Source organism: Diplotaxodon limnothrissa, linkage group LG15 (assembly GCF_057381915.1).
Source record: "Diplotaxodon limnothrissa isolate DT_005_m linkage group LG15, D_limnothrissa_male_GT1.1, whole genome shotgun sequence".
NCBI lineage: Eukaryota > Metazoa > Chordata > Actinopteri > Cichliformes > Cichlidae > Diplotaxodon > Diplotaxodon limnothrissa.
Window position 1 is genome coordinate 40,697,635 of NC_140610.1, and position 144,179 is coordinate 40,841,813.

At 41.5% G+C, this 144,179-nt stretch overlaps 1 protein-coding gene across 1 annotated transcript; it reads left to right on the forward strand.

Annotated features, from left to right (window-relative positions):
* Positions 1–28,669: 28,669 nt before the first annotated feature.
* adgrl2a (adhesion G protein-coupled receptor L2a) lies at positions 28,670–118,997 on the forward strand. The gene is made up of 23 exons (XM_085373581.1): positions 28,670–29,279; positions 48,041–48,225; positions 63,560–63,773; positions 76,608–76,717; positions 84,137–84,937; positions 95,867–96,160; positions 96,718–96,821; positions 97,692–97,877; positions 98,327–98,365; positions 100,200–100,383; positions 101,065–101,187; positions 101,586–101,791; positions 102,431–102,604; positions 103,142–103,351; positions 104,006–104,226; positions 104,858–104,924; positions 108,767–108,858; positions 111,191–111,359; positions 111,558–111,686; positions 112,446–112,542; positions 114,112–114,240; positions 114,939–114,956; positions 116,717–118,997. Exons 2-23 carry the CDS (start codon positions 48,150–48,152, stop codon positions 117,556–117,558), a joined length of 4,485 nt encoding a protein of 1,494 aa, XP_085229707.1. The 5' UTR covers positions 28,670–29,279; positions 48,041–48,149; the 3' UTR covers positions 117,559–118,997.
* The last annotated feature ends 25,182 nt before the right edge of the window (positions 118,998–144,179 follow it).

Genomic DNA, 144,179 nt, shown 5'->3' on the forward strand with positions numbered 1-144,179 from the left:
GTGTATTCATCCGCCAGCGTGGAAATTAGTTGTATGCTTTTAGTTTTGTCCTTTTGATCTTTCACAGTAAATGTTGCTAATTATACAAAATTAATAAAGTCTTCTTGTCAAAATTTAGTATAACAGACGGGCTCAGGCCCAACTTTCCTTTTAATATACCTTTTCTTTATCCTGTCACCAAATAAATGATCTCTTTTCTCTCATATTTATCTATTTTTTCCTGCATTTGTTTTCAGGGAAACTGGAAAACTGAGCATGATCGTGCTCATGAAAGCAGACCTGCTGCTGTGTTTGCTGCATCTTCAGTGATATCTGTTACTTTTGAAACTCCGCTCGCTCTCCAGAGGTGATCCAGTCTGCACATGTGCTACTGTGCACTCATCTAGCCTTCAGTGATGAGAGGCTGTTATTTGTGACATAATCAGATCTGCTATAAACAGATCAACTCCACAGACGGAGCAGCATGAATGATGTGTTTTTCCATTTACCAGGAATTAGCTGGAGAAAATAATGACACGGATAATAGAAAAATACAAAAGCTGTAAAACATACATGTGTATGTCCCACAATAAAAATAATGAAATGATCAAAATGTGTTAGATAGATTAAGGTGAGCATTAAGGTTCTGGTGAAGGCTGCATTTCACATGGATGCATTTTGAAGACAATAATGTCCTGAACTACTCGCTTGGTTTACACCCTCAATCTAGCAAAGTACATCTCATTTTAATTCCCACTTATTTTCAACCAGTGACCACTAATCAATAGACTTTTTTGAATTTTTCCTGGAAGTGGCAGCAGTTTCCTCTGAGGATGCAGTCAGCACAGTGTTTGCTTAACAATTTGTGGGCAGCCCCTGTTTATAAGCAACAGTGTGAGTAAAGCAGTACTGTTTGCCACTATGATTAGTTTGGTTCTGTGTAGGCTGCAGATTGGAGGATTATTGGTCCAGGGAGCGATGTTTAGAAAGTCAATCACAGCCACACAATACATGCAAATGTCTGCATAGCAAATACGCAACATAACACGAATGGTCAAATAAAGAGCGGACATTGACTCGGATTGTGTGATTTTGCATGGGCGTGTCTCTGCTCCAGCTCTACTGCCATCCTCAATAAGCAGAGGTTTGGAGAGAGTCTGTACCGCAGGGGTAAACATCATTCATTCATTCATTCATTCGTTCATTCATTCATCTTCACGTGATCAAACAATGGAACCAGCCCAAAAATGAGCTTTGCTGTCACCCTAAAATTTCACGTTTAAACAAACATGTTGAGAATAAACATTTCGAATTTCATGAAACTTGTGATGCTTAAAACTTGAGGTGTGTTTTTTCTGTATTTTCATGTGTGTACGGATTTGTTTATTTTTTATTTCTTTTTGCAGGCAAAGATTTTCCTTGCCTAGTCCGAAAACAATTAGTAAAAAGAAACAAGCGCATCATTGAGCAGTTATTCTAAGAGATACTTTTCATTAACTGGAAACATGAATGTAAAGTTGTTCGTGTATTTCTTTGGATAAATCATCGCTAAATTAACTGACTTGAAAGTGTCACGAATTATGATTTGTGCGTTTAGCCCGAGGGTATTATGGAAATATACGTTTTGTCGTGATTTATATCCATACATTAATATTTAGAGTTTATGCATTTTTATGTGAGAAGTGGATGGTGAGGTTCGTGGTGGACATGCAGGCAGAGCAGCAAATATCTGTGAGGGAAAAGTGTCAGTAAAAGCACCCTTCTTTTCTTAAATTTAACCAAATCACACCAAGAATTTTCTATCTGTGACTTATTTGCATTTAGTTGCAGTTAAAGAAAATCTAGCTAAACGTTGCAAAGTTTAATTAATATTAAAGAAGTCATCTATTTTCCTTCATAAACAAATGTGGTCTAACGAAGCAGCGAGGAGGGGAATGTTTACCTATCTCAGCTTTAATTGAGGACAAAATCCATTAGTCCTTGTCCCGGCAGAACCAAGGTGCTATAATGTTCTGCTATTCTCATGACAAGTTTAGACCCAGGACCTCTAGATCTTAAACCAATATATGGCTTATTAATAGAATTTATGTGCCATATACCATCTTCTTGGATGGGGTGCCTAATTATCCCCCAAGCTGAATAATATTGGTGTGCTTTATTAATGTTCCACGGTATTGCCAGGGACAACCAATAAATACGGCACTGGGGATTCTGCCAAATGAAATGGGAATATTTCAGTCTTTTAATGAAGCACTGTCAATGCACACCACATATACCCTTATTTAAATATGCACAAGATCCTTCAAAGACATATTATACAAAGGATGGGTAAGTGATGGTAGCTGACTTTCCTTTTACAACCGAAGAGCTGCTTTGAGCCACCTTGGGTCCCTCCTTATGAGAAAAACAACCTCACTGTATAAGCGAGATTCGGGGCATGCTTTTTATTATCATGATATTGTTCAGCAGGCGCACGTAATGAGCACCTTGGTGCCTAATCCCATCGGAACCGGCGGGAAAGGTTTACATTACAGACGTGAACTTTTACCGCCGTGGGTCAGGAGATCAAGGTACCGGGCTTGATTTCTCTCACCTTTCATTGGAACATAATGGAAACTCAAACATCATTATCAGTACATCGAGCCATAAAAGACAAATGTGTGTGTTACTGCTTACATTCTGTTTTCCTCAGTGTTTTATGTCCTCCCTAAGGAGATGTTGAGGCCTGTGGCAGATCGGCCATAAATCCCAAACTTAGTCTTTTTTTATCGCAGTGGGAGGTGGCTGTCTGGCTGAAGATTGACCATGTCTCAGGGCTGGATAGAGACCTATATGACAGGCCCCACTGAGGACTGAATGGACAGCAGTGTCTGATGAATGGCCTGCCTCTTTCTTAATCACAAAGCACTCACTACAAGTAAGACTTCAACAAAGGCAAGTGTGGTTGTACTGGGCAATTTCAGGGATCTCAGTGTGTCTTTGGTTACTTTTGTTTGGTTTATCTGTGTAAGACTTCTTTAATGAGTGGTGTTGCTTAGTCAATGGGCTTGTAATCCAGGCACTAGAGATCCTGAATTATCAAAGAAGCTAGTGGCACCAGGAACAGCCTTGCCTCTTGCAATCTATAACAACACTCGAGGAGGTCTTCGAGGAGAAGGTGGGAGAAAGGGAAATTTAGCAGATGGAGGTACAAAAGAACCAAAAAAGACATTTTTATTATTATTAATCTCTTTATCGCTACAGATTGTAGCAGGGTCCCTACTGTGGGTTTGAATGAGCCACTTAGTCACAGTCTATAGATCGCAGATCTAAGCAATGTATTGCTGTGGACACTGTTAGCAACAACATTTATTTTATCTGTATCAGTCAAGCGTACACTTAAAATATTTATCTTGCTGTCAGACCGGCTCTTTTCTAAAGGGAACTGAAGCCATTATATTGCCCTTTTCAAAGCCACCAGACGCCTTTGATGTTTTAACACGTTCTAAGCTAACCCTTTAAAGACCAAAGTTACACAATAACACAAACTAACTAACCATTTGAGGCAGCGGCAGACCAGCAGCTCCCTTGTTCTGTGAAGTAAAATGACTGTTTTCATCAAAGGAGCAGCAGTTTTCAGGAGCGCATAGATGCGTACGCTCCCTATTGGAAAGTGAGGTAAAGTACTTGTATGCAAGTGATACTGCAAACTTGTAGGTGGAAATGGTTAAAATATGTTTTCCTGCAAAGCAGTAATTGCTCAGCTTCTGTGCCAGTATCCTCTGTAGTTTGAACGACCCCACAAATCCAGTAAAAGCAAAAACCTAAAAATCTAAACCTGAAAGAACTAAAAGGATGCTCTTCAAACCTTTTCTGTAAGCTCATTTTGTGTTAGACAATAATAAACATGTCTAATAAAACCAGCAGCCTCTTTATGTCTGTCTGCGCTTCCTTCATCTGTCTCATCAGCATCATCTGATCTACTTCAGTCTTGGTGGGTATATTGCTGGGGACCTGAGTGTAAGTGTCAAGTTTGAACTCGCTCTGATCAGAAGTGCTCCCATTTTTGAGGTCCTCTCCCAGTTGCTAAGCAATCAGTGGGCGGAGCCTGTCACTCATTTTGCTCAGCATAATCATCAGCGTCATCGTCATCTTAGGACGAATGTGGGATGTCACGTGATGGTGTTCAGATAGGACCGTAGGCTCTCGTGTTTGATTTGTGACCTCACAGCTGTCACCGATTCAGATGGCTCATCTACCTTTGATGACGCAAACGTGCTTTTGACAGCTGCACTAATTTAAAAGAAATAAAAATTGTGTTTTCAAGAATTGGATTTGATGTAAAAATCCTTATGTTATTATACGCTCCATTTAACAAAATGCAAAATGTAAACCTTAATAGGAATAAAACAGCCTTGTGTCAGGGGGAAAAGATGACCCTAAATACATCTTTCAGTGGCTGCACGCTGGTGAGTAGAGAGGAGCAAAATTGTCCTTCAAAGGCCGTTATTATTTGAGCAAGTTATTGCAATGCACGGTGCACAGTGAGCCCAGAGCATGGGTTGCATTTGCTCTACACTCCACTGCAAAATGAGACTAGTCAAGCCCTAATGTAACCAGCAAAAGCTGGATAAAAATCTATACAAACTCAATTATGAATCAATTTGAGTTTGTGTCAGACAGTCTGGTGCCAACAGAGTGGATTTTTTATTAACTTATGGTCTGGGAAGAATGAAACACTTTTCATTTGTGTACTTCAGTATGTTGCTTCATGATTCAGAGGAAGGGTGTTCACACTTTGTCTTGGAGGGATCTGTGATGGGGTACCAGCGTGAGAGGCTCAGCATCTTGTGGCTCGATTGTCGAATCGAAATATTTATTTTAAGCGTGTTACTTTCCTGCTTTTTACGGCACGCTCGCATCACAAAGACGTGAGAGGAGAGTAAACCTCTCTTTTTGCAAAGCAGAAGGTAGCTCAACAGTTGATTGAGTAATTACGATTAAATCCCTCCCACATTGATTCCTATTACCACATTGCTGTGGTACATTTGAGTTCAGATGGATTTTTACCCTGCACCCCACTGTCCTGCTCTAGCATTTCAAACTAGGTCACAAGCTTGAATATTCATGATCCTCTATGACAACTCCCCACTATTCCATGTCAAGACCTATGTTAATTCGCAGATTTGCACATTTGAACCTACTTGAAACTCTGTAACTACACTACCTCGAATTTTGAGCACTCTTAGAGCCAGTTTGACAACTGTAGCCTTTCAGAGCAGAAAATATTGTTCTGTGCAAGACTTATTGAATAACATCCAGGTTTGGTGTAGATTTGAGCAAGTTATTTATTTGCTTTTACTGGACATATGGCTGCCATTTTGGAAGTGGCTCACTCTACAGCTGTGGTAGGCTGAGTTGTTATTGATTTGAACGAGATAGCCAGGTGGCCAATGAGATTTCCAGAGAAAGCTGTCACATTGCACGCAGATAGAGTTGGCTCCATTTCTCGTGTCAGTGGAGAAATGACAGACGATACTTGAATATTCTGAAATATAATGGTCAGCAGCTCCTCAGCACTGCAATCTATTACGGTGTTATCGTTAGCCAAATGCCAGCTCACTTTTATTGTAATGCGCGTGTGTGTGTGTGTGTGCACATGCAGGGGCCATAGCATTCTCACATTCACAAAAACACACATAGGTCCCATTGGTTCCATTAAAAGTTGCCCTACAGTAGTTTGTCCTTTTCGGTCCCTAACTCACACACCTGCCACTTGCCAGGAATACCTGGCCTGTCCCTTAAGGTCAATAAAGCACTAAAGAACTGCCCAACAGAAATGACAGCATTTTCCCCTGACATTTATACCCAGTGTGTGATGACCTCTCATTAGTAAGAAAGTGGGTCATATAGGATCTAGGTAGTTATCAATTCTTGACTGAGAAACGGAAGCTGTGTATGCTTCATCTTGGGAAATAAAACAACCCTCTTGGTAGTCATTTACTACTTTCCTGCCAAGAGCAGCATCATTAATTGGAAATGGAGTGGAATGCTTGGCATGGTCCTTTTCTAACAAGTTGACTGAGAATTGAAGCTTTCACAGCCAAACTGTGGGTGCGTTCAGCACACAACCAGTAGGGAGGAAAGCAAATGTGATGGGAGTGTGCCATGTAGATAAAAAAAATGGGGAACATTTTATATAGGAAAGGTGTTTTAATTCTACCTACGGTGGCTAACTCGTGTTGTTTTTTTCCTTTCTGATCTTTTCCTTTGTCTTCGCCGTTTTTCTGCTTCTCTTTTTCCCAGTCGTTCAAAATTACAACTGCCCTGTTGATGTATCTTGAAGATGATTATCCTCTGAGATTGGGCTTCTGTAGCTGAACACGCCCAGGGGAGCCTCATCACCCCCGCTGTAATAGACAAGAACAAAAGGAGTGAAGAGGGAAGGAGAGGAGAGAGGCAAGAATTCCACTGAGCTACAACAAAGAAAACAGTCAAATCTTTACCACCACCACCCCCACCCCACCCATCCCAGCACACCATCTACATCAGCCATTCAACCTGCTTGGTGTGAAGATAGCTCGATCCTCATCTTACCCGGGGAGAGAGATATTCTGAGGCATATTGATCATAGTCTCCTTACAGCTGTCATTAATTCAGACAACTCGGAGCTTAATGAGAAGTTTTATTTCTACCTCTCAGTTGCTTTGTTACTCGCTGGCGTTAGATGTCCTTCCCCCACCCCAAGCCACCCGCCCACCTACCCCCACTTAGTGTGACATAGATGCTGCCCCTCCCCATCTCCCACCACTACCAAATCCAACATTTAAAGATTTATCTCTTAAATGAGAACCTTTGGTAAACAGGCTAATCTGTTTGGCAGCACTCACGGTCATGGCTGAATAAAACATTTGACAACACTAAGCTCCTGAATCTTCCTATCTCTCCCTGGCAAAAGGCCTCTCTCTGCCTCCCTTCAGGGTTCCTTCATTGTTAATCCTACCGATCGCATTCTTCTAGCTTTTTGCTGTGCTGCAGGGGTGTGGCCGGACTTTTGTCTCGTCTGACAGAGAGTTCATTATGTGATTGGCGAGGAGCTAATGCAATAACGCTCATCACGTGCCGCTACCGGGGCCAAGTCCAGCCATTCATGCAGCACTCTGTTCCTCTTCCTCTCCTACTCTTTCACTGTCTAGTGAAGGCAGCCTGCCACCTCTCCTGTGGTGACAGGTTCCCTCTGAGGTATTTAACCACTTGTCTTGCAAAACCCCTTTTAATTGAAATTACCTACTGGCTGATAAGCTTCTTGAGTCTTATCAGGGAGGAGATATAGTGGTTAGGGTCTTTCATGCTGGAAGGTTTTGCTGAACCTTGCTCCCCTTCTCATTGTATTCCTCTCTCTTCAGTTCTCACCTCTGGTCTGTCTCTTTCTTCTTTTTTTTGCTGAATTGATGTTGATGTTTGTTTATTTCCGTGTGTCGGTCACTGTGTTTGCTGGTTTTTATTCCAATTTCATCCTCTTTTTTTCAGGTTTGAAAGTTGCACAGTCAAGCACATTGCCCTGTCGTGTAACAGCGCGATCCACAAGTGTTTTTTGCTTTTAACTGAAATGCACAGACTAGTTAGCAAAGCCGGCGCTGTTTGGACCAGCGTCACTTTCTCGGTTTGCTTTCAGACGCGATAGATGTTCAATGCACAGACTCCTAATTTATCATTCAACTGGTTCAGGCACATTACAGGCAAGTACCATAATTAGGTCAGCAACAACTGTTATTTAAATTCTGTCACAATCAAAGCTTGACAGCTTCCCTCCCATAGGCACTGCTTACACACATCAGCACAGAGAGACATCTTTGTGAGGCAGCAGAATAAGCAGCGGCTGAATATTTCTTTTTTTTTTAAAGTGACAGGGGGAATTTGGTGTTTTTGTGTTAAACAACTCATCCGTTTTTTCTGTCGGGTTCTGCCTGGCTAACACCATCTCTAAAGAATGATCTTCTTGGATTGGGTACCTTGAAGCATGCAGATTCTTTTGTGTAACACTGAAAGAAGAATGATGTTATCAAGTCAGAGACTTCTACAGTGCATTGGTTTGCCAATAGAAATGCACATTAGCTTGGTTCAATATCGCCTCTTTCCAGTTGCAGCACAGCACACTGCATTTTTGAATGGGCTCCAACTCAGCAGGTTAAATTCAATATGAAATGCAATGAGCATAAAGCTAGGCAAACAACCACAAACCTATTCTTATTTTTCCAAAGGTGACATGAATGCATGCACAGTAGGATGAGCTTACGAGTATGCACAGCTCAAAAGATTGCTTGTATGTTTAACAAAGCACATTGCATCTACCTGAAAGCATACAGTCAGGGATTTTTTTGTTTGATATTCAAATATTTTTCTTTGTGAGGTAGTAAATAAACTTCAGCCTCTGCCCTACTGAATATAATTTCAAGGTTATGGCCTGCCGAATATAATTTGATGAGCACTTACTATGCTGAAACCCACATCACTCTTCAGGCCATGACACAAATGAGTAATTCAGTGGTCATTTATAATGAAGAGGCTGTTTTTAACACAACTCTTCGTATAAGCAAATCAATGTGACACCAGTGTTACATCTGAATTATTCATAGGTGGTTATTAGGCCCTTTCATTTACATGTCCTAATTGGAACGACTGCTTCGTACATGCCTGTATAATAATAGTTATGCTTAAGCTGTCAAGTGCATATAATGGCCAACAGAGCTCTCGCATGTTGTGTTTTTATATGTATGTGCTTAACGATCTGATTAGCGGAGAGCGTTTGATTCACATTAGCACGTGCCAAGTATCAGCAATAAATGAGCTTTTTTTCCAGTTTTTGTTTCTTTCACAACATTTCACATGGATTGAATTCAGTGTGCGTTACGTAAGCAGTAGATGAAGTTCAAGTGAGAAAATGCTTTAAAAAATTACAATGTAGCAAAACAGTAAAACATGTAGTTTAACAAGCTTTATGTCTGTGAAGGTTCTCAGTCATCCAGGTCATCGTAGTCAAAACAAACATCGTAGTTTAACAAGCTTTAGTTTTCACACAACTTTTACATTCTGTGTGAAAGAAAAAGGCAACAAATGAGAACGGTCTTAAACTTTTTTCCTCCAGCCAAAGATTGATTAAATGTTTTCATGGTTATGTTTCAGTACTCAGCACTTGGTTAAGGATTGGAAAAATCTGTGACCCTGATTAAATATGAAAAATAATAATAGCAGCTTCAAGTACAGTGCAAAACGTGCACTTTATTACCATTTTTAAAAAAAGAAAAACATCATCAACATAATCCAGACGTAGATCAAAGTGCATTTGTCACCTTACAGCAACCAAATCCTACAGGATGTGACTCATCAGCACTAAAGTCTTCCTCTTTTCTTCTTGTCTATGTGACATATTTCATAGTTTGTCTTCCACAAATGACTTTTTGGCATTAAGCTTAACAAAGTCAGGTGAGTGTAGACTCAGAAGGTCAGTTTATTGATGAGGGTGGGAGTTTCTACAAATCTTGGTGTATTTTAGGGCATAGCGTGTTAGGTTTGAGGTAAGATGATTATTTGTACTAAAATCTGAGCTGTGATCAAAAAGATTCAGAAACTCAAAAAGACAATTTCCTGTTTTGAAGTTAACCAGTTTTTCCTTCAAGGTTGTTTTTCGCTGTCCGTGGCTGCTATTTTTAAATTGTTCATTGGAAGTCCCTTTCTTTCACTAGCTGAAACTGACATTGCAAATTCCACAACATGAAAAAAGTACTGGGCCATCTACACATTGCACCTAGAGGAGCTGCTCAACCGTGGAGACCCATGCCATAAAGTTTACAGTGCACGGTTTTTGTGTTGATGTTAACGCCAGAGGAGGTTTGTAGCTCTGCGGTTATTGATTCAGCAGAGTGTTGGCGACTGTTTGCCTCGGCACTCGGGGACCCCGCTCTGCAACATTACGTGCTCTGCCACTTCCTGGGTGAGACACTAAATGCTTCCGCTTTCCAATAATACAACTTACAGTTGATTATGGAATATCTAGAAAAAAAAAACTTCACAAACGGATTTGTTGAAATCCGATTCACTGAGAGCGACTCATTCTTTTACAAATGCTTGTAAAGGCAGACTGTACGGCTAGGTGCTTTATACCTCTGAGGCAATAACAGTGAAAGACTTGAATTCAACAAGTAAGAGGTGTGTCTCAATGCCTTTATCCATCTAGTGTACAGTAGCTTAGGCTATAAAGGCTGTGGTGTGTGGTACACTTCCTGTTAGATCCTTGTTCCTACATAAAAAATATCCACATGAACAAAGGTCCATCAACTATAATATACAGGGGACCCAGTAGCTTTGTCCTTTGAGTGCATGAAAAGATGCCCTGAGAGAAATCTGGCAAATTCGAGATAGACCAGTTCTGCTAACTTTTTTTTATCACTGTGGATCTCGTATTGTGTCTCAGTAAACCCTGAAGGCAAACTTCTCCCAAACTACCTCTGGTGAAAAAACCCAAAAGTAAATACATCTGCTGGTTGAAAGTAACTACTATTCTTCCATTTTCTATTCCACTGTGTTTCATGAGAAAATATTGGAGGTTTTATTCCACTACATTAATCTGAACTTCAAATATAACTAATATTCCTCAGGATCAAAGAGGTCAAACTGCTAAACATTTCTCACAAAAAGCAAACATTAAAAAACTCAGACACAGATTTGTACACAAGAACTTGGTTTTTCTTTCCTCCCGCCCCATTAATCCTTTCATGACTCAGATGACAGACATCTCGCATGACCTCTTGAGGAGGGAATGACCCCTACGTGAGAAACCACTGATCCCAACTATACAGTTGGATTGCTGAAGCCTCACTACAGTGAGGTACATACAAATTGATGCATCTGTAAATATCTCATATATCACCAAATTTTACCATTTGGGGAAAAAAAGACACAGATGCCATTTTTCAGTGTCTGTGTTGCTTTTGAACCTTTGCAAACATTTGCTAATGATTTCCTTTTACTTTTCCTTTGTTATTGCTCCTCCAGTAAAGGGCTGGAGTCCTTTATCCACAACTAAATATAACCCAGCGTAGCTGTGTAATGGAGGAAGTGTAACCAACAAGCTAAATGGAAGCCTTGGGTAGTCATATTTGAAATTTATTCAGGAATGTTTCAAGGAAAATAATATAGCTCGGGAGTTCAGGTGGTAAAGTAAGCAGACTAAAAAGCTTAGTAAACACAGGGAAAAGAAGGAATGTCCTGCAGATGGAGGAAGGGTGGAAAAAGGCCAGCACTCTGGACAGGCGTGACCTGAGACACACCATGTGGAGGTAGAAAGGCCCACTGGAGCCACCTGAGCCTTGACGCTGTCTGAAACAGGAGTGTTTCGTTGACAAACCATCACTTGGAAACCCTGACAGGGCTTTCAGCAGACCTTACTGGCTCTTCTCCCCTCACCAACCACTTGACACACAGCCCCCAAACCCTACCCTCCAGTGCATGTCAGCACTGTTATTAGAGTAATTGCCAATTACACACACAATTTTCTCACCTACGTCTGCCAGACACATGTCAATCGACAAATAGGTTTTCTTTAATTTGTAACAATTGTTAGGAATCTTGACTTTCTGCTTCTCTGACAGAGTATGTCTTTGTCAAGTCATGTGGATTTTCTTCTCTCTTTTTTTGGATTGAAGATGTTGTGATTAAAGCAGTCGAATGTATAATATTCATAATATTTGCACCCTTCCTTGTCTTATAGAGGAAAGGATTACATGAGTCATGGCTGGCCGGACGTCACAGGCGCAGGGTGGAAACTTGAATGCTTTAGTTTTGAGGCCTGACGATGGATAAGTGGACAATGTGTTACAGACAGGTAGCTGTGAAAAATTGCACTTGTTATGCCTGTAGACAGTCTGCTATCTGTGGAATTCAAGGTACTGAAATTCCTTCAAAGTAGTTTGACAGTCGGTCCTCAGTGGAAGTAACAAAAGCATGTATTGGGTTCATTCTTCATTTTTTCTGTTTGAAGCGTTAATATTTTAACTGTCAGGGAATTAGCACAATAACACCTGGTTACGGTTCTATTTCTATGTTAAGTTGAATGCTTTCTACCTGAAACATTTTTAAAACGTGTACAGCCGAGCTTTCATTGACTTTTACAGTTTGTTTATTGGGGAAAAAGTCAGAACTGAAGATTTCCTGCCCAATAAAATTAAAATAATGCAGTTATTTTGATTTGTAGGACTCTGCAGAGACCCTTATGTTAAATAAGAAAGGACGTATTTTGTGCACGTTGCTGATGAACACAAACCAAATCCACAGGTGGCAAAAATACAGACTTTCTTTACTCAAGTCAAAGTACAAATACCAGGGTAGAAAAATGCTCCAGTAAAAGTTGAAGTGCTGAAGCAACGTTTTTACTCAAGTAAAACTGAAAAATTACAAAGATAATTGAACCTTTTGCTTTATTAATATTATAATAAAATGATATTAACAGAAATACTATTCAAATCTAAATTCTAATTCTAATGAATGTGCTCAATTTGAATCTAACCTAAATGTGACCGTGAGCACCACGGTCACTGTGCACCGGACCAACACAGCGCTTTACTGGGAATTCTCCACATTAGTGCAAACTAACCTGCTTATACTGGACAAAACCACCCAGTGTTTTCATGCAACATTTGAATAATACAAAATTAATCTAAGTTCACCATGAGTGCAAAGAAATGTTACGAAATGTTGTTTTCCGTATTATTTTTTGCTTCTTATTAAATTTTCTGTTACTTTTCTTTCTTTTGTTTCTTCATTGCAGGATGTAGGAAAACACCACCATAGGATGCAGAGGGGTCGTCATGAAATACAGAAAATAAAGAATACACACAAACACATGCTAGTGTGTTTGTGTGGAACAAAGACACAAAGTTCACGACATCAAACACGTTCCTAACATACATAATCAGACACTTAAATGACCATCACCCTGCTGAATATAGATAATCGAAATAAGCTAACAAAGGTTAAGTGATTAAAGTCAGAGCCAACCACGAGCCAGCAGCCTCAGTCTGAATCTTGGAGTGAGCAGTGAGAGGATGAAAGTTATGGAGACGACTGAAAGAAAGGGGTCAATGTCCTGTTAATATACAGTGTTCCAGAAAATAGTAATGTCAAAGTATCTTACTGTATATTTTACAGTTTACTGTCTTTCTAGAATATCATTACATTTACATAAGTAGACTGTGATTTTACATGTCAAAGGTAAAATAACATAACATCACTGTAAATATAGTAAAACACAATTTACTTGTTTTTTAAATATATTTTTTTGTACATATGTATATTTAGATTGTAAAAATACAGTCAGAAATGTATCATAATTTCACAAATATTTGTCTGTTATGTGAGAGAATGATCTGTTAAATTCAAATGTAATACTATGGAAAAATATATAAAATGATCGGAAATTAATGAGAATAATGAATAATTAAAGGAGTATTTGAATTATAATTTTGCTGAAAATTTCATGTCATCTAGGTCTGATTCAATAATTCAGAGGTAACAAGTGAAAATATAATTAATAGGAATAAAAACATAAAACATTGCACGCTGTGCTAATTATATATTTTAAAAAATAAATGTAGAGGTAGGACTTGCAATTAATACAAATCTCAAAGTATTCACAACAAAGAAATAGGCCTCTGCACCTGGGGTGAGGGTGTGGCCATGAAAACAATGTGACATGCCATTGGATGTTGGGACACATAATAACATGATGCTAAGCATCGGCCAATGAATGTGAACTAACAACCACAAGGTCGCGGCTGCACTGTAGGAAAAAATCCTAATATAAAAGTATTTTACTGCATTTTACAGTTTTGCTCTGTTCTTCTAGAAGATCATTAAAGTTACGTAAATAGACTGATTTCACATTTCAAATGTAAATTAACGTTAAATCACTGTAACTTAATAAAACATAATTTTCATGATTATTAAATGTATCTGTCTGTACATATGCATATTTAGATACAGATTCACAAATGTATCATGGTTTCACAAATATCTGTCCGTTATTTGAAAGATCGAACTGTTGAATTCAAATGTAATGCTATGGAAAAGTATATAACATGATTCCTATAAGCTTGTGTTACATCACATAAGTATTATCATTGCTCTTTAGGGCGATCGTGGCTCAAGAGTTGGCAGTTCGCCTTGTGGTCAGAAGGTTGCCGGTTCGAGCCCCGGCTTGGACACTCTCGGTATTGTGTCCGTGGTCAAGACTCTTCACCTACTGGTGATGGCCAGAGGGGCCGATGGTGTGATATGGCAGCCTCGCCTCTGTCCCAGGGCATGCAATCCATTATTATTTAACTGTATATTTCTGTACATTTACGTATTCACTTTATAGGTAATTTCATTGTTTGATCACGTTAAAATGTTCCTAATTTAATGTCTAAAAGCACTTGGAAAAGGCAGAATCCCATGTAAAATTAGCGCAACAAACTCTATTTTCATTAGCGAAAATAACTTTATTTTCATGAGAAAGTTATTTTCTGTTATTTTACGGTAGTATTTTGGCGCCCCAGCTGCCGGAATATTATTTTTTTTAGGATTTGTTTTTTTTTCCTATTTATAGATAATTTCATTGTTTAATCACATTAACATGTTCCTAATTTAATGTTTAAAATCACTTGGAAAGTCAAGATCCCAGGTAAAATTAGCGCAACAAACTGTATTGTCATTACTGGAAATAACCGTATTTTTATGAGGAAGTTATTTTCTGTTATTTTACGGTAGTATTTTGGTGCCCCAGCTGCCAGAATATTACCGTCTTTTTAAGATGTTTTTTTTAACAGTGTACTGGAAAATTATGTAATGTTCAATATGTCAGGTAAAGTTGGGTGTATTTATTTTTATTTAATCCACTACTAGTAATACTAGTCTCCAGTCTAGTGCACTCTAGTGTTACTCTCCACTAGCAGACCAATTTTTTTTTGTTTTGTTTTTTGAGTGAGAAAAGTAGCACCTGATGTTTGGGAGATAGTTTTTAAAAAAATGTCCATTATTCTAAAAATCCATTTAGACTGAGGAAACACTGATGCTTGGATATGATGTCAGTCATATACAATATAATGGTGCAGTCTTTATACTGCTAATACAACTCCTTTGCAAGCTGTACAGCGTGCTAATGCTCAGCTGATCAAGAACCCAGAGTGACATGAAAGCTGAGTTAACGCTGACCTCAGCCCAGCAGCCAGAACCTGAACTTCAACAGATCCCAAACTGATGAGCTGTCGGCTGCAGCCTCCATCTCTACCTGTTCATTTTTCTACCGTAGAATCACCATGGCGATCGGTTTAAAGTCTCTTAGTGCTAGTTTTGTTCAGCTTTGTGTTCATGCCCAACTACTAAAGATAGAAAGACCATGTGTCCTCATCAGGATAGGGATTTGTGTTGGTGCGTGGGGCTGTAGCCTACAGGTTTACATTATTAACTGCTAATTATAAGACAATTTGCTTTGTGTCGCGACAGTAATGTAACGAGTAGTGCAACTAATTACTTTCTCCTGGGAGTAATGAAGTAATGTACTGGATTACTTTTAAGTGTGTAGCATGTATAATAAGTACCTTAGCACAAACATTTGTCCACACAGCATGGGATTCATTTGCACAAAGCCAAAGTGGAACCAGTCAGAATCTGTAAGAGAATCAATAGGGAATCTATCGATAAGTGATATTGATTAATGGAATCGTGTATGTAATATTTTTTTAGATTTGTCTTGCATCATTTTTGGTACAGGACAGTCAATCAAAGATCCACGAAGCTTGGCCAACTTGATGTAAAACTGCTGCACCTATGGAGTTAATGCAGAGGCTCCTTAGACTCCTCAGTCTATCAGTTTGATTAGCTCATCGAAGGGCAAGCATAATCAAACTGATGAATATTTCAGTTCTTATTTGGGGATTTAAATCAGCTCTCCTTTTTAAAAATGCATGATTTCACAAAAGTTCCACGATAACAATGTTAACAGATTCAAAGAAATGTTCACCTTTGCAATTAAACCCGAGAAATGTTAAAGGGAAGGCATGCTGTTCTGGCCTTTGATATTCAGACTGCGTTTCCACTTCCTTATAATATTGATTTCGGGTAATCACACTGAATTTTCTTCAAATGTTCTATTTATGGCTTTTTGTGAACACCATTTGAGGCTAGATTGCTCATACTTTTGCGCTCGGGTGTGCGGTGAGGACAAAAACCAAAAGAAGCAATGAGCGGAGAGGAACAAACGTGTCGTTTGAGGTGAGCGGGCTTCCATCAGCGCGAGGTGATGAGTTTATGCATCCTCACTCCCCACAGACCCCGAGGCCATGACCTCACATCCATCCCCTTACGCTCGCATTCATTTCACTTTCATAAGCACCAATAATGACTTTGCTCCAATGAAAGGGAAAGAGCGGAGGCTGAAACACTTGTTGGGAAGAAGTGGAATCTTCTTCCTGAAATGGCAATTGGTTGTGCTCTTAGAGACTGCGGCAAGCAGATATATAGCTATTACCAAGATCACATAGGAGAAGAACAACAATAATTTTCAGCCTCTCGTGAAGAAACGCTGCTTTATGCAGCTGGCACTCAAACGGATTGACACACGCCTAAACATATACATGCATGCATAGCGACTAATCGCTCATGCTCGCACAGTGGCGGATGGACCGATGGCTTGGCACATTGTAATATGCTCGGGAGTCTGTACAGGGATTAGCAGCTCATTTCAGTGGCTGCACAGTTGGCCCTGACAGTCCCCCAGAGGAGGGAAACAGCTGTGTGGGGAGTGCGTGTGTGCATGTGTGCTTTTGTGTCTATGTACGAGGGTTGGATTGGCAGGGGGTTGAGTGGGGGGGATCAGTCTAGAGAGTGGGTAGAAGGGGGCGTGCGCTTATCTGACACCAAGGGGCAAATTTGAGATGGTCCAATACCAGCTTAACCAATACACACCAGTGCACCTAACTGAAACGGCAGCTGACTGAAATGGCTCTCGCCTCTCAGGAGAGGTCTTATCACATTGCTCCTCACTTTAAACAAACTACAAGTTTGAGGGGATTTAGAAAGGTTTCAGCATGGGAATATGAGGAAGCACGAGGGCATGTGGTGGAGAACATTTGCGATTACTTAAAAAAACAAAAAGAGCGATCCAGTTTTGTTTTAAAGTAAGTTAGAAAAGAAAGAGCACACACAATGGTCTCGCTCTCTGTCTCTTTTTTTAAATAACATAGTGAGACACACAAGGCCCCTTAATTTGTTTTGACAATTACATGTGAAACCCCTGAGTTTAATTATTTTTTCACAGGACTAACCGCTCTGCCGGCTTCTGGTGATCGGATCCAGGTCGAACTCGGGAAAATATGACACAGATCTTGAGTGAAGAGAGGTCATGTGAAGACATGCAGTGGGGATCTCACACGCCAGATCTCACCTGGGAAGAAGCAGAGGGTATCCGCTAAACACAAATAAATATTTAAGTGGGAGTTAGCTCCTCTGTCATCTGGAGACTCGGTTTCTTTACTCATGCTTCCGAGGTGACAAGGTGTGAATTCTTTGATTTGGTGACCTGAACCTGAGCCTCTCTGGCTCTTCCAGCACCCACTCTCTCTGTTTATGTAGCCTCTTTTTCACGCTTTGCTTTCCACATCCTTTCAACCGTACGTGAGAGGCTAGAATAAAACAGAAGTTTACACTTAAACTTGCCAGCGTGTTTTTAACTGTCATTGTTGCCAGTAGTATAAACGCTGTGTTGAAGTAACTTTGTTGTTACAGGTTAAGATTTCATGACTGCTGGTGGGCTCGCTTCCGGAATCCTAAAACATCAGCTGTCAGCTCCAAAACAAACACTGCCGACTCCAACGAAAGGGAAAAGGAAACAGAACAAATCAAGAGTCCTCTACTCTAAGAAAACACTAGCAGATTAATACAGTATGATATGAGTCGAGGACTCATTTCTCTGGTTGTTTCCCAGGCACTCCCAGTGCTTCAGAGTGGAGAACTTAAAAAAGAAAAAGATCTCGGCCAACCGATGTCACAGCTAGTAATTTTTCAGACAAAGGAACTTTTAACCGTGTTGTATCCATTCTATTATATCGAGCGCCGTGAACTGTTGTGGCATTTACATGAGAAATGGGACTGGTGGTGAGCTTAGGCTCCATCTCACAGTTAGCCATCTTTCTAATCCAATCTACTGCAATGGTGCTGGCACCTCACTACTAGGGCTGCAGCAGCAGGGGACTGCTTTGTTAGGAGAGGAAGGGTGTTATAGTTTGAGACCCCCAAACCTTAGAGAGGTCACTGGCTTTGCTTTTCTGGCTTCCTCTTACTGTGGCGACATGCAGCATCAGATGAACTGTCCCTGTGTATTCAAAGGCAACTCTCACTTTGAGCCAGATGAGATATCCGCACAGAGAATGGGGCAAATAAATAAAATATTTCATTTTGTTTGAGCAGGCTTTCCTCCATTGATGGTCGTCATGTTATTTTGGTGTCTGTGAACAAGGACACACAAGTGGAAGCCTATTCAAATAAGACCTTCCTATGTCCTCACACTCGTTTCCAAACACAGAATGGACAGAAAACACATAAATATTTACTAAGCTCTCAGAGACAAAGATGCAATTGCTTTTACTCAGGCCTCCCTCTATTGTCGACTCTCCCCCCCACCCCGCAGAACATCCTCAGCTGAGGTTTCAATGTTTGGGTGCCGGAGAGGTTTGAGAAGCACCCTGGCCTCATTGTTCAAAACACAACAGCTGTGACTTAATGAGTCCATTCCAGTGATCACCCTTTGCCCAAGTCTGAGCCGCTTACACCGCCGCCTCCACATTGACCACATGACCATTGTCGCCGGGGTATTCACTGGGTTTTAATGGTAAGACACACAAGAATGCAGCGGTGGCTGAGCCTTTGCCACCTCGGAGAGATGGTGGGAAAGCTCCTGAGCTCAATTCTAGCGGCTTATGTTTACCATGGCAAAGCGGTGACCTATAGGTTCACTCTAGTAATTTGTGGAGAACCTCCCGCACACACAGACATATTTACTAATCTAAATGCTGTGAAACTGTTGGCTTCATTTTGAGAGCCAGCAGCATCTGAAGCCCAGTGCTTCTTTAACGTGGACACAGTAATGAGGATGAACTTCTTAGCTGTTTTCCTGTCAACAGCATATCATTAGCCACATAAATGCGCTAGCTTCTAACTGAAACCGGCTTCTCTGTGATCTCTGCGGCAGCAGTTTGAGTGGAGATGAATGAAACGTGATGCAGAACAAACCTGCAGTCTAGCAAGGGATGTTAGGATGTTGCCATAGCTATGGAGATGAAATCCACAAGTAGTTGTTTAATTAAATCCCGTCCCTTTTGTAGATTTGACAGTGAATAGTGTGACAACAATAGGGGCATAATATTAAAAGTCTATCATTAGGCACTTCTTGTGGAGCCATGCAAGTAAATTCATTTCACTTCCACAATGAAGTGATTTGACTGAGACTGCTGGAAACAAGCGTTTTAGGAATAAATTATTCACACAGATGTGGCTCATAACAGGATTGCAAAATGGCCTTACATGACCATAAACCCTTCCCACTGTCTTTTATTCCTCCCATTCACTTCAGCAGAGTTTTATTTATGTTACAAGGCTAATGGCGTCGAATGGTCGAGTTTATCCTTGAGGAGGAAAAAGAGCGGCTGTCAGCTCGCTGCATATGCATAGAGAGTGGAACGCCTCGTTCTTAAGGGTGACAGAAACAAGGCTGTATTAAGACTGGGAGCAAAGACAATGCTGAAGAGCCTGGAGTTACACACCCTTAACCCCAGGAATAACACAGCACGGAGCTGTCATTTGAGTCAGGTATCATTATCGCAGCAGGTCTGCGTTCTTAGTGGAGGCTGACAGCTTTATGATTTGATTCACTAGTGCTGTGAAGTAATTAAAAAGGAGGGTTGCATTAGAAAGTCTTGAATATAAAAAGTCGACACCTGAAATGGCATTATTCATGTCTCCATTCAGGAAATCTATATGGAGCACGTCAATAATCAGTCTGCATTTGCTGAAAAATAGCAAATATATTACACAAACAGCATGCCAACCAGCACACATAAATTACCTTTTAAAGATGTTTTAATTAACATTACCCATTGCCTATCACACCCCCGTCATCGGAGAGAACTGAATTCCTGTTATGTGTTCTCCATACATACTGAGACAGATAACTCACAGAAAAGTCTGTGTGTGTTTGACCCTGGATGTGACCCTTAGGGGCAAAAAACTTGTCGAAAAGCAGCTGGACCAAATTCCCGATAACCTTTCTACCCCTGAGGTTCCACCGGGGATGCACTCGTTCCTGTGCCTTCCACTCATCTCCTGGACATGCAAAGTGAATGACATGATATTAAAGCACTTCCTCATCAAGATTGAAAGCCGTACATTCCTTTTTTGCCTGCAAGCAGTCAATTATTTGACAAGTACACATAATGAACAATGCAAGACTAGTCGGAATTTAATCAAAAGGCAGAGACAGGGGCCCAGTGCAGATGGGAAATGATTAACACAGTTAATCAAATATCCCAGCGTTAGGTTAAACATGGCAAGCCTATCCCATCGTCTGAAATATGAATGGGATCCATTGCACATTTCCATTTTTCCATTTCCTCTTGCCTGTGGAACATTTATTGCATTTATTATGCTGACCCCTATTTATTCTGCTTCTTTCGTGAGAAGTATTTATGTTAGTCCTGACATCACTGACTAATTTCTCCTCTTTGGCGAACCCTAATGCAGACAAATTCGAGGTGGCTTAAAAGGAAGCGGTATGAAGTAGCATCTTTCTGAAGGTTACTTCTGTGAGGTTTGCTATTGAGAACAGTTGTGGAAAAAACACACCCACACAGAGTTTGTAACACAGGCTCACAAGAGAAAATTCAATGCATGAGGCAGGTCAAAGCACAATAGGTAAGAGGCTGTGCAGATGCTGAGACCTTTAGCTTCTCCTTTTGCATCAGACAGACAGAAACTCAGAATTTTGAAATGGAAAAATGGGGTTAATTTTATGTCATGTGCCACAGAGCTTAACTTTCACTATCCTTTATATTAGCATCCCACACTGACATGTTATATGGATATTGATATATTAACATTTTATAGGCATACAATAATTTGATAGATGACACACACAAACAAACGAGCAGTCCTGACCAACTACAACTGTAATCAGCCATTAGTGGATCTGTGATGATAATGATGATGTGTTCTTGTTTGCCAGTGCATAAAAGGAAAAAACCCAACATTTCCATGCAGACTGTCATTTCCCAACAGTCTCGTGTGCTGTAATGGAACTTTTATTTTTAAAATCTTTGAAATATCTCTTTATTTGTGCAAACACACAGAAAGTCTGGAACAACTGCTATTGTTCTTTTCCCACTTTACCATGCAGCAATAATTTACCATGATTACAAAGTATCTCTTGAGAAATTGGGACAGAACAATTTAGTTCATTGTCCTCAGAAATTAGAGTTGCCTTTCCTCGTCTTTCCCCCCCATTGGATTCATCTGTTCTTCAGTGTGCCAGAATGAACACACCACTAATCAAGCAAACTATTTGATCGGCTTGGAAAGATTTCATTCGGACTAATTTGGCTTAATAAACAGCTCGAATGGCTGCGACTGGTGCCGTTCCAGACCTATTAGGGACGTGTATTAAAGGATACGATTTTGTTACATTTACATACGACCTTGCGCATTTGCACACAGCATGTGTTTCTTGAAGCGTGTGACTGGGAGCCCACCTTTAAAAAGTAATCAGCCCTCAAGAGCAATTTGTTTAGTCATATGTGCAAGTTTTGACAAATTGAAAAACCTTCGACACTGGTTGTTGACTTAGTAATAAGTTTAAGCATCTGAGGCAATAGGCAGCATAAATTTGGCCATCTTTTTATGCCTTGGTGAGCAGCCTCTGTATTTAGAACAGTAATGTTTTATGGAAATAAGCTATATGTATTTAAAACTTATAATTGTGTTCCTTTATAGTGGCACAAAGTAGTTACTTTTAAATTAGCTGAATTAATAAGAACGCAAAATTGAAGGGAGGAATGTCTGTCCACAATGATGAATGCTTAAGTAAGATTTTGCTTCAATTAAAATTTCAGGCAATTATTCTGAAAGATTATTGACCTCTAAAGGGACTGGTGAGGTCACTTATTTTCCTCTGTCTTTGTAGGGTAGTATTCATCTTAATTAGAGAGAACAATTGCGGGCGTTTCCTGCTCATGCTAGAGGGTATTAACGCCAACAGATTATCCTCTGCACAGTTCACTAATAAAGTTGATTTCTATTATTGTCTGTCCAGGTAAATGGAGATTTTGAAGCATTGTCTCCTCTCACACTGACCTGTCCCTCTTCATCGGGACTTTTTAGACTTTGTTGTCCTCTCAGCAGCCACAGGAAGATCATCGTTGTGTCTGTATGTGGATCACGGTGCAGCTGTTTAGCCAGTGGTAACAGAACCCAGACTAAGCGAAGTAGCTCCTGGAAATGTGTGAAAATGAACAACTCTTATTTATTTAGTGCTAAACTTTCTTCCAGATTGGTTTGTTTTTTGTATTGTTCAAAACACATTTGGAGTCTCTATCGCTGTGTGAAAATTTCGCATATATTCAAAAACTTTACAGGAAACAATTGAAGAATAGCTGGGCTACCATGCAAAAAGTACTGCAGCCTTCCCTGAAAACTTCTAAGGTGAAAAAAGAAATGTTTTAAATGATAATAATGAAAGTTGATGAATTGTGATTGTGAAAACAGAAATTGGGCATAGCAAAAAACAAACATTAGCTCCGAAGGCTTTGCAATCACAATTAAATGGATTTTTCATTCAGCCGAGTCCTTTCTTTTCTTTTTTTTAAGGTTCGCAGCTCAAACCCTGCAACTTTTGTTTAAAAAATATGTCCACATTTACAGAATGCAGAGTACCATGCAGCAAAGTGAAGCAAATTGGAACTGCTGGCCTCTGCTGAACTATATTACTGGTGACCATATATCATTTTTTATAGGTCACAAGTGAAGCACATCTGTTTCCACTTAGCTAGGATTCCATATAAAACATTTGAATAGAGATCGTTCACCTATATCTGTTGCTCCCATGTGCTTGTTTAAACCCGCGTGTCTATATCAAACCTCAAAAAGAGCAAAAGGGTTATTTCGTATCAAAAAGTGTATTTTTTTTAGACGGTCTGATAGCAGGACAGAGTTTAAGGGGTGCTACGATTCCTTAATGTTTACTCCGTGACACAGTTTGCTTTAAAATGATTTGTTTATGTAACGTGGTCTTTTAAAAGTCAACTCATGTGACAGTTGTGCAAGCCAGAGCCCAACATGCTTGCATGAGAATTTTCTTTTTCCCTTTGTCAAAATTTGATCTCAAAGCCCCTCATGTGTTTGACTTTTTTTTAGACTTCTTTTTAATTGCTTCCTGTCTGCTGGGTCAATTATAAGTCTCTTTAAGGGGGAGCTGGGGGAGGGAGGCAACTTCAGCAGCATTTCTTTCTTTTTTTTGAACACACAAAGTAATTAAATAACTGAAATTTGAGCAAAATGGTGAGATCATTCATGGGGACTTGATAAGTTTCTCCTAGGTGTGCCAGCTCTCAGCACAAACATGTTGACTTCTATTAAGAGATTTCTCAAGCTGCCTTTCTTGGGTTTGTTTAATGAAAAGAAAAAAAATAGTCGCAAAAGACAAACAAAACTGTATTGATTTAAAACAATAGTCATACTCTATTATTAATTATTGACTCGGGCGCGGTTGCACGGTGGTGTAAATACCCCACTGATAATGTACTTAACACAAAATATGAGCCTTGAGAAAAACACTCAAAAGCTGTCAGCAGGCAAATTAAAAAGGCATAAAACAAGCTTTCGTTAACGTATGGTAATCCATTCATTTTTAATTAACCCAAACCACAAAGTAAAAACAAAATAAAGCCGAGTGTCGCACGGCACTTTCTAGTTTGAGGAACATCACGGTGAGTAATATTATTGCCCTGTTTAAAACTTCATGGCACCTGCTGAGGTCACATTAGCAATCTTAAAAGGTGAGTTTGACCCTCATAAAAAAAGTCATGCTGAATCCATACATGCAAGGATCAAATTTCAGTGGAGAGCTTTAAGCTCTTTGAAAATTAACCATTTCAAAGAGAGACATTATCATTTGTCACACTAGTAGAAGGTCTGTTAATGAAGGCTGCTGCATTATATTCAAAGGATGCTTGTGTGTTCTGGTTGACTTCATTCCTGTTTTCATTCCCAGGAGTCTTTTCCATTCTGTGACAATTTAAAAATCTGCCTTTGAAAAGGTCGAATATTGCAACATTCTAACGCACACTTTTTAAAAGCTGCTAAACAATCTAACTTCAGTTTTTTGAGAATCCCTCTTAGTCCCACTTCTGCTCTCAGTTCAAGCAGACGTAGGGAGACACCTCAAGGTGCTGCAGAAGTGAGGTCAAAACTCCAAGCTACACGGTTGCCCGTGGCTACATAAATATTAACCAAGGCTCCACTGTGGAGGGAGGCCTTCTTTGATTACGAGTCTACTCCAAGAGTTTGATATCCAGTGAGACCACTGAAGCCAGCTTTACAAAATTGATGAGAGAATACAGAGTCAGGAGGAGTTTCACTTGATTTGGAACAGATTCATGCAAACGAATCGGGGTAAGAAACATCACTAGTTCACATTTCACGTATCCAAAATTTCACTTTGAACTTCTCATCTGTAGTGGTTGGAAGAGATGTGAGAAAAAGGATATTGGAAGGAAACCTCTTTTGGTTTACTAAAGCTGATTCTTTTATCCGCACTCTAACGATTTGGGTAAAAGCAAACGAGCAAGTCTAAATGATGCTGTAATTACAGAAGGAAGTTAATTGGAACTTGCTTTTGTCACCTCAACATCCCGGTGTCTTCACACAAAGCTGTGATAGAGACTTCTGATGTAATGCACTCACAGTTAGTGCGTGTTAGTGTTTATCAATTCGTGCTTGATGTGCAGTTAAAAAGAAGAGAAATCAAATCAAGTCAAATTTTGCTTTGACCACCCACTGCCTTTAACACATGCTCCCTTTCCTGTAGGCACACACTGACACACTTGGCAGGTAGGCTGTTCTGAGCATCTTGGAGAACTCGTTTTAGTTCTTCTGTGGATTAAGGCTGCCTCAGCGTCTTTTGTCTCTTCGTGTAATCCCAGACTAACTCCATGATGTTGACATCAGGACTCTGTCGCAAGACCTCTAATTATTCTTGTCACTTAACGACTGCGGCTGTATGCTTGGGGTCATTGTCGTGCCGCAGAATGAATTTGGAACAGATCAGAGACGTCTTTGATGATCCTACATGATTGAATAAAAATGTAAACATCCAAAATGCTTAAAAGTGTTTTGCACAGGACTGTAAATCAGGGTCCGTCCCAAGTAAATCTAATAAAATGAGATAAAAAGAACACCGAAAACATAAATGATCAAGGGTAGACGTGCTCGGGAGCATGTAGCTTGGCCAAGTCTTTGTCCATCATCATTAAAGGACACGGATTTGTTGGAATCAGCAGCGGTCTTGTGACTGGTCATGTGTGCCTGAGGTGCCAATCATGTGCAGATATTTTGGGAAAGAACCAATAAGCTTTGTTAAGTGAAAACTGAAGGTTACGAAGCGATCGAGGAACCACATGGGAAACGGGATGACATGTTGGCTCTCAACATGGATAACCTAGGTCTGCCTGAAGTGTCTGACGTCATTTTCACTGAAGCGAAAACCTCACAGTTGTACTAGCTGTGCATCCTCTTTTTTATCATATCAGTGAACAAAAAGTAATAAACCACAATTTATCAAAATATCCCGATTACTTACATTTGTTCCATCATTCTAAATACAATAGTGATACATATGTACCATGAGATACATTGTAACAGATAAAAACTGAAACTATTCAGTCCTTATATACAATATAGCAGTATTTATATGTAGATAGTTCTATCATTGTTGATTAACAGTGTTAAGAATCTTAACAAAATGGCTAAAGAATGCTAACTTTCCATAAGATGCAAGCTCATTGATCTGGTGTTCCAAAGCAGGGAATTTTTGAGATTACTATTTAATTATACATTTTCCCCTACGGAACCTACAAGCTGGATAAGCTCCTCATGATGAGTCATTTTAACTGAACCGACATCACCCGGTGTTCAAACTTCAAGATCAAAGTTAACACGACTGTTGGAGATTTCAAACAATCTTGTGATCGTTGCAGTAAGCGTGTTGGAGAGCTTCAGAACATGTCAGAGTCCTGGGAGACATTCTACATCTCTGTCAACCAAGTCATTAAGCGTGACTGGACAGTAAGGAGAAAAACTGCATCCTGTACTGAATTTGTCTGTTTTTGGTGCATATCAACAAAACCTGAATTTTTCTTCGTGGAAATGATTCCAGCTCTGATCCTTGCTTCTTCTTTGTTTTGGAGAGGTTATTAATAAAGCTGTTGTTTATGAAAAGATTCCCATGTGGAAGTCAGTCGGTGTCAAACAAATAGATTTCCATTAGGGATTTCTCAGGTATTTCAAACAAGTGTCCCAGCGACCGACTTAACCTGTTGCCTTATTTGATCGGGGAATACTTTAAATGCTTACATTTTGTGCTGTTATTTAGTATATAATTCAATATTAATATCTTCCCTAATCCCACTTTACATTCAGCAAAAGGACTAAAAATATGAGGACTGACATTACGAGTTGCCCTGTTTTCAAACCCAGGAGGGAATGAAATTCCTGCCACGTGCCAAAGGGACTCTAAAGGTTTTTCCATTATCTCAGAAAGTTTATTCCTCCAGGCCAGGAAAAGAACCGGTAGTTACTTATTTACTATGCTGCAAACACACATTAACATTTTCAGTTTTGGTTGATTAACAGTATATACTTGATATTTGAAAAGGCTTTGATAATTATGATGTTGTTTTTCACCTCGGCGTGTCTGGGTTGAGTAAGAGCCAGCAGGTATCATGCGCCATTTGGTGAGTGATTACGTGCAATAGTCTGCTACCTTTGCAGGATATGATTACATCACAGTTATTCATTAACAATTGCACATGAACAATTTATGCGCTGGTCAAGAAACTGACTGGGGATCATACGCCAGCAAGACTGTCATTAACAAACAAACAGAAAAATCCTATCTTTGCCTGTTTGTAATCTATAGTGCTGTGCATTTTACAATTCAGTGAACTGAGTACATTCATAATAATAATAATACAAGTCTAATGCCCTCTGTTGACAATCCGAGGAAACATATTCAAATGACTCCAAATGCAAAATGGCAGTTTAAGCTGTTGCAGCCAGAGAGACCACATGTGTTTTTAGTCCCAGCTTATGAATAAACATCTCTCCCAGATATGGATGCCTGTCACTGGATGACCTTTTATTACATCTGTTTTCTCTTTTTTTGTCCCTTGCAAAAACGGCCTGTATTATTATGTAAAATTATGCTTATGAAAACATAAGTCTGCCCCTCTCCTGCGTTCACCTTCACCTGGCAAGCATGACTCAACTTCACATTTCCCCATAGTGGGTGAAAGACAGCGGGCTTTTTTTATATTGAAGCCAGGTGTGTGCCTGCGCTCTACCTGATGTTTAACGGCATTCCTTAACCAGATTACAGCACGCTCCAAGTATTAGCAAGACTCAAATATAAACATAAAACAGCTGTGTTTATTTTTAGATATTGTGAAACCAAAAAGTGGCCCTAATAAAAAACACCAAATAACAGCTGTGCCGATAATTAGATTTTCAAACTTTCATAAATATATATATTTGTTTGTTTTAATAGGAAAAAAACATATATCAGAGCTCAGCTTCATTACAGAAAGAAATGCTGTGCACGATGAAGTATAATAATCTGCATTTCACCCACAGTGGAGTATAATGTAGAAAACCAATATAACATACTGCATGCAGTAAGGAGTGCCAGGGTCAAAGTCCCAGAAGCCTGAAAGGAAATCCATTGACTGCTGAATGGTGTCATGAATCATGTAAAGGAAAAGAGGAGCGATGAAAAAAAAGAAGGGGGGAAAAATACATTCACGACTCTGAAGAGGTTCTTGATTTGAAAAACTGCTTGGCTCCGCACACGCTTGGCTCTACACACCAGCGGCAGCTTGACCACTGCTGCATGGGCCAGAGTGCTGTCCAAATGGGGCTGGTTTGAGCGAGGGAGAAAAAGGTCTGTGTGCACGTCCGTGTTCTTTTGATGCTTGGTAGTATTACAGTAGAATGACTCCACTATCATTGGTTGAATAGGCCGGACTGCCTACTGTGACAGAATACGGGCCTCTCATACCCAAAAGGAAGGCAGTGTCGCTTCTTTAAGCAGAAAAAAAGTGGGGCCAAAAATGAAGGCGCTGCACTCGTAATAAAGCTTTACTTTCTGTATGATGCAGTGGAATAGCCCCTCTGTAGGAAAATAAGCTGAGAACAGTCCTGCCGGGCATGATGATAAGTTGATGAGGACAGTCTGTGATGCGTCTAGACTCCGAGCCGTGGTGGATCTAGAATCCATGTCAGGTTTTAGTGTAGACCTGCGCTCAGACAGCTCCTGCAGTCGGCAGCCTGGTATCAACTGCACTGGCGCTGTTCACTGGAAGCCCGCTCAGCGCTGCTTCCTCCAAGTGTCTCAACACTGTGAGCGGGATCTTTACCAGAGGCTAGCCGCTGAAACTTGCCCAGTCCCCACACAGTATCATTCAGGGGAGCCAGGAGAGCAGCACCGGCACTGAAAAGCCCCACTCTTGTCTGTCCCTCTCAGTCACTCAAGTCCTTGTTTTTTTGGTCCCCGAGCTTCGCTTCTCTTTGACTCTTGTTGTTACCGCTGCTGCTGCTGCTGCGTCGGGGAGTGAGGGCGCACGCACAGGGAGAGCCGAGACTGTATGAGCCGCTCAGAGGTGTGCATGAGGTGGCTGATGAGTTAGGACTGAGCTCAGAGCAACACCTTGCGTGCCATGGAAGTGTGCGCTCGGTGCAGGGGAATGTACGGGCAGAAAAGGAGACCTGCCGCTTGAAAGCCAGCCTCTGTCCCAGACAAGGCGAGCATGCCTGAGACCTGCAGACTCACTCTCTTCGCTGCAGAGGAGTTCACATCAGACTGCCTTTCCACAATCTGACATTTTTTAAACGAATCTTTTTTATACAGCTCACAGTTTCCTACTCACTGTCTTCAATCAAGCCCCGCGTGGCTACACTGCTTTTCGAGAAAGGTAAGAGTAGATTTTATTTTACCCCCCTCCTTCTGCGCATTAATACCATCAAAACTTATGAAACATCCAAACTGCAAACTAAGGTATAGTAACTTTTACCTTCTGCCTCGGTCACTTCTGAACCTGCGTTTCGAAACTTGTTTAGAAAACGACAGATGGCGAGTCAGATTTTGTGTCTGAGTCAGTTGTTTTAGGAAATTCGCATTATAATAGAGGCGCCATAAGTTTAACGAGACTAAAATAATAATAATGATGAATTAAAAAAAAAAACAGAGCAACACAGTCTGCAGTGGAGTACCGACGGGTGCCGTGGTTAATTGAAAAGTGCTTAATCAAAACATAAGCAGATGTGGATTGATTTGTTCGGCTGCCGAGTCTGAACGTCTGAATTGAAACAAATTTAAAGTGCGTGTGTGTGTTTGTGAACGTGTGTGTGTGGTAGGGGGGCTCGGCAGCGCAATTTCTATGAACCAGAACACGTAAAGCGTCATTTAATTGGGATTTATGCCTCCAAAGTTGAGGTGGAGTTTTGCTGGTGGTATTGGCCACTGAGGGTTTTTTAAATCCACTGATGGGTCTTGTTGCTTTGAATGGGGATTTACGCTGGAAGCTGTGACCTGAGAAGTGTTGTCTGCCTGTTTCTGGAGAGCATTCACGGGCTAATCCATTATAATTGGGGTTAGGCTATTTGTCCCCCCCAAAAAAAAAAACGAAAGAAAGAAACAGACAGAAAATAATTCGAGCCTCAACTAGAGATGTAATAATTAGTTTTGCCTCAGAGCTAGCCTGTGAGGCAGTTGGCTCCGAGGGTGGAAGGTGACGTTGGAATGAAATGGTGAAATAAAAATAAAAAGACGGGAGCATAAAAAATAGGAACTGATTTGGCTTGCTTACACTTAACTCAAACCCAGTGGGCGCAGAGTGGCAGTAAAAATTAGATCCTTTTACTGCGCATTTATTATTTAGGCCCACCGATTCTGAACGTGTCTTGTCAACCATGTGTTAAAGAGGAGGCGGGAGACGCGCACATGCGGTGCGGTGCGTGCCTCTCCTTTTGCTGGAGAAACACACAGCGGTCACCGCTGATGCATGGCTGCCTGGAGCGGAGCAGCAATCTTCAGTGATCGATCAGAGGATTGGGTTAAATTTAGCTCCAGCAGACTTCACATGCCCACAGTTTTTTTCTTCTTCATCTTCTTCTCTTTTGGGGGGTTCAGGACTAACCTTAAGAAGGCGAGAGACAGACCTTCGAATTCCTGCCTGGAGTACTGTCCATAGATGTCCCTCATGTCTGTCTTTAATATATCTGCACAACACATTCTCACGTATACGTACTTGTCCATAGCGGGTTATAGAGTTAGAGTAAAAGAGGATTTTCCCCCCCCTTTTGCCTCATATATTCTTAGATAATTTTTCAAATGAGAAACAAAATAAACCTAATTGCAAAGTTATTGTTCATCTTCTCATCTTCTCCACAAATCCATACTCTCAATAAAAAAGTGTTGAAATTTAAGGAATTTATAAGAAGCATGGCTGCTGCTCCCTGAATACTTTTTTTTTTAGTATTGTGATGATGATTCCATTGCCTTGTACTTGTATTAAAAAAAAGGTAAAATTAGGCTAATGTGAGTGCAAATTCCAGCTGTTTGGAAGGAACATATTAGCATATCAAAGTGGTCCTTGCACAATTGAAGGAGTCATATATTCTGCCACTGGTTTTGGCTGATCCTGAAAGGCTTCAGAATGAGTGTGTGAGCTAGTAAAACTCAAGTTTCTTTCTCCATTCTTCTTGTGCACACGTCCCTCTGACATCTTGCATATAACATACGTGCCATGGCATCCTCACAGTGAGTCAGTTATAGTAAACAATGGGGGATGAAAATGACACGAAATTCAAAATGTATAAATGCTGGCGATGTTTGATTCTTGGTTAAAGTAGTAATAAAATTGTGTGATTTTGTGTGGGAGTCTGAAAAGAAATACAGGTCTATCTACACTCAGTGGAAATAATGTAATCTACCTGTGAATGCGTCCTAAAGAAGGAGACTGTCTTCTCAGATGTCGTTGCTTGATATCTTAAGCCCGGCTATTATGAGTAGTTTACCAGTATGAGAGCACCTTTTTCAGTCTGTAGCCTCGTTTGAATGGAAGTGCGTCCGGTTTCAAAGAACTGAAGCTGCTCTTGATGTGCCAGAGCCCCACATTGCCTCTATTCGCTTGCATGTTCGTCTGTATGGGTCTGAGGGAGACATATCACTCCTTAGTAAACTTTGGTATACCACGCTGTCATAGAACGCAAGGCTCTCGAGCGAGTGTGAAAGGGCGAGTGGGTGTGAACACATCCAAATTTGCCACATTATGGACTCTAGCTCCATTTTCTGCTGGGATGGTCCCCTCCTCAGAACAGCAGCTGAGCTTTTTGGATATTTGACGTGTGGATTAAACAGAAATGACGCAGCCTTCATTGCCTGTCCAGATTTTTTCTAATATCCCAACAAGCCAGACTTGTTCCACTCTGGTTTTATTAAGGTAATTTGTTATCGATTTTATTCACTGTGAGCTTGCACATGCTGACCGGTGGTGGCATTTGCTCACTTTGCTTTGTGTCTCTCTGTCATGAGTGTGGATGTGAGCCTGCGATTGGCGAGCCACTACGACTGATTTAAAGGTTGCTTTGTGGCTGCATGGATAGCTTGTGCCAGCCTCGCACTGTCAGGATGCTCTTCGTTCGTGTGAGCCCATCTTTGCTGTCCTTCCTGCGCATCAGAGTCTTTGTTAGCTAAGGAACAATGACCAATTTAAAAGTGTAGTTGTTGTTGCAAATGATGTGCTAGCTGCTCCACAGCATAATCCACCCCCCAAATAATAAAAGAAATGATGGAGGCTTTGAGTGTGTCAGCAGAAGAGGATTGCAGGGAGTTAGATTTACATCCCATTGCTTATTTGGCGTGTGAATTGTGGGTTTGTGTTTTCAGATGCAATCTTTTCTTTTGCCTTAACCACCTACATGGAGTCATACTGTGCGGATAACTGCTTGCTATTAAAGGGAATAAACAAGGCTGTAAAAGAAAGCTATGGCAAATTTGATGTAATGTGCAGGGCTTTGGTGGGCCAGTGTACCTCCCCTTTCATGACTGATTTTATTTTACGATTGGCAATCAGTAAAACGCTAGTGCGCTAGTGTGTTCCCCTCCCTGCCATTTTGTGAAACATTTGTTTCCACTTGCCAAAGGCCTCTGGTGCAGCGGGGGGATTCGGTGCCCCTGAAATGGCAGGTGAAACTTTCTGCTTGCCTAAATAATTTCCTAGCAGAACATTACTCTGGGAGTGGAAAGTAGGGCTCCATTCAAAGTCTGATGACAAGAAACAGCATGAGCGTTAGCCGATAGATGTCACGATGGTTTGTCTGCACTGGCTAAGTGGCAGTCTCCCTTAGCTTATCTGGCATCTCTTTTTATGAAAGGTATTTGGAGATAAGGCCGTGCAAAGTGCAAAACTGGGTCATAAAATCTCCTTTTTTGTGTGTCCTCTGGTCACAAGATGACTGGGCGTAGCACGCCGTTCTGTTTGCCTTTTTTTACAATGTGTTCAAAACACTGCTCGTATTAGCAACGTGTGTTTAGGTCACTCAGAGAAGTGAAAGAAAATTCTGCCAAGAGATCACTGGGTGGAAATTTGATCAACAAATTGTGATTTAAAAAAAAAACATTTTTATATTAATCTCTAGAGGTATAAAAAGCGAGATTGCAAATAAATTATGTTTTTTTTTATTATTTAAAAATATTTTTTCTTAATTTTCAGACCTGACATTGTGGTTATTTTTGATGCTTTTATATATAAGTTGTTACATTTATTCCTATTGTAATTTGAAGAAGGTTGAAACACACACACACACACACACACACTCACACACACACTCACACACAGTCTCATTTTTGTGCTATGTGAACAGGACTTGTCCTTATCTGTGCACAGCTGCAACACTATTTGGAAAAATATTCAATTTCAGTGTGACAGAGGAGAACTTGGGAGGCAAGGCTCTAAGCAAACAGCAGTTATTGCGGCTCTGCCATAGCAGCGGAGAGCAAGGCCTGGCTGGGAGAGAGGGGGGATCTGCGGACGTCTGCCAGGGGAAGGAGTAATGTCTCGGCTGGATTATAGGCGAGCGAAGCACATCCACATTTAAAAGCCCCTTTTCCAACAAGACAGGGCTCTTATTTAGGGATGGTGTGGGTAAACACAGCAGAGCAATATATTTCCTCCATATAGGCTGCTGTCCTTGACAATTGTGACTCATTGCAAGTAAGAAAAGTTGCTTCTTTATTTTTTTAACAATGGGATATGGATGTTCTCCAGTATATTCAAGCCGACATTCTTGCAGCGAACAAAAATGGTAAGTCGAGTTTGACATTTCAATATAATTTTACTCGTTTGAGTGGCAGCGCTTTTATTTGCGTTTGCTTCTGGGGCTGTATTTTAAATATACCAAATTATTTACGTACCTGTTTGTTGTTGACTGTTTAGCAGTCTAGTGAACCGGGACCCTCTTAAAGAAATCTGTAGGGAACAGAAACACTGAACTAAAACTAATACATATATATGTATATCTAAAAAAGCAGTAGTTGTTTCTCCAGTGGATGAAAAATGAGCGAAAAAGATGTGAGAATATTTGGTTTTAGAGTTCTTCTTAAGTGTTTGGATATTGATCTACTGGGAGATGATTCAGAAAACGATACACTGAAGCATTTTGGAATCCATCAAAAACACACAGCAGTGTTTCCAGTGTTAAAATACTCTAAAAAGTCAAAGTGACCTGCAGGTAGATCCACTCCCATAAACGGTGCACTTCCTTATTTGCAGCTAAAGTCCTGCCAAATACATGTTTTGTTCTGCTTTTTTTTTTACCGCCCCCATCGTTGCATATTTTATTCTATACGTTTATTTGTTTAGGCGGTGGTTTTCTTTCATGATATTTTATTTTACAGTATGTAGTTAGGGAGTGCAGAAGCTTTGTTCTTGTAACGTAGCTGCCAAGTCAGATGGAGTTGAGCGTCTGGTCTGGGAGTTTCAGAGGAATATCACAGGCATGGTAAGTTGCTAAAAACTAAGCTAATCAACAAAATAATTGTCTGTTCAATTGCTACCATGCCAGAGACATCAAACACAGCCGAGGTTGAAAAAACAATCAAATTATCTCTTAATGATTGCTCACGCTGACAGATGAGTGCTCGTGAGTCGGTTTTTGTTTGTAGGCGACATATGCGAGGAAGAAGGAAATTCTGCGGTCTCTCTCGCGCTCATAAATTCTGTGTACATTTTAATAATCTACATAGATATCCATCATCACCTGTAATGAAAACAATTTTATCTTATTATGTGGTTTTTGGCAGTGAAACAGAGAACTGTATTAGTCTATTAATTTCCTGCAGTGAATCATGAATCCTGCTGCTTTTATCCTCGCAGCACCCTCCATGTGTGGTCCACAAAAATGTTTCTATTTCCTCTCCAAACTAAAGTTTGGCCCCTATGCCGGCTCTCCCCTCCTCCTCACCCCCCCTCCCCGCCACACACCCTCCCTCTCTTTCTCTGTCTTTCTCTCTCTGCGTAGATAATGTCTCTGCAAATGATTTAACCGCCCTCGTTGAGGCTCCTTCCAGTAATTGAACAAGCAGAGACTGGGTGCTTTACAGGAAAACAATAGTCATATTATCTCAGATCTCTACTACTCTCAGATTCAACAAAACACAAGGTTGGACTGGACTTTGTGGACTGCTTCACATCTGAATTGAAGAAAAGAATCAGGTTTGCTTTCTCTTGTCCAACGGGAGAAAAAAAAAATGAAAAGGGCCGCGGGAAAATGGGTGCCATTACTTTACTCAGTGCATGTGGGCTAAAGTGCAGCCTCAGGTAGCGCTGCTAATAATTAGTCACAAATATGCTTTGATAAATGGTGATAATAAATCTCAAGGTGCCACTGGAATTATTATTGATATTTTTATTGTTATATTTATTATTATGCACATGGCTGAATATGAAAATGTGGCTGAAACCTCCACGTTTGAGCGTGATTGCTCCGGGTTGGTATTTGTTTTGCTTTTTGGCACAGCGAGGGGAGCTTTGATTGTGTTGCTGTGGAGCTGAATTGACCTTGTGTGTCAGAATGAGCTTTTTCTACGCCTTGTTTCATACGCAGCACTGTTAGGCTGAAATGGCCTTAGGAGGAGTTGTTCTTGACAGAGATGCATTGTTTCAGGCAGCCAATAAACCACTGCACTGAGTGGCTACATCTGTGAACCTCATCTTGACTACAGTGTGGGGCTAGCAACAACACGGCAACTGTCACGGCTGCACCTGCTGCTGTCTCAGTACAGAGCCTCCCTCTCTGTTACCCATAGAACCGCATCACTCTTTTCCCTGTGACAAGCCAGAGGCAATGGTCTCTGCGTAGGTCAACTGAGGAGAAGCTTCTTGGGAAAACATTTTGAAGGCAGAGGACAAAATGTCAGTCCTCCCCCCCAAAAAAGAGAGATGTTAAAATAAAGTTTCTGCCCCGAAGGCCGGGATTTGGTTCCGCTGGAGCTCGGCTATAAAATTCTGTAAGTCTATAAAACATAGAGGGGCTTGTTTAGTAAAACGTGCCCAACACTTGAGGGTCCATTTTTCAGCGCATTTGTCCAGCCACAGGAACGGTCTGGGATATGACAGCAAGCTGTCCCTCCATGATAATGTGAAGGATGAATGCAGATAAATGGAGCCGACTCTTCTGTACACACACGCCGCATGTTTGTGTATCGAGGCCATTCAGAAGATGATCTGATCAGCTACGAAGAGATTCAGGGGCGTTAAAGGCTTTTAAATCTCATTTGTACACATATTTGCCGCGCCGCTGTTAAAAGTCACAAAGCCGGGCTCTGGTGTGGAAATGCACGAGTAAAACTCAGGTTTGTGCGTTCACATTGCACGCTTCAGTGAGTACCTGAAAGAGAACGCAAGAAGCAAGAAAATATTTTGCAGAAAATGACTAGCGAATCGATTGTACATGATAACACAGCCATCATGCTGTCTCAGAAACAAGATTATTGGAGGGGAACAATGCCGAGAGAATTTTCAGCCAGGAGAAGTGATGCAACGTGTCCACTTTCCTGCCAAATTGAACTTAGGGGTGTGAAAAGCAATGCAAGGATGTGAGGAATGGGTCTGACGTGCATGCAGACAGTGTGGGATTAACACAGGGAAAGATTGAGCGACAGTGGCCGGTGACTTCTCTTTACAGCTTTGCTTGTACAGCTGTGCCAGGCCTGGCATTCACTGCTGCCTGTTGGATCCAACTCCTCCTCTACTGCCGTGGGGGTGAGGTAATGAACATCTTAAATACTGCAGAGAAGTTGCTCCTGAATGTGTGTGTGTGTCGATGGAGACGTCAAATTATTCATGTATTTATAATGAAATTTGGAGTGCTTAATATTGACACCTCACTGCGTCTCTGTACTGATTTGATCTTTTTGGCATTTGCACAGGAAAAAGACATATACAGGCTGCCCTAATAATTCATCGTGCCTCCTTCTAAATGAGGTGTGAGGCAGCTCTGCTGGTGTGAATTCTGTTATAAATCACACATACCCTGACTGCTTTATCCATTAGAGCCACCGGTTTGTCTAATTCAGTCCACAGCAAACCGGTTTAAGTAATTAAGATGAGTGTGAGAACTGCAGCTTATACTTCACATCTGTTATGTTGTGACTGAGCAGGACGTGCAGAAGCAGAAGAAATGCTATTAGTTGCACAACTGCAATAAAACTGAGGATGCTCACCGTATAGATTCCTTGCAATAAGCGCAAACAATAACAGCATGTAATAAATATTTAAGGCTAAAATTTCATTACCGGCCAAATGTCCAGTATCTCCGTAGGTGGCAAAAATGTTCTTCTTTGTTGTGTTATAATGCATTTTTTTAAGCTGCTACATTTTTACATATATTATTTTTGATTATTTCAGAAATTAAAATTGAACGATATTTGGATTTCTCTTTGTAGTTTAAGAGTTTTATCGCTTTGCTTATTTCTTAAATAACTTTAAAAATTAACAATAATTTGAGGTGTGTAAAAAGCAGCCTCGCAATGCTGTAACATATTTATTGCTCGATAAACAAAAAATTTTAAAGGTGTAATTTTAGTTTGTTCAAGAAAAAAAAAATAGGTCAGGTTTTGTGTGTGTGTGTGTGTGTGTGTGTGTGTGTGTGTGTGGCATGAAAAGAGATAAATGAGGCCAAAAAATGCCATGACCTGCTAAGAAATAAACAGATAAGCCAAAGCAGGGAAAAAAGTAGTTTTATCTACTTTATAGCTGTGTTTTTGTGCTGGGACCATTAAAGCGAACATGTGTTCACGTCCTTATAAATCACCCAGTGATAAAATGAAAGCAAGGTTAAATGATGACCAGACAGAAAGCTCTGAGCAAGCTCTACAAATTCTCAAGTACTGCATCTGTGCCCGGCAACACATGTTTCATTTTTAGCTTCAGCATCAGCAGCTGAACCAATGTGATGAGTGCTATTTTGTAGTAGTTGATGGAAATGGGGAAAAAAAGCTGTGTAAAGAGGACAGTCAAATGGGTGGGTGGGGGGGCAGAAACTGGTGCTTTTTTTTTTTTTTTTTTTTTTTGTCGTTGCAAAAAGTGGAGCCAGTGGCATTTCTGTCATTCATCAGCTCGAGCTGATTACTAGTGAGTCTGGAGTGAGCTGACAGGAAGCGGCTCCTGCAGCCATTACCATCAGCCCGGCCCGGGGGTAGGCAAGAAGCTTCAACTCCAAGGAGGCAGAGACGTGTCTAAAGAATGGAAAAGTTTCTCTGTGCTCCCTGAAAACATCTCTCTGGGTATCAGGGTGAGGTAGTAAATTTTGCCTAAATGTTTAGCTTGTTTTTATTTATGTTTTAAAGGTCTACCTAAGACGAACATTTGCTCTGTAAACGGTGGTGTTGAAATGTGGGTTCCAGACACCAAAGCTGAGCCTTAACAATCAGCGAGAGATGGTGAATGTTGCAGACGCTGCAACGCCTACTCGTTTTACAGTTTACTGCAAGGGCCAAAAAATAGAGACGAAAAAAAGGGATCTTTTATTCTCTCACCTGAAAAGGCTCGAGGCTCCCGTGGAAGCAGCGTGGAAAAAGCAGGATTGTGCAAGCATTACTTGGAGACGTTTTCTGAAAGTCACTGCCCATAAGACTTTCTCAGGTGCATGCTTGATATTTAAATGATAAGTGAATTCAGACACAATTCATACAACTGGAGCAGCAGCAGGCTCAAAAAATGCCAAATGTTGCTGCAGATGTTTTGGTGTAAAAAAACCCAGGAGGATGACATGTTAAATGTATTGATTTTATTCTGTAGTTACCTTTCATAACATTAAGTCCTCCATATACCCATTTGTTTTCAGTGTTAAAAAACATATACGAGTTACCCACAGTCAGTATTAGGTTGCACCTTCCAGTCTTTTCAAGCTTCCTGGATTTTCATGTTTTTGCAAAGAGCGATATTTAAAGAAAACACACAGAGCAAAAGGTTGCAAGCAGCATCTCTTATATTTAATGTGGAAATTCCAGAAAGTTTGCATGCTACACATTCGGCTGCATTTTAATTAATTTCATAAATACGTAACTGTTTCCTCTTTTGTAAATTCACCTCTTTCTCACCTCTCTTTCACATCCTTGGTATCCATGAAGATGAAATGCTGTTGCTAACAGGAACGGGTTCATCTTAGCTAGCCGCTTTAGTCGCATAAATCCTAACATTTCATCTGCGCGGCTCGCTTCATTATGTTTCTCCGAATGGTGCGTCTTGTTAAAAAAAAAAAGAAAAAAGAAAAACAGCGTCCATATTGGCGCTTGTTGTTCTTCAGAGGATAGTTTTCCTCCCCAGCAAGAGTCCTTGTCAAAGTGTTTTGCTCCTCTGCCACTGTGGGGACTTTGTGTTCTCACTCACTTCATATTCATAGTGAGTCTCATTCTTCTGTCATTCTTCTGTATAACTTAGAACTGTAGCAATTACACTTCAATGGATTACCTATGCAGACATGCAGAGATTAAAATCTTGGCTTCCTGCTACCTCAAACCGCGGTGGTTCAAAGCTACAACCTGCTCTGCAATCCGCTATCGTTTAGCAGAGCACAAAATTGGTCAACCTCTCATAGTTTGTTTGGGAATTTGAATCCCTTTGGTATTCAAAACAGGAGGACCTTATGACAGGGAGATAATTTCACAGTGAATGTTTTATCGCAGTCTGCTTGACAGTCTCCTGTATTTGTCTGCTCTCTCTCTCCTTGTGTCTTTGGATTCCCTGACTTTGGTCCAGTTATTCGAAGGAGAAAAAAAACAACAACAAAAGAAAGCCCTGTTTATCCCCCCCCCCTTTTTTTTTTGTTATCACAAAGGAACAAACACATATTAAACATACACAAGGTGCAGAAGCAGTGATTGCTGTATCTGCTGTCCTACTGTGGGTGGCAGGGGACGATAACATAAGCCACCGATTCATTTACATATTTTTTCTTTATTCATGTCAAGCCCAAATCATGGTCAGTTGGGAAATGAGGAACATTGGTGAAAAGAGATGTTTTCGCCCATAATGAAGATTTTTTTATCCTCCTGTGGCCTGCCACGTGTTTAAATTCGGGCAAAGTGCAACAGCAGCAGCGCCGCTCTTACGTCAACTGCACGCAAGTTTTCTTTAATCATCCAAACTGCAGTTGAAACTTTTCCACCTATTTTTAAAAAAATCGAATCTCTCTCTCAGTCTCAAAGAAGGCTGATCCATTGTACAGTGAGCAGGCGGGAGCGAGAACCTATAACACCTTAGTTATTAAAATTGGGGGAGATGGAACGAGCCAATCTTGGCTTGTTTGCATCACAATCCCCCTCGCGCTGCTGATGTTATGCAAATGAGGACGGTAGAGAAAGCTCAGCCCCAAAACTGTCCTCTCCCTTTCACAGCTGAAGGTGGGCAGAGGGCAAGGAGTAGTGACACTGGAACGGCACGAGGAAATCTAATGAAGCAGCCTCCCCAAAAATTCAAAGCAACCCAAATTACTCGCTTATGTCGTGCTGCTGTGTATAAATGCCATATTAGATGCTTTTTTTCTTTAAAAAAACTAACTATGTAGTCTCACCCCTTTTTCACTCTTTTAATGAAAATATGTTTCATGTTATTGTGCAGCAGAGTGTGTAAAACATTCATTTGTGAGCGGCAGCAAAATGCCTTTTAGACATTTTCTGTATCTTTAAAAAAAGGCCAATATACATTCATCGGTTTAAAAAGCACCGTTACCTGTCACGGCAGTACTGAGTGAAGATTTAGGGCTGACAAGTGATTGCATTCAGGAAAGACTACACCCACTTCTTTTGTCTAAGCTTCCTGACGAGACACAGCGCTATACCTTGTTTAGCTTGACATACGCCGCTCCCCCTGTCTGACAAAGGCATTCATGCCATCTTTTAGATTGGAAATAGATTCGGCAGTAGTGGGATAGAAATGCGCTCGGATGAAGTACGCTACTGTACATCCACTGCTGAAATCATTCGTACAGTATTGCTTCTCTTCCTGTTTAGCTGATGACTGAGATGATGCAGTGGCCCTTTTGGCTTTGGCTTTGTCCTTCCCCTGAGCCACAGAAAGGTTAAAAGCATTAATTAGACATTAAGCATAGTGCCTCTAATCTGAAAGAATTAACATTCTTCAAAAATATATACATTTCCACAGTAACACAATAACTAGTTTTACAGGATTTGATGCAATTTTTGCCAATTTTTGCCTCTGATGCATCAACAAATACAGAGAAATTGTATTAGGGGCACTGCAGTGAGCTGAGTCTAGGTAAAAGCTCCTATTAAGACATTGTTAAACATAAAAGCCACAAAGGAGAAGATGATGCAGACTGTCCGGAATGTAAATTCAGCGTATGCCAAGTATTTACTTAATGACATATCTGTCAGTCGAGGTGCACTGAAAACATTCCTTCGTTTTTCAGTTTCTCTGCTTCTCGTCGCCTAGACGAAAAAAAGTCGCAAATAAGTGTCTTATTTTCACGCTCACGCTGCTCCATTGAAAACGCGTCTCTCACAAGTCGTCGTCTCTGTTACTTTCTTCGTGTTTTGTGTTGCTGGCCACTGCCTTAAAAATTAATCATCCTGCTTAATAACGCCTCACGATCACAGTGCATTATTGATGGTGAGTCCTTAATAGAAGGATGAAGCGAAGGTTTTACCCATTCAGCTGCTCCGTTTGGAGGGGGGCAGAGGATCACAAAAGCTGCTTACTGGTGCATATCCGTGTAAATACGGCGCATTATTATCATAGACTAAAAACCAGGCCTTGCGCTTCCAAAAGGTCTTGGTCCCTCTTTTGCAAACAGCCATGTTGTTTTAGATGAGAGGTGACTCATATGTAGAAAAAAAGGTTGTGTGTAGCGGACGTTAACCCAACTTTTATGCTGTCCTGATGTGCTCTCGGGGCGTCAACCCTGCAAAGTATTTATGCGCACACACTAATTGGATCAGGTTTCTCAACAGGGGACTATATGGTAAATGGTAAATGGCCTGTATTTATATAGCGCTTTACTAGTCCCTAAGGACCCCAAAGCGCTTTACATATCCAGTCATCCACCCATTCACACACACAATCACACACTGATGATGGCAAGCTACATTGTAGCCACAGCCACCCTGGGGCGCACTGACAGAGGCGAGGCTGCCGAACACTGGCGCCACTGGGCCCTCTGACCACCACCAGTAGGCAACGGGTGAAGTGTCTTGCCCAAGGACACAACGACCGAGACTGTCCAAGCCGGGGCTCGAACCGGCAACCTTCCGATTACAAGGCGAACTCCCAACTCTTGAGCCACGATCGCCCTATATACTACATATTGCATGCATTCTCTGTATTTCAAGGTGAATCACACCTTGTCAAGGACTTATTGGACTTGATTGGCAGGTACTATCACCATGAGATGCCCATATAATGGCAGGGCTCACTTACCTGACCTGCCTATTTATCTTGCTGTATTAATGTCAGCCTATTAATTCCTAAGCGGAGGAACATTTGGCAAAGACACCGTTTAACAGCCCTGGCTGAATCATTCTTATCTCTGCAGACCTGAAAGGAATAGTTTTGTGCTATCAGCAAGTGGAAATGACATTTTGAAATTTCATTCGAGATAATCCACTTCACTTCCCAGTAAAACATCAAAATTAGAACAAAAAAAATGTATGGGACCCGTATTAAAACTTTGTTACCGTGGCAAATCACCTGCCTATAATCCATGTGGACAGACAGGTGTAGGTATCTTTCAGCGCTAATAGGATTTTTCTTGCATTGCTAGAGTGATTATGAGGCTATGGATTTAATATATATTCAAGCAGAGGGGGCGATAACACTAAGTGCCTAGAAATGCAGAGGAAAAGTGCCACGTTGAAACATATCGTATGTTGACATTCTTAAATCAGGAAATCTTTCCTGATAAACGCGGCGCTTCTCGACATGTAAAACTACGGCAGACCAGAAATACTTTTTTGTTTTGTTTTTCATATTGTCAAGTAAAACATTGAAGGAGGGAAATGAAAATAAAACAATGCTGTCTTTTCTTTCTCCTAGACAATCCATTTATTTTTGAATGTATTGAAGTGCTGGAGTGTTTCAGGGCTTAGCTCATGATTGCTTTATTTAGTAGCCATATGTCCTAACCAGTGGGGAGTACCCTAATCGATTAATTGAGTGGCTCATAAAAATGATGAATGGTGCAAACACTAAGAGCAGTGAGCATGACAAGTACCACGCTTATGTCACGCTCTGCTCCTCTTGCATGCTGCTGCCTTTTCCGTGCAGTGTGGCTTGCATCAGAGCCGGCTAATGATTCGTTTAATCCAAATGTTGTGATCAACAAATTCAAAAAACAGTTGGTTTTATGTGCTCTCAGATGATGAAATGCACAAGATAATACATGAAAGTTTCAAGTAAGCTAGCCTCCCACAGACAGTGTGACTAAAAGTCCTAGCAGTCCTAATCACGACATCTCCAGCTATGTTACTATGCAGAGTAATAATAAAATGAAAATAATCTTCCATGCAATTTTTCTCCGCCCTTATCCTTTGCGCTCCCTGCTCCATTAACCATCTCTGCTGCTGAGGAGTCCTGTCGCGCAGCATGCATGTTTGACCCGGTATTTCACTGGCTCGGCTCGTGTCAGGGTCGGGTCTCGTGTTCGTGGCACCAGCAGTCGCACGGCGTTTGGTCGGGTGTCGCTCGGCTCCTCTGGTCCTGTTCTGCTCTCAATCATTCCCTCAGCAGAGAGGTCAGCCTTGATTCCTTCCTGGCCTATATCCGACTCAGTGGGGGGCTCCAGACTCATCTGCTCACCAGCCCAATCTCTACGCTTGCAAAATGTACATTTCAGCAGTGTCAAAGCAGGGACACAGTCACTTTTGAGAAGCCATTTCTTCCAGATTTGAGACTTGAGTATTTTCTGACTGAGCCCCATGTTTCAGGTTTTTTGGAGAAACAGATAACAGGGTTCTTATAGTGCGTATGACTTAATGTATGAGGATAGTTTTGGGAAAGCCCAATAGAAACCAAATGTGTTTCCCTGCATTCAACATGTGGTGGTCTGTTGATTCTGATTTCCATTTCAGTGAATATCTGGCCCTGTGTTTCCCTTCTTTTGCATCCCTGTGATGTTCGGTGACAATTAACATCCCAACTCTTTCTCGAGGTTTGTTGAAAGCTCAGGGGCTAATTCAAGGGTCAAGCAAGACTTGCAAGCTGTCAGTCTCTCATTGTAACTCGTGTCCCACTCCCCCACTCAGGTTCTTTATTCCGGCTCCCCCTCCATTCTCCCAGACCTCGTTTTGTAGAATGGCCCAACTCTTCTTCTATTCTCCTGTGGCCCTCTAACAGCTATAGAGGGACAACCAGGAGCTTTGTCTAAGAAGCCCAGCATTCTTTCACATCTGCCTCTTGTTTTCAGACCCCCACTGCATTTAAATTTCAAACTGTCCTTTTCAATCAATCCTCTCTCCCTCCCTTCTAATAACCCCCTTCCTCCCAGTCACTAAGCCCTTTTATTTCTTTTTTTCCTAAGAGGACCAACTGCTCCTGCAATTCCTAATTTTGTCACACAGTTGTTGATTATAAAGCATTCTGTTGTATTGCCCGTATATCAAGCACACATATGTTTAAAGCCTCTGGGCTCACGCCCCTGTGGCTTCTACATTTTTCAGAGTACTTAAACATCTGTCTGCAGTGGCTTCACGTTTAGCCCAAGCACTGCGATGCTTGTTGACATTTTAGCAATCTGTGCTTAAAAATCACAGAAGACCGCTACGGTCGTGCGTTTCGTGAAGTCGAAGGACCCGCGTCGACAGCGGCGCTCGTCATCTGTGCATCTCTGCGTATCGAGTCCAAACTTCAAGCACGACGCAGCGGCGGCATTATAGAGATGCTCAAACCTGCTCTGAGATCACACCGGAGTCGAGGGCTATTTGAGAAAATGGTCAAAATGAGATCACCGGCAGTTTCCGTTACAAGGCGAAGAGAGGGAAAAGAAACCCCCAGCTGAGAGGGGAGACCTCAGCCTGTTTAATGAGGAGAACGGCAGTCTGCAGTCTTCCTGCAGCCTGCGCCTTTGGTGTCTCAGCATGTTAAGCACTCACAGCATGATACAAAATATATTAAAGTATAGGACTGTTATCGTCGATTTACAGAACATCCGTCCCCGTGTACCGCGGATCTACAGTCGTCCTTTTTTTTCTTTTCCTTTTGTGGCAGGGGGTCTACGCTGCCTTCAAGGCAAAGTGTTTAAAGGCATCCCGTCTTTGTCTTAGCATTCTGACACAGGGCGTGTGAGCGCGCTGCCTCCCTTTTTTTTACACTAAGCAATGATGACAAGGAAGGAAGAATAAATCATATTGAGACCAGCCTGTTTACATACACAAACAGCCTCAGCCATGAAGAAGACACGCATCCACCAAAATGCATGTTTTAACCTATTTTGACCATAACGTTTGGCATAAAGTGTCGACTCGAGCTATAACAGTTTAGTTAGACCTGATTTGGCTTAAACGATCACTCGATACGTTTGTTGGTGCATCAGCTAATAAAGCAACTGTAAAGGGGAAAAATGACTACTTCACCATGGGAAGCCAATAGACCGGTTATCGAAACGAACACGTTAAGTAGGTCACAGCGTCTTGTCAAGGATGTAAGCTGAGCAGGACTAGTGCACATACATCCAGTAGCTTCTGTTTCCCCAGTCTGGTGCGCACACAGAGTGAACCTGGTGCAAAGTGAGGCTACATTTGTTGACAATGGCATGTGATGACAAGAGCGGAAGCTAATTTTTAACAGATTTCGTTTTTTCCAGCTAACGCCTCCAGGGTTAGAGCCTGAATGAATGCCACCTTCTCCATGTGCAGATATTCCTCTTGAACTATATTTTGCTGTTAAACGCTAAAACACAAGAGTAAATAATGAATGATCCTGTTAAGGAGCCTAATTTTGTTAAACTGTTCATTTCATCTGAGTGTTCATACTGTATTAGTTTTAAGGACTGATTACCATCATCCACCGCTCAACACACGTAGATGTCTTTTGGCAAAAGTGGACAAACCAGTAGCCGATGAGGCTAAGATGAAGCTAATATGGTCACTATCCACCAGCTTTATTGTTAGACGATCAGCTCAAGAGCTGATTACGCCGTACGTTTGGACCTTGACTTTACAGGCTGATTATGTGTCGCCACTCACCTGATAAATTGAATTGGTGCCACGTGGACTGAAGAAAAAAAAGGGTCAGAGTTTTATTGGAATCCAACATGTTTGATCAACTTTCATTTGTTAAGCCTCATGACTGCATATTATTCCATTGAAACTAAATACCCGGTGGCTGTGTGTGTTCTGCTCCTGTTAACCTCTTTTAAATGGCTCTAAAATTAGAGGTCTCAGGTGAGGCACAATGTCATACTAGATGAGCTGATTATGGCAGGTTTAATTATAACTTTGTTGGCTAATGTGTGTGCTCTGCATGTTTTCTCGGTGATAAATTATTACACTGTCTGAGAACTCAGACAAAATAGATCAAAGACCTTTCGGGCCGCGGATATTCTCCAGTGTGGAGGAGGCAGCTGAAGACGAGTTTTGCAGCTCTGACTGTACATGACAAACAAAATTCCTCACGGTCTTTTCTTGTTAGCTGCAAGTATAACGGATAACATCCAGTCCTTTGAATCTTAACTAACAATTGCAGGCTGAAGACTCGGAAAGAAAAAAATGGAACTGTGTTTTTGAATGTGCTAAAAAAGAAAAAAACTGTTTCTAATGGGGTCCTATGAGCCTTGTTGCCAGAGTGATGCCATATCCCATGGTGAATGTGCTAATGGTCCATGGGAGTGAGAGGATTGAGCTTAGCCCAGCAGTGTAAACACACAGACAAAAGGGAGCCGTTAGTTCTGTGAAACGCATGCCTGGGCGCGCAGGTAGGCATTAGGTTTCACCCTACACAGCTTCAACGCTGTATCTGTGGCGGGGAGGAGGCCATTTGCTTTTGTAGCGAAAGAGAGCAAAACAAACATTCAGACTCGTACAACAGAGACAGGTATGGATGGGCTGGGGAGACAGGAATTTTGGTTTGGAGAGATGTAAGGGACTGGGGGGGGGGACTGGAGAGATAAGGTGGTTTGTGGTCAGTCACAACACAGAGAAGTGACCATTTGCTTGGTAGTGTTTGTTTGTTTGTCTGGGGGTCATAAAATATCACTCAAACAGAAGTAGAGCTCCGCTTGGATACAAGTGAGATTCCAGTAGTGCATCCCCGGCCAAAAGTAGCTTCATTACTGCTACATTTTTACGTAAAATGCGTGTTGCTGATCGTTTCGTTACGTGTGCAACCTTCCTAAAAATAACCGGATGTGAAAACAGCTCCCATATGTAAGAAAACCACCTCTGAAATGGACAATAACAACAATGACAATGCAAAGCAAGCTGCACGGAAAGCTTTTTGGCTGATGCTATCCGGGCTATTATCATTAATATTTCTAGCACTAAATGTTACTGTCATTTACTTTAGCATTTCCACCACGTGGCTGTAGCGTTTTACTCCGTGTCAGGACGCGCTGCAGCTCTTACAACAGAGCTTTTACTCGGTCGGCGAGATGCTTTTGGTGTTATAAAGGTGCTACGTTTTAGCACATCAAAGTGATGTCACGTGAGACAGTGGCCCAAAAAAAAGGGATTTTAAAGGGGTTTAAACAATGTTCAAAAGGCATAAATGTGTTCTGTGGAACAGGAACAGAAAATACAAGTTGACACAGTTTTGATAAGGTTAGCATCGCTAAAGGTCTTGAGAAGGTAGAAGGTGGACAGGGCGGGATCCGTCTTTTTGATCACGGTGCTGATCCCACTCAGCCCCCCCTCGGCTTACACACACACACAACGATTCACCCCCACCCCTCCCTGCTGGGGAAATAGTTAGCATTGAGCTGCCATCAAGGGATTTCCCTTTGCAGGATTATTGAACTTCTGGGCTTATTTTAGTGGCTTGCATGGGGTTTGTGGCATTTCACAGTTGTCACATTTCTGCAGCGGGATGTATATGCAGCATCAAGTGCCTTGTGACATGAGTGTTACAGGATGAATTCCACTGTGAAATCACACAAGGACAGAGCTCGCACGTTGAATTATTATCACTGCTGAAGGGAATGTCTTTTTTTGTGTTCTCTGCAGGTTAGAGGATCAATGATGAGCATCTCTGAGACCACTTGGCTTGGACTTTTCTAATCAGAACCTGTTAGTCACAACACAAATCTGCCACACAACATCAACACCTGGCACCATGTCTTGCTCCCTGTGGAAACTACCCACTTTCTGCTGGTTTCTCATCACTCTAGCCCAAGTACACTCCACAGAGGGTAAGTAGCTCCTCTTGCTTTCGTCAAAAACATACTGCTAGTTTTTTTTTGATAGCGTCTTTTGAAAAAGTGTGTTGTTGTTTTTTTTCAGGCTCACATAAAAAACTTATTTTTTTAATGCTATTGTTTTCTACTGCATATAGCATAAGCAGTTACATTGTGGCTGAAGCCAAATCTGCTCTCTGGGTGCAGCCACTGCTTGTGTAAGTAATGCAGCTTGGAGGACAGTGGGCACAGGCGGATGGGGGATAATCTTGAGTGGTTTCATTAGTTGGTAAATTGTGATTTGTCTGAGATTTTCTGCTTGAAAGCGTCAGTTGTTCCCAGTGGCATCAGAGCTGGATCCATTTTTAAATTCCTCACTAAAATGTTCTGTCTCATGGCAGGCAGGCACACAGATTTCACACCTCAAAAAATATAAAGCTTGAATGTGTTTTAATCATACTGCATTAAGTTTTGATTAAGTCACTCTCCGCTGTATCGTAATTACAAGATTTATGCGTCCAAGCCTTATCTCATAAACTGTATCCTCTACTTATTAGTGTTTAATCGCAAGACTAGAGGTGCTTTACTTTAGACGTTTGATTATTGGATTTAAAATAAAGCGAGGTTGGCATCTTTTTCGTGCAGTATAAGATGAGTCTTTACAGATTTTGCTTCACTGCTGCCAACTGTTTTAAGATCTCGCCAACTGTTCGCTTTATTACTTCTTAAAAAACTTAATAATGTAGGATTACTCATTCAAGTTTTCAAGGTAATGATTTCTCAAGATTCATTTACACTGTAGCAGGTCACACTGGCACGATGTGCTTTACCATATGGTCTTCTCATGTATCACCTGGGTTCAATTTGATCTTTCATGTAAGAAATGTGAAACCGTATGGGAAACAGTCGGGGAAACGATTGCACTGTCTTTACATGCACGCACATACAAATCTATATGTTTTCCTCAAATATTGGCACTTTACTAAACCCCAATTCTGAACCTCGGGCAAAGAGCAATTACGAGACTCGTGTATATACACGTTAATCTATTTAGGAAAACCTCAGAGGATTTCCTATCCATGTTGCGTTGCCTCTGGTGTTTACCGGGTGCTCCACAAAATTCAGTCAGCAGGGTTTGCAATAAATCTTGTCGATAGACTAATGGTTTTTTAAGACACATCTGCTGCAACAGTGCGAAGGAGTGAACTGCATGTGCTGCGTGAGTCCACTCTGGCAGAAGAGACAGACATGACGATGTGTCCAGAATCGGGGAGGAGAACGGGTTCAAAAACACATAAATAGCCCCGTTTATTAATAACATGGCACTTGTCATTCACCTTTTTCCTCTTGCTGGATAGCCTCCTCCCCGAGCCCCCCACCCACCTTCTCCTTTTTCCCATCTCAGCCCAGAAACAGTTCATTACAAACAATATCCTCAAGTAAACATGCTTCATTAAACTGCGTCTACCCCTAATATCTTTTTAATGCATTTTTATAATTGAATTAAATGGGTTAGTGCAGTGCTGTAAATAGTTTAAAGTTAGTTTTCCAGTTTTTCTTTTTTGTTGTATCTAAAGAAAGACTCATACACACAGCCAATACCGATACTGACCATCTGTCTCATGCCTTCACTTTTTCTTCATGAATATCTGTATTTGCTGGGCTCATTTCTTCCCCGTATTTTCTTTTCCCTTCACATCCTCATCTCTCAAAATTGCACCCTCCTCAGCCTATTCTGCAGCATTAATTTCCAAAATTGATTTGTTACATACGTTTCAGACAGTACTGCACAAAAGGCCACACGGGCGTCGTTACGACATAGATACTACGATCACTCACGATGATATGAGACCAGTGCTGGTTACAGTATAGACTTACTTTTTTATTTTCTGCTCTCCGTCTATAATTTAGCTTCACCTTTGTTAAAGAGACATCAGGTGAAAATAATTTAGCATAAGAACTACTCAATCCATTAAGACAGTTCTAAAGGAGAGCGACTGGAAAAAGTGGGAAAAGAATTAAGAAGGAAAGACTTGACAAAAATATCTTGGCCTCTGGTGAATCAATTTTGACCTTTTGAATTCCCCCTAAATTCATGGAAGTGAAATACTGAAGTGTGGGAATGCCCTTTTAAAACAGAAAGAGCCCACAGACACCAGCAGCACCGGTTTCAGCTTATAGGTGAGCGTCAGGCTTCACACATTAATATTCACAATGCTCTACGCATGTTTTGCCTTCCACTAATTAATTATGTTTACAGTCTTTAATTTACCTTGTGAAACAGAGCGAGGGCGATCTAAACACAGTGATTAATAGCGTTCATTTCATCTGTCTACCTATGTTTCTGTCTGTCTGTGCATCAGCACAACAATCACGCTCACAGTGGTCTTCTGTAAAGTAGTGGGTTTATTTCCTTTTGTCCCATTGGCTTTCCCTGTGGATATCACCATGACAACCAACCTAAAATGAGGCGAAGGTGTAATTTACAAAGTAATAATATTTTTTTGCAAAAAAAAAAAAAAAAAAAAAACAGTCGTGATTTACCCCTGCAATACATGATTAAATTGGCTCACATATCTTTCAAAATAATTTAGTGAATTCTGGTGGGGTTGAAAGGATTTGTATGTATCAGCGACAGAATAACAATTCCCACCCAGCTCAGCCACACGCTCTCGTCAAAGTTTTCCCGATGATTGTTGGAATTACGCGGGGCCGAACCGAAGAGCAGGGATTCAGTTTTAGAAATGCGATATTAGGGTGAAAGTTGCGACACACTCGCCTGTCCCTACGCTGCTCTTCCTGCACCATTGTTGGTTTGAAATTATTATCAACACTTAATCAGGAAATTCCCTATCCTGGGAGCTTTTTGGGAAGTTTGTTTAATTTAATTGTCACAGTTTCACAGTGTACGGATGTTACTGTGTGAGTGATCATGTTTTGCAGATGTATAAGCAAACATAAGAAAAACTATCCCAAGTAGGTCATGTCGACCTTATGCAACAAAAATTAAACTTCAGTTATTTTCTCTTCCATTGCACTATAATAAAAGCTGCTTGTTCAGTGGCAAAAGTGGCAAACAAGCTTGAGAATTCCCGTTTCTGTCACAGACCCTGAAACCACACTAGTTTCTCCTCGATGCTTAAAATGTTCAAAGTACTTGAGATTTCTCAAGGGCAGCAAGAAAGGGCCTGTTATTGTACCATGTGAAATGAAAAGAGAAGGGTTTTAAAAGCTGTCACACCAAAGTCTGTGGAGAGAAATAATCAAGATGTTTTGAAAATATAAAGGCTAGAAGTAAAAGCCTGCAGCATAATGTGAACCAGGACCTGCAAGGGCAGGACCCGGCTCCTCCCAGTGCTCTGGCACCACCTATTTGACCCATTTAGCCTTTTCTTGTAACCATAAAAGCCTGTTTTATAACTTCATTAAGATGGCAGGCTGCTATCTTGTTATTTTCCACGTTGTTCTCTTTTTTTGTTCTCTATTTTCTGCTCCAGTGTCTTACTGACCAGCATTAGGGCAAGAAGATAAGAAGATAACTATCTTAACAGGTAAATCCAATCAGGTAAACTATAAATCCTGTTATCATAAGCCCGGTCTTTAAAGGCACACACACTGTATCTCAGACTAATCGTTAGCCGTTCATTCTGCCCAGCGCCAGGTGCCTCTTTCTTAGTTGTCTTAAAAATAAAAAGAGAACACTGTTAGATGAGTAAACCATTTTTTTCCCTTTTTGAATACTCGTTTGTGTCGGTTGTGTCCGTGGAAAAAGAATAGCACCCCGCTGCGTCGCCATGCTCCAGTCCCCTGATCACTTAATTTGGCATTTAGCTATGAGCCAGCCTTTGAAAACATTGGCCCATACCTAATTTGTTAACAGAGACAAATCAGTTGTTGCATAATTACTTTCTGAAATGCTAAGTTTTCATACTTTCCAATTTGCTTATTGTTGAAGCAAAACAGTAAAGGCTAAAGGGCTGGATTTTTAAAATTCCCTTTTATCTCGTGTGTCTAAACCAACCTCTGTTGGTTTTGTCTTTCTACCTCCTGTGTGATGTCATCCTGGTTGTTTGTGGAATCTGGCTCCCCGCGGAGCCAGGCAGGCGTGGGGCCTGTGTACGAAGGCCCACCATGCTGTCATGTCTCTTTCATCGCCGGCCAGGCTTGGCCAATAAGGAGATAAGGAGACAATGACTGGGAGAGCAAGCAGTGGCAAGGTGTATAGCCCCCGGGTCTCCTCCCTGCCGAGTACTTCAAATCCTCATTAGGATTTTCAGCAAAGGAAGGAGGGATTTTCTGGATTAGGGCTTTGTCACAGCTGGCTCCAGGTTGGTGTTTGTCATGCACAAGCATGGTGAAGCGCTGACATCTTGGCACTCTCCTTTCTCCCACCCAAACACTGATATTCCCTTCACCTGGCTACTGAGGCAGTTTAAGGATGTTCCACTAACCCAAAATCTATGACTGCTAACTCGTTGCCCTTGCTAAAGGTTTTTAACAGCTTCCTAGTAGCCTGCGCTCGTGGATTTGGACTGCCGCGTCAGCATTCTTCTTAATGGCTATTTATGCGGAGATAACCTTGGAAAGCATCATTAGTTTGTTGTTTGCTGTCACCCTCCATAAGTCGTGCCCAGATCTGGGGCCGCGACACAGATGCGGCAGCTCAAACAGCAGATACGATGCCGTGTCAGTCATGGCGGAGATGCTAAAGTGTCTTTCATAAAGCATTTTGCCCCCAGATTTCTCACGCATTTCCACAAGGTTTCTATGGTCATTTTTTCTTTCTTTCTAAACCGAAGCAAAGAGTTTCCTGTTGCAAATACGGTTACTGCTTTAATTAAGCCACGAGTGTTCCAGTCCTGTGCTACAAAACAACAAGACTGTGTTTCCTCATGTGTTGCTCAACCTCTAACATGGTCTTTAATTGGGTTTCAGGCCTGTCTGAGAGAGTGGTTCAGCATGACAGAGCCTCAGACTTAGTGTGAAACCTACCTTGTCCCATCATTCTCCAGGCTGATCTGTCTGGATAACGGGAATTCACACGGGTCCCACGAGCCCTCTGCTCGGTCGTATCTCAGGCACCCTTAGATTAGTCATTTACCCACATGTCCCTGTCTGTCTTCAGTTTTACCGTCATGCTTTGTCTCGCTTTGTTCTTGCCCTGCTAGAATCATGCGGGTATATCCCAAACAATCTACAAAACATGTTCTGATAACCTTATCAAGTCTTTTCTCTAAATCCCAAATATGGGAAAACAAATCTATCTTATCACTCTCCAGTGCAGTGGTCTATAACCAGAGACTGTTGTTCATGGAAAATTTATTGTTTTGTGCTTTTGTTGGTAGTCTCTAATGTGACCGTGGCAGATGTGAGCATCTTGGTATAAGCAGGCTTCAATTTGTCACAGATATGCCTCCGTTTTAAAAGTTGTGTCTGTGTTTGCCCTCGTGTTCCATATTTGCTACTTGCTGTGCCTGAAACCCGGGTTAGCTGCAAGATTTGATGTTAAAGGTTTCGGTATATCCAGCAGATACAAAAGTGTTCAGAAAAGACCTGAACCTCCTCGCATGATGGCAGAAATAGCACAGGCTCTTAGAGCCTGTGTAGTGGACATCAAGGACTACAGACAGACCTCATGCAAGGACTACTGCTGAAGTGTTGTCTGCAAGGGGAGGATGAGTCGAATGTTTTTGATTATCCGGTGTCGACAGTATTTCAAACAAGAACCAGCGTGAACACCTTGTGCCGCACAAATGAACTAGCTCAGCTGGTCAAAAGGCAAATGTCGGTTTTTTTTCTTTTGCTGTAATGATGTGGAATATTAAGGTGATTAAACTGCAGAGTTTAGGTCACATGGGTCGCAGCATGTCCATGTTCGCTTTTCAGCTCCTTCTGCAAAATCAGAGATGGAGGAAATCCTCATGAATGGATTTAACTGTGTGCTCTTTGCCGTTTTCCTTCGTAGGGTGAATTACACGTATTTATCAGCGCGAGCAGTTTAGCTCTGCCGCACCTTCTGATTTCAACAACAAGAGCAACTAAGGCAGTGAAGTGGTCCTGAACTGCTGTTTATGAAACCATCGACTCGTTTCAACAGCTGAAATACGTAAACAGCAACAATCTGCAGGTGTTTAAAGAGGACGTAATCACATTTTCATTGTGAGGGCCACTGCCGAAAGACGCGCTCGCAGAAAAGCGCAGGTACGGTTTGAATGTCATGCAAAGGAAAACTGATTGCAGGACATGTAATGACAGCTTCTGTTAAGAGAGCGTAATATATCTAGAGCCTTATGATTTCACAGATTTTACAGTTCGCTCTCAAGAGTCACATGTAATATATCCCTGCTTGCCCTTACTGGAGTCCTGTTCTTCATTGCTGATTTAGAGCAGCTATAAATCCTGAAGAGGCTCCTGTATTTGAGGGGTGGTGAAACTACACCCATAAATATACTGAATTTAGAGCCACGACCTTTTGAAGTCAGTCTGAATGCCCTTTCATGAAGCTTTGTTAACTTACAGCTTTCCTCTCTAGTTAGTATTTGTACTTTCTTCTGTGTTTTTGTGCTTCTTGGCTACGTGACCAAATGGTGCCAAAGCAGGTTGCAGTAAATAAAGAAGCTGTTTAGTTAGAAGGAAGATGTCACGACCTGCTGGTTTAGTTGCTGGCAGGCTTCACACATGCTAGCTCAGGGCGTTTATGCGCTTGTAAAAACGCTATGACTTGACCTCGTGTGACTTTGTGAGCCAGAATGACCCCTGAGTGTGATTGCACGTCAGGGGCTTTGGTTCCTGCTTTTAAGCCCCACTCTTGGGTAAATGATGGGCGGAAGGAAAACTGTAATAAAAGACATCTTATAAAGGACTATCAAATTAAATTAGTGATATCAACTCAACCCCAACCCCCTTCTTGGTGCATTTTTATATTACTTACCCATGCCTTATATTCGGTTTGTACCTTAATTTCAAGACAACCCCCTCCAAACACGCCAGTACCACCACCATTATTTAAAATAGCCAGCATGCAGTAAATAAGGTTGATAACCATGAGCGACATCTGAAACTCTTAAATGAGAACTTCCTGCTGTGACATGTGTGAGGGCTGCAGACAGATGGAGGAGTGAGAATTTTGGGCATCAGACGTGATTCAGACGAGGTTATTCCAGAAGTCAAAGTTTCAAACAGACACACACATACAAATGTTGGTGCGGACCTTCTTTTTAAAGGTAAGATGATTCACTGGGGGGGAAAACACATGTAACATGGAAGGCCATCAAGGTAAGCCTTAGCCTGTGGATTATAATGAATAACGCCAAATAAATCCCTGATAAACTGAGTAAAATTCAATTTCAACTTTCTATTCAAGAATCATGAGCTGGAATCCTTGAACCAAAGGGAATCTTAAGATAAGTGTCCCATGATTTAAAAAAAGAAGAAGAAAAAAGTAAAAAAAATCAAATCAAACCAAACAACTGTTGCTCTGTCTTTGTCAGATAAGTACTCTGGAGTTGTGCATAACCTTGGGTGAGGCCATTGTATCAGAGTAAAACGGTGTTTTGTCACATAACAATCTGCCGAACCTAGAAGGCAGCAAGTCTGCAGTCTAGTCTGAGTAAGAGCTGCATAAAGAATTCAGTTGGAGCAGTAGTCGTGTCATCAGGGCATGACTAGCGTGTTGGTCAGGGAATTTAAATGCCAGGTGGGGGTCAGTTGAAGCACTAGCTGAATAATGTGGCACAAATGCATACACATGAGGGCTGAGTCTCGGGGAAAGGAACCACTGCTGTGGCCTGCTTGAAGAAGTGCACTTTGGGAAGGCAAACATGCAGCAGATGGATCCTTCTCATTTGTGTGTACTGCCACTGCTGGTGACCCATTGGGAAATGCTTCTTTACTGAATTGAGGAGCATCAAACGCTTCATTGGAGCAGAGAAGGAAGTCTGTGCTACCCAATGCATCTCAGTCCAATTTTTACATTCTTTGTAATGGAAACTGTGAAAATGGTATCGATGTGACGAACACAAACCAATTCAAGTCTGACTGGTGTTCTGCAAAAAACTCATCGCATTTAAAAACATGCTAAATGTTTTCAGTGTTCTGACAGACCTGCTGTCACTAAGATGCTTTCCTCTTGTTTGGAGGGGCTGGTAATCAGATTTTTACTTAACATTTATTGGAACTAGATAGTCTAGACAAAGCAAATATTGTGTTGCTGTGAGCCTCACGCTCACGTTCTGGGTTTGTGCACTTTTAAAAAATTCAGCTCCCTCTTTTCCTTTACACCGATACTCTTTGCTCCCACCTTTAAACGTGCTTGGTGGCTACTGGAGGTTTATTTCTGGTGTATTCAGCTGTTTGGATTCAGAGAGTTAGCAGAGTTTGAGCAAATGCCACAGAAGTCAGTGAGCCGTCACATTAAATACTCATGATCACAGAATTATGACTGTGCCACGCAGCCCTAACAGGGACTGCCCCACATCAAGCTCTTTAGGACGACTCGTGGGATCAGGACACTGCTAATCAAACAAAGCATGCAGCATGTTCACTTTAAAGTTAAATAATAATCAGTTTACTTTTCTAAAACAACTGAAGCTGTGTCACGATTTGGAATATTTTACCTTTTGGATCCTTGCAGTAAAGCCTCCACACTGTGCCGGGTATCACACCGTGATAACACGAGGCGAGAAGCCTTGACCTCTCGTTGATAATCTCTAAATGTATAGCGATTTAAAATTCAAGTCTGGCAGTGACCATTTGTTAGGGACCATGAAACAAAATTTACTATTTGATGGTCATCGCAGCCATTTCATTACCGGAAGATGTCCTTGCTTTTTTGTGTGTGACCTAAAAAGCACTCCCCATTTCTCTCTCCCACAAATACAAACACACACAGCAACGCACACACACTGCCTGGCCTCAGGGCTATCCGATATTAGACAGTGAGATGACACTGTGTGCTTGTGCGAGTGCAGTCAGCCGACATGTGCAGATAATGTGAAGTCAATAATGCTTTATGAAAAAATGGGATTTATGACCTTGATGAGCCCCATAGAGCTTAATTAGGCCTAAAGGTTGATTTACATACAAGTGCACATGGAACTTGATGAGGTTGTGTTTTCCTGCCGTTGTTGTGCATTCTGATTCTGTCTGGCATTAAGACTCGATGCATTTGTTCAAACTCTTACGGATCAGAAAGAAAATACAATAAATACTCGGACCCTGCTCGGGTGCTTGGTTTCCACAGGATTATATTTCCTTCCTATGCAATGATGGTATTTCTAGTGCAGACATATGTCTACAGGTGCTGGTTGGAGGAAAAAACTAAACGGGGGGTGGGGGGGAGTCTGTGACAGGTTAAAATCCTGTTTAAGGAGGCCCACCCAAACCAAAAGGATGGAAAATGAGTTTTTTTCTCACAGTACCTATTCAGAGGAAAATGACAAGATCTTTTTCAGAGTCATGTACCTATATCAAAGATGCTCCTGATAGCCCCCCTGCTGTTGCTATGGAAGTAGCAGAGATGTAAATGAACTGGAGTGAACTGGATGGTGGAGAATACAAATGAGGTTGGAATGCTCATTCTCCTGCTGCTCTTTGCTTCTTGTTCTTCTCCCAATATCTTTCTCTGATCCTGTCTCCCTCTCTATGTGCGAGTAGGTTTTAAAGACTAAATTATATTCTGCATATATATAGAATTTCAAACACCTTAATTATATACAGATGTTTTGGGCTGAATTACAGATGAAACGTCTGCACGTGTAACTGCTGTTTGCTGTTAGCTACAAAATAAGCTAAAGTTAATATGAAGGAATTCCAAAGAACGTTAATATCTGTCGAGCCCGTGCAATTCTTCTTTACAATGGCCACACAGAGTCTGCAGTCGACCATATCCTGCTGTTTGCAGGATATATGCAATATTTTCTTTCTTCTCCTCCCCTGCATGGACCTGACTTCTTAAGAATACATGCTGTTGTAAAGGATATCTCTGGATTATAGAATCAGCACTGTGGGAAGAGTTTTGACTTAAAGGTTTCTTTTCCTTCGCAGACTCGAAGGAAAAAGGGAGGGGGCTCGGGGGTGCCGGAACCTGGGGGACTCAAGCTGTGGTTCCTGTGGCTCCAAGCTAATGCTATAGGCCACACTTTCCTTTCACCCAAAATCCCCCCAGCAAGCGACCTTGTCGGCTCAGGAGTGCAGAATAATGGCTGGCCGAGCAGCGAAGCTAGCTCATTTACAAGCAGCTGTTTAGCTCTCATCAGAGCAGCGAGGAAAATCAAAGGGCTGCGTTAACGGCAGACGACAAGCATCGGGAGCGTCCCCGTCACACTTCTCATTGGCTCTCGACAGAAAAATTATCTGGTGTGACATCAAAATAATCTCGAGTCCTCTTTTGTGCTCGGAGCACAATGATGACTGAATAGACCTTTTGATCAGCCTCTGCCTAGCCCCTGGACTAACTCTGGAAAAAGTATAACTGGAGTTGCAGAGAGTCATTTTGATTTAAAAACCATTTGCTGGATGCAATATAGCTGTGATGAAAAGCAGACTACTCTCAATTATGCATTACGGTTGGAGCAAAGAAATACTGAAAAAAAACTATTTCATAGAAAGATAGTAAGTTTGGTGTTCTGATTAAATGCAGGCGTTTTGACTGCATGTTCTTTATGTCTGTTATCCGGCTTGATGAGACTACACAGTCTCTACATGGCTGAAAAAGACCCTAATGTCTCCTCATTTCTGTGAAATAGGAAGACATTTTCGTCATTACCTCTGCTTCAATGACACTCATATCCTAACAGATGGTCACTTTCCGATTGATTTGGCTCATCTGTGAGAAAAATGAATTAAAACATTACGGCAACGAGACGGCGCTTAATCGGCCGCCCTTACATATGGGAGGTTTCTCACAGTTCTTCAGCCTCAGCTTTTGTACGTGCTTAAAGTCATCGCAAAGGTTAGTCTGGGTAATAAAAGCCAGAGTGGAAAGCCTTAAATAGAGACTTGTCACTGGCTTAATAAAGTGCTATAACCCATGGAAATAGAGGTGCTATGCACCAATCAGAGTCAATTACTAGCATGTTCCAACACCATTTACAGCGTTTACAAGCACATGTCAAAAGGTTAAGTGCTCAGATTTCTTTTAAAGCAAACAGATGCTTTATAATGTTCACTTGTTGACTGGGAAATGCACGACATTTTTAAGGTTTACTGTCGAATTGCATCACATTAAAGACAGAGCCCTGACTGAATGCTTTACGGGAGGATGATGTCAGTAATCCTCGCTCTGCTCCGTGACAGCCGATGGCGATGAGCCGGACTGGTCTTCTTGTGGTGGTGGGGCTGAAGGCTGACCAGAATTTCTGAATCGAAAGTGTCAACAGGGCCACGATAAGGGCCTGGCCAATAATGTCTCTGCTCCCATCATGTTGCCATGGTGACAGGACTGAGCTTTCCATATTATATCTTTTTTTTTGTCTATGTCTTAAACTTTCACCCCCTGCTGTTTAATTAATGGCGAGAATGCTTCAAAAATTCTCCTTCTTCGTGTTTGATTGATATAAATCTATATTTTAAGAGCTTGTATACATCGTGCACTATCTTAAAGTGAAAGCACATCAAAGCGAGTAAAATAGCATCTCGTATTTTAAGATCTCTGAAGTGCGTGCTATCAGTGACGATGGGGCAGCCGGGCTTCTTTTATGAGCACGTGGCCGCATAGCTCGGAAAAGACACGAGAAAACGAGCACGTCTAAAAACTCTTTCCAGGCGCAGACTTGTGATTATGTTTTTCTGTCCGTGAACCATCAGCGTACACTTGGGTGGCGCCATTTTGTCTGCTCAGCAGCCTCTTTGTAGAAAGCTCCGAGGTAAAGAGGTTCCTGAAACATAATATAGCAACAAGTGTCCTCAGCTCCCCCAATTAACTGCTGAGCTCTGTTTGGATGGGTTTTTAGAACATCAGCAAGAGTGCGCAGGAAAACCAAAATAGATGGTTTACGTCGTCAATATTTTAGCATCCGCCGCGTATTGATATTGACATGTTTTACTGTCTCCGTATGGAAAGTAAATAATTTTCATATCATGCATTCGCTGAATAGTTATGCTAATGGCCCCATGAGCAAAATAATGATTACTTTTCTGGCTCATTTGAATAATGAAATCATTTAGTTAAGTGAGACAGTAAGCATTGGATTTGTTTATGTTAGATTCAGTGTGATCATATTATTCTCGTGTAATTGCGACGTGTGATCGATGGTGTTTTGGTTCCTTCATACTATCTATATGAAAACAGACAAAGAGGATTTATTTTCAGGAGTGGCACAAAGCCTCTATTATACAGTAGAAAAGAACCTAAGAAAACATTATTTAAAGTGCACATTTTAGTCTCCCAGCATAGCAGAGAAATGATTTTTTGTGGGGCTGATCTTGGTCAATACTTATTTAAGTGAAACAGTGACAAATGCGTATGTGAGGAGGACAGATTTTCTGAGGATCTCATCCAAAACTGAATAAATGAAATGAAATACTTGTACAAACAGTACAACATTACTAACTTAATTGAGAAATAAGGACACCCATCTATTCCATTGACATTTGTTTACAGAACTATTGTTTGTCCCCCCATATTGATTTATCTTTGTCACCCATCTCCCCATGAACTAAAAATACCATCTGACACCAGAGCGAGGGAAAAAAATCAGCCTCAGGCCTAATCAATTGAGAGGCTTTTTGAGGTTGTTTACGATGCTGCTTTTGGTTCATGATGCACAAGCCCAGCTGGTGAATGAAATGAGTTTAGAGGACAGCAATTTTGTCTGAGAACCAGTAATATGAACAAGAAAATAATTTCACAGCGTGTTTTTGTAGAAGTCGTACGGTACTCTTGAGCCTACATTTATCTCCTCGTTGCTCCGGCCGCTGTTTTCCTACTTAAGCGCAGAGACTGCATCAGCTCTAAATCATAAAAAACCAGAAGATTGTAAAGGCAGAGTGATTTAAGTGTTTTAACAGTGATCCAGAAACGCAGAGCATCAGTGGGTTTGGCTGTGGATTTGGAGATCAAACTCGGAGGTCTTGCACATGGCCAAAAAAGCAGAACACTTGGCCAAGTTTACCGTCTCCCACCCAGTCACGCTGATCTGCTGCCCGGTCACCTTTATATTAAGGCAGGGTAGCAAAAATGTGTTAGCTTCAGTTATTGAAATCACGTTTTAAAATGATTTTTATTCCTCATATGCAGAAAAAAGTGAAAGCTGTCAATTCTTCATTTGATGTGACAACAGCTGACGGAAAAGCAATAGATGAGTTTCCATTACACATCCACCACTTTTGTGACATGATTTAAGCGTAAAATTGCGATACGGGTTTGAGTGATGTTTTACATAGGCTCTTGTAGTTACTACACATCATATTTCAGTCTTTTGACAAAGCTGGAGTACATTGACACGAACTCAAGATTGGCTGTCAAGTCCTGTTCTTAACATGCTGTGTTTCAGGGGGGTTTTCTCTCAAGCCAACATCTCTGATATATTGTTTATCACCTTAAGCGTTCTTTTTGACTCGAGAGAGAAAGGGGCTGCAAAAATGAAATACAGCCGCAACCTATCATATTTGAAAGCCTTTACTTTTTCATGTCTATTGGTCACATGAGAAAGTTTGCTGTCAAAAAGTGCAAGTGGAGGAAAAAAGATCCTTCCCTGATGATTTTATGCTCCCAAACAAATAAAAGTCTTTTAGTGATAGGCCAGGGCAGCTGCCCTCATCCATACAGATAAATCCTTTGTTTACCCCGAGCTCCTCACCGAGCACCTTCAGAAACAGGCCTTTCACCTGATTGGCTCACAAACGGTGGATCTGGCAATACAAGCTGACATTTATCTTACTTTGTAAAATACCACAGGAGCATTACGAGGCAAAGCAGAAAAAGCAGAATGCTAATCCCCTGCCACTGTAGCTTTGCCTTTAAATCACACTAAGATAATTGTTTTGGTAATTAATTGATGAATCATTCAGCAGGGTACAATGAACTTAGCCTTTCTTGACCAATTTACTCGGTGGCTTTAAGTAAACAGCTGCCACAATGCCATGTCACACAATGCCTCATGAAGTAATAAAGTGCTTCATAATTCCAAACAACTGCACATATGGATCGCCCGGACTTGTCCAGGAGCCAAACGAATTAGTGCATTAGAAGTGGCGGCGGCGGCGTGCTTTATTTTCTTTTGCAACTGTGAATAAAGCTCATTAAGGAAACGCGTTCTTCGGAAACAAAGCCATCAACCAAGTTGCATTAACAGCGATGTTTAAAGCACTATAAAGGTGACTGAAACTGTAGTTTTTATTCAGCCGTGATTCAGAGTCTGCAGAGAAGCATCTGAAAATCATTTTTAGCTCCGCGCCAGGTTTCTTTGATATCTGACATGACATAGCTGCAGGAAGCTGCTCTCGCCAAAAAGACACGCAGTATGTAGAGCGCTATAGTTTATGCAGGTAGTTCACTTTTAGTTTAAATATGGCTTTTGGCATTGTTCGTATTCGCCGAGCCACAATATTGATTTCTTTTCTATTTTTCCTCCCCCCTCCCCCTCCCCGACACACACACACACACACACACACACACACACTGAACACACTCACATTCATAAACCTTTTTTTCAACCTCCCAATAGCCTTGCCTTCGATTGTCAGCACTGGAAAGTGGATTAAATTACACTCATGTTGTCATGCTTGTTGTTCTTTTTCATTTTGGATAGAAAAATGAGCATTGCAAGTAAACCGCAAGTCTCCAGTGATAGACTCTGCAGTGTCAGTCAGGCCCCGTATTGAAGTGAAACACGCGACAACAGCAGAGAAGAAAACAGATGGTTAAAAATGTATTTATTTAATTGTTTATGTTAACGTGACATCAGCCTCTAAAGGTTGTTCTTGTGTCGGCATGCTTATGTAGATGGTCACAGGGGGAAACAAGGCTCCAGACATTTAAGCTGACAAACTAGACTTTAATGACAAATATTGATTTCTCTTTTTTTTAGTAGCAGTTAAGGCACGTGGATGACATACTAACACTATTAGCTCCCTGGTGCGGTTTAGATCTGAAATGTTCACTCGGCATACAGATGTATGTCAGAGTTGCAGTCTAGTCTGGGCTTTTACTCTTTAGATTTCTTATTTATATTGATGAAAAGTTACATCTTCTGAATAAAATAAGAGAAAGCGATATTTGAAGATGCTTCCTTTGTGTATATCCACCTCTGATCTCTTTTGTCTCCTGCCTCCCTCTTCCTCTAAGTCGCTGTAGTTCCATGCTTCGATCCGCACTGATAGAGCTCCTTCTCCTTCTCTTCTCCCTCAGGGTTTAGTCGAGCTGCCCTGCCATTTGGTTTAGTGCGGAGAGAGCTGTCTTGTGAGGGTTACCCCATTGATTTGCGGTGTCCAGGAAGTGATGTCATTATGATCGAAAGTGCCAACTATGGCCGAACGGACGACAAGATCTGCGATGCCGACCCTTTCCAGATGGAGAACATAAACTGCTATCTTCCAGACGCCTACAAGATCATGTCACAAAGGTAACACTGCAGACACCTCCAAATAATAACAGTAATAATAACTAATAAATCTAAAGGTATTTTCCGCTGTCACAGAAGTGAAATGATTGATAAGCATGATAACATTTTCTTTGTCGTGGTCCGCTGTTGTTCATTTTGCATGGTTGCCCCTGTTGGCATCCTGTGTTGAGAACAAAAACCCTCCGTATCCCTCGGCTTTGGAGTAAAAGTCACCCAGAACAATAACAGTGTTGCTGTCAGTTGCATAAAAACAGAAAAACAGAATATGAGTGTGTAATAAGATTGCACTACTGAGACAGCCGAAACCGAGCAGAAGAGAATTAGAAATTTCATCAGAACTTGGAATTTTAAATCAATTTGGGCAAACAGCCCAGAGAGAGCAGATTAAAACAGAAACACAGCCAAAGTCACAGAGTGCAGTAACAAAGCTTCCCATCCAAACTGCTGCCCATTGTCATTTCTGCTCTTATATACATACATTTAATATCTGCATTTATGTGATAAAATAAATAAATATTTAAAAATAAATAAAAATGAAAAAAATGTACATGATAAATATTGATTATGATGAAGAGTATTTCTACAGTATAATGTGTATTACTTTTCTAAATGTTCTACTTCTACTGTCTGAATTTCCTAAACTTCCTAAATCATACTGATCTCATGTGTAAATTCCTTCTGGTAAGTTTAAGAGCAGGCTGTTAGCACGATTCAAAGATGCTCCATAGCTGATATTCGCACTCTGGTTGATAGTGTTAACTTTGGCACCCAGTATTGCTTTAGATTGGCACCAAAAAATTGTGTCAGAATTGAATAAATGCACTCAATGAAAAGTGCATGGATACAGTTATTTTTCTGCAGCTGACCCTATTGCACATGTATCTGAATTGAGTTTTCCATTCAGACCACAAAATTTGGGGTTGACACTTTTAAGATGAAATATACAACTCAACTCACTAAGTTTTGCATTTGTCAATTCACCACCAACTGCCAAAGTCTAATGGCATAAAGTCATGTGTTAACTATTTTGCAGTTCCAAGAACAACAGCGCTGTGGTATGAGGGAGAGAAGTTTCTCCACTCCTGTTCATTTATCTGCAATACTAGAAGAACACGAGAACATCTGAGGGCAGTCGTTAATGTTTCTAAGGAAACGAAAGGCAACACGCACCAAAGCTGTTTTGAGCCGGGGCTTTAAAAAGTCAACGTGAAACACATAACATATGCATTTTAATGATATGCACTTTTTTCATATTGCAGGTTTGCTGAGGTGCTATAACAAACACTAACACACCAACAATACAGTGAGACGAGTTCATTACCAGTCTGACTTCAGCCTTTAGTCCAATCTGAATTTTAGGCTTTTATGAGACAACAAACACTAAAAAGATTTAATTCCAATTTTGCAGATTATTCATTATTTGCAGTGTCACAATGCTAACACTGCAGACCAAGTCAGTAATTCCAGTTCATCTTATTATTACGTAACTCTGACCGCGTTATGTCACCAGGGATAAAAGGACATTTCTCAAGGAATTTAGCTCATAAATGTATTTCTGTCCAAGAAGTCAGATAAAATGAGATGATACTACTCATCACAGACTGTAAGCAAATGAATACAACTTTACATTGAAAAAATAAGCATGTTTTTGTGAGCCTTGCACATTTTCATTTAGTTATTATTTGCATTTATAGAAAAATGTTCAGTTTCCTTCACAACGCTCTCATGGAAACAAAGGTTGCTAATGGACAGTTGAATAAATGAACACCACAATGCAAGCTTGAAACCATCTCTGTAGCTGTCATTAGATGCAAAGCTATCAACACGTTCGCTGACGCGCACACACACTTGCAAACTTGGCTCAAGCAGGAACGCTGCATACATGAGACCTAATACACGAGACCAGTTGTCACACAGGGATGCCATCGGAGCCAAAGTGCACAGGATGGAATGACATATGACTGCCACAGAGAGAGATATTGGACGGTATGAGAGCGTCAGCAACTCTGGCACGCCGCCTTGGGAAATAAAAAAAATAATGAAATAAAAAAGTAGAGCCCTTGTATTCAGGGGGGTTATTGTCAAGTCCTATTTGATGAAGTCAGATAGCTGACTCACATTGTCTGTCCTGAAAGGCTGCAGGCTGCCTTCTCTCCGCTTGTGGCCATATGTATTACGCTGGCCTCAGCCTCGCTCGTACACAACAGTAAACAGTAAACTGAAGCACAAATACCGACCCAGCAGGAGGCTGACAACAAATCCCAAAAACGCTCTCTACCAGTGTCTCCAGTTCAGACACTGATGTCTGTAGGACTGGGGTTCATTCCTCACATCCTGAGAGTGCCAGAGGCTGAACTTCAGATGTTGTTTTAAATGTGTTTTTAGCACCGTGATGTCGATGCTGTAGTGTTCAAAGAGAGCGAGAGAGAACTGTCATAAAAGAGGTCTCTGCGAGGGACACAAGTTCAAAATCCACAAAACAGGTACTTTATGTGTTTTGTCAGACGTTGTTCTTGTAAAGTTCTTTTGAGATCACCATGGAAATGTGAGAACAGATGAGTGAGTCATTATTTATACGAGTGGAAAGCGTGGATTGGAGTTTTTATGTAGTCAGTATCATAAAAAGCAAAAGGAGTTCACCGACATGAAAATAGATTCAAGGACAGCTTGACAAATGTCCAAGACTGCATATGGGACTAATTACACATTCTTTTTCTCCTGCCCGTTTATTTACAGCAATAGACTGAAATAGGAAGCAAATGTAATGAAAGATTGCCCCTGCTGCCAAAAATAATTATCTTCAAATGGGGAAAAAGGAACGTGGTGATTGTTTTGCCTGTTTGGAATGCAGTGTTTGTTTCATTGGCATGAGGTCTGAGCTAGGGCTGGGTATCGTCACTGATTTCTAGAATCGATTCAATTCCGATTCACAAGGTCCCGAATCGATTCGATCCACGATTCGATTTAATTCGATTCGATTCAATTCGATTTGAATCTGGGAAATTTTGACAGTCAGAAATATTATAATTCAGATCAGTACATTTACATATTTTTGTATCTATAAAAAGGAAGCTGACACACGCAAGACTTTATCAAAGGTGTGAGCATCACAGTAGATGCCTTTGTGTCAAAGTAGCTGAGGATAAAACACAGAAAAACATGAAGGTGATTTTCCTGGCCTGGGATTTTATAAAAATATTCTGCAGTACATCAAAAATGAAAGAAAACCATTAATCAACACATGAACATTACCTCTGAAGTTACAGCGGTTTTATTAGAGACACGACTAAACGTTTTGCATTTTGCATAATTTTAGTTTATGTTTGTTCAGTATTGAACGGCAGAAATTAGGTTTTCTTTTTGGAAGTATATAAAACGAAAAAAAAAAAGCGTCGGAAGTATCGAATAATGAAGAAAACAGATTTTTAGACGGGAAACTGTTCTTGAAGTACAGAGAGGGGGGGGGCAGCTGTGCATCGTGGTCGAAGCATAGCAGTAAAAGTACACTGAATTCATGACGATGTTTATGTGAAGCATAGTTTGGATCTTCTTTTGCTGCTGGTTCGGTCAATATTGTTTAGAGAGACATCAAACTAACAGCTTTAGAATCAGCACATAAAAGGCCGGAAAAACACAAAGCGCAGACCCGCCGACAGATCAGAATCAGCGAGCTGTCGGCTTTCAGCCCCGACTGTGAGAAAGGCAACATCTAACTGATTCTGATCCGCGGGTCGCGCTGTGTGTTTAAGTCTTTGTGCAGAATCCGTGTTCCTGCTCTCATTTACTGTCTTAGCCGTTTGGTGGCTGTTGAAATTTTGTGAGATTTCACCTGAGATTCTGGCATTTCGGGCAAAATAAATTTATATTAAAAAATCGATTCAGGATTTTAATGAATCGATTTTACATTATCCAAGCCAGAATCGATTTTAATCAATAAATCGATTATAAAAACCCACCCCTAGTCTGAGCCCTCGGTTCCTCCCCGAGTCTAAACTCCGAGGCTAGCTCAGCTGAAAACGGTCCCTTTGTTGAACACTCCCCTGCACACACACTGTATGTGGAAAAAAAACAGGAAAATAGTATTTCCTACTGTACAGCCTACATCAATAAAGGGATTCGAGAATCAAAAATATTTGTTGCCATAATTACTCTGGTCTACTAATTTAAGTGTGTGGGGGGAAATCACATTAGTACTCGTGTGTGGAAAACTGTGTTCACTTTTAAACATCCGAAATTGATGTGGCCCCGAAGTGTGGAGAATTGGATTGAGGCTTCACTGAGTTTGATAGATCCTGTTGGCACTCCAAGTTGTTTTTATATCTAGCTGGCATATTATATTCATGAGCACAATGATTTTATGAAAATAGCCTTAGGACTGTTGTGGCTCAATTAGAACATTCAGCTGCAAGCAATTAGTCGACTCAAGTGGGTGATAATCTGTACAGGAATTTTTCATGTGGACACCTCCCCAGCAGATGTGAAACTGCATGGCAGTACAGTTTGAAATAATTAATTCATTGGTAATAATATTCAGTGATGTGTGTTTTTTTCTTTCTTTTCAGGATTTTAGTTGTTAATGATTACATTTCCTCATCTACGCTGATGATAATGATAATGACTACAAACACATTCTCGCCACACAGATAACATCTACTAAATTAAAACTGTAATTTAGGTGCATTTGAATATTATTTTGTAGTGCGTTTACTTGTGCATGCAACAACCATCTGGTGCTTAGATGTTACTGATCTAAATCTGTCCATCAGTCTCCATCACAGTTCAAGGAATAAGAAAACATGACAGTGAAGCACCTCGACTGATCATCTCAAAAAAAAAAGGATATACAATATGAGCAGCTTACATCTATTGATTTCTCTTTGACTAATGAGGTTCACTGTAAGTATTAGATAACAAGGTCATTGATTGCTGTAACATAACATGATTGGTGTCTGTGCATCATGGTTTTTTTTTAAAGAGCGTATCATTGATGAAAATGATCAGTGCAGATACGTCTCTAACAGAGAAGATTAAATTCATCAGCAGGATTAGGGGACAGCATGAGTTGATTATTAATTAATAATTATCGTGACAATTATTATTATTACCAGTCAACAACCGTGTATTTGAAATGTTATATTTCATAATGACATATTAAATGCAGCAGGTTTTTACAAATATAACATGTTGTAAAAACATTAACATGCAATTAGCTGCATCTTTGAAGTTGTTGTCAATGAATGTGAAGCAGTTCTGGAGAATAAATGATGCCGCTTACACTATTTATATCAATGTCAGGGGCGGCTCGCGAGGCTCTCCGAGGAGCTCCATTGTTGCCGCCTGACAGCACAGCGCAGCCGATTAAGATTTCATAAAGATCCAGATTCCGCTTGGACGTTTCACAGGGATGTTCAAAAGTTCATGAGGCATGAAACTGCTCTCCACTCGAAAAATTAAGGGTAGGAACAGTCACCTCATTAGGCTAACAACTGCTAATACCAGTGTTGAATTACATGAAATGTAAGTAGAGAAATAGATTCACCAACACACGTGTCACATCATGTTAGACAGGTGGGGCAGCACGCTGGTTTCCCACGTATGAAGTCTGGAGTATGTATTGGAGAATCTGGGCAATGCAGCAAGTGAGGCCTACTACTGTTGATATTAATAGTACTAAAGTACATATGATATGCACTTAGATTCACCAGAGTTTTTAAATTGATATATTTTCTTACAGTTTGGAAATGTTTCCAGTTTTTCAGATAAATTTGATCATTAACACAATAACACTTCTGTAAAAAAACAAAAAAACAATTAACACAGAAACACTGAACTACTCTCTAGGAGGAATTTTAAGCAGTCAGGAAAGCTCCGAAGTATTAAACAGTTATGACCTGCACACACATTAAAAACAGCCACACTAGCGGTCTGCGAAGTTATCATCAAGGTGGTGGATCGTAACTATGGCTAATATTAAAATGATAACATTAGTGTTGGGAGTGGGTAGCAAATTATATCAGTATGACGGGATGACACAATTATTTGTGTGTAAAAAGTACAATCATCCTTCTGAAGGTTGGAGCTGAAAAAAGTCTATTAAAACTAGACAGAAACAGAAGCAGCCTACCTTACCGACTGCATTCGATCAATAACAGAAGTCACCAGAAGCCCAACGCTACCTCAGAAAATCTAAAAATGTTGAAGTTTTTTTGTGATTTTGCTCTGCAAACAAAATCTTAAAGTATTGGTCACACAGTCATACTTCCAGTTATATTAACTGGATTTTTTTTTTTTTTGCACGATGTCAGAGAACTTAAAAACAGTTTTGTCACAGAAATATTCTTTTATATTGTTTGTAATTTTTATATATATAAAATATAATCCCCTGTTATATTAAAAATATATTATTTTCCTGGGTATCAGTTTGAAATTCAACGACAAAAGAAGCAGCAGCTTTTCCTTTTTAGTAAAGCTTTGAGTTCCCATCTCTTCTTTACAAAACTGATCAAGCTTGAGAATGAACACAGTTAAATTCCTTTCATTTACTAGAAGTCAGAGCTGCACTGAGATCTCATATTTGGCCAAAGGAGAACATTCATATTGTTGTTTCTGAAGCTTTCCTGAATTGTTGTCTTTGTACTTGGGTGTTCTAGCTTCGCGTCGTGTCATCTTGTAAAGGTCACATTTTGACCAGCAGAATGTCACCGTAGTATTTCTATTGACTTGAGTGGCATGGCGATATACCTTTTCTGGTTTAAAAATCAATAGATGGATGGATGTGAGTCAGACAGCCTTCCCCCTGACTCTTTAAGAGCCTGGAATCTCCCGGGTGAGCTCCATAAATATGGCACAAGCATATGACAGTAATTATAAGTTTCTGGGATGTCTCACCTGGATATTGGGCTGGATTGTGAGTTGAAAGCGATGCTAATGGTTAATTTCTAACAACCTATTTCCTGCAGCATTATTGGGCCACCCCCTTATAAACTGGTCTATATATACTGATACTGGAGCTGGTTATACTTATAAAGACTATACTGTACACGTGTGTGTGTGTGTGTGTGTGTGTGTGTGTGTGTGTGTGTGTGTTCGCACCAGATTTTTTTCCCTTTGCTGCTATTCTCTGGCCTTGGAAATGATTTAATTTTTCAATGGCCTGTCTGCTATCAACAGGCTTGCCTCTTGAGAGAGATGTCTGCCTTGATAATTGTGCCATGAACCTCATCAGCATTTCAGATGAAATGGAGCTAGACGGGTCACTTTGAGTTTAAGAGATGCTAATTTGATTGAAATTCAAACTGGGAGCACCAGGAAGTAGATTGTGCCTTTTTCTGTAATGTGCTCCCCTCACTCATGTCGCTTTTCTCCTCCAGTTACACAGCGATTGTTTTGCTACTGCTGCTGGTGCTACTGTATTTTTTTTATTTTTTTTTATTATGAATTACAAATAGCTGCTTTGGCTTTCAGTGAGTTGAAGGATAGAAAATCGAGAAGTGGGTGCAAAATGATCTGAGATTAAGCAATTAAGGGACATCTTACCGGTAGTCTAAAATAAACCAGTCACGTGACCGGCACTTGATGTGACACATGCAAAAATGGTAATAAAAGATTTACTTTCTACACTGCTTTAAAAGTTTTTAATTTAGTTTCGTTTTCCTTTAAATCAGTTTGCAATTGTTCTGATTCAAAATTGAATATAATTAAAATATTTCAACATTTCAGGGCTTTTTCTCCGGTCATCTATTTTTCTCTCTTTTAAAGCAAATTTCTTCACTCACACACAGTCTAAATACACATTTTTTGTAGTTTCTTTTATTATTATTAAATATTTAAAGGTTTATCTTCGGTATTACCTCGTGGTTTCACCCCCATGTCATACTGTGTATGGTTGTGTGTGTGTGTGACAAATAAAATTTGAATTTGAATTTGAATTTTGTGGTTGTGATTAATCTGATGATGAAATGTGTGACGACCAAATCCCCAAATTTCTAATTATGCAGTATATTTCCACATATTTGTCATAAAAGTAAAACTGGAATATAAACGTATAAACTGAAAGCTTGACATGATACAAAGCATAGTTTATTAAAATAACACAGTTATAAAAAACAGGCATGTTAGGATTTCAGAAGGCTGTAGACCTCCCACTATGTTTGTTTTTGTATGTTATCATGATTTATTATTAAATGAACATATTATCCTCAAGGCCCATCATTCCTCTGACATGCTTTATGATGTCATAGCAAAAGGTTAAATATGGTGGATACATGGTATCAGCGAGTACTAGCAGTTCACCTTGTTGGTATCTTATTGCGTTCTTTCCCACTGCCCTGAGACGGAGCTCATATTTAAAAGAGATTTACATGAAATCCAAGCAGCACACTCTAATTGTACTGATGTCTGCCTCTCCCAAAAGGTCAGAGATGTGATGGGATTACATTTGGAACACTTCAGTGTGATTAAAAGGCCGGTGGGAGAAATGGAGGCAATCAAAGCAGAATCATGCTCTCTCCTGCAGTCGCTTTAGTTTTACGTCAAGAAAATTGGTGATCTGATTTTACATTCTGAGACTAATTTAAATACATATTTTCGAGACATTTTCAAATTCAAATTATTTGTAAGAAAATAGCACAAATAAGTAGAGAAAGATATAACCTTTTGATTTGAGCTTCTGACCTCTACTTCTTTTATCTCTTCAGACTTGGCTTTGCTTTGAAATGTATTCATTCATTCATTCTGGAACAAATTTAGATATATGTGTATATATTCTAGATATTTTCCCATTCAAAGTATCTGTGAGCAACACCCTGAAGAGGAAGAAGTCATTACTTACTTACTAATTTAATTATGTACTTACTTATTCTCAGCCAACCTATGTTTGATGTAAAAGTTTCCTAAAATATGACTGCATCACATACACTCGTCTGTATAGGCACAGCAGGAACAAACAACCCCCAAAAATGAGTAATAATAATAATTATAATTTTGCCTCCGAAATAGTATATTTACTATTAACTTCTTTAAGTCTTTTTAAAAGCTAAAACATAAATTGGTAGTCTCTTCACTTTTGCTTCAGTGAAATCCTGCTGAGCAATCAAGATAGTCATAGAAAGTTTCAAAATCTCAAAGAAAGCGGAGGAATGCTTCCTTTGACTTAATAATCATTATGTACATGATTAATTACTATATAGCCTAAGAGTAGTAAAAGATCATACTGTACATGCATTTAATTAGTGTGCACTTTGAGACCTGCGCCCTACCAAATCCAAAATGCTGAACTTTTTTATGGGAGGAATTTCTATTACGTGCTCTCTCTCAAAATGAGGGTTAGAACTACGCACAGCACAAGTCATTAGGGGTTTTTTTTTCTCAGTTGGTCTCAGGGGATGCCTGAGGTTTCACTGAGGAGACAGGCATCACAGTCACACAATCCCACAGACGAGGGAGCCCCCTGCTCCGCTGCTCTAAAATTAGGGCAATATATCAGAAAGAGCCATCAACACTTATGTCAACATTGTTTCATGAGAAATATGAGAATTTTTTGTGTTTATGTCCTGTCGTTTCACGCATTTGCCTGAGTGATGATGGCAGGCCGGTGTCTCATTAGTGTCACAAATTTTATTTTTGAATTAATTCTTTTTCATACCCGTAACATAAAGTATGCATTCATTTCCCAGTCTCGTTGGTATCTGATAGATAAAGCACGGTGATTTATATTGCTCCTGCATGAGATGCTTATGCATGAGCAAAGGAAAAACAATCATCAAAGTGACCATATAATATATGGAAACTGCTACAGACTCGAGAAATATTAGCCACAAAAACAAGCAGTGTATTATGGTCCCAGCATGAGGTGCATGTTTTAATTTCAAAACAGTCATTCATTTCCATAAATACAACTATAATATGCTGATATTTTCATCTGTTATCACTCACGGAGGTCATTAATAAAGTGAAATGCCCCTTGAAATCTGCACTAAACACAGATGCACACAGATGTGGAAACAAATGTGTGTTTATGCTGATTTGCTCTGTAATAAAATGTGCTGTATTAAAATTGCCAAAAGGAAAAAGAAGGAAAAAAAACCCCATTTGTGCTTCTCAGTCAAAATAAGAAGGTGTTCTCTATCAAAAACATTTATGAACATTTATGAACTCTTTCAGTCAGCATGATTTGTAGAAATGCAGAGGAACATGAATGAGCGATGTCTAATTATGTTCCCTTCTGTTGTTCCGACTTTGTTCTGGACACAGTTGTGTGTTGTAAATCTCAGTCCCAGCGCCCTGCATGCATTCCTGATACTCAGCTAAAACTCTGTAGGTTTGTTTTTAAGCAAAAACTAAAGCGGCACCAGTGTCCAGCCCCTACGTCAATTCATCACTGTGCCCCTCAACAGTAACCAACTCTGTTCCACTGAGATACCTAATAATATATTAATAACATTTGGACACAGAGCAGCGATTACGTCTCCAGCCCAAAACAAAAGCAAAACCCAAAGCACAATACAGTGCAACCAGTAATACATTTTCCAATGATCTGCTGTAAATGGGCGCACTGGTCTGTGATAAGAAGAAACAAATATTATCTCTGGTCTCTGCTAAATCAGCAGAACAGGGTTATCGATCCGGCTCCTCACATTGCCAATAGAATTTCAAGTCCCCTTGGAAGCAAAGACGGCTAGCTCAGGGTATTGATGTCATTATCATGATTTCAGTGTAGCGAGATGGTGGTCTCCTACAACTCCCTGAACCTCAGAAGATCCTCTCCAGATGTTAAAGGCAGTGACTGAAATGTACTTCTGACACTACTGTAAGGGCTGTTGAAATTATAAACAAGATATCTAATATTATTATTCTTATTTTTAAGAAATGACACATTTCATATTGTCTGGTCTTGTGGGATCTGCAATTTCAGATGCTGCAGTTATTATTAATGAGACCTTTGATGGCATTTTGGGTGCCTCATAAAGCTACTCAGCATGTAGGCCCATTCAGAGGAAGCTCAATCAATAAGTCAGGACATTTGAGTGAAACACACAGAGACTGTTTATCCTGTGCAAAACTCACCCCACCAAAGACCAGTGTGGGGGGTAAAGATCACATGAGGTTCCTGTGCAGTAGTCCAGTACTGTATTTACAGTGAGCCACAGTCAGCTGCAACATTAAAACTAGTGCCACATAATGTGTGGTTCCCTCTTCTGCTAACAAAACAAAATGGAATCACAGGGCTACCCTGCGGGATCCGGGTCTTAGGATCCCGGGGGTTCTAGAATGGGACGTCCTTGGATTGGGCTTGTTGTGGTGCACTGGATTGGGGTCTGGAGGATATGAAGGCAGTGCTGCTCCCATGGGTCATGTTCCCAGAGCCATTACTGAGCATTCAAGGTGACTTTATTTATACCCATAGGTAAATATGCTTTACAGCAAAATGATAGCATTTGGCATCCGTTCACAAAACACCCACAGCTATTTAAACCTGACAGACACATATTAGGTAATTAGACAAGATGAATCCAATCAAAAAACAGTTGTTATTAAGTAAGCATGTTCCCCGTTACCGGGGACTTCTGTGGTCCAATGATCCCCGAGGGTCGTTGTCATGTTCCTCGAGCTGCGACGGAGCAATTTTACGGTGTGATTTAGCACATTTTTTCTAAGGGAGTTCTGTTGCTATGGTGACATCCTAACAACGTCTTATGTCTGGTACATGTCAAAGTCAGTCCGTGCATTGCATTGCTGGTGTGTGTCATGGATATTGACTTTGACACATACCAGCGATGCAATGCAAGGACTGTAAAGTTGATCATTGTATTGTTAATTTTATTTACCCACCGTTTAGTTTTTACATTTTTTTGGCTGCATCTGACAGTGTTAGAATAATTTGTTGCTTTTTTTTTTCCTCCCACAAAGTTTCAACTGCATGCAAGCAGCTTGACATTTAACAAACCACAACACATGCAGAAGTTAGTTTGAATTTAAGCATGATGACAACTCCCTCCAAACTGCACTCTATTAACAACAACAGAGGAGTTCAGATGACTTCAAGTTGGCAGACAGCACGGCTAACAAGCTGTCGCTAGCTAGAGGTGTTTATAAAAAGGTGTGCATGTGCAGACGGGGCCTCGCGTGTGTTATCATAGGTCATCTGCCTTAAAGCTGCAAAGAGAGATGTCTTCAACCAGGACATGTGATGCGGGGCATGATATCTCACACTGTATGTGTTGTACTGAGTCCGAAGGGGAACTCTGTATTTAGTTCAGTGCTGACCAGCTTTTTACCAGACAGGTGATGCTGTGTTATGTTAAGGGACTAAAAATATAAGAGAGGCTTCTGGATTTTTCCTTGACATATACACATTCAGACAGATTATCCACTATCTAAAAGAAATACAACACAAAAGACCTCTTTTATATGAACCTGATGGCAAAGATCCAACAGGCATGTACAGAGTGAAAAGCACTGGAACTGGTCATATCTTTAGTGCTCGCAGATTCAATAGCATGGCTACATCTTGCTGAGCGTTACTCTTTTTATTTCTTTGTTGATAGAATTTGAATATTTCCCAGCCTGAACATGAGTTAAGAGCCGTTGAAAAGAACCGGCACACAGCGCTTTAATATTTATGCTTTTATGTCCTTCGGTTTGTCTCGATACACGCTTAATCACCCAGGGAAGGAAATCCCAGACAGCTGATTCTGTCCCTGTCAAACTGAGAACACTACATCCAGATGAACACAGTCAACTTTCTGGGATTTCCTTCAGTTGCCGAGTTTGCTTGAGACTGGATGAATTTGAACAAAGCAGTGAATGTTTCTTTCCTGTGTTTTCTCTCGTCAGATGCAACAATCGGACCCAGTGCATTGTAATCACGGGTTCAGATGTCTTCCCCGACCCCTGCCCAGGGACCTACAAATACCTGGAGGTCCAGTATGAGTGTGTTCCCTACAGTAAGTATGGCCCTTCTGTCATGAATTGTAAACTCTCCGTTTTCTCTCTCCCGACACCCCTTCCCCATCGTTTCCCCCCTTCCTCCTTGCCCTCTGTCTCTCCTCCTGTTGTACCATATTCTGTCCCATTTCTTCCAGACAGTCTCCTTTCTTTGTCTGCAACACCTTCCAACACCCTATTTCTCCTTCTCTTCTTCCATCTGTGTCACTGTGAACTTTTCATGAAATATGACCTGTAAAACCCTTTGGTCCTCTTCCACACGGCCCTTATTATTGATGTGCTCACTGTGTTTCCAGCAGATCGACAAGCCTGGTTATGAGGTAGCAGACTAGAGGGAGGGCAGAGGAAGTCATGCTGACTCTCCTTAATAGCAAGACAGTGTTTCATTACTCAAGTCTTGTACGGAGAAGTCTATCAGGCATAAGCACAGCTCACCTTGATGGCTTAATATACATTCGCACAACAGGTGTTGAAATATGTTAGCAGATGTTTCATTATGTAACAGAACAAAATAGCTCCACTCATAAGTCAACAAGCTAATATTTCATGTAAAGAGATAGCGTTAACATTTTGTCTGTTCCTCTGGTGTTAAAATATTCATTGCCATTCAGCTTCCAAACAATCTTTAGATTGCCCTTTGTATTAAAATTCTCCTTTGTCCTTTAAGCTGCCATGTTCATTTGCAATTCGTGAAGGAAATTCCCCCGTGTAACCTTTACAAACTGATTAATGACAAAGATTTAGATGAATTGCCAGAATCACTAATCAGGTGGAACTGAAATAATTAGAGTCGGGGTGATGGGACAATAGTATTTGGCAGCTCTTGTAGATCCAAATGAGTATTTTGCACTCTGATGTCTTTGGATGTGTTGCAGTCTTGATTCAGCTCAAAACAGAAATGAAATAGAAATCGAAATAAAACACCTGTATTCTGTTTCTCCTTAACACATCTGTTCAACGCTGCTCATTACCAGTAAACCTGCTTAAGCTGTTCCCCTTAGTGTTGAATTGGAATGCATAAGTGAACATCATTAGATGGTGAAACTCATTACAACTTAAAGGTTAACCTCTCTGAGGCTTTGAGGACCTGTAATTAAACATGGAATAAGCAGTAATGGGCATTCGAGTCCAACTTACTGAGGAAAGACGAATCCTGGAGGTCCTACCTCAGACTGCACTCAACTGCTACCTTCTTTCTTTTTTGGGGGGGTTAGAGAGGCTAGGGGGAGCTCACCTTATAGTCAAGCAACGTATTGATTCTACGTCTTGCTGTGATGCCGCAAACTTTAATAGTAGGATTAACCTCAAGGTGCACTCGTGTCCACCCGCTGTTATGATTGTCTTTTGCCTTCACATCTCGCAGAGGAAACAGTCTAGGCTGCTAGTGTGGTGGTGAAAAATAAACTTCTGACCAAGGACTCTCAGCCCTAGAAAAGTCTGTCTAACCAATGAAAATAAAAACAAGTCCTCACTCTAAACAGTTTCAAACATGCATGTCTGTAGCCCCATCTTTTTGCTTCTCAAGGTCCATGCCCAACCAGAATAGGACCAAGAACACAGAATGTATCCTATCGCAACTGCCCTGGTAAGTGTATAGTGTTCTCCCAGTCTGATTCAGTCCACACAAGCCCAGTCCAGCCTTTCCTATTCAACCCCTACTGTAAACAGTGATAGACTTTGATTTATAGGAAAGTTGCCTGTTTTGTTGTTCTCCTGTAACCAATCCTCTGTCTCCTCAGCCGTCAGCAAAAAAATAATATTAATCCATGCATCTCATTTTGTAGAGTCAGACTAATGCAGATTGAATAGATCAAATGCCAAATAGAAAGGTTCATGATTTACAACATTTCAGCAGTCCAGAAGCTTAGGAACCCCCGGATTTGCAGACTTGAGTAGATGTTTTTCAAAAGAACACTTGAAATCCCCATTAAGCTGATCAGCAAGGGGACCAAAGACAGTGTCCTCGTTTAGCCCGGTAACTACCACCCCTCAAAATCTCACTGTCCCCAAGAAACACAAGTAGCAGTTACACAACAGAAGACTTAAAATGTTGTTTTTTTCTCACCAGCTGAATGTATTTAATCCATTCGGTCTATTTTCCAAGTCTTTGCATAATTACACTTCTGTGCAAGCAGCGTGTGCAATGACTTACCTACATTCCAACCATTTTCCTCCTTTGGCTTTATAATTTGGTTCTTGTCATGAACTGCCCTCATTAGTAGCATTAGCTTCATATTCCAGCCAAGGATGTAAATTTTGTCTTCACCTGGCACTGAGTCACCCTTTGAATTGGCTCCAGTAATTGCTTGAATCAGGCAACATAAAAGCCTCGATGTTTCTTTATTAAGATTGTTCTATGCAAGCAATTTCGAATCGGTGGGAAAAAAAGAGGATGATTCCTTCTCTATTCTTACTTGTAAAACTGCAGAGTCGTGCCAGTTGGCATAAGCAGGCCTCATTGCTAATATTTTCATTTTCATCACCTGTTAGTACAGGTAAACCCCTCAGCTCCGAGTGACAGTGTTGGCCAGAACAGGAAAAATAGGATAAAAAATACAGCATGAGCATCGAGTCCTCTTTGATGGCTTTGTTTAGCCCCCTCACACCTCCCACCCCTTCCTTTTTCTTGAGTATATTTAATTTAATGCTTCAATTCAACACCAGGATACCTAACTGAGTTGACAGCAGACATGTGTTCACAAAATAATAGAAAGCCAGATTATTAACCGGGGTTATTTAATTACAAGTACTTCTTAAAAAGCAAGAATTCCCTAGAAAAGAAAAGAATGTAGTTTCCTGGGTTAAATGTGGATTCGAATGTGTCTCATGCTTGTTGTAATGTTGCTGTATATAAACTGACTTAATTTCTTCCCTTCCCCTGTGCAATCTGCAGGAAACCTCCTGGGTATCTGACTCACTCTCTTCATCCACTGACCGATTTCTGATCACACTGATTGCTGTTTCTATTTTTACATTTCTACTTACATCATCAGGTCTTCGGTCATGTGTTCTCCCTTTCTTTCCAGATTTCCTTCACCCGTGTCTCTCCGTCTGCTTCTCACCTCTTCTATTTTGTGTGGCTGAGGCAGCTTCTGAGAACTGTTGTTAGTTTGTTTGATTCCTATCCATGTGAGATCTCTTAGTTAGGTGCAGCACACTTGAATTTCTTCTGCAGAATGGAGTGCATTCATTTGTGGATCCTTTTGAATCGCAAGCTTCATAGATTTTTTTTTTCTTTTTTGCCACAGAAGCCAAGATCAGACTCAACAGTTTGTGACGGATTCAAATTTTAATGTGAACATGTATACAAAAGGAGTGTTGCAGGCCTCGGATAAAAATGTATGATCACGTTAACGCTTTTTGTGAAAAACAGACAGTCACAAACACATAGGAATGTAGACTGAAGGGCACAAGATCAGAGGTGTGCAGAAATAATCGTTGAATCAGTGAAGTAAAGTACGAGTGCACTTCAAACACTCCGCACATAGATATTACTTTGTTGTTGACGCTTCATAAAAGTTCAAATTAAAAGAAATAAAACTCACTTAAATAAGAGTACCATTTGATAAATACCAGGTTCCTTAACTCCACCCAAAAAAGCCAAAGACACACCTAATTTAAATTTTTGCTGATTTCCACTTCAAGGTTTTCTCATTGTTCTCGCTGAAGTTTTGAGGTCTCATTCTAACTACTTGACACATCAGGACATAATAGTGAGCGCTGAATTTGAAGTTTGATCTTGGAGGATAAATTAAGGTCCAAAACACAATTTAAAAAAACAAAACGACACTGAAACCGTGTGCTCGAACACTATAAGCTGCTCGGTCTCTTGGTCACAGCTCATGATGTGAAGAAGCAGTTAAAATAAAATCTAATTTTCTTTACCTTGAATTTCAGATCAGCCAAATTTAAATCAGGTTTTTGCCTTTTAAGGGCAGAGTGACAGAATTGTTTTGATATCTCACTCACAGTTTTTCTCTCGTTCATGTACAAATACCACTGACTGGATTTCCCTTTCTGTAACACTGTTACCTCTTAAACAGTGTACATTCAACACAAACAGATTACTGCTGTACTGTCTTGAATTGTCCAGTCTGATCTAGGCTTTAGATGTACCTTGCTTATATACTGCTCTCTCTCTATATATATATTTTCCATTATTGTATTGTTGCAGTTCAGAATTAGAAGCCACTCACTTGCAATGCATATGGAATTCTTTTTTTTTTTTTTAAGTTTTAGTGAAATGTGAAATGTTTTATCGGCTATTGACATCTCAGTTTAATGGACTGAATAATGCTTATTAGCACAAGTGCATTCAGAGTGCCTTGTTTGAATGCGCTCATGATGGCTAATTTATAGCAGACTCATATGGACACAAAAACATCTATTCAGATTGCGCACGCTCTTATGGAACATAAAATTAAATACATTTTTCCACAGTGAGTGCACGAGAGGTATATTCATGCATTTTGCTCCAACAATTTACAGTGATTACCTGCTCCCTTGGTCTGCAATGAACTTATTTGTGCATGGCTTCATCTTTTTAAAAGTGAAAATAATGATAAAAATGTTACATGGAGACTTTTGCATTGTATTTTTCCCACAAAATTGAAATTGGATCTTTATTATATTAAAACCTGCTTTAATTGAATAACACGATGTAATCAATTACACTGCTCAAAAACCCCCCACTTAAATCACACATAGAAAAGCTTTTTTGATATAAAATGTGTAATTCATAAACCCTTTGCAGGCAAGGTTCAAAATTATACCACCAATCAAAGTTTAAAATTGAAATTAGAGGCTGCTTCAACTGGTGTCATAGTGTGGCTCTGGGTGAGATAGCAGACGGTGACCTGGCAGATCTCCTTCTAGACCTGGATCATTTCATCAGTGACATCCGAGACAGTCTGGGTGCTCCCAGAGGTTCTCAGTTGGATTCAGGTCTGGGGAAATGAAGGCCAGTCAATGGCATCGATGCCTCTGTCCAGGAATTACCTATACACTAGAAGAACCCACAGCAACAGCATAAGGTCTGACAGTGGGTCTGAGGATTTCATCCTGGTACCTAACAATGATCAGCTGTTTAGCATGTGGAGGTCTGTGCAGCTGTCCAAGGATATGCCTCCCCAGTCCATCACTGACCCACTGCTAAGCACTCATGCTCAGTGCTACTGCAGGCAGCATAACACTGACCAAGGCATCTCCAGATTCTTTCACGTCTGTCACTTGTACTCAGTGTGAAGCTGCTCTCATGGCGTGTCAGCGGAGAACACGCCAATTCTGATGTTCACTGGTGAATGCCAATCAAGCTGCACTGTGCTAAAGGCCACACCAAAGGACGTCAGCCCCTAGTCCCGTCTTCATGGCGTGTGACCGTTTGGTATTCGTATTAATAGCCTACTGGGGTCATTTTGTAGGGCTGGGATTGGGGAGGCCCTGTCCAGTTCTCATAACATACGCTCCTACAGGAACCTGAATGTGCTGCATGGAGCGTCTCGTGATAACAGTGTTGACAAGGACGCTAGCAAAAAGCAAAAGCAGAGAAACGTGGTGCAGGAAGGACATGGAGAGTAATGGTCTGTGGCCACCACCTGCTAAACTGTTGTCATGTTGTTGCCTCTCCGGTGTGCCTGTTGTAGCTTTCATTGCACCAAAGCAGGTGAAATGGATTGCTCCCTAAATTTTACCTTTTTTTGAGCAGTGTATTTGTACAACTTTCCACTTAGAAAAAGGAAATAATCAATCTTGATTGAGTTTTGGTGGTGAGTGGATTTAAGGGAATGAAAAGTCACACTCTAGAAAGTATCGTGTGATCTGTCCAACTGTAAGACAGGGTTTCAGTTTCTTTGAGAGACAAAAATGTGACTTTTACTTTATGCAAATTTTTACCATATTTCTAACTAAAGAGAGATTTTTCTGAAATGGTTAGAGTCGTGGATATAAAACTGAACGTATGTTAATAACAATTTTCTCACTTGCCAATGAAAAAAAAAAATCCACCCACCACTTTGCTACAAAACTACTTTGACAATTAGTCATGACGCCAAATGTGACCACACAGTTTTTGGTGCTCTAATCTAACCCTTTTTCTGAGACAGGACTTTGACGTCTGTGTGTCATCTTTCTCACAACTTTCCTGTTTCTAATAGGTGTACCCGTCTTGTTCCATGTCTCATAACGTGTTTCTGCATATGTAATCGTGGCGATGACACTTAATTCATATTAATCTGTTTTTTTCCCTTGCACCCCTTTCATTCTCTCTTCCAACGCTTAAAATAGAAGTGGAGCAAAAAGGTAAATAACAGACACGACCCAAACCCTAGCTCCTTGTTTTGTGGCATCTAGTTGTCAGTTACCTATTTTCCGATGGTGGCCTCTAGAAACCCATTGCAGACGTTATCGTCAGAACCTCCGCACCCCCCAACTGTAACGTTAGCAGCCAGTGTAGTGCTACAAGGGAAGTAAAGCTGGCCATATAAAGACGGTACACAAGCAGCCAAAAGATGTAAATGGGGGAATATTGGCTGCAGTCCATAGGGGCGTCCTCTTCTCATTCTCCCTGGGTGCTTTGCTACTCAGCAGAATCTCATATTGCTTGGCTTCTAAACCCTTTTCCATAGCATGCCATGGTAACAGTGTTTCCTGGCCTTCTTTTCAAGCTTTTGCTATCAACTGTCCCTTTTCTCTTCAAGATCCCTACCCTTCTCACTGTTTTCCCCATTATTCTCACCAGACCACTTGCTGCTCTTTTCTCCGTTGATTCTTATGCCTCCTTTACCTCAGACAACAACCAAAAACACCTCAAGAGACCCTTTCAAAGAAAAGAAACCAAACATTTTTTATTACTTTTCAATTTGAATGATTGTGATATTTGCACCACTTCGTAATGACGAGCCTCTCAGGTATATACCATTAGAATAGGTGGTGTAACTGAGACATCAGAGTATACACATTTTGCAGACTCCGTTGACTCCTGCTCTGTCATAACCTCTCCCGTCTGTTGCCAAGTGACTTTAGTTGGCTGCATACTTTTATTTACAGGACCAATTGTTATGTTAAGTTTTGTTTCTGTTATGTTTTCCCCTCATTTGTGTTTTACTCAACAGTTAATGTCTATGAGGCCAGTCTTCTTTTCGTTTCCGACTACTACATATTTAAACATTATGCTTAATAACTTTTCTATTTCTTTGTATTTTTTCTTTCTATGCACAAAACGTCCTCATATTGGCTATAGATGTTAGTTGTGTTTTGGCCACTCGTTGATATGTGTTTGTCCCCACTCTTATTGGACAACCTGTAAAACAAAATGAAGAAATTAGCTATTAAATCGGCTATTTAAGCGTGTATATATATATGTATATGCTTTTCACATTTTAACCTTTCTGCTTCTCATTCTACTCTTTCTCCATTGCTAGTTTTTCTTTGTCCTGGGACTCTGAAAGCTGTCGGTGAACCTTCCTTTATATTTGAAGCGGAGCAGCAAGCTGGAGCCTGGTGCAAAGACCCACTGCAAGCCGGCGACAAAATCTACTTCATGCCTTGGACTCCGTACCGAACAGACACTCTAATCGAGTACTCCTCCTTGGATGACTTTCAAAATGCCCGTCAAACCATCACCTACAAGCTGCCGCACCGGGTGGATGGGACTGGATTTGTGGTCTACGACGGGGCGGTGTTTTTCAACAAGGAGCGTACCCGAAACATCGTGAAGTTTGACCTGCGGACTCGAATCAAAAGCGGTGAGGCGATCATCAACAACGCCAACTACCACGACACGTCGCCCTACAAGTGGGGAGGAAAAACAGACATTGACCTGGCGGTGGATGAGAACGGGCTGTGGGTGATTTATGCCACAGAGCAGAACAATGGTATGATGGTGATCAGCCAGCTGAACCCCTACACGCTACGATTTGAAGCTACCTGGGAAACGACCTATGACAAGCGCTCAGCCTCCAATGCCTTCATGGTCTGTGGAGTACTCTATGTGGTCCGCTCCACCTACGAAGACAATGAAAGTGAAGTCAGCAAGAGCCTGATTGATTATATTTACAATACCAAACAGAACCGTGGGGAATACGTTGATATCCACTTTCCCAACCAGTACCAGTACATTGCAGCTGTGGATTATAATCCGCGAGATAACCAGCTCTATGTGTGGAATAACTTTTACATCCTGAGGTACAACTTGGAGTTTGGCCTGCCTGATCCGGCACATGGTAAGAAACCGTCGCCCCGATCATTTCTCCTGCAGACAATAGTGTTAAATTGCATTGCTGAGATTGTGATTTTAGTTCCTGTCAAGTGCACTTTTATATTCCTCTGCTATCCCCATCTATGTATCAAGTGTCACAGCTGACTGATTTTTAATTTAGAATCTAATATGTGCTAGATATGTTATGGGAAGCTTTGGAGTGTAGGAAAGCATTGAAGTGAGCGGGGCTCTGTGGTAAACAACACCTCGAAGCCAGTTACCATATCATAAGGGATCAGTATCATGGGGATTTGGGAGGTTTACCATCCGGGCGTTCCCTGAGTCCCTGGTGCTAAGGCTCCAGGGACCCCTGCTAGCATATTCCTTTTTTTTTTTTTTTGAGAGTGAGTAAGACAGGAAGAGAGAGAGATACTCTCACCTCTGGAAACATACATGTCTGGACAGGTGCAAAGTCTGGCCTGGGGCAAGGTTAGATAATTCCCCCAGTGATGCTGAAACTTGAAATCTCTGTTGGCCATTAAAAAGTGGAAAAAAAGCGAGAGAACCCCCCCCACTTCATTTTACAGTCTCTAGCTGAAGTGTAAGGATTCAAGGTTCTCCTTAAGACAGAAAGAGATGCAGACAAAAAAGAGACGGATCAATCATCCAGGGTCACATCGGCAGCATGTGTTTTTAATTTAGCTGTCAAGAGCTGAGCGGAGACCAGCCAAGGCTTGCAATCGTCCTTACGCTGAGAATATAATAACGGTAATTATCTTAATCCCTCCACACCCAGAATCCTAAGTCCACGTAATGCTCAGCATAGTTAATGATGAGCCACAGATGTCAAGCAACTTTTTCACAGATTATCCAAGAGCTCAATATTTATTAATGCGTTGGCTCGTCCACTTTGGTATTGATAGGGCACGGCCTAGGGCTGCTAGACTGGGTTCAGCAAGTGGAACAGCATCAGCCTAGGCAATGCAAACCAGGTCTGAGGTAAAATGCACAGGGTTCACTGGCCAAATAAAATTAAAAAATGATCTTTATAACTTGCGTGAAGTTCTTCCACTAAATACTTTATCAATATATCGAGTTTTACCTACAAATTTTGAACAATTGAGGCGTATTCTGCAGTCAGAATCCGTTACCTTATTTTAGTCATGCCTGAACATACATTCACGTACTCATTTGAAGAAATCAAAAATAAGCTGGTTTTGGGCCATTCCCTTAAATTTCCCGACAGTCACTGTAAAAGCGGTCGTGTTATTTTTTTCTCCTAACAAATGAGAATCAATTAGTGCATTATGTGTTTATAACCAGCAAACTGACTATGAAGCAGTCAGCATTGTCTTTCCAGATTAACTGATATGGCTTCCCGTATTAAGCTGTTTATACACACACTGCATGCTCAATCAACTTTTTCATTTGTTAAATGGACACTGATCACCGATAGCAAAATAAGAGGCTTTAAAAGGATCTGCCCTGATATAAGAATACACTCCAGTTGTCTGTGTGTCTTAAATCACACTGTGCTAGCTTGTTTATTCACACAGATACCTCTCAAGCATCAAAAAGAGCCCACTTCACTTCCTGTCTAGTACGTTAAGAAATATACAGTCTCTGACATCCTGCATTTCCTTCTCCTTAGGGTTTCCTTATTCTCTCATCTTTATTTTAATGTCTACAAGGACTCAGTTCTCTCCCCTTGACAAATGAGACAGGCAATTTTTTCTGGCTGTCACAGGACGCCCTCTCTTTGATATCTTTATGCTCGTTTCAGTGGCTGCATCACTGGCCACTGAAACAAGCCATCAGAATGCTTTTGTGGTGTTAAAAGTTGAACCTATACGTTTTTAGCAGCCGCGACAAAGAAAAAAGAAGGAAACTAAAAGAACATTCTCATGCACTAAAGCCTAGACTACATGCACACGCACAAAGGTGTGTTTGTGTATGAGTGTAGCAGTAACTGGCCCAAACTTGCAAAATTCTGCTGCTGAATGATGAGTTTGGCCCATTATCAGTCAGACAAACATCCAGTAGTTACTTACCGTGTAACAAGAGGATTTAAGCAGCAAAGTAATAGTTTCTTACTTTTTCTATTTGTTGAATCACCATATGGTGCACAGTGTTTTAGCCCTAAGAATCCAACATGCAAAATAGTTCCACGCTTTCAGTATTTATAGGGCTGTGTTAAACTTTTGACTAATATCTGCAGGTCGTTCTACTTTTAAAGGGAATCTCAGAGAATGAATAGAAGCTGATGGAATTGGTAGGGGCAAGACCAAAACTTTACTTTTACTGCACTTTCTGCTCTATTGCCATTTCTCAATGCACAAACAACTCAGTCACTTGATTTGATCCGTCATGGAACGCTAAGCATCAAAGTGATGCTGAGGCTTTATGCGACAGACATTTGGGTTCTTGTCAAGTCCAATAGCATTGCTCGTGTAGAGACAAGATCATCTCTTGTAGGATTATGTGGGAGTGGATGGGCTCCGATTCAACAATCAGCTCCACTGGAAGTGGACGCTATATGGGTCAGCAAGTCCCTCTCGTGGCTTTGACCAACGTCAATATAATAAAGTGGTTTTGCTCCTTGCATGTTTCCCTTCTTGCATATAGCAGCCAATGCAAAAGGCACATTCCTTTGTTGCATTTTTTAAGTGAGATGATTACATGGATTTGAATGAGGTATTCCCAAAGAGAACTCATTATGCACCCATTTCTGTGGAGAATGTATTCATGCCAAGCTCTGATATGTGGCCTCAAACCACCGCGTAAGCATCTCCAAAGCCTTTTATACCCAAAGTGGGTAAAAACAAGCTGTGACATTTCCAGGATGGGACACAGGTGAGCCTTGGAAATCTTTTATTTTATCCCGCACTGCAAAATACTACTGTATAAAAGCCCCCAGTGCTGCAGTTAACACCCACGCAAATCAAAACCGCCTCTTTAATTGTTCAAATGTCAATACATTTGCATACAGTTTCAATCTTTGCGCTGCACAGTCAAATTACAACATTCGCAAGTAGGGATCGTAAGAAAGAAAATGACCCAATTTGTCTAAAATTATAAGGTACGGCTCACCGACGCGAGTTGCCAATTAGCTTACAAAAGTCTGCATGTGGTCAAAACAATGCCCTGTAGTTGGTGTGTTATGAAAGTGCTTTACAGTGCAAAAATGTTCAGCTGTTAACAGATGCTTGTGACTCATATGCATTAGCATCACCCTAGAGAGCTTACCTCTTATAGTCTGATAAATATACAGCTCTCTAATAAGCACCACTATGATTCATTTCTGTCTTCTGTGGTGCTTACATGGAGGTCAACTTGTGCGTGGCAACATTTAGAGAGAAAACAAGGAAGGGGGGTAAAAAGATGGACACTGTCAACATCATCATTAAGCTTTCGCAGCCATCTAAGCTGCTCCGCTAAAATGTATAGAGCATGGATGTTTATGTGTCCTCGAGTTTGAATTTGTTCTTTATTATTTTTTAAGGTGTTGCGATTGTCGAGTAGCCGGCTTGGATAAGGAGGTGCCACTTCCCAGGCTCATTAAAAGGGATGCTACTTTTAGCTAGTTACAACATATGCAGTCCTGACAGTTTCGTTTAGTACGACACTGAAAAACATCTCGAAGCAGCCACACCCTTAAAAAATGTATAAATTAGCCACAATGATCAAAACCATCTTTTTTTTATTCTTTGTTTAGCCAGGCTGTGCAGTTTTGAAAATGTGTGTGAGGCTATTTCTGGTCAGGTGGTAAGAACTTTGTGTCTGCTCACTGTGGTGCAGGATCACGGTTCAGGATGGGTTAAAAACATGTTTGCCTTGACAACAATCAAGTGTGGACACAGCGGTGTGGATGGGGAGGGTATCGATGTGGAAAATCACCCTTTCTGTTTTTGTCTTCATGTTTTCTTTTCTGTCCGTTTCAGTCACATGGTTTCTCGCTGTCGTTGTTTCTGTTGCATTCAGTTGTGCTGCTTTACTCTTTCTTTTATTTCTTTATTTCTGAGTTGCAGACACTCATTGTCTCGGTTGGTGCCTGATGCCATCGGACCAAACCCACTCTAACTCTGACAACCAAATCCACATATCTCTCCTAAAGCATGTTTTACCCTTTTCACGTCCGTGAATATACGATAGTCACCTTTGGTCACAGCGATGCCAATTTTGTCATCAGTGAAACCGAAGCTACACGCTGCCATGGCGTGCCTTCAAATTTGTCGTCACAGGCTTGCCTGTGTAGATTTACAAGCACGCGTCGTCCCAGAAGACCGTTTTAATAAGAACAACTACTCATCCATGGTGTCCACAGCTGTCCGTCGGCGCCTCCGCAAGCAAGTGCAATCACGGTGTAACATTAAGCACCGATCACATCAGTGCCTCGTTTCTGCTTTGCCCTCCAGCTGATCCAAACTAGCAATTTTTTTTCTTTTAAGTCCTCCTTCTCTGTGAATGTACACGAGCTGCGACTTAGATCCACATGTTTGCATTTTGCAAGCATGTCGTCACCCATAGGCATCTGTTTGACTTCTCTGCTGAAGTCGGGCTAAAGCCTAAGTCAGACTGCTCAAATAATGCCTAGTGAGAGCAGTGCACACTAAATGAGTGGATTTGAGCAAATCCTTAGCTCTGCCTCATGGGGAACTGCACACACACAACAGGGCAAAGATGGCCATCATAACATGAGCACGCGGCTCACACACTGCTGGCTGTCTTTAAGAAGTCATTTCCACTGTTTGTTTTTTTTTAAGGATCAATATTTTCATTATAAAAAAAAAAAAGTAAAATCCAATATTTCCCATCTGTTCGTAGTTGGATTTTCTACTGATAAATTCTTGGTAAGTAACTATTCGCCTCTGTCAAGGTGACTCTAATTCTGACCGCACAAGCCCGGCCAGCCAAGGCTCAACCAAATGAAACACCTCACTGCAGCAAGTCTGTATAAAAATCCCCCCACAGCGAGCTGACCTCTTGGCAGGCCTGCTTCTTGGTCGGAACAGGTAAATTCAGCAAGTTTCATATTTTGTTGAGCGGCTTAAATACGTCCCTAAATCTCATATTTTTCTGCCCAGGTGCATGATATTTCCAATTTTGTCAGCTAAATGTCTCCATTGTTGCTTTTAGAATGCAAAACTCTCTAATATCTGTCCGCCTGCTTCAGCTCTTTATTCCTCCCCCGTATCTTTTTAAACACAATTTAGTTATTCTGTCTACATCATAACACCGCTGTTCTCCTTTTTGGTTATGATATAGGAGTGAATTTAACTAGGCTGATGAAAAAGGGAAATTCCACAATGGGGATTTGGACTATTATTCACAGCGTCTCAGATATTACTTTTGTGGGATAATAACGAACCATCCAGTATCTGGTGGCAATAAAGGCTATTACACATCAGGTTAGGAGGTCACCTGTTTCCTCTGAAATATGATCACGATCTTTGCTGTTACTCCAGCACTGAGCACTGGCCACTGGATAAAGAATACCATTTCAGAGCTTATCCCACAGTCCCGACCTGCTAGTTGGAACTTCACTTGGAATGCAGCCTTACAAGCTGATGTTACGTTAGTATAAACAACATGGCCAAATAATCTCCACTGACAGCACACAAGATGTGGGCAATAGCAAACCCGGGGTTATGATTTAGAATGTCACAAAGAGTTGTTTTACATAAAGGGGAGGAGGGGTGATTATAGTTACACTGAGTCCTATAGCCAAGGGGATCCACAGTCTCTTGTTTGATTACAGTCTGACTGTGAAACAAGGCGTATTAAAAGAATTATTACTCAGACATCACAATGGTCCCCCATCACTCCCTGACACACGCCTTTGAGGAGATTTATTTCACACAGGCGTGATTATTGTGTCTATGGGAGTCTGTGTTTCTCTAATCTGCGGGTTTGCATGGATTTCTGCGTTTTGCAGCTCCCGTGCTCACACATGCACACGCAGCCGCTTGGGTGTGCATCTCCGTGCGCTCGTGCACGTGCATGTGACTGCCCCAAAATAGATACCCTCTCCTGTGCACAGCGTTGCATATCAGTCTGCCTGGCACACTTTGAGTTAACGCTTGAAATTTGAGGCACGTACGGTTCAGAAAGCTGCAAGGAAAAAAAAAAAGAAAACAGGTGGCAGTCTGGCAGCTGCTAAGTCTGTTCTCCATACATTTTGTGTGTGAGAGTGTATATGAATGTGTAAATGTGTATATGTATGTCTCTGCTTCCTTCAAAGTGTGTGTGTGTGTGTGTGTTGCCTCCAGTGCTGCTGTGTGAAACAGAAACACTGGAGACAACAGAAAATAACATAATCCAACTATTAGGTTCCCTAAGACATAGATGTGTACTGTACACACCTCACAAGGACATGACTCATGGGAAATTATATGAATTTTCACTCGCCTTTCTTAATATTTACTGCTGATACACAAGCAATCATACGCTGTGTTCCCTCCACAGCTACAAACGCGGCGTAGAGTGAAAGATGTGTAATCCAATTTCCTTTGTGTATTATTGTTATTATTGGTAGATATCAAAATGCATCACAAACATATTATAAATCATCACGCTGTTTCGTACTCAAGAACAGCTCCATTTCCATATGAACTTCGATGCAAGGCGGGACCCGGAGACAACGAGCGCCGTGCGCGCTGGAAACAGGGACGCATCAGCAGTATTAGCACAGAGAATTATTTACAGTTTTTCTCACACTTCAGCGCCTTATTTCAATTAGCCTGCGCTCAGTGTCGAGCGGCTCTAAAGCCGATGGGTTGTTCGTTGGTCCCCTTCCCAAAAGCCTATCACGGGTCGCTATTGATGGCAGAAACAGGCCTGGATCTGTTTTGTGGTTTCATGGGCTCGTTAACTTTTTCCCCTTTCATGGGCGTGTGATTACCACAAGCCTTTCACTGTAGCACAAAAAGGTTGTTTTTTTCCCTCTCTCAAAAATGGTACAGTAGGTACAAGCGGTACAGTAAATCTCTTAAGCAGCTTCACTTCCCATCATGTGATTATTCCATGACAAAGCAGGGGATAGAGGAGGTGATAAGTGACATCCAATAATTATTTTAGCTTTTAATGTGGCAAATTAGCTGAAACGAATGCTAAACCACTTTCCCTTCCCTCACAAGATAAACAGCACCTGATAATGTGTATGAAACATTACCCTGATGAACAACCATGCGGTGCCTACTGAAAGTGAAGCCATTAAACATAATATAAAAGACACACACGCTGTCGGTTTTCATTTGTCACCTCGCCGTGAATACCGAGTCCTGGTAAAGTCTCATCTGGCCTCTGTGTGTGTGTGTGTGTGTGTGTGTGTGTGTGTGTGTGTGTGTGTGTGTGTGTGTGTGTTGCGTCCATGCATATGCTTTGCACTGGCTCAAAACTTGACATGCTCCTCTCCTCGATTTCCCATCTTATTGTCTGTCATCAATCCGAGGCCTGTAACCCCTGTGTGGTAATAACCGAACCACCGAGATACATTCAAGTGCAACAATGTGTGGGTGTTGAATCTCACAAAGAGGTTATGAATAAGTCTGCCCTGACTAGTGGCAGTGCTTTGGAGAATATCACTCTGTGCGCTCCCACTGTATGACAGCTAATTGAAGCTTCCCCTTGGGCTGAGTGCAGCACAGACATAATAATCAAGGATCCTGTCCTGGATTCGATATATAGCCCGAACGTGGGATTTGCTTCTTTTGTCATAATCAAAGGAACGTCGCACAGGGAAAGTTCAGGAGTGTCAAGGCATGTGTTGCCACAATGTAAAACAGAACTATTTGCTTAATGTTATGAATCTGAAAAGGTCTGGAAAGGCCTGCTGCAGCACCGCCAACAGATCGATAGCCATCCCTCACTCGGCTCTGCTTGCTCTGCTTATAAAAACCATCCACTTAGACATCTCTGTGAAGAAGTGACTACCTGAGAAGAGTGTCCATTTTAATGCCTTTGGGTTAATTCCTCCTAGCGTTCATTGGATTAAATTAAACCAGTCTATGGCATAACGGTAATGAGATTATTGTGTTTCTGGTAGGATTACGGGATGACAAGCTACGTACACGGGAGCAGCAGTGGTCAGAGGGGCTGCATTGTTTATGCACGGATCTCTGTGGGAAGTGTAGCCTACATCCACATTAGCCTCGTTTTCACACTGGAAAGCGGATTAGTTTGCATCATAAACATGACATGAAACCTCCAAACTGGATTAATTGAGCCATTTTAAATAATGCGTTTTCTTCCCAGTACTGCTCATTAACGAAGCTCTGATGGCGTCCAATCAGAGCAGCAAGAGTTTTATTGGGGGTTTTTCGTAGCTAACTGATTCTTTGGTTTTTTTCAATCCACCCCGCAGCCCTTTCTGTAAGCCACAGGGTCGTCCCTCTCAAACGGAAACCCCTCAGTTCAAGCTCTATATCAACAAGAGTCCAACATTAATTATATTCCCAGCTTTGCTGTTGACAGCAGGCACCATCAGAGAATAAAAAGATTGCGGTCGTTTTAACTAGCGCGTAAACCCCAACATCACAGCAATTTTTTTTTTTTTTTTTGCATGTAGTCCTGTTGAATGAGAGTATAGACAAGATACAGTTGTTAGTTGACATGCAAAAGGAATGTGCTTGGATTACAGCAGATGCCTCTTTGATTTATTGGCTGTAGTGGTGAGCCCTTTATCTCGAATCACGCTGCCGAACAGCAATTTATTTTCATTTCATTTCTGTCTGGATCCTAAACCTCCCACCCACAGAGACTGGGATTTTTAGCCTTATCATCTTTCATACTTTGGAAATGAGAAACCCATAAAGGGGCCCCACAGTTTCTTGGGAGCCTTGTGGAAGTTTGCCAAGCAACTCTGACCCAGACATTTATGAAGAAACAACGATAATCATTTTAACACTGCGTTGACACACATTCGTTTCCTTTAGACCGAGCCGCAGCATTGATTGCCACAGCTTGTAAAGTCAACCAGGAATCTGCAAAGCTTGCTTTCACGTCTCTGATTCTTCTCAGTGAGTCTTAAAAAAGAGAAAGAAAGAAAAAAAAGGGCTATAGCAATAAAAGGATATTGGTGCAGAATAGAGACAAACATTTCTCCCAGCCAGCTAAATGCTGGTGCTGAAAGGACACTAAGCACAGGTTGTCTCTCAACTGCTGTGACAGGCTGTGCAGCCAAGAATTTCACTGTGTTGAGTAAAAGGATACAGGTAGGGGAGAAGGGACAAGAGAAGGGGGGATGCTGAGGTGAAGCCAGCCGACCAGCCAGCCAAATCTGCCTTCAACTCAGTGTCAAAACAGCCAGTCAGCTGTGTACACCTTCATGTCACCTGCTTGTGCGTGTGTGTGTGTGTTTGTGTGTATGCCGTCCTATAGCCTCCCTCAACAGGAGGGAGCACAGAGAGTCATCTCCTCTGGTCAATAGAGCCTAATTCTCCACAGGTGGCAGCCAGCCTCAAAGACGATTCCCTTCAGCTCCACTGTGCTGAAGCTTCTGATCCACACGATGGGGCCTTTGGTGATGGAAGAATTGGTGTGTGTGTGTGTGTGTGTGTGTGTGTGTGTGTGTGTGTGTGTGTGTGAGGGTTGAGTCAGATAAGAGGCGATAGATATGGAACCAGGGGTTCACCAGAACGCCGAAAATGTCTTCTTATTGACCCCACTCTTATTGAATTTTCCCATCGTCGCCCTCTGTTTCTCCGCTTCTCTTGCCTCACCCCTTCCACCTCAGATTATCTCCTCGTCCTCACTTTCTGCCTCGTCTCTACCTTCACCTGTTATTTCACAAGGTGTTGCAGCACCGACAGCAACTGTGCTCAACCCCGGCAGTGTAACAGCACCTCTTCGCATTTTCTGCATGCTCTATAGGCAGCCTAATGGAGGAAATCAAAGTACTCAAATGCGATTAGATCGCATAACGTTCAGAGCTCCTTTTGATTGATTCGGCTTTTTTCTGTTAAATTCAACCAACAAATATGTTTTTTTCCGAGGTGGTTGTTCTGCTTTCTTTTTGCACTTGCAGATTTATATCAAATAGTCAGTGTTTATCAACATTTCATCTATAAAGCTCCCTTATGTTCAACTTTTATGAAATGTAATTACAGCGTTACTCTCACTCCTCCGGTGTATCACATGAAAAATGTCTTCATAGTTTTTCCTTAGTGGCTCATGTTAAATGTAAGGACTGCACTATTTTTCTCCTTTCCTGGGACTGAAACATATTGTTTTTGCCCGGGGCATTGGAAGAGTTACTGCACACCTGTTTTATCAGAGTATGAGTTGTAGGGAGAAACAACTGTAAAATGAATGTTCTGCCACCATGGCTGCACATACAGGTTCCGTGTTGCTCTAGTGAAATTTAATCAGCCATGCCACAAAATCTTCCAGGCAAGAATGATTGCCAGGCAGGAGGATGTTACTGTAATTATTGTCTTGTTCGCTTCAGACTGAGTGCCTTGGATAAGCCATAGTCAACGGGAAAGCAAATACGCTTGTTGCACAAAGCACTTAGTGGCAATTTACACAACAGGGTACTTGGATGTATAAGCATTACAGCGTCGAACGTGTTGAGGAAAAAAATGGGAATGTTGCTTACAGGGGGCGCCGTTAAGGTTTAGTTGTACATGAAGACTTCTGCCCACCAGAAGGTCAAGCTTTGAAAAGCTGCCAGGTTGAATATTCTTAGCAAATCCTCGGTATTATGTGTTTTGCACAACAGGGGTGCCACACTAATGAGCTGACCTCACACAGCAACCGCAGGTCAACTTACCATTTGGTTATTATTTTTATTCACAGCACTGCATCGTGTTTTCGGAGGCTGAGAAACACTAAATGTATCCCAGTGAGATCCAGACTCGTCGTGTTCTCCCCCAACCCCATCCAACCCAGCGCAGATCACACAGCGGCGCTCCACCCAAATATTGACTTCTGTTTTTTCTCTCCCGTTGCACAGCACCGCCGTTTTCAGAAGTCACCACGACTCCGCCTACAAAAACGACAACCACCACAACAACAACCACGGTGCACTGGGGTGTGGACAACAATACCACCACAACAGGGTACAAGGAGCGCAGCAGGGGAGCGCCCAGGCCACGTCCTGTAATCCCACAGACTCCTTCCCCTCCGCCCCTGGAGTCTTTCCCTTTACCTGAACGCTTCTGCAAGGCAATTGAGAAAAGAGACATAATGTGGCCTCAGACCCAGAGGGGCATGCTTGTTGAGCGACCTTGTCCCAAGGGAACACGAGGTAAACAGGGCCGTCTTTCCTTCTCTCTCTCTCATCTCAGGGCCGACTGCTCGCTGCGTTCAATATGACCCGACAGCTCTCGAGAGAACATCCCCGTGTTTGTTAGATATTCCTTTTTTCTCTAATTATAAAAGATTTAACTTAAAGGAATCAGCAGTGGCTGTTAGCGTAAGCAGTCTCTGACTGACTGAGGCTCAGCTGTTTGTTTGTTCCTCATTTGATTGTATATGAACTCATGTCACTTTGTAGCAATAACAGGCTAACAAAATTAGTTTTCTGTACATTGTCTCGATAGACAAAGTGGGGAAAACTAAGAAGAAACATCTGCTCAGGCTTATGTTGTCATGTGCACAAAAATGTTTTGGATTCATATATGTTCTACATATAAATACTCAATTTGCATGATTGTGTTGCTTGTGTGCAATTTCTTCCTTTGATCTCTGTTTCTGCCTTTGTTGTTCAGCGAGCAGCCTCATAAAAAATATGTATTTGATTTGAGTTGACTGTTCAACTTGACTGTTCTCTTCTTGTTTGTTTTCTTGGTTTTTTTCTGTCAGGCACAGCATCTTATTTATGTGTCCTTTCCACCGGGGACTGGCACCCAAAGGGCCCTGATCTCAGCAACTGCACCTCCCACTGGGTCAACCAAGTAGCCCAGAAGGTTTGTATGAGCTCTGCCTCGCTGTTTTCCATCTAAGTGTTTTTCTTAAAATAAGGAGTAGACAAAAATAATGTGTTCCTGTAAAGGACGTCAATTGCAAAAGTAAACTATTCACTGGAAAAAAAATATAAACATGGAAGCAAATCTGGGTCAGAATCACTCGAAAGCAGGATGACAAAAAGGGCTGATGTGTCCTATATTTTTGGTTTTATAGAAGACGACTACAAAAAAAGAAAAAAGTGAAATATCGGAGTTAAAACGATCCAAATTTTGTGTTAACAAAATAAAATGACACAAACTGCATTATACAGAGGGACAGTAGGAAAGGCACCATGAAGCTGCAGTGTGTATAATTGTGTATTTACATTTTAGTGATTTTGATTTTACATTTTGGTTAGTGGTGTAGTGGTTAACACCTTCACCCAGTTTGAAACTGGGAGGTCAGAAGCTGGCCCATAAATAGGACGGTTGTATTAGGAAGAGCATCCGACATGTAATCTGTTCCAAATCCACCACGTGGACTCGTTTGCTTTGGCACCCGACTCGGAAATAAGGGACAAAAGTACCTGACATTGTGCCCTTTGATTAAAAGCCTTTTACCTTCTGTATAATCTGCACCATAGTCTTATTTTGCAAACCACTCTTTGTAGACTTGTTTTTTTCTTTTGCCTTAGCACACAATAAAAAAAGAAAAAACTGCCACTATAGCAGCTTCTGCTGTGTGAAGAAAACATTAAACCCTCTTTTCATAACCAATATTTCAAGGACTCATTCAAGTGTGATTTTTATGTTAGAAACAGAGCTGCAAAGAGCCCTCCAAGTCTGTCTTTTCGTATTCTCATTCGCATTACTCACTCTCTCCCCATGCAGATCCGCAGCGGTGAAAACGCGGCTAACTTGGCCAATGAATTAGCCAAGCACACCAAAGGACCCATCTTTGCCGGGGACGTCAGCTCCTCAGTGCGCCTGATGGAGCAGCTGGTGGACATCCTGGATGCGCAGCTGCAGGAGCTCAGACCCAGCGAGAAGGATTCTGCAGGACGGAGCTTCAACAAGGTAACCAGATCCTCCACATATTAGCAGGGTATTAAAAAATATTACCTCAAGTTTCTCCCCAGTTCCCTCTTACTGAATGACTCTGCATAACTTACATCGCGTTTATGCTTTACTGATAACTTAATACTTCTTTAATACAATAGCTGCGTTTTATTAGATTTTTTTCACCAGATTACGTCAGCAGTCTGCTTTTCTGTGCTTTTCACTTCAAGTTCAGCCGAGCTGGGAAACAAACAGAAAAGCAGTTCTGATTTTTGAGCAGATGTGTATTCAGTGTCATGAGTGTGATCCACCGGTGCCATTTGAGACTGGTCGTTTTATCAGTTGGTTTTTCCATCCAGCGCTCACCCCTTTATTATTTCTACCAATTCTTTACTCAAGCTCGTGAACTTGTGCAAATTACATGTCTCTATTTTGTATCTGTTCTTTTCCTTCTCAAACAAAAAAAGCTCCAAAAGCGAGAAAGGACATGCAGGGCATACATGAAGGTACTGAAGCAAAGCTTCTGCCCACTCTGCTTGCAGCTGCTGTCCCCTCTATTCCTGTACTACCGTACTGTATATGCCCTAGCCCAAGTTCAGCAGCATGCACCCTCTCCACTGTCGTGTACACCCTCCTCCCTGTGCTTCCTGCTTTTTTGAGTAATTGCTTCACACAAAAACACAGTTGTATTCAAAGTGCTTCCTAAGTCAAAGAGAAGTCATCTCCAGTTACTTAGGTGGCTTCTTTTTGTAACTGTGTACGTGTCTTCTTTTTTTTCTCTCCTGTATGCATTGACAGCTATGGTGTATTTTGTTGTTTCTTCCGTTTGTCCCTGTTATTATTTTCTGTGTTTACTCAAGACTGCACACCTACATGAATAACAGCACAACTCAAGCAGACATCCTCTTCTTACATCCCCCTCATTATTCATTTGATGAAGGATTTGCTGCTTTGTAGTGATGTATCAAAACTCTTTCTACGGATCGTTTCCTGACCATTCACAGCCTGCAAAGGGAAAATCCACAAGGGCGCAGGTTTGAGGTCATTAAATGAATGCGTTTCATAAATTAAAGGTACAAATCTATAGCTCGAGCTGGTTAATAGGGTTAGTGCAGGTCAAACGCTTTTTTTTTTCTTTCCCTTTCTTCCCCAAATGCTTTCACAGCGTTGGGTTCGCACATCAAAGTATTTTGGCTGTATATATATATCCCCCCACCATCAGGGACATCAGTGTCCTCCACCTGCCACCAAAGTCACCCCCCTCAATCCATCTCTCCTTCGGGAGGGTGTTAAAATGGATCAAGCTAATTAGCCAGTCAACGGCCGTGTGCTCGTAAAGGAGGCAGGGAAACTGGAAAAAAGCAAAAAGCACATACGTAGTCATATCGCCGCCGCGTCGCATCATCGTTTCGCTTTTTAAAGTCAAAACATTTCGATTTGACTTCCGAGAGGTTATGTCGATGTAAATTACAGCAGCATGAGAGAGGATCAGGGACAGGGATTGTTGAGTCATCAGTATCTGACATCTGACGCAACTTCACATTAGCCCCCCCCCCACACACACCCCACCCTCTCCTCCAGCCGTCGCCAGCATTGATTACCTGATTAGACGCATTGATTTTATTATTTCCTGAAGAAAACCCTGCATCATTTATGCCCAATTTATCCTCCGTGTTTCCTGAGCTTTTAGATGGCAAAAAAGATGTAAGGGGAAAAAAAACAAGGTTTGCATTCACGGGACAAACAACAGTTTAGCAAACTGCACACTTTTGGTTGACTTTTCGAGTGCCTTTGCAGGGCGGCTTAATTACTTGTTCTACAGTAAAGTGTTTGAAGAAAAGGAAAGTTGCTGCCCACTGAACTTTCCAATTAGAGAGCTTTAATTGAGATCAGCCACGGAGACTTTGGCTTTCACCAGGCCGTCTCTTAATATCCTGTTATCAGACAGACGTGATAGGCTCAGTGCACTGTGACCCAGAGCATCGACGCAACATCCTTGGAAAAGAGGCCGAGCATCGCTGAAGCGCCTCGTCTCCTCCGCTCTTTTAGCAGTTCTTCCTTCATTAACATCACATTAAAAACATTTTTTATTGTTTTTATTTTGAAATGTGTTGCAAGTATATGTTTACATTACATATACACCTGAGAAACAGACGTCCTTTCAGCTTCCTCACTTTTGTCCATTTCACTCCTAACGACGTGACACTCCAGCACAGCGTTTCACTAACTCACATCAGCGTCTGCATGTCACAGCTCATCCACAGAAAATGTCACTTGTTTCCAGACACTCAAGAACCTTTGTTTTCTGTGGATTTGTTTCGGTTATCTGCTTTAATACAGGCCATCGTGGACACGGTGGATAACCTTCTGCGACCAGAGGCGCTCAAATCCTGGCAGGACATGAACAGCACCGAGCAAACTCACGCAGCCACCATGTTACTGGATACTTTGGAGGAAGGGGCCTTCGTCCTCGCCGACAACCTCATGGAACCGGCTATTGTCAAAGTCCCAGCAGATAATATAAGTGAGTAAAGCCGAGTTTGCGGTAAGCAAATGACAAGCGTCCGTGATTGATGTGCGCCTCGGCTAATTTGATTACGCTCAGTTCATTGAAAGAGTAACTCCTGTGATAGCAACACAAGGCCGCCTCATAAAAAAGGACTTTGTTTTCATAATAAGGGTTTAAACCTCGGGGGAAGTGAAAAACAAGGCGTATTAGGTTTAACAAGTCGCTTACTGACAAAGTGATGAATATCAGACAATTAAATAGACTGGATTCTCTGATTGCGCACGCTTACTTTATAAATGTGTGCGTCTAGACCTTGTAACTCTATACACTAATGTGAACATTAGCCTGCTGTGCAGGCAGAAAAAAGGACATTGTTTATCCAAAGCTCCTCTTCCTTCGCTCATTTTCTTCAGCTGATAGACCGAACGAGAGAGTCCTTTGGTTTCTCTCAGCACCGTTTTATTCATATTAGTGGGAGCACCACTGGGATGAAACGATCACTGTGTGAGTGACGCTTTTATTGCGTGGCGCACTGTCACTAACATTTAGAGATGTTTAAACAGCTCGTGTAGAAATGTCAGGAAGAAATCGTCTTCCCTTCTGCTTTTTTTCTTTTTTGTCTCTTCTGAATTGACCGATTTTCGTTTTTTTTGTTGTCGTTCTCTAACTCATCCCCTGCCTCTCTGCTCTTGGCAGTCCTGGAAGTGTATGTTCTCAGCACGGATGGCCAGGTCCAGGATTTCAAATTTCCACAGATCGGCAAAAGCGGCATCTCAATCCAGCTCTCAGCCAATACTGTTAAGCTCAACAGTCGGAATGGTGAGTTAAAAAAGCAACGATAGCGAGAGGAGCTCGGTCAAAGTTAACTCTGGTAACTCAGAGACAAACAAAAGTGATTCTTTAGCGTAGGAGAAACTGTGAAATGGATTCATTTTCAAGAGACTGAGTGCAGTTTATCTCAAAAACTCCAAAGCTCTGCGATTTTAAACCTACAAATAAGGCCATTTGTAGCAAATATATCTCACTTCTCTCATCCATGCAGATAATTGCTTGAATAATTTAAATTCAGCTACATTGAAAAAGATGCAGTCAGTTTTAGAGCTTTCTCGTCCTCTGGTCTTCTGCATATTTTGTCTTCACTTCTTTTAGGCCCCTGTTGTTTTAATTGCGTCGCTCTTTCCCTAATCTGGTGTTTCTTTAAATCTTTCGCTCCGCAGGAGTTGCCAAACTGGTTTTCATGCTCTACAAAAACCTGAGCCAGTTCCTCAGCACAGAAAACGCCACCATCAAGATGGACAATGACGCCTACGCCCGCAACGTCTCGGTAGCCGTCAACTCGGACATCATCGCCGCCTCAATCAACAAAGAGTCTAGCCGCGTGTTCATTAATGACCCCGTGATTTTTACCCTGGAGCACATTGATGTAAGTCCGCCTGCAGGAACAAATGGACGGGCCATATTAAAAACACCAGGAGGGAAGATCTAGAGTAGACGGAGATGTGCAATTTGAATTGTAAATGTCTGGCTAGGTCAGTCGGCAGTTTATTTAAGTCATTGAACATCAAATTAAAGGAGTCTTTAGAACCTAAGTGAATTCTTAATGAAAACTAATTCTTTAATCAACATTGGGATATAAATGATACCCATTTTCTTTTATAGTGAGGGAAATTAACTCCTAGATTAGCCCTACAATCTAGGATGAAATTACTGGAGCACCAATTATCTTTCGTCTTTTAAAGTTGTCACTAGAGTTCCCAGAGGGCCGCGCGTGACTCCATTCTTTATCAGAGAAATTGTGCAATTCCAAAGACATGCCGTCAAACAATTATGCTTCTCTGTTATTAAGGCCTCGTATACGCGACCATGCTTCGGTTGATTTGGCAAGCATGTGCCAAATGAGATACAACATATGAATTGCTTCATAAGAGCTGTGAAGTGAAAAATCCTCATCCATATCAGTGCAGAAAAATACTTTCTGTGAGTGGGGGGTAAATGGCCTCTGTGCTTCAATTTCAGGAAGTCAATTATTTGGACACTTAACCATATCTCTTGTTATCTGCAGATGGAGCACTACTTCAACTCCAATTGCTCCTTCTGGAATTACTCTGAGAGAAGCATGATGGGCTACTGGTCCACCCAAGGCTGCAAACTCCTGGACTCCAATAAAACACACACCACCTGCTCATGCAGCCATCTCACCAACTTTGCCATCCTCATGGCACACCGTGAAACCTCGGTATGTCCAGTCTTCTTTCGTGCCCACCCGTAGCATTGGAGGATTTTTGATTAAATCAAGATCAAACCCTTAACATTTTAGTTTCTAGGCTTGAATATTAAAGCAGCTAAAGATTGCAGCTATCACGGTGCGGTTTAATGAGTCGATCTGTGCGTACTGGGTTGTTTTTGCCAGACTTTTTTCATCTTTCAGCTTGATTTGAGTGCATCTTCTCCAACACGTAATGCTAATTTTACACCCAGAAGCAAACGATAATGAAATAACCACAATTATTGAAAGAGAAAGATTTTTTTAATCAATATCATCACCATGGGCGCCCGCAGATATGTCATGGGATAGGGATGTAGTCCCAAAATATGAAATTGGTTACTCTGTGTCCTTTTGTTGCTCCTGATTTATCTCATTATGCCGGAATGTAAATGTAAGCAGTCATTTCTTCGTTTTAGTCCTCAATTATCAAATCTAAAAGGAGAGGCTACCATTATTTCCCTCAGAGCTTCACACGACCCTCTTTGTCATTTCGCCCTTTCGCTTCAGGCCAGCAGTGAAGTGCACGAGCTGCTCCTGACCGTCATCACTCGCGTCGGCATCGTGGTGTCCCTCGTCTGCCTCATGATCAGCATCTTCACCTTCTGTTTCTTCCGGGGCCTGCAGAGCGATCGCAACACCATCCACAAGAACTTGTGCATTAATCTCTTCATTGCAGAGTTAATATTCCTAATTGGTATCGATATGACGGAACCCAGGGTAAGCCGGAATGATTTCACCCTATTGATTTGGTTTTGATTCATCCTCTCTCTCCTTATCGCCTCTCAGCCCTCACACAAAAGACCCTTCCAGAGTAAAATGGATAAGACTTTAAGCATTGTTTGTTTCTAGCCTTCCCCACTTGTCCCTGACATGACACGAGTGGAACAGCACCATTAATATAGCTTACTAAAGGGACATGTCTTCCGCTTGATGGGTCTTTTTCCCTCTTTCCTTTGAAGCTGCAGCGACGATTGCTGAGCAACGGCAGCTTTTTTCTGTCTTTTTTCACAGCTCCAAATAATTAAATCTCCTAACTCTAACCCCACAATACTAATGGCATTTAAATTTGTACTGTGCTGATGGAAAGCTAAACCTGTGCTTAGTCAGAGCCCATGTGGTGAATGAATATTCATTGTTTTTCTCTGCTGTTGAACGAGACGCCCTGAAACGACGATCTTTTCAGGGAGCTTCAATAAAAGATGGGGTACACGATGTACAATTTTCACTAAAAAAACAGCAACAACAACAAAAGTCAGATGGAAACGACACGTGTCATCTTGATGTCGAAAGATTATTTAATAAATTTCACTGTGTCTCCTTTGCATCTTGTTCTTTGATTGTCTGAATCTGTTGTTCTTCTGTCGTTCTCAGATTGGCTGTGCCATCATTGCGGGGATCCTGCACTTCTTCTTCCTAGCTTCCTTCTCCTGGATGTGTCTTGAGGGAGTCCAGCTGTACCTCATGCTTGTAGAAGTCTTTGAGAGCGAATACTCGCGGAAAAAGTATTACTACGTGTCTGGTTACCTCTTCCCTGCCATCGTTGTCGGCGTCTCAGCAGCTATTGACTACAGGAGCTACGGGACCAAGAAAGCGTGAGTGCAGCTTCTTTTTTTCTCTCTCTCTGAAAACATTCTTGGAAATGCAGAGCAGACATGCTGGATGCTGCACTGTGTGGGCTTACCTGCTGTGGCTGCGTGTGGCAGATTTTGAAAAGAAATCCGCTCGTCATTTCTTCCAGCACCTTATGTGCATCCCTGGAGACTACACCAAAACATTTGAGCGCCTTTTGCCAGGGATGGGCAGCTGTTCAATTTTTTATGTCATTTGAAAGTGGCTGACAGACTCAACACTGTGGTTTCAGGGGAGGCTGCAGCTACATTAATGCCTTTCTGTTCAAAGACCCTCCTGTGACCTCTTGTTTGTAAATGCTGTCTTAAAGAGGAGAGCGCAGTGCAGGGGAAAAAAGCCTTTTACATAGATTAATGGCTATATCACAGCTAAGACGACGCTATTAAGAGGGGCTGCTCGGTTTGCTTCTTCTCCTGTTGTGTCCGGCCGTCTTCCTGCTCGTTTTGTGAAAGAGCTTTGAGTTAAACACTGATAATAAAAGACATCAGCCCAAGTAACCAAAAATGATTTCTTTCCATTTTTAGCCACAGGAGCACGATGTCGTTTTTGTGGTGTTCACTGCCTGGAGCTGATTTGTGTGTTTCTCTGACATAGGTGCTGGCTAAGTGTGGATAATCATTTCATATGGAGTTTTATAGGACCTGTCACCTGTATCATCATGGTAAGCTGTTTTCTTTTCTTTGAATACTCATACTGACAGAGTGAGGAAGGGACCAAGAGGGTGAGATGAAAGAGATGCAGGAGGAAGATAAAGGGAGCAAGATGGTTGAACTGAAGGGAAAAGTCAGCAGGATTTTTGCTCCAAGCCTTCCCGGTGATGACAGGTTAATTTTGCGCCACAGACAGATTACGAGGCGTCCGACGTTCCCCTCTGCCTCTCACTGCCTGACAAGCATCAGTCTTGATAGTGTACTTTAACCTCACTTTTACACAATTTCAGGAAGTCTCATATCACAGATATTACCTGATGACCTTCAAAGGTATGTGATGAGGGAAAAAATTATGTTAACAATTGGCTGAAATGGTCCATTTTACAGCACACGTTGCAAGCCGGGGTAATGTTCATAGCTCTTTTTTGTATTTGTCTGCCTGTAAATAGCGCACGACTTTGTCAGGAAGACGGAGAGCAAAGGCATCCCTTCTGTTTGGTCAGGGTCCGCCAAGGGTGAAGGACATATAGCATATAATATTGACATATGTCCCATTGAGGCATGCAATTATTTACTGGTCATGACATTATTATCTCTCGCTCCATCAGAGAGGCTCAGAAGAATAAGACCTTCGGGAGTCTTACTTCCCTGCGCAGGACCAAAAAAAAGAAATAGCAGGTGGTGTGCCTCACATATATCCTCTCAGCTTCCCACATCATGTATTGCTTTGCCCTCGTGCACACCGAGGGATAAGGAAGCTCTGCAGGCTCATCTTGCTGCTGTGTAGGGAGGATGGGTGGTATTTGTTCAGTACTGTGTTCATTATCCAAGCTAATGGTTGGTACTGTATCTACAGATGCAGTGACCTCTGCTGAACATCAAGCTGACACTGAAAATATACTAGAGAAAAGGGTCAGCCGTGTCAAATTCCATCGAGTCCCTGCACACTATTGGCAGACTGCTCCGAGTTTTCAAAGTAAAGATGCAGTGGCCGTACTCTTTGTCTGTGTGGCAGCAGAATAAGTAAAAGGCAAATCTGCACACTGGATTGCATTTCACAGCTTTCTCACAAACAGGCGTTGGCTTAGGAATGGAAGAAATGGTGCTCACTGGAAAAGGGTCTGCGCTGGATTGAAATGTCTCGGAGTAAATGCTGAAATGACTTTTTCTTGTTTTCAGTGATTTTCCTGTCTTTTTTCTTTCCTCCTCTCTGCCTCCCTGCTTTGAATGTGTGAGCTTATAATTGAGGAAAAGCTAACATTGTATTAAAGCAAACATACATTTCTCCCTGTCTCAGCAAATGCTCTGTCAGCCACACTGGAATATGTTTCCTTTCCCTAAATTGGACCCTCATTGTTTTCCAATCGAGTGTTGCTCTCATAATGATTTGCATGAAAAATATTTCTGCAGTGGAAATGATGATCGGGATCCCGGTGGTGATGACCGCAGAGATAGAATCATGACCCTGTGAGGAGCTAATGTATTGTAGCAGAGCTAATATGTGACAGGAATGAGGTTTTGCTGCACTGGGCCGGGCCTCGCACACCGCTCCTCTGATTCTGTGCAACAATTGACTCAAAAAGACAAAGTACTGTGGAAAGGGGCATCTCGGGGGAGCGTGCAGGAGCAAGGTTTGTCTGCACCATCCGTGACCCTGGTTTCTCTACAAACTGGCTTTGTCCTTGTCAATGAAAGACAGAGTTAGAAGGCGAAAAGGCACATGAACAGGAGAAAAGGAGAGAAAACAGTGCTGCTTTGGCTTATGTCTGGATCCCCACTTGTCACCCAGACCATGTTTGTGCCAAGTAACACCAGTTTTGACCTAGGGTGGTCATGTTTTGTTTTGTTTTTTCTCAGCCTTGTGCTTTCCCCCCTCATTTTTCCTGTTGTTTTTGCTGCCAGATGAAACGCTTCCTAAATACTGACTGAAAACAAAAGCTGAGAGCAGGCATTTAGATCCTTGTTCTTAGGCAGAGGTTGCCCTGCTTCTGGGCACAGGGGGTATTAGCTCCATGAAAGGAGGAACATGGAAGTAATGAGTGGTGGGGGGAGCCATTAGCATGCTTGAGATAACTTCAACACAAGGCCTTTTGGATCATGACACGTCGCGAGCAGTTCTTATCATCTGGACAGCTCCATCTGCACCTTTAATATTTTATCCCCAGCAGTTCATTTGGAGTTCAGTGTGTACACACACAGTCCGCTTCAGAAAAAGCTTTCTCCTCAGTCCCAGTGTGGCAAGGTGCTTCTGCATGGCTTGCAGTGATGATTCAGAGACAGAGTGAAGGATAGAGGCAAGACAGCTCCGCTCTAGCAAGAGGGATCCCCCGGGAGGGGCTGCGAAAGCATGTCGGTGGGGGTGGGAACATGTGCCATGCTGCTAGGTTACTTTAAAGTACCGTGTCCCTCTCCTCTGTCTCATTGGATCCATGTCACCACTCCAGGCTGTGTGAAAGGGTTTTTCAAAAGTCCTCGTCCTCGTGTCCCCCCACACCCACACGCCTCCCCACACCCACACCCACTGTCTGACTCATGCAGACAGGAATAATGGCTGATCACGGTGAAACAAAACATAGTTTCAGTGCCGTCTGTGATATGAAAGGTTTGCATTTTTTTCCTCTTCCTCTCTCGCCCCTTTTTCTTTTTTTTACAGTCGGGCTTATTGTGAGTGGCTCCATGAGTTGATTGCATGTGGAGGGGTGATGTATTGACCACAGGTAGTCTTTTGATAGCAGCGTGTGTGCACCAGAACACTGAGAAAGACTGAATGGCTGTGGTCTGAGTCCAGCTCACAAAGGTCCCTTGCATTGGCAGTCCGTCTCCATTTTTCTTTTGCCAGTGCTGCAGTGCTCTAAAGACAGCGTGCTAACGCCAAAATGCACTGTTTGGTTTTCGTCCCTACAAATGTTTTACTTGCATGGAGCTTCTTTGTTACGCACATGGCACTGACGCCGCGTACACATAAATTTGTCTGCCGTGTTTCTGGTGTTTGATCCTCTTATTTGCTCTATTGGAGACTCACATCTCAATTTCCCTTTGTAAGATATTCCTTGACATCATTTATACATGCCTGGCTTTCAGCACAAATGCACTTGGGTTTGTCTGAGTGAGTACATGTACATGCTGCGTCAGGTGCTAGTTTGCTCCAGAATAAATGTTTTTGAGGTAAATTATTTGGAAGGGCTCCTTGCTGGAACATGCAGCCTTTGTGTCTCTAAATCACAGTATTGATTTTTTTTTAAAGGTAGCAAATAAATGTGCTCAGAAACACAGCGCATAGTATCCCTGTCTCAACCTGATATGTGCCACTGGTTCTCTAAAGATTTAATACATTAAAACAAGCAAGCAACAGCCTCCACACGTCTCCCCTTCCTTCTCTCTCTCTCTTTTCATCTGGCCACAAACAGGAATCGAACAAAATACACCACGTTCCCTCAAGCCTTCTGTAGCTGGTTATACCTTATAATATTTCACTATGTGCATAAAATGATATGCAGTTGTTTTGTACACCAAGAGGCTCTCATTTCTTCTGCTACTTTTCATTCCCTTCTGACATTCCCAGAATGGTGCTGTGTGGCTGCCCCCCTCTTTTCTTTTTTTCCCTTACAGTGATGGATTTTAATGCATTTCCATGCTCTTATTGATATAGAATGACACTAAATTTGGCGCCAGTCGGCCCCGTCTGAGACTAGCTGGAACGATAGATGTTTATTGGATTAGTCTGTGGACATGCAGAGTTGAAGGCTCTCCTCTTTTAATACTTATGGGCAAATTAACAGTTTTTTTCTGTGTGTGCTATATCTTCAGTCATACATCTTCATGTATTAACACTGCCATTACTCTGTTTTGACAGCTCAATCTCATCTTCCTGGTGATCACAATGTACAAAATGGTGAAGCACTCCACCACCCTGAAACCAGACTCTAGCCGACTGGAGAATATAAAGTAAGTGAAGCGTCATCATATGCAGAACGCCCGCACACTCCTCCCACTTATGAGCAATCTAACACCGGTGCCACTTCCCCCGGAAAAACCACAAAGCCTCTTTTAGTGTTAAGTTGTTGTTTTTTCTCCACCTATACATGAATTCTTTTTATTATTTATTTATTTTAGGCCCAATTTTAAAATGATTCATAGAGACTTTACTATTTTCACTGAAATTACTTTTTTTTTTGCATCACCATGTTGTGTATAATCTGTGATGATGACTACACATATTCTGTGACTCATATTTTTCATGCTTTGGTGTTTTACTGCAAACCTGCAGCCACAGAACTGCTCTGGCATGACACGCATCACTGTAAGGATGCTGCGTAACCGTTCAGCGTCGGCTCTGGCAGGGTGGGGCGCAGCCGAACAGCTACCATGTGTGCTTGAGACTGGAAAATGTCAAAGTTTTTTCATATTTATATAAATATATATATAGAGAGAGATGCCAGCTTCTAATCCTAAAAAGAAAAAAAATCTGCCACCATCTCAACACCGCCACACTCCGCCTTTCCTCTTGTAGCCGCTGCTGAGTCACCGCAGCGTGTAGCTCAGCGTTTTCCAAAGCACTAATTACAACTGCTGTTGTTTTTGCACATTGTATGAAGAAAACTGATATAAATATATATTTATTGCTGTTTACTCCAGGACCTTGTTGGTTACAGTCCTGCAGTCTCATGCCATTTTGCATTATTTACATTATATTAGTTTGTGTTTCAACCTCCACCACGCTGTGCGGGAGCGGCGCTTGCTGCTTTCTTTTTTCCCCCCGTCCAGTGTTTGTTATTCTTCATCTTTGCTTAATGAATGCGTGCAACAACACAGCTCTGTGGTAAAACCGCAATCAGAGAGAACAGTCACAAAAACGCCTCACTTAGTATTCTAGGTCCATTTGAGATGGACGCCTCCCTGTTTAAGGAAACCACAGCAGAAAGCATTCACTGAACTTCAGATTGTTGCGCATTTTGATGTCGGATGTTAGAAATGATTTCTTTCAAGCTTGTTTGTACTGAAATGCACCGTTTGCCTAATCGCTGTTTCCTCTGTGATCATTTGTTTCCTGTTGTCGCTGTTTTTCGTGCCAAAGTTTGATGCTGAAGTCAGACAATGGTCGCTGCATGTTGCATGTGAAGCCAAAGTTAACGCACACCCTCTCCTTTCTTTTTCTTCTGTCATTCCTCTCTCCTGTCTCTGTTCTGCAATCCACACCAGTAATTATCGCGTTTGTGACGGCTACTATAATACAGATTTGCCTGGGTAAGCTTCTACTACGCACCTCAGATAATTTTACCCACACAACACCACCCACGAGTAAAGGAGCATAAATGCATATTCAGCTACAGACAGCGAATGTTCTACATGTAATTGAATCATCAACAGCAAAATATACAAGTCTCAGTTCTTGTTAGATCCTTTATTTCACTGCCTCCCGTGATTTCCCCTGAATCAAAGTTGACGATATCTTACTCAAATGCCGACTAACCCAAGCTGTTATGCGCTCTAATCTAATTGTGTTTCTCTCTTCCTGCCTGTCATGCTCTCTAGCTATGAAGATAATAAACGGTTTATCAAGTAAGAACATGCTGCCCAGAAGTCGTCTCCTCAGCTTCTAGTTTATTCTCTCTATCCCACGTTATTTTTTCGTGCCTTTTTGTTCCTCTTTCTATCATTTCCTTTCACAAACTGCAGCTTCTAAGCTTCTCATCCACTGTCTTTGTGACCGGTCACTGCCACCACGTCCATCATTTTTGATCCAGTTTTGTTGTCGTTGCTGTTGTGTGTTTGATCATCGAACCGTGACCACTGTTGGTGTGCGAAGGCTCCGCAGGACCTTCGCACACGAAGCAGGGAGTTTTCCTTGAACTCTTTCCACGTCTGCGTAGCTTCTCCGGTTCTGGTAGCGCACTCAGTAGATGAATATGATAGTGTTTGTTGCTTTTGTTGAGTTATTTTTAAACATGTCGTGCTGTCTTGTGATAGCGGTTGGTGTGTTTTAATAAATAGAGAGGTATAAAGAGAAAAGCGGGTCAAGCTTTTGCTTGTTTCTTGTCTTGTTTGAGGGCAGAATCTGCACGTGTGAGGATGGAGGGGTGGGGACAGCGGGGAAGGGTTGTGAGGACGTGTGTGTGTGTGTTTTCTTTTTCATTTTATTTCATTTTCCTCCCACCTGGTTTTTAGCCTTTTCTACATATTTCATAGTGGAACCGGGTGATTAATATTCCAATCACCGTTCTGTCACAGAACCTCCCTCATGCTGGATTCGTCCTGTGTCTCGTTTGCCGTCCCTCAGATCCTGGGTCATGGGTGCTTTTGCTCTGCTGTGTCTGCTCGGTCTCACCTGGTCTTTTGGGCTCTTCTTCATCAGCGAGGCCTCGATTGTTATGGCGTACCTCTTCACCATATTCAACACCTTCCAAGGAATGTTTATCTTCATTTTCCACTGCCTTCTCCAGAAAAAAGTAAGTAGTCACTCTGCACTGCGTACGGTTTTTCTCTGTCAAGGTGAAAAGCAGAAGGCTTTTGAGCAGTCAAGGCCAAACCTTCAGCTGAATTCACAGATGCTGATATAAAGAACAAACACTGCCTCATTCTGCTTCTTGTAAAGTCATATGTAAAGTCAACATTGTATTTAAACACTTGGCTGTTTGCCTGCGTAGGTCCGCAAAGAGTACAGCAAGTGCTTCCGCCACACGTACTGCTGCGGAGGGCTGCCGACTGAGAGCTCGCACGGTTCTGCGAAGACTTCCACCACACGGACCAGCGCACGCTACTCCTCTGGCACACAGGTACACCGGCACTTTTGCACAGTGAGAGTCTCGCCACGTGCCAGGATAAGATGAGAGCGCGACGTATCCTGGACTCGTCGTGCAGCTCTGTTACGTTGTTAATAACCCCACTGTTTAAACGACTCCTCAGGAAAATGTACTTTTACTGTGAGCACAGAGAAAAAGCACATTCTGCATCTTAACCTCAGAGGTAGATGAGAAGACACAAACATTATCCCACTTTTTTACAAGCAGCATCTGCTGTACTGCATGAGTACCTTTCTTCTGTTCTGGCCCCTTTAGCTCTTGCTTTTATCCTTTTTCACTAACGCCATGTGCATGGGGAAGAAATACATATTGCACTGTTTAAAGAGCATTGCAGGCACTTTTTACTACAGGGAGAGCCAAAATTACAAAGAAGAAAACAACAACTTTGTCCTCGCCTTATCCGGTTCTTATTAAAGGCTAATAGACCTTAGCAGACAATACCTCCAGATGTAATGTGCTTATAGAGAAGCATCCCCGTCTCAGTATAACCTCCAGCCTATTGTAAAGAGTCATAACTGGAGCTGAAGTTGTTCAGAAGTTGACTTACATAAAATTAGTTTTTGAAAAACTCATCCAGAGGGATTGAGCAGTTACTACTGCCCTTGCCTCACTGCAGATTAGTAGGTTTGTTTTATAGTGTGTAGCACGTAGAGGGAAATCGAATGAAAGTTGATCTGAAAGGTGAACGGGCTTGTTTAAAGTCCTAATGGCTGTCCCTTGTTGACCTGACAGAGTCGTATCAGGAGAATGTGGAATGACACCGTAAGAAAGCAATCTGAGTCCTCCTTTATCTCAGGTGACATCAACAGCACCTCCACCCTTAACCAAGGTCAGTTCACACCTCATTTCTCTGCACATGCACACCTATGCACACATTTCATCATCCAGCTAAAAATACCTCCTTCAAGTTCCAATGATCTCACCAACACCGTCTAGGGTCCTACTCTGGTAATCGTAATAAATGATTCAGCTTGAAAAGACAGAGCAGTACGGTTTAAAAAAAAGATTTAGGTCTTTAGTGTGGTCTCCCTGTTCTGCCAGCAAAGGATTACAACAATCCATCCTCAAATACTCTGTGAGCTGTCATTCTGGCCAGTCATGTCAGTCTTAAATTGGGGCAAGGCTGGAAGAACTTTTTTTTTATTTAAGTGCTGGCTGTCCAAAGTTTATACCAAAGCTCAGGGGAAACATAGACAAAACTTAAAAGGCGGGGAAGGGGTGGGGTGCAAAGTTTTATTTTCGGAAAATCTTAACATTGCTTTAAAAAGGCGGTTTGTAGCCTGGCATGTAAGGTGACCTCTCTTACTTTACAGTGGGAGGGAGAAAAAAAAACTGTCATTTATTATTTAGCTTGAGCACAAATATGATGATGAGAAGATGATGTTCAACTCTGGCTGACCTGGAGTGCTTAGTGTGCTGTTAGGCTTTCTGCTGCTCTCTGAAATGGCTTTCCAAGCATGCGAAGGGAAAGAGGGTTTACACCGAGGTCGCTTAACTCCACTCCCTCCTCTCCCCTCCTCTCGACTCCTGTCTCTGCTTCTCTTTGCGGTCACTTTTTTTAAAAATTTTGCTGTCACTTGTCACAAACTACAACATTACACCTAGCGCTTTAAAACACATTTTGGCTTGCTGATACATCAGCATCAAAATAGAAGTCTTTTTGGGGGGGCGATCAGTATAATTTCCTGGAGATGTTAATGTAAAGGTTGGATATTGATCACTCTGGGGTGTAGCTGCCTCGTTACCCTGGAGAGACAGTGCACTGAAGGATGGCTCTATCTCCTAGAAGCACTTCCCTGTCATTAAAAACATCCCTGGAGACTTCTCAACCTGACAGATGGCATTTAACACAGGTGATAAATGGCAGCCGAAATACCTCAGATCCTTAAAACACACTGCAAGCTGAGGGGGGGGGGGAATGGAAAGAAGATGAGCTTTTGGAAGAAAGTGGCAAAAAATTAAGACTTAATAATAACTTTGACTTGGACGTGTTCGCCTTGGTCTCTTGGGAGCACTTATGTTTGGACCTGGTCCAACAGCAAAACCTCTGCACAATAACAGGGTGCTGTTTTTGGGAGGAAAATAATACTAATAACCGAGCTTGACTTAAAAAATGCGAGAAGTGTGAAAAATTGCAGTAATGAGCACAGCTGTTTCAAATGTTAGTTGGTAAATAAATGGGTTATGAATGCTTTTCAACACACGTAATGAACTAAATAACTGAAGAAGGACAGCACAAAGTTGAATATTTTTGCTCCTCAAACTTTTCTCTGTACGATCACTACGTTTCAGATTTCGCGTAAAAAGAGAAGTGACGCCACACGCCTCTCTACACAAACTGCTGCTAATTTCCTTGATCTCTTTTTCTCAATGCTCCTCTTCTGTCCTGCTGCTCCAGGAATGACCGGGAACTATCTACTAACAAATCCTCTCCTGCGACCACAAGGCACTAACAACCCTTATAACACCTTACTGGCTGAGACAGTCGTATGTAACACTCCCACAGCTCCAGTGTTTAATTCACCAGGTGTGCTTACTTGATACTTTCACCTGCATTCTGCCTGTTCTTCTGTCTTTACCTGCTCTCTCCCTCTTTTGTATCTCACTTCAGTGTACGGCACGCTAAAAGAAAAGCAGGATGTTCGGCAGTATCACCTTTCCTTCTGAATCACTGTCTCCCAAATGCTTGACACACTACATAGTGAGAGAATGTGTGTGTGTGTCTGTGTGAAAATGCACACATTTTCATGCACGCCAGAGATTTTTGTGGTTCGCCTCAATAGAGTCTCATATGTGTTCTCGTATTTCTAATATCCATACTCTGCATGGGACGTGATGATTAAGATGGGAAAGAGATACTACACGTTCTGCCTTAAAATAATGCAAACTGTGCAGCCGCAGTATAATCTGCATGATTATTATGATGAATTCTCCTGAATTGAACAGGTCGTTTGTTAGTTTTGGTTTGCTTCAGAGGGAATTTTCCCCTTCAAAACACATTAAACTGCAAGAAAAAATCATGCAGCGTTGCATTAGTAGCTGCATACACATGCAGACTTTCACAGATTGCTTTACTGTACAGTTGGTGGTGACTTTTGAGCATACACCACACTGTAAAGACTGTGCTGTGATTATTTTTATATATATCTATATATGTATTCTATTTTGAAACTGAAATGGCCTCCTTTGTCATGTTTTGTGCTTTTCCCTTGTGCTTCCTTCTAGTGACCTACAGAGAGACAAGTATGGGAGTAAAACTTAACTTTGCCTATCAAATGTAAATTTTTTTCAGCATGCTTATTAAAAAAAACCCAACAAAACCCCGGCACAATCACTGGTTCACTTTAGGCCATTAACACACACTCAGTGAGCAAGCGGTTCACAAAATTATCTACCCAAATTTGAAAGACAATAAAATATCAAATATTCTTCCAGAGCTTCTAAATGCTTATTACTCTGCTATTGTCTCTTTTGCTTAATTTGAGATTTAACCAAAACAACATGTGTTGCTTTTTTTCTCCCCGTCAGAACAGCTTTTGTCAGGTTTCTTTTTTCTTTTCTTTCTACCTTTTTTTTTCATGTCTTTTCTTTTCTCTCCAGTTGCTTGTCCTTGTGTGGCATACAGCAGTTTCAGTGTCCAGTAGTGTCCCCGCACTGTTTTTCCCCAGAAACACCCGTCTGGACACTAAATTGCCGTCTAGCGGGCATAAACACGTGGATGTCATGGCTGCAGCTGTTCAGCTTTAGTTTTCCTTCTTCATACTTTTTTTTGAAATTTCCACAGAATCTCTGTAAAATCTTTCCCTTTAGTCACAATCGGTCCACCCCTCCTGGACAGAGACATAATGAATTGCCATGGACATTGAATTAATGTTATAATTAAAGTGGTAGCAGAGTTCCTTTATCTCCTTTCTCAGTCGTGGTATTACAAATACATTTTTCTGCTGCTTTCCATGACCTCCATGCTTTGAGAAATTCCTAACATGACTGAGTCTGACCTCAGCAGCAGCTGTTTTTTTTCTTGAGCTGTTCTGCTAGTGACCGGGGTCTCACTGGGAACTGTTACTGTGACGGATGCCAAGTGCCGAACTGCGGGCAGGCTTTGACCTTTGCCAGCTTTGGGTACACAAGCTGCCAACTAATGGACAGCAAGTGTACCGACACAAACTCAACTTAAAAAAAAAACGACAACAAAGCGGCTGCTGGCAGTTAGCTCGGAAAACTAAAAGCTAGCCGATGCTTAATTATTTCATTTGCTGAACCCTTGCTCTTGCTAAGTTGCAGTTAAGACCGTTACATTTTGTTGTTCTTTTGAGTGATTCTTCATGTTACAATAAATCATTTTACTTTCTTTTGTACATCAGCTGCTCTTAGACCAGATAGCCTGAGCAGACAGACATGATGTGAGTTGTCTAAAGTGAGTCCTTTCACCTGCTGTGTGTGGTGATGGTGGAGTGCTGCTTGTGGGCTCCCCTTGTAGTGGGAACAAAGATGGCTGTCCCATGACCACTTTCCTTTTTCTGTCTTATGTCATCGTTTGCCATCTCCTTCCTTTTCTTTAGTTCAGCACATCCAACCTATTAGTTGCTAGAAAACCTTTAAGTGTCGTAGCTTGCCCGTCTGTGGCTTCATACATGTGGACATCCACTTTTTGCCCGGTGTGTTGTGATGGTGATTACTGTCTGTTTCTTAATGTTGTTTGGGATCTTTTTCACATTTGTGGCAGAACTAAGCGCACAAACCCCTTCCTGTTTGTTCTTAAAGCAGCTTTTTAAAAGGGAAAGTGAAAATGTATATGTGAGAAAGTAAAATGATTTCTCGACGCAAGTGATGCATGCCTGCGTATGCTGAGGATTGTGCCTAACTAACAGGTTTACGGCATGGCTTTATTTGACCTCCATGTGAAACTGCATCCTAAACAGCATTAATGCTCTGTTTTATTCCCCCTGCTGTTATTGGTGTTTGACTAATGTAAAATCCCCTCTATTTGCCTTTCCTTCCAGGGCACTCACTGAACAATGCGGTGAGGGACACAAGTGCAATGGATACTCTACCGCTAAATGGTAACTTTAATAATAGCTACTCGCTCCGTAATGGGGACTTTGGCGACAGTGTGCAGGTAGTAGACTGCGGCCTGAGTCTGGACGATGCTGCCTTTGAGAAAATGATAATCTCAGAGCTAGTACACAACAACCTGCGTGCCTGTAATAAAAGCCACCAACAGCAACAGCAGCAGCACCACAGTTTACATCATCCACCCCACCACCAGCAGCCACCGCAGTACCACCATCACCACCACACGGAGCGGGCTCCGCCCAAGGTGACGGTGGTAGGTGGAAGCAGCAGCGAAGATGACGCTATTGTGGCCGACGCTTCGTCTCTGGTCCACGTGGGTGACACGGTGGGCCTCGAGCTGCACCAGGAGCTGGAGGCACCTCTCATCCCCCAGCGGACTCACTCGCTTCTGTATGCACCCCAGAAGAAGGTGAGGACCGATGGGGGAGTCGATACGTTTGTCAGCGAGCTGACACCCACCAATCCCGATGATAGTCTGCAGTCCCCAAACAGGGACTCCCTGTACACTAGTATGCCTAATCTGAAAGACTCTCCGTACCCCGAGAGCAGCCCTGATGTTGTGGAGGACCTGTCCCCCTCCAAAAGGAGCGAGAATGAGGACGTTTACTACAAGAGTATGCCTAACTTGGGGGGTGGCCAGCAGCTCCAAGCCTATTACCAGATAGGCCGAGGGAGCAGTGATGGTTACATTATTCCCATTACTAAAGAGGACAGCATCCCTGAAGGCGACGTACGAGAAGGACAGATGCAGTTAGTGACAAGCCTTTAAATGTATTTAAATCATCCCCAGACCGTTCCCAGCCTTCCTGCAGCCCTGAACTCTTGGAGGACATTATAAAAGGGAAGGGAGGCATTTTTCTTTGTTTTTTTTAATGGGGTTTTTTTGTTTGTTTGTTTGGGGTTTGTTTGCTTTTTTGACGAGAGCTTAAAAGCCCCGCCATTTACACTTAGCCATTTGCAAACCTACATCTCCATTGCCATCTTCTTTTCATGCCACCCTTCCTAACTTCCCTGCAGACCAATAGACTTGGAGCACAGCTATGGCAGTGCAGAGTTTTAATGAGACTGTACATAAAATGCAGAGTTAAATTTCAATTTTAAGAGACAAGCCAACTATGTATTTAAATGTGCTGCTGCTGTTGATTAATTGAGAAAATTTTAAGGTACGAAAATTAAAAAAAAAATGTAAAAAAAAAAGGAAAAAAAAAAAAGGAAAAAAAGAGAGAGCGAGAAAGAATCAATACTGGCTACATCCAATCAGCAACCTCCCAGTCAAAAGGCTGTACATACACTCCCCAACAACCTAGCTGAAGCCTGTTTTTTTCTTTTTTGTTATTTTTTTTTAAAATATTGTATACAGAACAGTACCCCTGGACCAGGACATGGACATGTTTGCAAAATGTTCCTGATCAAACTGTTAGAAAAGGAATATAAGGTCCTGATCGGTCTCCATCACCATCAAGTTTGGATTGTATAACCACTAGCAATCAAGCCCCAGGCCTTATATTTTCTCAACTGTAACTTGAACTGTTGTCAAGGAAAAATGGCTAAAATATATATTTTGTTGTATTGCTAGTGTAAAATAAAAAAATTCAATGGGAAACCATAAATATGAAGAAACCTTATAATTGCAAAATCTAACGTTTGAGAGACTATTGTGTAGAAGTTGCACATATGTTATACAGTGTGTTTATGGTTCCAACACTTCATTCATGGTAGTGCGTTTGAACGTTAAGGCTTATAAAAAGAGAGATCGAGTCAACTAATTACAAAGATGCATTATCACCTTTTCCATTTGTGAACAGTGTTTTTTTCTTCCATCGATATCGCCCATGTTTAAATATGTTTATTTGACTTTGCCATTTACTTTGGTAGAATGGGAATGCAAAAACCCCAGTTAAGGTGACTTATGCATTGCACAGTTTTTTGTGTAATTCTGGCAGATATAGATCTTTTTAAGTAACGGCAGAGTGGTGGGCAAGCGCAAATGAAACGAGCGACTTTGAACAATAAAGTTCCTATCATAAATGTAGTTCTTCCGCTTGGGTTTGGATATTTTATTTATTAAAATCTTTCCAAAAAAAAAAAGAATAAATAAATGGGAAATGTGTGAATATTTTCCAGCACTGGTATACATGCTGTACTGTAGCTCATGTTTTTTATGTAAACATGTTACCAAGGGGCTCTTCACTTAAGACTGATGTAAAGTTCAACACTTGTTTAACAAATAAAATAAATGTGAGATTTTTTGTCAAATGCCAGTTGCTTTTTAATGGTTTGTGGTTTTGGTACTATTTGAGAAAAAAGCTTTTATTATTTTGCTATGGACAAAATACACTTTTGACTCAGGTTACAAGTTAAGTCCCGAGCACCTTGACAGGTAAATTAGTGAATTTATTTTCTAGAGCGTTTATTTGCTTTCTTTTCCTGCTATTTCTTTGCTAACTGCAGAGTTTAGAGAGCGCGTATGTGTTATAGAGAAGCCAAATCTTTCCATGTGATTCAAAGATGAGAAACTCAGGTAGGAAAACTGCATTGTAAATGTTCCTCTGTGTGGTTGTGACACTAATAAAGGCTAAAAAAAAACAAACACAAAAAACCCGACACTGGTTCAAAGCATTGTCCACTAAGTATATTTTTAAATGAGCACTAGACTGAGCGCCATTAAAGGGTCTGGCAGTACAGAAGTCTTGTAGTAAGATTTTGGCTTAAAATGCCGTGTGGGAGTGGAAATTTGTCCACAGACCTAACAAGGGGTCAGTGTAACACTTGGCTCCGGCTGTAGAAATATATTATACATAATGTGTCCAGCTATGACACATATTTGCTCTAATTAATGTCTGCTTCTGCTGGAGCCCACAGTCAGTTCTTGGGTGGTTTATGCCTCAGGTAGTGCTAATTTCTGAAGCATTTTAATATAACACCAGTTGAGGCAGAGTGACAGCTCTCAGCAGGGTTGCTGGAAATTGCACTGTTTACCATTTGGCATTGAAGGAAATGACTCAGAACTTAGCAAAAATGCACTTTATGTCAGTGCACATAAGGCTGTGTGGGCTGTGTGTTGTTTTGACTTTTTCAACAATTACGTGACATTTTGTGCAATTATCTGAGGCTTCAAATTGTCATAGAAGAATTATGTTCCTTTTTTTGTGATCTCTTGTACAGACCCCTTGAATGTCAGTTTGGAATCAAGTGTTGTGGTGATTGTTGACTGTTGAAATGGCAGGCATAATGACATGCATAATAATGAGAAAAAAAGCATATTGATTTCCTGCATTGTAAAACATGCAGCGCCATTTTATCTGTTTAACATCCCTTAACGTTTGATAGCGTACACGTAATTTGAAAGCATAAAATTAGTCTTAAGAATGACAAATATAAATATTATAATGAATTGATGGTATTTTTTGACAGCGGAATGACAAAATATGTCCTGTAAAAGTCAAAAGTAATGCTAAACTGACAATGCATATTAAAAAGAAGTGGCTAACCCACACTTACAGAGGGAAAAAATGCGTTTTTGAGTGCAGAACAATGTGTTAAACCTCAAAACTACCACCACAGTTAACACTGAAAGCAATGCTCCATTGTCAGATCTGCAGGTTTGTCTTTGCTCATTGTTCTTGTCAGGATAAATCTCACTCAGAAGCACCATTCACCCGATTTATCTGTTTACCTGAAACAAAAAAAAACTCTCCAGTGCAAGATTATGTACAAATTGTAAAATAAAGTTCATTTTAACAGCAGAAGCTCACGTTTCAGTGGTGTCAGTAGTCAGGTCTTCATAAAATACAGGCAAACAAATATTTGCCAACCCTTTCCTCACCCCTCTCTCTAACTGCGGTTTGTTTATCCCGACACGGTGACCTTCGACGTGGATAAACTTGGTGTGTAAGCAGGTTTATTTTCATTATTGAGGACAGGGAAATATGATCTCACACTGACTGTTTGTCTCTGTTAGAGAATGTGGACTATACAGCCTCTAGCTTTGCGTGTGGCCTTCTCACCATTCAAGATCTTCTCTAATTCCCTGCCTTTTGCTGAGGGAGAGACTCGCCCTTTGTCAAACATTGATTCAGAAGTAGGCCAGGAGCCGAGGGGCTGAGAGCTTGGTTCCTCCCACGGAGGAACAAGCCAGCCTCTGGAAACAGAAGCAGAGAATACTGTCAGCAGAATCAGAGTGAAACTATTTAAGACGAATGGGTTATTGACTGAAAGAAGCATGTGAGTCACATCTGACCAAACATAGCTGTGACTGTCTGATTGTCAAGTCTGAGATCATTTTCAGGATCTAAGGATTTCTGTAGGATATGATGAAATTGCATGAAAGACATTTTGCTGTCGATGAAAAGATTTAATGTGCGTTTCCAGAGTGCACCGAACGTCTCCAGCATCATTTTCCGTCTCCAGGAAACGTGAAACAATGAATCTTTTGCAGAAAGCAGATTTAAAAGAGACATTTAAAAAGCTATTTGTTTAACTAATCCTCTGTTTAAGATCGACTGAGATGTTATAATCATTTTTAAAATAAATTCACACCAATTCTTTTACTTTAATCAAGTGCTTAAATGCATTTTATGAGCCATCCATCCATTTTCTTCAGTAAATTCAGGGTAGTTGTCGGGTTGAAGCTCGTCACTGCTGTCACGGGGCAAGCTGTGGGCTGGCTCGCAGAGTACGAGTATTTCCAATCTGTGCTCTGTGGTGTGTATGTGGGTGTGTTTTATTGCAGATCTCTGTTTTTCTTTTAATTAATTTTTTTAGTATATAGAGAGCCTGTTTATGTCCCATGTTTTTATCAGAGGCACAGGTCACCAGTCTATCACAGGGCTGAGACAGAGAGGCAGACAACCATTCACAATCATACCTACGAACCAATTTAGAATCACAAATTCACCTAACATGCATGTCTTTGCACCAGGAGGAAGCCAGAGTACCGGGAAAGAATCCCAGCAGGCTTGGGCAGAACATGTAATTTCCACACATCAAAGGCAGCCGGAGGATTCAAACTCAGGACCTTGTTGCTGTGACACTGTTAACCACTGCACCACCGGTGATCAAGCCAGTCAATTTGGTATTTCTTTCAAAAACAGAGCACAGTGTGACTGTTCTTGCAAGTAGTATGCATTCATGTATTTGTTGAAAGTTTGTTTAAGAAGTTCATTTTCAAACCCTCTGGTTATTTCTCTGAGGTTATCAATAGCTGCTGCAATAGCTTCTGCAGCAGTCACTCCTGTGAACGGAAAACACTGCCAATTATAGATGCCATCAGCGTGAATGAAGGCGATTGTGTACAAGCAAAGGAAAACCTCTGAAACCACAAACAGTAACTGGCAGCACAAAAGTAACTTCAGTCAAAGGGGACCCTTTAACTGCTTACTCTTTTCTTCCCCCAGCCTCCTTTGTCCTGTCCCCAACTTCAAATGTGCAGATTTGTGGCCCATGGGCGACTCAGATCCGGTCCCGTTGAGGTGAAAAATCCAATTAACCTGCAGCTCCAGCTGCCTTCGTTATAATCCCCTCCCATAATTATGAAATTACTAGATGCAGGATTTCAAATGAAAAAAGGATGAGAGCGACTGGCTCAGGAAAAAAAAGATGAAATAAGCCATTCCCTGCCAGTATACAGAGTTCCCATTTACCTCAAGGAGGAACAGCTATTTCCTATGACTGAATTTGAAGGTGAAGCCCACAAAGTCCTTGTAATCAGAATAAGACAAATCCTAAGCACAAACATGAGGACAGTAAGGATCGCGAACTAGTCGTTGAGATTAATGGATAGACTGGCCAGACAATTATGCATTTAGACATCAATGTCTAGCTTATTGAAATATATCAAAACCGTGCCAGTGTGAGCGCTTTGGAGTCTCCAGTGGTGTAAATGTGTACTTCTGAAGGGCTTTAAGTCTTAAAACATCCCTCAGCTTCCTTCTGACTTGCCTGGCGTCTCCTGACGAAACAACTAAACAACAGACTGCAGTGAGGTACGATACATGGCGATTAACTTATTTGTATGAAGTTTCTTGATTGCATTTAAACTGTGAAAAAAAATTAAAGCGGTTTCATAAATGTTCTTGCGATCTCATTAAATGGTAAATGGCCTGTATTTATATAGCGCTTTACTAGTCCCTAAGGACCCCAAAGCGCTTTACACAACCTGTCATCCACCCATTCACACACTGGTGATGGCAGCTACATTGTAGCCACAGCCACCCTGGGGCGCACTGACAGAGGCGAGGCTGCCGGACACTGGCGCCACCGGGCCCTCTGACCACCACCAGTAGGCAACGGGTGAAGCGTCTCACCCAAGGACACAACGACCGAGACTGTCCAAGCCGGGGCTCGAACCGGCAACCTTCCGATTACAAGGCGAACTCCCAACTCTTGAGCCACGATCATTAAAAGTCATTGTAGATGCTGTTCCAGCCTTTCACAAACAGAGAGCAAAATAAACCATTCATCCCCAGACTTTTGAATTTGTCAAAGATCTGCTGTCTTTCCTCACTCTTAGTGCAGGTCCTTCCATCTCAATACGCCTGCCTCCAGGTCTGCGAACATTAAAAACTGTGAGCCTCGCAAAGCAACCGTGTTGGATTAGTGCGCCCTTAACATTGACATAAACAATCGAAAGGAGTTCAAATAAAATTGTCATATTATAAACATGCAATGATGGAACCAGTGTACTGTTAACCAGAAATAAGAGAAAACACACAAGTAATTAAAGTGAAGCAGAAAAACTGAAGGCAATTAGCTGATAACACACCTACGAAGAAAAAGGAAATAAAATATAATATTTGTACTGGCAGGTGTAGCAGTACCAGTACTGTATCATTTCATCTGGACTGTTTCTGACTAATATATGCAGTGCATCACACACTGCACATGTCCAGTTCCCACAGAGTTTAATAAATTGTATAATACAATTTTCTTATGTAATTACATGAGTTATCACATAGTTTTTAGTAATCAGGAATGATGCATTCTTTAAATCTTGTGTTCAGGTCCTTCACAACAGAGAGACTCCGTCCTATCAGTAAATCTAATATTCGTCTGATAAACTCATTGGCACTTGCCGGAGGGAAGCCTCAAGCAATAACTACAGGATCTCCTGCTGTGTACAAGCTTCTGCAGGCCAATACAGATAACTCCCACTCACAAGACACCTACTGTATGCCGTGTCTCATGTAAAATAATCCATTATAGTGCTGTATTCACACAGCAGTAACATCTTTATTCATCATTTGACAAGAGGAGAAGGAATATGTAACCAGTTAATGTCCACTCGCCTAGCCTGCTTGTTTCTAAAGGACATTTAAGAAGGAAATATGATACGGCTGGAAAGCTACTGCAATCTTTGCATTGCTTTCATTCTAACCAGGATATTCACAGAGACAAAACAAAGCACATTTTCCCGTAACTTAAATCAGAGTGAGTAAGACAACTCGGATATCTAAAGCAAAAAAATGATAACACTTAAAAACACTGCCGCCATAAAGTACTCGTGTTTGCACAGAGAAATATTCAATGCCATCATAATCAAAGGTCTGAGCAGATAATAATAATAATAATAGCAATAATAACTACATTCCTAACTGCATGGTAATGTAATGCAGTACTGATGAAAACATTACATACGTGTTAATATAAAATTGTAACTGTTGGAATCTTTTTGTAAAATATGCATTACATTTTTGAGGCTCATTACTATATTTATAATTGGTAAACAGAAGTGGGGGGGTAACCTTGGTGTGCATTCCAGCTGAATATTGATTTTGAGTTTCCTTGCTGGTGGCAAATGTGCAAGGAGGCTATGAAGAGAAGATATAAAATATATTATGAATGTCTCTGTTGGATTGTAGTTTCTCATTAAGATTCAGAGGGGCCTTTGCAATGGAACCTTGTCATGCTAATCCTGGGCAAGTGGTCCACAGGGTCCCAGGAACTGTGCGCGAGCATAACCTCGAAGAACATTTTTTTTTGTTCGTCTGTGATCTTTGTCATATTACTCGGATTGCCTTTGTGTTGTCATTGTCCTATTTGTGTAGTAGTTTGTCTTAGTCAAATATCTGGTTATAAGAGCAAAACGCACAGCTTGCTCCACTTCTCTTTGCTGTGAAAGAGAACAGAAAGAGAAAGGATTTTCCATACAAGCAAAGCAGCCTGTATTTTTCAGAGTATGCCCAACAAGTGTTGAAAAAGCAAAGAAATTTAGTTGTTTATGAAATGATTTGGGTTCAGGTCACTTGTTTTATTAATGAATAATCAGTTAGTTCATGTGTTCAAATGCAGAATAGTCTGACCTAAAGCAATAAAACAAGAACAAATAAAGCCATCAGAGAAAATGAATATACAGTATGCTCTATAATTTAATGTCGACTGAACTGTAGGTCAGTTTCAATATAGCATGAGTGAAGTGTTGTGAGATCTAATCTGATTTCATTTTATTAAAATGAGAATGCAGTTCTAGGAATCCATCGCACTTCTCTGATTCATATCAACATCTTTTGTTTTCTCGTTTTACTCTTGGCCAATAACGGCACACGGAGCTACTTTGTTGCCTGACTATGTGCAAATACACCTTAAAGTAAAGGGCCACAGTTTAGAATGGCACTGGTGAAATGTTTCAATTGTCATCATTGTACAAGAATATAAATAAAGGGTGTCCGAGTCGTTTCTGTACTTTAAACCAAGCCCAACACATTACTTTTGCTAGTGGCTGGATGGTGCTATTATATGCAGTGCCATTGTTGCATCCTTAGAGGAAAGCCCTGAAATCTACCCACAGTACATTTCTTAGCTGATGAAATTACTGGCATGACCTTTAAAGCCTCTCTTTAAACTTCTTATGTCTGAAACGACAATAAAATGTCTTGTCAATCATGTAAATTACATCTCAGATTCAATGGATCACATTGCAGATAGGAACAGAGAAAAGCATTATGCTGACTGAAAAAGGGAGGACAAGCAATTAATGATACCTGAGCTGGGGTTTCAGATCCCCAACAATCATAAATGATCAGATGGTCTAATGTCAGGCACGCTTCCGCCTTCCAAGTCATTTCTCCGTTAATTCAGAAGGATAAATTACTTTGCGCTTATTTGTGATAATCATAGTATTGACACTCAGCTCTATGAATGGTGCCTACTTTGCGCTTATTTGTGATAATCATAGTATTGACACTCAGCTCTATGAATGGTGCCTATTACATGTTCTAGCAAAAGCCCTGGAAATAGACTTTTATTATGAATGTATTTCAATAAGTGTAATGGAATACGCTCGTGCCTCCACCTGATTGATTAGTTTTACCCTTTGTGTACAGCCTGGCTGCAAAGGTCCTCGCTTTCATATCATTTTAATAAGCGACTCAGGCCTGATGTTGTAATTAAATGCATAAGCCTACACTGTAATGCAATCATTATGGCAAATGTTCATTTTGCTGTCTGGCTTTTGGGGAAATGCAATATTTCCTCGCTGCACATGTACTCTTCAACTAAGTTAAAGCAGAGCCTGGGGGATTCCAACAGATGCTCGATGGTTGTGTTGTCTTGAGTACATCAGGGCTTTTCAGCTTGAAGGTGATATCAAGTATGAACCACATTACGACTCACTTCGACGTTATGGCTCACAGCTGTGACTGGGTAGCTCGGTGAAGTCAGTTCTTCGGCTGATAAAGGAAGAACAGCTGGATGGCTGAATTTTTTGTGCTTTAAATGCAGTCAGGCTGGTGCAACTTGAAAGAAACGTTAAAAAAATCAAATATTTATGTATGTCAGCAGTGCAATATTGAGATTAAGATCAGGAAGAAGAAATCATGTGGAAAAGTGTAAAGGCATGTTCATACTACATAGCTCTGACACCAGTTATCTAAAACAGTGGTGTGGGCATGGCATACAGGAAATTTAGGTAATCGAATGCATAAAAGCTTACTGGTATAGGTATATACTCTTAACACATCTGCACTTTGGGCGCAACCTTTGATGTCCCTTTTCAGGAATTGCGGGAAATGTCTCTGTTTGTTTTGTGTCCAACAGTAAAATGAGTCTCTGCCCTTGTACGTTAGCTTGGCCACTGGAGATCGGATACTGTGTGGCTGTGAAGTCATGTGGACTAGTGGACATAGCAGCCATGCAAACAACCATGTTTTGACTTTGATACCCAGTGTTCTCAATGGCTCAACTGGAATAGGGGGAAGAAGGTGAGATGAATCTATTTATACCTTCTTGTTTCATTGATGGCTAATGTCGCCACTGAAACCACCTACAACAGGACACAATTTGCTTCCACACAAAACCTGCAGTTTAAAAAATAGACACCATCATGTAGATGTAGTCTAACAAACAGATTTTCTTTTTGGTTCAGTAGGCAGACAAGATTAAGCACTTAAATTCCAGAGCCCCCCCCCCCCAGGCTAAAATAACAGATACCATCACTGCCCACACAAGCTAACTGCAACCCCTGCATTCAGTGATTTTAAATGGGGTCATTTAGTAGCACAAATGCCAATCCTATTTTCACATTGAGTTTCAAGTTGCTGATGCCATATTGAGATTTGTTTTTGGATGCAAAAAATAAAAAAAAGACTAAGCCACTTACATTTGTATTCACAGGGCGGCTCCAGTATCTGCAGGGCCTGTCTTTATGTGGCCAGTGTGCCAGCAGTATTGGAGGAGAACCAGATGCAGAGACTCACAAGTGAAACTGAGGCCACAGCCACAGTATCAACATGTGTCATCTGGATAGACGTGTCAATTTAAGTGTGCCGCATGCAATGCGCTGTGCCTTGAGCGGCGCTCCATGCATTAATTTCCTGTTGTCTGAGTTCAAAGTGTTTGTCACCCTGTGTCAGTCACATTGCCGGCTCCTCTCTCGCTGCTCGGGGACCCCTCTGCAGTTGCAGGAAATGTTGTTTTCCCTCAGCAGTACACTGGGTCACTTGGTCGATAGCGGCAGAGGTCCGCTGGGGTCAGGTCAGCTGACAGGAGTACCCACTGTCACCACTGCATGATAAAATGCTCCGAGGATTAGTGGCTAGTCTCCGAACAGAGGAGGGAGGAAACATACAGACAGATGAGTAAGGGAAGAGGTAAAGGGTGATGTTACAGAGGAGAGTGGGTGGAAGTAGAAAGCAGTCAAGCCAAACAAAAATTTTACTCTGCAGAAATTCTGTGCTGTGAGCGATACGTAACGACCGTGTGAGAGCCTACGTCTGCTGGACAAACTAGACGGCTGGACAAAAACAAAGGTCCACTTGATTAAAACAGTGCTGCAGATTAACCAGGCCCTCTGTACATATTTGCTCAGAAGCATTAATCAACACTGGATAGACTACTCTGAATAATAAGCAAGGTGATTATACAGCCCTGAAATGCTGCTCGCGTGCATGATTTGGGCATGAGCTGGTTTACAAGCCACTTGATGGTTGAAAGTGATATAACAACACCAATTGTGAAACACAATAGTAAATCAGTGAGCAATCAGCGTGTGTTTTATTTATTTTAAAATTCCCACCTCCACCAGAAACATATCTGATTAATGGCTTAATTTAACATCTGCGAGGAATCAGAGATGCTTAAAGAAAAAGAAAAAGCTACAGAAATAAAGTATCGCCGTTTTATTTACTGCATGATGAATATAATCAAATCTTAAACAAATACGTCGAAATGCTGACTAAAATGTTAATCTTGTATTTATTTACTTACAATTAAATCACTTCACAAAATGTGATATCCGTGATATTAATACACCGTTTTAGCAGCAACGCTGTGCTCTGTGAGCTATGATTAGGCTTTCGTGATGGTTAAAATGTGCTTTGTTTTCCTCCAAGTACTCATTATGTGAACAATTTACTAACAGAAATGAACTCTTTCTATTGTTATTATGCTTTTTTTCATGAAAACTTCTTTGTCTTGGTCGCCGCCGGAAAGAGATCCACAACTGACAGCCAACATTATGAATTTGTGCATATTTACCCAAAAGCTGCCACCACGACTCATGTTATCTTTAATTCACAGCAGTTCAGCAACATCACAAACCAACCAAAAAATATTATTGACTCATAATATATTGATATAATTGGCATTGATTTGCAATCTGACACTTTTTAGTGCCAGTTTCCATTTGACAAAGAACCCAATAACAAAAAGGCATCATTATAGCACATCCTCTAATTAACCTCATGAATATATATTGGTTTGTTAGTTTTTCCACCATCTTAGATTTTCACCTTTGCATCTAATCATCACCCTCAGCCACAGCAGCTCAACGTTATTAAGCCACAGCACAGTGAAAGAAAATGCTGACTTATCCTTTCGCACTAACACCACATTTTATTCCGATGCATTTTTCCCCCCATATCTCTTACAGCTAAAGTTGACCGACTGATGGGCAGGAGACAGCGTCACTTTTCAACTTCCCTCAAACTGACTGACAATGATCGTTTTAAATCCTCCTCACAGGATTGCAGTGCTCAAAGTAATGGTGATAAGTACTAATTGGGATCATATACATCATGGTTAATTCCCCAGCCTTTACAATATAGTTTACATGGCATCACGAGTCTGCTCACAGTCAATCTGGAGAATCCATTACATCAATGAGAAAAAGTTGTCAGCAGTCAATTAATATTGGAACAGCCATGCAGTGGGCAAGCCACTTGCCTGTCTTAAAAATGCCAGCAAGTGAAAGTATTAGGAAGGATTAAGAAATTAATCTTGTAACAGTGCAAGCAGGTGACAGGAAGCTGAAACAACTCAGTGCAAGAAATTTAAAACTGGTCATAGTGGATTAAAAGAAAATTTACATTTGCAGGTCTAGTTTGATGTTTTTCAGTGTAATTCTCATATAACCTTTTCTCCAAGTTATTTATCCTGTGATGGAAACTGTTTCTATTTCATTTCTCATTTCCTTTTATGCTTTCCAATACCTCCAGCAGGTGTGCAGTTGGGAATATTTGGCATTTTAAATGCATTCCGGTCACCAGGATGAGTCGAACGCTCAGGCTGGTGAAGACCAATGCTAAGGATGACTAATATCCTGTTTTAAACCAAGGTTTGAATTTTTCAACCGGGAATGCGTTTTTGTGTTTTCTGTCCTAAATTCAGAAGGGCTAATGGCTTATAGATCAAAAGAGAAAGACCATTTTTCTGCTACATTTGCTACAAGTTTAAAGGCTTTCATGGCTGAAAACTTCAATTTAATAAAGTGGGATCGATGCCGTGCCCATATATATATATACACACATATATATATATACACATATATATATTTATATGCCTAACAATCATTGGCAGTGTGCAAAATATATCCAGAGCAATACACACTGGCTTATAGTGTGTAGAAAAAAAACATTACCCTGAACTCACCTATTTCTTCGGATATCAGTGGGGCTGGTTCACTGTCATGAGTGTGAGTTTGGGGAGATGCGTGGGACAGCTGAGCCAGAGGTTTGCCGTGGCACCAGGTCGTCAGATTAGTGATTAAACATATGTGCGGAGGATCTGCCTGCACCAATTACACGTTGGCTAAAGGAACACAAACACATTATTTTCTGTTAGAAATGAAGTAAGCTAACTAATACTAGGAAAGTCAAGCAGTTTCTTTCATATGGACTTTGTTATGAGTTTAATTTCCACCTATCTTAATTTCTTTTTTGAAACTGGACATAAGTTTTCAATGGAGAGACTCTTCCGTCTGGTGCACCTGGACCAAACCAAATCATGAAATAAGGAGGGGGGGGGCGGCTGGGTCAGAGGGTGACTGGATTTTATTTTTTATTGCCAAAAATAAAGCAACCTGATTATTGTGACGGTTAATTATTGTAATAATTTTAATACTAAAAAAAGACTAGTTGACTAGTCTACTGTTTACTAGTTAGACATCACTTTTCTCCCCCTTACGGCGCCCCTGACCGTGAGGTCCATGCAAGCGTAAAAACTGTAAGTATGCCAGATAGGTATGCTAGTAGTGATGGGATTTCCGGGTCTTTTTAGTGAGCCGAGCTGAAAGAGCCGAATCTTTCGGCTCCGAACCAGATCTTCAGGTTGTTTGGTTGCTTTAATTAATTTATTATTAACAATAATATAAAATTATGCACAAAAGGAATTACTAATGTAAAAAAAAGTTGTTTTACTTATATATGTTTATATATAAATGTATACGGTGGCCCCTAGAGACAAGACACGTACAAATTCCAAAACACATTTCTAACGTTAACTGAACTTCCAAAACAGAGCTACCTAGATCACTTAAATTACACAATTGAAAGCATATGTGTATTATTTGTGTATTTATACACAAGCATTCATATATATTCAAATAATTAAAAAAAATGTTCATTTACCTGTTACTACCACACACCAAATCCGGTTGTTGGTACTTGCTGGCTTGCTGGCACTAGGTAACAAAAGTTCAACACTGCGCCTAGCATCCTGGAGCATACTGTTGTCTTTTGTACGTGTTTTGAGTTTTTATGTGCTTCTGAGTTTTTACGTGTTTTGGAGTTTTTACGTGTTTGAAGTTTGTACGTGCTTTGTCTCTAGGGGCCACCGTAAATATACTTTTATTTATTCACATAAAATGTAATAAATAAATCATATAATACAAAAACCAACTATTCACATTTCAACTTTTAACTATTTAAATTTTCAGCTTTTTCCTTTTAAATATAAATTAAAATATGAAAACAAAAAGAAGATGCACATTCTCTGTCATATGGGCCTGCATGAATAAACTTTCTGAATCCTTAAACTATTTCTGAAAATAGTTGTGGATGATTACTATCCGGTCGTTAAGTCTGACGTCACCAGCCGTGTCTGGGCCTAAACTCTGCTGCAGCTCCATATATCAAACGATTACTATGGTATTACTGAGAGTTGAAAAACTATCTAAAGTCTTACATCTTTAATAAAATGATCAGCGTTCTGCTCTACCAGGTGTAACAATTGAGTTTAACATCCAAGCATCCATGAAAACGGAATTTATGACATTTAATGGAGTTAGAAGTTAGCAGGAAGTTAGCTCGCTAGCTTCTATCTAAATACAATATAGCATGTCCTGACGGCGGGGTTTTGGAAACAATTCAAACGTACAGCTCTGCTATCACTTCCAACATAAATGAAGACAGAAAACGAAACAGCAGTGACGTTTGTAGGGTTACTGAAGTTTAGCTAGCTGGTATATAATGATGTGCTACGTGACCGCTAGCGACACAGCTATGTTAGCATAATATAAACAAGCTAACTTTTTTTCCACTCGATAAAAGTTAACGTGAGTGTTCTCGGTGGTCAGGAACAAATGTAATTGCATGGCAGGATGCTTCAGCCAGGAGAACAACTGAGATAATCCATCCACAATACGAGGTTAGTCATTCATATACTGCTGCATATTCATATACTGCTGCCATACATGAGCGCCTACAAAGCGGCCTCATACGGCGCGCGGTGAGAGATGCCAAACGCCGGTACCGGGAACGTGTGGAGTCCCGCTTCCACCAGGGCGACACACGGAGTATGTGGCACGGACTACGCACCATTACGGACTACAAAGCCAGGGACACTGCGCCGATCAACGCCAACTCTGTATTCACCAACGAGCTGAATCAGTTCTACGCCCGTTTCGAGGTTAGCCAGGCGGCTAATGCTATCTACCGCCTGACTACCGAGGACAGTGACGTCATCAGCGAGAGACCGGTGACCAGCATCACGGAGCATGACGTCCGAGCGGCATTGAGGAGAGTGAACACAAGGAAAGCGGCGGGGCCAGACGGCATCACCGGCCGTCTGCTGCGCTGCTGTGCTGACCAGCTAGCAGGTGTGTTCACTTACATCTTCAACGAGTCCCTGGCGAAGTCTGTGGTCCCCACATGCTTAAAAAAAGTTCCACCATCATCCCTGTGCCCAAGAACAGCAAACCCTCATCCCTGAACGATTACCGGCCAGTTGCACTGACCTCGGTAGTAATGAAGGTGTTTGAGAGGCTGCTGAAGAACATCATCTCCTCCTCCATCCCAGACACCACAGATCCGCTGCAGTTCGCCTACCGATCCAACAGATCCACAGAGGATGCCATCGCCCACGTCCTACACACCACTCTCAGCCACGTGGACAAGAAACAGGGTAACTATGTGCGAATGCTTTTTGTTGATTACAGTTCAGCATTTAACACAATAGTGCCCTGCAGACTGTTCACACAGCTCAGGGATCTGGGACTTAACAGCTGTCTATGTGCATGGGTGTTGGACTTCCTCACTGGCAGAACTCAGGTGGTGAGGGTGGGTAGATGCGTCTCTAACAGCATCACCATCAACACAGGAGCACCTCAGGGATGTGTCCTCTCGCCACTGCTCTACTCCCTCTACACTTCAGACTGTGTGGCCACACATGGCTCCAACATCATTGTGAAGTTTGCTGACGACACAGTGGTGTTGGGTGCCATCTCCAACAACGATGACGCAGTCTACATGGATAAAGTGAGGAATCTGGCATCATGGTGCCAGGACAACCACCTCCAGCTGAACGTCGGCAAGACCAAGGAGCTGGTGGTGGACTTCAGAAGGGGTCAGCACAGAGACTACAAGCCCATTATCATCAATGGAGCTCCAGTGGAGAGGGTGCAGTCCTTCAAGTATCTTGGTGTCCACATCTCCTCAGACCTGACATGGGCTGCCCACATTCAGGTCCAGACCAAAAAGGCTAGGCAGCGCCTGTATCACCTACGACAACTGAGGAAGTTCAGGGTCTCTCCAAAGATCCTCAGGATTTTCTATGCAGGCGCTGTGGAGAGCATCCTCACACAGAACATGACATCGTGACTCAAGAGACTCAAGAGGAGCTTCTATCCCCAAGCCATCCGGGCCCTAAACACACACACCCGCCCTCTCACATCATCTATAATTGACTGAGACAGGACTCTTCCAGACACTCTAAACCCAGGCACAATGTACACTCCAAAGTCCTTTAATTTCAAATATTTTTATATCGTCTATTCTGTAAAATAGTCAGATGTCTATTCTTATTATATGTTCTTCCTCTACTAACCCCCCCCCCCCCCCCCCCCCCCCCCCCCATTTTTGCACATGTCGAGGAGCGTGTCAGGCTACATTTCACTGTGTGTTATACTTGTATAACTATGCATGTGACAAATAAAGAACCTTGAACCTTTAAATAATTTGCAAAGAAGCTGATGATGCTTAGATTAATTGTGCCAGCTGTATATGGTCTAGTATGAAGACAATATGCAGTATATTGTCAGTGTAGGAAATGTAAATTAGCCAAGATATAGAGCTCTACTGAGCCACTACAACCAATTGTAGGGTTCCCAATTGAGCAAAGAAGTTGATTCTGTACTTTAGCTTTTACTGGAGTATTTTTAACACAGGTGGCCTGTCTGTGCTTCTACCTAAGTAAAGAATGTCTGTATTTTTGCCACCTCTACCGCACTGTGCAAAAACAGTTTGGTTGTTATGTGTATTGAGCTTTTTGAAATGTTGAATTTGAAATTATATGCCACTTTAAGTAACTCTGTTTATCCTTGAAGTAATGCAAGCATAGCTTTACATCTGAACCGTCACAGGGATGAGAGGAGAACAGGATGTGTGCAGGTGGTGTCATGTAGTTACTTACATAACAGTCTCTAAAAGGACCAGCTCATAAAAACCTGGCATCTCTTAACAGTATTTCATAATAAAATGCCAATCGGATTTAATTATAATTCATTCATAATTCACAGCTTTGAACTTTTCTAGCGTCTAACTCAGTTGGATGTGTATTTAACCTGCTAATTCACTGGTAGGCCTACAAAGTCAAAGTTGCACCAGATAATCTAAATAAAAGTGGTAAGTCATACTTGCAGGGGTGGATCTAGAAAGGTGGCATGTGCCACCCCAAAATGATCCCTTGCCAGCCCTAGTGCCACAAGGTATCTTACCAACGTGTACATAATAAGCAAATACTCCTGTGTGCTATAGACTACAGTATACACACCTACTTACTGTTTTTTGTTTGTTTGTTTTTGTTCAGCCTGCGTCTGTTAATTAATTTGTGTTAATTAATTACAGCTCAAACGGCAAAAAATGCACGTGCTCTTTGCCAGCCCGTTCCCAGCCTGTAACCAGCGCGCTATGCTGTTAAGGGCGATCATTGGTTAATGGTAGTCATATGACTGATGCAAGCCAGTCCTTTTATTGAGCAAAACTGTGATTAATAGTTAAATATTACTGTTGAGGGGCACAGACAGGACTCCACACACACACACACACACACACACACACACACACACACACACACACACACACACACATAGTGCCTTGTCTTAGAACCATTGGGGGGGTTTACGATGGGAGGTGCTTGTGTTGTTGTGTATTGTAACAGTTTGTCAATAAATAGCTGCGAGGAGAGCTGCTCTTTGAAGGATTTGGGCTGGAGACAGGTGAGGAGCATTGCTCCACTGCCTGTTTCTGACCAAAGCTCTCCCTCGCTAGCGAGTTAAAAAAGACTGGTTGAAGATGTTCTGTTTTGTCTTGTGTTCTTCATGAGGAATAAGTCTCTAAACTAGCGGGCCTGTGGAAACACAGACCCAACACTTTTATTACCAAGTTGAACCTGCCAATTAGTTTTGGTATGAATTACTCTTCCAAGATGAAGAGCATGCTTAGATGTCCTAACTAGGCCTTCCTGTTTTTTGTTTTTTTTTTTACTTTCACAGTGCACTGAAAGTTTTGTTTGGTCATGCAACATGCAGCACTTGTACATAAAAGGCCAAAGCTGACTGTACTTCCTCAGGAGGCTGAGGTCCTTCAACATCTGCAGGAAGCTCCTGAGGATGTTTTATCAGTCGGTGGTTGCAGGAGTACTGTTCTATGCTGTGGTGTGCTGGGGGAGCAGCACAGCAAAGAAGGACTCATCCTGGCTGGAAAAACAAATCAGGCTGGCTCTGTGGGGAAATCCTCTAGTTGAAAATCCTGTTTAAAAAAAGCACTTGGGACAATTGTGTTGGTGACAGCTTTTGTTATAATATCAATAATATTCATATGAATATGGGATACTGTTACATGTTTGCACAGACTTTTGTGGAATATGGAGACACTCCTGGCATTATATGAGCAAAGTGAGACTCATTTTTTAGGGTTGGTGGAGATGAGTGTGAAGATCCAAACAATCCCTGTCAGTGATGGAGAAGCTTTGATGGAAATATTTGGTAAAAAGTTCACCAGCATGAAGGAAATGAAGTTTCAAACTTTCCTTAGGAGGAGCCCAGCACGCCTGCTTAAAGAAAAGTGAGTGTGGCGATGTGGATGCTTGCAGCGACTGCTGTATAGAGGCCATCCTGCTACACATGAAACACATCAGAGTCATAATTGTTATTTTAGTCACGTGTTTGTTTATTATCCTTATTGTTTTATCTGGGACTGTTTGCAGACATCTCAGAGAGAGGAGACACCAGCATCTGAACAGAGACTCAAACCAGCAACCTGCAGCTCCCTGCTTGGCTGCTCCAGTTTTCTCCTCACTCATGTTGCCCACCAGTGATTTCTAGCTGCCCACCCACACAGCAGGCTAGAATATGCGCTGAGCCTCAGCACCCAATACTTGGACATGTTTTCTTTATTAAATAATGAACCAGACCCCAAAAGTAAACAGCTGTTATTGCTAGGCAACGGGAGCAGCCTTTGGCGATGCAGCACCTGACATTCCTGACCATGTGGGCGGAGCATGCATGAAATGGAATGTTTAGTAGAACTGTGCAACACAAGCACTTAGTTCCAGCATGTTTCATTGTATCCAGACACAGCTAGAGACACATCTACAGCAGCATCTCTGTGCAGGACAAACGACAGTTGACGAAGAAACATCGAAAACTTCACTTCACTCCTCTACAAAACGTTGGCTCCTTTGTTTAAAAGGCCAAAATGAATCAGGGGAGAACGAGAAGAGGATCGGCGAGTGCTTCACCTCACAATTCAGTACAGCTGATTAACCTGCAAGAACTTCAAATGATACAGGCTGAAAATATCAAATTAAAAGAAGAGGCAGAAAAATCAAGAGGAGAAGCTAAAGATTCAAAGTTTGAAACTGATGTAGTATTGCAGGAATTACTGCATGTGGGTCTCAAACTTAAAGGAGAGAAAATGGGAAAACAACAGGCAGAAAAGGAGAATGAAAAGATGAAGAAAGAACTGTTGGAAGCTCAAAAAGCATTGGAGGAAGAGAAAAGCACAGCACAAGAAGCCAACAATAAATATCAAACTGCAAAGAAGGAGGCAGGAAATGTGATGCAGGAATTACAGGAGGTGCAGGAAGCTTTTGGAGAGGGAAAAAGGAAAATGCAGTTGGCAACTCAAGAAGCTGCAAATGTAACAGCTGAAGCTGAAACACTAAGGAAGGAATTACTGCATGTAAAGCAACAACTTGAAGAGGAGAAAAGACGTAAACATGAGGCAGAAAATGAGATTGAAAATTTGAAGAAAGAATTGTTGGAAGCTCAAAAAGTGTTGGAGGAAGAGAAAATGAAAATACAGGAAGCAAAGAAAGAAATGGAAGATACAAAGAGTCACACTGAAAACATGAAGAAGGAACTGATGAAAGTGCAAGAAGAACTTGCAGAAGAGAAAATTGAGGTGAAGGTATTCAAGAAAGAAATGACGGTGACCAAGAAAGACTGCAAAGACGCACTGAAAGAAATGCGAAAGCACAAAAAGGAAGCTAAAGAGCTCCTCAAACACAAAGGGAAACTGGCCAAACAGCAGCTGAAAGAAAAATTTAAAGATGCCGAGGAGCAGCTCAACAAGACCTTAAACGAACTGAAGGCAAAAGAAAAAGAAAAGCAAGCCGAGGACAGGAGGGGATTCTGGAGCAGACTGCTGAGAAAGAACTGACCCAGCAGCATCAATAGTTTCTTCCTCCTCTCTCCACCTTTCTTTCACCCCATCCTTCTTCTTGGGACGTTTGCTTGTTTTTTAAAAACTGAAATGCACAAATAAAATTGCCATAACTTGACCTCATGTTGCCTGCTTCTTTTCTTGTGTGTCTGTGGATGTAAAACAGTAACACACTTTCTGCTCTGTGTCTTTAATTGTAAATAAATGCAATATGTTTTCATTTTAAAATGCAGTGCAAAAAACTTCTGCTCTGAATCTTTTTTTTAGCAAAAGGCTTTTTTTTGCCTATTGTGGAAGTTTTCCATTTAAATAAAGCCTGCAGACGAGCGGTGAGCGGTAGCTAACATTCTTTGATCAAACACACAAAGAACAGACAACCAAGCTTGATGAAGTCCCTGCATGACCGCGGTACAGACGGTCAGCAGAGTCTCCCTGAGCCCAGCATGGCTCTCAGTTAAATATCTCCAGGAACAAAAGGCAGTACACAGCTGTTTCACACCTTAAGGTTCACACTCCCTTGCTGCCTCCCAGAGTCCTCAAAGAGACAAAAGACTCTTCCTGTGGAGTTGTCTGCTTCCCCCAACTTCCTTACTAGACCCCCACCATTTGTCTTACTGTATGAGTGTGAGACATGTTAAAATCCAGTGGCACCAAGGTATCATACAATAAAATAATGTGATTAATACATAAGTAAAAGAAATTCCTATACATGCCCCTTCCTGATTTCTTATGTTTTAACATGCACACTGTGTTCTGTTGATCTTACGTGCTGCACAATAATGTTTAACATTTAGTATTTACTGTCATATTCCCATATATCATTGTGATGTTGTTTATTCTATTACTCTTGTTCTCTTCTGCTTGCTTTCTTTTTTCTTTCTCAGCAGGTGATCCAGGTGATTGATATATGCATTTTTTTTCTCTGCCCGTTCTGTTGGTTTTTGTCTTTTGCCCTTCTCCCCCGTCCCTCTTCTCAGCTGTTTCTCTTCCCCTCTTTCTTTCTCCCCTTCTTTCCCCCAGTCAAGTCTGTCCCGTATTCAGTAAGTGAAAATAAAATAAACAATAAAAGGTGAATCAAATGGACCATTACGGCAAGGCTGGGATGGTCAGTTTGGTAAAGTAAATCCGTTGGGCATCTTTCTTTGCCTTTAGACAACAATTCTGATGGCAAAAGAGCCAAACGGGACAGGCCAAAAAAAAAAAAAAAAAAAAAAAAAAGAACTGAGGGGATTGAACTACCAGAAGGCAACATTGCAGACATAGAGGACAGTTACAAGTACCTGGGGATCCCGCAGGCGAATGGGAACCATGAAGAGGCCGCTAGAAAACCTGCAACCACCAAGTACCTGCAGAGGGTCAGGCAAGTCCTGAGGAGTCAGCTGAACGGTAAGAACAAGATCCAGGCCATCAACACGTACGCCCTGCCCGTGATCAGGTACCCTGCTGGGGTAATAGGCTGGCCAAAGGAGGAGATAGAAGCCACTGACATAAAGACAAGAAAGCTCCTTACCATGCATGGAGGGTTTCACCCCAAGTCCAGCACCCTGAGGCTGTACGCTAAGCGGAAGGAAGGGGGCCGGGGACTGGTGAGTGTCAGCACCACAGTCCAGGATGAGACAACGAACATCCAAGAATACATTGGGAAGATGGCCCCAACTGACCGAGTGCTCAGTGAATACCTCAGGCAGCAGAAACCCAAGAAAGAGGAGGGAGACGAGGAACCATCATGGAAGGACAGGCCCCTGCACGGTATGTACCACCGGCAGATAGAGGAGGTGGCTGATATCCAGAAATCCTACCAGTGGCTGGACAAAGCTGGACTGAAAGACAGCACAGAGGCACTAATCATGGCAGCACAAGAACAAGCTCTGAGCACAAGATCCATAGAGGCTGGGGTCTATCACACCAGGCAAGACCCCAGGTGCAGGCTGTGTAAAGATGCCCCAGAGACAATCCAGCACATAACAGCAGGGTGCAAGATGCTAGCAGGCAAGGCATACATGGAACGCCATAACCAAGTGGCCAGCATAGTGTACAGGAACATCTGTGCCGAGTATAACCTAGAAGTCCCGAGGTCAAAATGGGAGATGCCACCTAGGGTGGTGGAGAATGACCAAGCTAAGATCCTGTGGGACTTCCAGATACAGACGGACAAAATGGTGGTGGCTAACCAACCGGACATAGTGGTGGTAGACAAACAGAAGAAGACGGCCGTAGTGATCGATGTAGCGGTTCCGAATGACAGCAATATCAGGAAGAAGGAACACGAGAAGCTGGAGAAATACCAAGGGCTCAGAGAAGAGCTCGAGAGGATGTGGAGGGTGAAGGTAACGGTGGTCCCCGTGGTAATCGGAGCACTCGGTGCGGTGACTCCCAAGCTAGGCGAGTGACTCCAGCAGATCCCGGGAATAACATCGGAGATCTCTGTCCAGAAGAGCGCAGTCCTGGGAACAGCTAAGATACTGCGCAGGACCCTCAAGCTCCCAGGCCTCTGGTAGAGGACCCGAGCTTGAAGGATAAACCGCCCGCAGGGGCGTGCTGGGTGTTTTATATATATATATATATATATTAGGGGTGCAACGATATTCGTATCGATATTGAACCGTTCGATACAGTGCTTTCGGTTTGGTACGCATATGTATCGAACAATACAAAATTTGTAATTTATTTTATCAACTTTCCTTCTGACGATGCTGTCTGTGTTGAGCGCTCAGTGAATCTGCGTTCGACTACTCCGCCTAGGCTCGACAGTGCATGTTTCCAATTTCAAATGTTAACACAGATGTTCAGAGTAAATACAGATTGTAGTTTTTTAAATGATGATTTCATTTAGTTTGGGGAAACAGCTCCAACTTTACCTCATGTAGAAAAAGTCATTTCCTTCTAAACCTAATAAGTGGTTTTGTCATCTAGCAAGAACTGCAATCAAGCATTTTCAATAACTAATAAAAAAAGCACTTGGGACAATTGTGTTGGTGACAGCTTTTGTTATAATATCAATAATATTCATATGAATATGGGATACTGTTACATGTTTGCACAGACTTTTGTGGAATATGGAGACACTCCTGGCATTATATGAGCAAAGTGAGACTCATTTTTTAGGGTTGGTGGAGATGAGTGTGAAGATCCAAACAATCCCTGTCAGTGATGGAGAAGCTTTGATGGAAATATTTGGTAAAAAGTTCACCAGCATGAAGGAAATGAAGTTTCAAACTTTCCTTAGGAGGAGCCCAGCACGCCTGCTTAAAGAAAAGTGAGTGTGGCGATGTGGATGCTTGCAGCGACTGCTGTATAGAGGCCATCCTGCTACACATGAAACACATCAGAGTCATAATTGTTATTTTAGTCACGTGTTTGTTTATTATCCTTATTGTTTTATCTGGGACTGTTTGCAGACATCTCAGAGAGAGGAGACACCAGCATCTGAACAGAGACTCAAACCAGCAACCTGCAGCTCCCTGCTTGGCTGCTCCAGTTTTCTCCTCACTCATGTTGCCCACCAGTGATTTCTAGCTGCCCACCCACACAGCAGGCTAGAATATGCGCTGAGCCTCAGCACCCAATACTTGGACATATTTTCTTTATTAAATAATGAACCAGACCCCAAAAGTAAACAGCTGTTATTGCTAGGCAACGGGAGCAGCCTTTGGCGATGCAGCACCTGACATTCCTGACCATGTGGGCGGAGCATGCATGAAATGGAATGTTTAGTAGAACTGTGCAACACAAGCACTTAGTTCCAGCATGTTTCATTGTATCCAGACACAGCTAGAGACACATCTACAGCAGCATCTCTGTGCAGGACAAACGACAGTTGACGAAGAAACATCGAAAACTTCACTTCACTCCTCTACAAAACGTTGGCTCCTTTGTTTAAAAGGCCAAAATGAATCAGGGGAGAACGAGAAGAGGATCGGCGAGTGCTTCACCTCACAATTCAGTACAGCTGATTAACCTGCAAGAACTTCAAATGATACAGGCTGAAAATATCAAATTAAAAGAAGAGGCAGAAAAATCAAGAGGAGAAGCTAAAGATTCAAAGTTTGAAACTGATGTAGTATTGCAGGAATTACTGCATGTGGGTCTCAAACTTAAAGGAGAGAAAATGGGAAAACAACAGGCAGAAAAGGAGAATGAAAAGATGAAGAAAGAACTGTTGGAAGCTCAAAAAGCATTGGAGGAAGAGAAAAGCACAGCACAAGAAGCCAACAATAAATATCAAACTGCAAAGAAGGAGGCAGGAAATGTGATGCAGGAATTACAGGAGGTGCAGGAAGCTTTTGGAGAGGGAAAAAGGAAAATGCAGTTGGCAACTCAAGAAGCTGCAAATGTAACAGCTGAAGCTGAAACACTAAGGAAGGAATTACTGCATGTAAAGCAACAACTTGAAGAGGAGAAAAGACGTAAACATGAGGCAGAAAATGAGATTGAAAATTTGAAGAAAGAATTGTTGGAAGCTCAAAAAGTGTTGGAGGAAGAGAAAATGAAAATACAGGAAGCAAAGAAAGAAATGGAAGATACAAAGAGTCACACTGAAAACATGAAGAAGGAACTGATGAAAGTGCAAGAAGAACTTGCAGAAGAGAAAATTGAGGTGAAGGTATTCAAGAAAGAAATGACGGTGACCAAGAAAGACTGCAAAGACGCACTGAAAGAAATGCGAAAGCACAAAAAGGAAGCTAAAGAGCTCCTCAAACACAAAGGGAAACTGGCCAAACAGCAGCTGAAAGAAAAATTTAAAGATGCCGAGGAGCAGCTCAACAAGACCTTAAACGAACTGAAGGCAAAAGAAAAAGAAAAGCAAGCCGAGGACAGGAGGGGATTCTGGAGCAGACTGCTGAGAAAGAACTGACCCAGCAGCATCAATAGTTTCTTCCTCCTCTCTCCACCTTTCTTTCACCCCATCCTTCTTCTTGGGACGTTTGCTTGTTTTTTAAAAACTGAAATGCACAAATAAAATTGCCATAACTTGACCTCATGTTGCCTGCTTCTTTTCTTGTGTGTCTGTGGATGTAAAACAGTAACACACTTTCTGCTCTGTGTCTTTAATTGTAAATAAATGCAATATGTTTTCATTTTAAAATGCAGTGCAAAAAACTTCTGCTCTGAATCTTTTTTTTAGCAAAAGGCTTTTTTTTGCCTATTGTGGAAGTTTTCCATTTAAATAAAGCCTGCAGACGAGCGGTGAGCGGTAGCTAACATTCTTTGATCAAACACACAAAGAACAGACAACCAAGCTTGATGAAGTCCCTGCATGACCGCGGTACAGACGGTCAGCAGAGTCTCCCTGAGCCCAGCATGGCTCTCAGTTAAATATCTCCAGGAACAAAAGGCAGTACACAGCTGTTTCACACCTTAAGGTTCACACTCCCTTGCTGCCTCCCAGAGTCCTCAAAGAGACAAAAGACTCTTCCTGTGGAGTTGTCTGCTTCCCCCAACTTCCTTACTAGACCCCCACCATTTGTCTTACTGTATGAGTGTGAGACATGTTAAAATCCAGTGGCACCAAGGTATCATACAATAAAATAATGTGATTAATACATAAGTAAAAGAAATTCCTATACATGCCCCTTCCTGATTTCTTATGTTTTAACATGCACACTGTGTTCTGTTGATCTTATGTGCTGCACAATAATGTTTAACATTTAGTATTTACTGTCATATTCCCATATATCATTGTGATGTTGTTTATTCTATTACTCTTGTTCTCTTCTGCTTGCTTTCTTTTTTCTTTCTCAGCAGGTGATCCAGGTGATTGATATATGCATTTTTTTTCTCTGCCCGTTCTGTTGGTTTTTGTCTTTTGCCCTTCTCCCCCGTCCCTCTTCTCAGCTGTTTCTCTTCCCCTCTTTCTTCCCCTGCTGTCTTATTTAATGAATCATTTCAATGTAAGCAGCTGTCTCCTGGAAGTTTTCAGTCTTTTGAATATGTGGCTTTACAGCTGAAGGCCCCATCCAAAGTTGTGTTTCTTAATGTTTACAGGCCTCCCAAATACTGCACAGACTTTTTTAATGACCTCAGTGAACTGCTGTCTGTGATCTGTGTTGATTTTGACTGTGTAATTATTGCTGGGGATTTTAACATTCATGTGGACAACCCTCAGGACAAAGGGACTAAAGACCTGAGTAACACTCTGGGCAACTTTGGGCTGACTCAGCATGTAACAGAGGCCACACATAATAGAGGACACACTCTTGACCTACTGATCTCCAAAGGCCTGAGCATTTCAAAGGTTACTGTGTCTGATGTGGGCCTGTCTGATCATTACTGTGTTTTCTTTGAAAGTAAAATCTCAGCCCACACAAATATATCAACAACAGTGATCACAAAACGGTGTATAACTGAACACAGTAGTGCAATTTTTAACCAGGTCTTCCCATTAACACCTGACCTGCCCAGAGGGTCAGTCAATGAGCTCGTCAATAGCTTCAATGCTAACATGTTAAATGTAATGGACACTATTGCTCCCATTAAGGTGAAGGTTATCTCTGGAAGGAAAAAGTCTCCATGGAGA

Bases quoted from the DNA above. Each gene is read 5' to 3' on its own strand.
- adgrl2a (XM_085373581.1), top strand. From the start codon at position 48,150: ATGTCTTGCTCCCTGTGGAAACTACCCACTTTCTGCTGGTTTCTCATC. The intron at 100,384-101,064 runs GTGAGTAAAGCC...TGCTCTTGGCAG, and splicing joins AGTCCCAGCAGATAATATAA to TCCTGGAAGTGTATGTTCTC. The intron at 102,605-103,141 runs GTATGTCCAGTC...CTTTCGCTTCAG, and splicing joins TGGCACACCGTGAAACCTCG to GCCAGCAGTGAAGTGCACGA.